This window comes from Sus scrofa, chromosome 7, assembly GCF_000003025.6.
Source record: "Sus scrofa isolate TJ Tabasco breed Duroc chromosome 7, Sscrofa11.1, whole genome shotgun sequence".
Taxonomy (NCBI): Eukaryota; Metazoa; Chordata; class Mammalia; order Artiodactyla; family Suidae; genus Sus; species Sus scrofa.
The window spans coordinates 117,914,579-118,058,757 of NC_010449.5; the positions used below are offsets into that span (position 1 = coordinate 117,914,579).

At 43.7% G+C, this 144,179-nt stretch overlaps 1 protein-coding gene and 1 long non-coding RNA gene across 8 annotated transcripts in view; one reads left to right on the forward strand and one right to left on the reverse strand.

Annotated features, from left to right (window-relative positions):
• VRK1 (vaccinia related kinase 1) lies at window positions 28,351-111,413 on the forward strand. Of its 7 annotated transcripts, none has more exons than XR_002345577.1 (15): window positions 28,386-28,471; window positions 34,841-34,946; window positions 63,121-63,285; window positions 68,193-68,248; window positions 76,413-76,482; window positions 77,401-77,488; window positions 81,592-81,700; window positions 81,817-81,909; window positions 83,979-84,111; window positions 84,909-85,029; window positions 85,471-85,529; window positions 86,830-86,938; window positions 89,613-89,791; window positions 106,060-106,150; window positions 110,987-111,413. XR_002345577.1 is itself a non-coding variant. In XM_021098130.1 (15 exons), the coding sequence occupies exons 5-15, from the start codon at window positions 68,198-68,200 to the stop codon at window positions 111,016-111,018; spliced, it is 1,026 nt and encodes a 341-aa protein (XP_020953789.1). In that variant the 5' UTR covers window positions 28,386-28,471; window positions 34,841-34,946; window positions 63,121-63,285; window positions 64,133-64,280; window positions 68,193-68,197; the 3' UTR covers window positions 111,019-111,413.
• LOC106504551 overlaps window positions 138,752-144,179 on the reverse strand; it is a 6,484-nt gene continuing 1,056 nt past the window's right edge. The window contains exons 2-3 of the long non-coding RNA XR_001298113.2: window positions 140,632-140,818; window positions 138,752-138,992 (exon numbers count right to left, since the gene is read on the reverse strand). This is a non-coding gene — a long non-coding RNA (uncharacterized LOC106504551). The remainder of the gene's footprint in view (window positions 138,993-140,631; window positions 140,819-144,179) is intronic.

Below are 144,179 nucleotides of genomic sequence, written 5' to 3' on the forward strand. Positions count from 1 at the left end.
ACCCACTTTTCTGACGCTCTCCTCCTGCTCCACTGTTCTCCCTCCCGTGCACCCCCACACCACCCTCCTAGGTGCAATTATCTGAGCATATCGTGGGTGTACCTTTCCGTATTCATTTTCCTGTTCCCTCTGTCTGGAATGTTCTTCCTTGCTTCTTTGCTTGGGGAATATCCCTTAGACATTGTTTAGCGCCTGGCTAAAATGCCCTTCCTGCTGGGAACTTTCTCTGACACCCCCAGAAGTTATTATTTCTGTTCTCCCCCCACAGTGATTTATTTTTTGCCTTTTTTTTTTTTTTTTTTTTTTTTTTTTGCCTTTTAGGGCCACATCTGCAGCATATTCCCAGGCTAGGGGTCGAATTGGAGTTACAGCTGCTGGCCTACACCACAGCCTCAGCAATGCAGGATCTGAGCCACATCTGTGACCTAAACCATAGCTCATGGCAATGCTGGATCCTTAACCCACTGAGTGAGGGTGGGGATTGAACCTGCAACTTCATGGTTACTAGTTGGATTCGTTTCTACTGAGCCACTGTGGGAAGTCCACTCACAGTAATTTAAAGAAGACTCTATTATAGTTCTTGTCACAGTGTGTTATTATTATTTGTTTTCACACACCAGACCCTTGAGTTCCTTGAAAGCCCAACCATGATATGCTCAGTTAAAACCCCTTGTGTCTACCACCATGCCTGGTCCATAATACGTGCTTAGTAAATATTTGCGGAATGGTGCTGTGGATGGATGGATGGTTGGAAGAGGTGGGTGGATGGATGGATGAGGAGGGCGGTGGATGGATGGATGGATGGATGGATGAGGAGGGCAGTGGTTGGATGGGTGGATGGATGGTTGGAAGAGGTGGGTGGATGGATGGACGGATGGATGAGGAGGGCTGTGGATGGATGGATGGATGGATGAGGAGGGCGGTGGATGGATGGATGGTTGGAAGAGGTGGGTGGATGGATGGATGGATGGATGAGGAGGGCGGTGGATGGATGGATGGATGGATGAGGAGGGTGGTGGATGGATGGTTGGAAGAGGTGGGTGGATGGATGGCTGAGGAGGGTGGTGGATGGATGGATGGATGGATGGATGGGTTTGTGGAGGGACTGAAGGAGCAGACCTTCCTAGAGGATAATGCTCTCTCTGGCATTGGAAACATTCAAACACAGGTTATAGAGAATCTTCTGGACCTAGATAGATGGTTGGACGAACTAATCTGCTGGGTTTCTTCCAATCAGAGAGCCTCTAATCCCAGAAAGCTTGTGAGGCTTTACCTCAGCACAGAAATGCAAAGACGCTTATTTTGCTTTTAGTGCCTTGGACAAGAAATCTTTCTTTCTCTTGTAATAGGTGGATGTGTGAGGCTTTCAGTTATAGCAGAATGAGACAGACAAGGAAAACTCCCTGGATGAAGAATCCAGGAACCTGAATTTTTTTCCCAGGTCCCACAGGCTTAGCTGTGTAACCAAGTGAAGTATTTGCCTAGAGCCACTGAACTGGTAAGTACATGTTCTAAGTCTCCATCCATGCCTCCCAGGGCCACTGCCCTCCCCAGAGAACCATCCGTTCCCTTTTTCTCTTGTTTATAAACATATACTATGCACATGGAAATATTTAAAATTTCTGAAAACATAAATAGGATCATATTTGTGTATGATTCTGTGACCCCCGTTTTGCCTCTTTCTTGAAAATCTGATCTGTTAGCAGGTCCAGCTTATCTCACTCTTTTCAGCGTCTACATGCTATTCCCATAGTACAAAGCTATGATAACTTACCCTCCTGGGTTGATGGACAGGCAGGCTGTTTCCAGTGCTACTGTGGACACATTTATGATGCATGCTTCTGTGCACATGTATGCATAGTTCTCCAGGATGAGTCCTAGAAGTGCAGCTGCTGAGCTAAAGGCTGTGTATACAAGAGTTTTTGTAGATATGTCCACAGGGGCCCTTTATCAGCCACAGGAACACTGGATCTGAGCCGCACCTGTGACCTGTGCAGCCAGATCCTTAACCCACTGAGCGAAGTCAAGGATGGAACCTCACAGAAACAATGTCAGGTCCTTAACCCAATGAGCCACAATGGGAACTCCAAAGAACATTTAAACGGAGACCTAGAGGAAGAACATTCCAGACAGAAGGAACAGCAAGTGCTAAGCACTTGAGGTGAAGGCACACTAGGAATGTTTAGAAGCAGCGAGGAGACTGGGGTGGCTGGAGCCAGGGAGAAAAGCGAGTGTCACATGGCATAAGACATTGTACTGGTTTCCTAGGACTCCTGTATAAGACAGCATCACAGGAGCAGAGACCCCAAACAGCAGAAATGCATTCTTCCATGGTTCTAGAGGCTGCAGTCCGAAACCCAGGCATTGGCAGTGCCCTGCTCTCTCCAAAGTCCATCAGGGAGAATCTGTTCCAAGCCTGTATCTTCGTTTCCAGTGGTGCCATGGTCCTGGGCATCTCTTGGTATCCAGGGTCATCACTCCAGCTGATGCTTCTGTCCTTTCGTGATCTGCTCCCTGTGTGTCTCTCTGCCTTTTTTCCTCTTCTAATAAGGATGTCAGTCATGCTGGGTGCAGGTCCATCCTAAGGATCTCATCTTATGGTCAGGTTTTGAGGTACTGGAGAGTTAGAACCGAAATCTATTTTTTTCCTTTTATGGCCACACTTGCAGTATATGGACATTCCCAGGCTACAGTTCGAATCAGAGCTGCACCTGCCAGCCTATGCTGCAGCCCACGGCAACACCGGATTCTTAACCCACTGAGCAAGGCCAGGGATCGAACCTGCATCCTCATGGACACTATGTCAGATTCTTAACCTGCTGAGCCACAAGGGGAACTCCAAAAACCACAGTTTTAATAGCTTCTATTTTAAAAAAACTCTTCTTTCCATAGTTACGCTTCTTTCTCATTTCCATTATATATTTATTCCCTCTCTCTCTCTTCCTCCCTCCCTCTCTCTCTGTATCTTTCTGGCCTCTTCTGTAAACACAGCAGGCATGGTGCTCCTCAGAGTATTTGTACTTGCTGGTCCCTCTGCCTGAAATGCTCTTTTTCCAGCTGTCTATCTGCTTCCTTCCTTCTTTCCTTCCTCCCTCCATCCCTTTCTTTTCTCCAGGTCCTACTTTATGTAACACTGTATAGTATGACCCCAGGTGGCTGTTCAAATGGTCACAGCTGGGGGAGGGAGGCCCTAGAAGGCACACTCAGGGGTCGACATTCAGTGATACCAGACAACATCCTCCAGCCCCAAGGCAGGTCAGTCTTGGCGAACCAGGAATGGAGGGATGACGGCAAATGCATGTTCTGGTTAATTCGACCATCTGCCTTGCTGGGTGTGGGGCTTCCATACCAAATTCCCAACGTGCTGGGCAGCTTAAACCGCAGATCTGCATTGCCTCCCAGGTGTGGAGGCCAGAAGTCAGAGCCAGCATGTGGGCCCAGGGGAGGTTTGCAGGTGCCCTGGCCTTGCTGAGACGGGTTCGAGTGGCAAGGCGGGCAGTCAGTGCTGTGTCAGGATATCGGAGGTCTGGTCGCTTCAAACCCACACAGCTGACCCCCTGAGCCTCTGCCCTAGACCCCCAGGGATTTGCTTTTTATCTCCTCCATGTCACCTTTGGTTGGTCAAACATGCTCTACGTACGTCCTTAAGGGAGAGATGCTTCTAGAAAAAAGGTCTGAGTGAAAACACGCTCTCCTAAGGCCTGAGCATTTTTGCTCCCAACGTCAGGACTTCAGCCAAGTGGATCAAGTTCTTTCTCCTGAACCAACAGAACTCCGAATGCAAAAAAAAAAAAAAATCCTTTGAACAATGTGAGTGTAGATTTGCCCCGGGGCTCCTGACACTCATGCGAGGGAGGCGGTGGTCAGGGCTGAAGGGCTGGAAGAGTCGCAGGTCCAAAGTTCACAGTTTCAGGAGTTCCTGTTGTGGCTCAGAGGGTTAAGAATCCGAATAGGGAGTTCCCGTCGTGGTGCAGTGGAAACAATCCTACTAGGAGCCATGAGGTTGTGGGTTCGATCCTTGGCCTCACTTAGTGGGTTAAGGATCCGGTGTTGCCATGAGCTCTGGTGTTGGTGGCAGATGTGCCTCAGATCCTATGCAGCTGTAGCTCTGATTTGACCCCTAGTCTGGGAACCTCCATAGGCCATGGGAACAGCCCTAAAAAGCAAAAAAAAAAAAAAAACAAACAAAGAATCCAATTAGTAGATGCTTAGATCCGGTCTTGCCATGAGCTATGGTGTAGGTCACAGACTCGGCTTAGATCTGACATTGTGGCGTAGACTGGCAACCTCAGCTCCGATTCGATCCCTAGACTGTGAGGTATGACCCCAAAAAGCAGAAATAAATAAATAATCACAGTTTCTCGTGCATGTGTTTTGTTTGGAGAGTGGTAGACTCGCGCAAGCCCATATACAGCAAGGAACTAATGAGTAAAATGAAGCACATTAACCTAAAACAGCGTCTCACAGTAGGCCTTGCTCCACACTGCCATCGACACACAAAGGCCCCTGGTTAGGGCCCTCGTTTGGAATTGGTTTCTCAGGGAGGATCCCGCGTGCGAGGCGTGCGGGATTGAAAATTCCCCATGACGGTTCCAGCGAGCGTGGTTTTCCAGCCTCTTGGGAGTGACAAGCCAGACAGCCTCGTGCAGCCCAGTCCTAACGGGAGTGGGAGAGAGGCCGGCCAGCCTACCTTTCTTCCACCAAACAAAAGCAGTGATGGCTTTGTCAGGTCCCATTCGGAAACACAGTATCAGTCTTGCCTTATCCATATTATTGACGGGTTGTGGGTATTCTACTGTAATTACGTCAAAAATGAAATTTTTCAAAATGTGATTGACAGGTTGATTACAATACTGCGACAGGTTGATTACAATAATGCGTGTGACCACACCCAGGGCCCGCTTGTGTTAACGAAAGAGACGATGTCAGGGGCAATTAGCTGGCTTTTCTCTAGAGTTTGCCAAGATTTCTCCTGTTTTTCATGGCGTTGCTGTGGAATAACCCAGGTGGGCCCCTGGTGGCGGGCGCCCTTGGTAGCCTTCCTTAGAGAAGCCAGTGGGATCGGAGGCAGGGATAAAAGGAACCCTCAGCTCCCGTCTCTCACAGGACAGGAGCTTTGCCAGCCTCGGGTAGAGCCAAGAACAGAGACGGTTCAAATTCTCCCTCCATCTCTCTCCCTCTTTGTCTCACTCTGTCTCTCTTGCTGCCCTCTGGTCTCTTCCATCCTCTCTTTTCCCTGTTTTTCAATTCCAAGGCCTTGGAGGAAGAGATTTAGTAGCTCAGCTTGGGTCGGATGCCCAATCAGATGTCCACCTGGCTGCCCTGTTGTGTGATGCGCCCTCTCCCTCCCCCAGGGAATTCTGGGCCGCATCTTAACAATTACATCTACAGTGAGTCTATTTCCAAATAAGGCCATCTTTCTGGGTCCTGGGAGTTAGGACTTAGGAATCTTGGGGAGACCAAATTCAACCCATAACAACTGTTTTGAAAGCTGAAGCTGCTTCTCCCAGACCTAACAGACAGCTTGCAGGTTTTTCTATTTCCCTGTGCACCCCCCCACCCCCCGCCGCCAGTAATTAGCTATCATGTTGCAGAGACTCTCAGGTTCAGAACAAGGATCTGAGTGTAGGTCTTCCAACCCTGATCAGGGCCTGGGTCTTTCCAGGAGTGGCCTGGAGAGGAGACTCCCTCCCTCCAGGACCCTCTTTCTCCTTCTGGGGAACAGCCTCCCCTCCCCCAGGCCTCTCAGCCCCGTCACCTCTGGTCAGAAGGCCAAGGGGAGACGGAGCTTCACCTGTGGCTGTTCCAGGCAGACTCTGAGCCAGGCGGGGAGATGAGTGGCTTGAAATTCGCCCAGATGCCTTCCTCAAAGGGAGGTCTTGGCTGGCTTTGCAGGGAGGTCTTGCATTTGACCCAGGAGAGCGCTGCAGAGCTGATCTTGCCGAGGGAATGAAACCAACAGACATGGTGTTATTGCTCGGCCCCTGAAATTTCAGGACACTCTCACTGATTACTGAAACCCACCTACTCATGATGTTCATATCTATGCTGTGTTCTTTCTCAAACAGGCCACTGTCCCTGTGACTTTAGAATTGTGGCTAAATGAAGTGACATTTGCTAGGGTAGGAGACAGAGTGAGAATGAACCATGACATAGGAGATGTGCCTGAGAAGCATGTGTGTGTGTGTGTGTGTGTGTGTGTGTGTACACGAGTGTACGCACTACCTCTTATCTTTTCACAAGGTACTTTTTTTTTTTTTTTTTTTTTACTGGATTTGATGGTCTGAGCTTGTTCAGCGTTCTGTGTGTCTCTTCTATACACTACATCCCAAAACTTAGTGGCATAAGACAACAGCCCTTTCACTGTATGCACAAATGTGTGGGTTAGGGAGGGGGGCAGGGACGTGATTCAGCAGGTCTCTGCTCCACAACGGCTTGGCCTCAGCTCAGATGACTTGAAACAATTGGAGAGGACTGAACAGCTCAACCAAGCTGCATTGCTGGAGCCTTGGTCCTGGCTGCTGGCTGTGTTCCTTGATCTTTCTCCACTTTACTGGAATTGGATACCCAAGACGGCATTGCACTCACGTCTGATGACTGGGCTGGGATGACTGGAACAGCTGGGCTGGCCGGGCCACTTACTTCCAGTTCATACTTCCAAGTGGCTCACTTGGGCTTCCTTACAGCATGGTGGTCCTAGGGGAAGAGGACAGCTGACCCATTTCCAGGGTGAGTATTCCAGGACATGGTGGCGACTCCAAGGGTTCTTACTACCTAGACTTAGAATTCTCGGTGTCCCTTCTCCCACATTCTCTTGACCAAACAAGTCACTAAGGCCAGTCCTGACTTAAGAGGAAAGGAAATGAACGCCCCTCCCCATCAGAAGACGGACTGAATTTGCAACCATCTCTAAGCTTTACTTTTAGTTTTTATTTTTATTTTTTGGTCAAATCCACGGCACATGGAAATTCCCAGGCCAGGGAGGAATCCACTCCACAGCAGTGACCCACACCACAGCAGTGACAACACCAGATCCTTAACCCACTGAGCCACCAGGGAACTCCCATCTTTAAGCTTTAAAGCTCATCCTGCTTATCAGCCATTAGCCAGTGTTCCAGGGGGTCTCTCCAAGCCCTTCTCTACTGGGTTTCAGAACAACTGTTCTTTACCACATCTAACTGTGTCATCCTTCTGCCCCTTGCACACCCACTTGTGTGCATGTGAGTGTGTATGCACACACACACACACACACACAATATAGAGAGCTCTTCAATTGCCTTGAAGGATATCTAAGCACCTTGGCAGTCATGGCTCAGTAAGTTCTTTATGGCCTAGCCCTGCTTACCTTCTTTAAAAAAACTTATTTTATTGAAGTATAGTTGCTTTACAATGTTATGTTACTTTCTGGTGTACTGCAAAGTGGTTCATCTATCTATCTATCTATCCATCTATCTATCTATCTATCTATCATCTATCTATCATCTATGCTCTTTTTTATATTCTTTTCCATGATGGTTTATCATGGAATATTGCACACCGTTCCCTGTGCTGCACAGTAGAGCCTTGTTGTTTGTCCATCCTGTATATATTAGTTTGCATCTGCTAATCTCAAATTCCAGTCCTTCCCTCTCCCACCCACCTACACACCTTCCTGCTCCTCTCCCCTCACCCCCTACTCTCCACCCTAATTTAATTACACCAGTCCCTCCCTATCCATGGGGGAATTGGCTCCAGGATCCCCCACCCACCGTGGATACCAACCCTTTGCAGCTCAGGCCTCTTTTATATAATGACCCAGTACAGGCAGCCTCTGTAACCACTGCTTCTAGGTCCAAGAATGCAATCCTTTTGGTCAGACCCGCAACCCGCAGATGCAAAAGGCCGCCTGTACTTGAAATTCCAGAAACGCCCACGTCTTCCTTCAGGGCCTTTGCACTTGCGCCTCCTTGGCTTTCCTGCCTCCTCGAGTATCTCCTTATGCAGCGACTCATCTTCCAGACTGAGCTGCTCTGACATGCGCCCCACCCAGCACCCTCTGCCAGGCGCGCCTTGATCTCACACACCTTGTCCCTCTGCGTGGTAATTACCTGATCACGCGTCTGCCTTCCCTTTGAGACAATGAGCTCTTGGCAGCCAGGAGCTGTATTTTTGAGGGGGTCGTCTTTGGTCTTTGCCTGGGAGGGGATGTGGAAGCAGCACGCACCTTGTGAGGGTGGGGCGAGGTGGGAATTAATGCTTTGAGAACAGGCGGATGCTCGAGGAGGCTCGAGGAACACTTCCGGTTAGAATTCCCTCACGGGGGCAGGTGAAGCATCAGCAGGAGTAGGAGCTAAGAAAGAACGGAAAATTCTGTTTCAGCACCTGAAATCTTGGAGCCCTGCTCCCCACGTGTGTTCTGCCTTCCGTCATTGCCATGGAAGAGACAGAGGCTTGCGGGAAAGATGCCCTGTGGTGGAATGAGTTTGGGAAGCCCAAGAACAAACGAGAATAAAAATTTCCCCTTTGGCTGTAGGAGTTAAATACTCTGATGGGCACGCAAACCTCCTTGTGGAAAGCCCAGGATGCCAGGCTTCCCACTGTGGCTCAGTGGGTAAGAATCTGACTGCTTTTCATGAGGATGTGGGTTCGATCCCTGGCCTCGCTCAATCCAGCATTGCTGAGAGCTTCAGTGTTGGTCGCAGACATGGCTCGGACCCTGTGTTGCTGTGGCTGTTGGTGTAGGTCAGCAACCACAGCTCTGATTCAACCCCTAGCCTGGGAACCTCCATATGCTGTGGGTGTGGCCCTACAAAAAAAAAAAAAAAAAAAAAAAAAAAGCAAGTACAGGATGCCATATTTCCCAAACTTGCTTCACTCTGGAACCCTACTCCATGGTACGTGCCCTGGGAAATGAACTTGGTTCTGACTTCCCGCTGGTGCTCTGGCCCCAGCCCTTTCAGAGGCTATTGCTGCCCTTGGCTCATGACCACCTAGCAGCCGACCTTTTGTCCCAGGACCCTGGCTGTTGGCAACTGTCAGTTACCAAGAGGTGCCAATCATATGATCTTTTCCATGGGACTGAGCTGAAAGGTCCCAAGGACTGGGGATGTAGGCAGCCTTATGGGTTCAGATACAACATAAGTGACCATGACCGGAGTTTTCCCCCTGTTTTAAAAATTGAAGTATAGTAGATACACAGTATTATATAAATTACAGGTGTGTGGTAGAGTAGCGCACAATTTTAAAGGTTATGCTTCATTTGTAGTTATTATAAAATTGGCCATATTCCCCCTGTTGTATGATACATCCTATTTTATACACAATAGTTTGTATGTCTTAGTCACCTCCTATATCACCCCTACCTCCTTCTGATTGGTAACCACTGGTTTGTTTTCTATATCTGTGTCTGCTGCTTCTTCTTTTTTTTTAAAGACGCAGCACAAATAGCTTATTTATTTATTTTTGCTTTTTAGGGCTGCACCCATGACTTATGGATGTTCCCAGGCTAGGGCGTCAACTCAGAGCTACAGATGCTGGCTTACACCACAGGCACAACACCACCAGATCTGAGCCATGTCTACAACCTACAGCACAGCTCACAGCGACACGGAATCCCCAACCCACTGAGTGAGGCTAGGGATGGAACTCACATCCTCATGGATCCTAGTCAGATTCGTTTCCACTGAGCCACAACCAGAACTCCTATGAGTCTGCTTCTTTTTTGTTATATTATTCACTGGTCTGTTGTGTTTTCTGGATTCTACCTCTAAGTTTTGTCATACAGTATTTGTCCTTTTCTGTCTGACTTATTTCACTTAGCATAAGACCCTCCAAGTCCATCCATGTTTCTGCAACATTGTCTTCGCTTTATGGCTAAGATTCCATTGTAATATATGAACCACATCTTCTTTATCCATTCATCTCTTGGTGGACCCTTAGGTTGCTTCCCTATCTTGGCAATTGCAAATAATGCTACTATGAACTTCGGGGTGCATGTATCTTTTCAAATTATTATGATTATTTTTTTGGATATATACCCAGGAGTGGAATTGCTGTGTTATATAGTGGTTCTTGTTTTAGTTTTCTGAGCAACTTCCATAGTGCTTTCCACAGTGGCTGCACCCATGTGCATTCCCACCAACAGTGAAGGAGGAGGGTCCCCTTTCCCCCACGCCTTTGCCAAACCTTTTTGATGATTGCCATTCCGACAAGTGGGAGGTGATAACTCACAGTGGTTTTGACGGGCGTCTCCCTGATACCTAACAATGGTGAACATTTCACAATGACAGTTCTGTGACTTATTCAAATGCCCCTTTACAATGAAGAAGTGAAGGCTTCGAGAAGTGACTGCGCTGCCCAGGGTAAAGCTGAGAGACCAGTGATCTCCCCACTCTAACTGGGGGCTTCTTTCCATTGCACCACTGTTCTCAGTGTGGCCAGAATCCCTTAGTTATTGAAGAATGAGGTCAGCTGGGGACCAGGAACCTACCTTCACCGAGTACCTCTATGTATCTGGCTTCTTAGCAATGGTAATAAATCAGCCCCTCCTCCCAAGAACCCTGGGAGTTGATACCACAGAACTGATGTTCTAGGGGAGGTGACCCCACCAAGGACACACATTGGAGGAGAGTGGAATTAAGTTCCCTGGGCTTACTTCTCAATTCTGGGGGTATAGGATGTCTTTGCTTGGGTCATGTGCCTGAAGAGGCTTGTTGCAGTTCAACCAGAACGGTTTGGATGGCTGCACATGGGCGTATGGAAAGTGCAGTCCTCTGAAACATGCCTTGCTCACCAGCTGGAGGTCTGAGCCCGCCAAGGGATCAGCTGCTGCATGGGCCGCTTCCAGAGAAGGCGTCTGGGGAAAAGGATCAATGGCAAAATTGGTAGATCCAGCAAGGCTCTTGCAATAAAAGCTTTTTATGCCTCTTGTTCCAAGCATTTAAGTGCCTTTTAGATCACAGATTGAACCATCGACATTATAAAGTGGAACCTTTTAATACCAAAATACACTTCCAGAGTAAAATTCCATTATGGGAAAAAGCATTTCACGGCACCAGGCTAGATAATAATTCTCTCACGTGTAATAGGGTATATGAAATGTTTGATGATAAACAGAGTTTCTCAGCATTGTAATAAGACTCACACTGCTCTGTGTGTGTGTGTGTGTGTGTGTGTGTACACATAGGAAGTTCCACCTCATTTTGGACCCTAATTTCTTTATCGGTAAATAGTAGAAATTGGACTTGATGGGCCCAGAGGTGCTTCCTGCTGTCAGGTTATATGGAAAAGCCATTTTCCCACTTTTGGTTTCCATTTCCTCATCCTTAAAATGAGGGCTTTTGAATCAATCAGGAAACTTAGTTGCAAGTGATAACTCAAAGTGGCTTAAGCAAAAAAAAATAATAATAATAATAATAATTAATTAAAATTTTTAAAAAAGGTAAGTATAACAGCTCACAAACCTCAGGAGGGTTCTGGGTTCAGCAAAGTTGCATCCAGAAGCTCCAGCAGTGTTACCAGGACTTGGTTCCCCTCTGCCTCTTGATATTGGTGATCAGCCAGGCTCCCCCTTTATGCAGCTGTCCCTTTGCCCCACCTTCATGGCTTGACCACATCAGCAGAAGGAGAACCTCTCTGGAGTTCCCCTGTGGCTCAGTGGGTTAAGGATCCAGCATTATCACTGCTGTGGCTTGGGTTGCTGATGTGGCATGATTCTACCCCTGGCTGCAGGGAATTTCTTTCTCCCAATATTTCCAACCAAAGCCCCTGGATCGACTCTCATTGGCTCATATTGGATCACGTGTCTATCCCTCAGCCAATCACCATTTTCAGGTACAGACTTCTCTCATTGGACACGCCTGGGTCACATGCCCACCCAGAACCATTGTGGGGAATGGGGTCAGCCTTCTACTGTGAAGATAAAGTTATAGAGGACGGTTCCCCTTTGGAATCATGGGGAGCAGCTGATAGAGGAAGGGAGAGAGGAAACAGCAGAAATCCGTGGGGTCTGAGCTAGCTCTGGCCTCGATGCTTGCTCAAGCTGTAGAAGCTTATGAATAATAAATGGTTGGTACCAGAGGCACTTTGGAGATGATTAAATTCACTGTTTTTGCTTCAAGTTAAAGACACAGAGGCTCAGAGGGGACAAGTGACTTACCCAAGGTCACTTGAGTCTTCGGTAGCAGGCCTACCGGAAAATTCAGGTCTCTTACCCTCAGCTCCACGGTCTGGGACTCTCCTCTTTAAATCATGCAGCTAGGGAGGCATCCTCAGAAGGGTTGACCCAAAGGAGCTTCTTCTTAGTCTCTGGCTAGGGCCTTGCTGTTTATACTTGCTTCTGGTGACAGCAAACCTTTGGCACAGCCAATTTAGGCTATTTCAGGTTGGCCAATGCCGTCCAAGTTTCCTTAGGCAGAGTCAGGAATCTCAGGTGTGATTTTTTTTTTTCTTTTTTCTTTTTTTGTCTTTCTGTCTTTTTAGGGCCGCACCTGCGGCATATGGAGGTTCCCAGGCTAGGAGTTGCAGCCACCTGGCCTATGCCAGAGCCACGGCGACGCAGGATCCGAGCTGTGTCTGCGACCTACACCGCAGGTCATGGCAACGCCGTATCCTTAACACACTGAGCAAGGGCAGGGACCGAACCCGCAGCCTCATGGTTCCTAGTCGGATTCATTTTCACGGCGCCACAACAGGAACTCCCTCAGGTGTGATTTTTGACTACACCACTGATTTGCTCTGTGCTCTTGGTCAATTCACTTAACCTCTCTAGGCATCAGTTTCTCAATTTGTAAATTTACCCTTTTATCAGAGTCCTCTCCTTATTGCTTCTCTCCCCACAGATACCCCTGGAGCTCTTGTGTTCTAGAAGGGGATCGAAGACACTCCTCCACAATTGTGGTTTTCATGAAGGCTCGGACCCCCTCTCTCAGGAAGAGTGTGTATTTTAACAACAGAGTTTAGAGAGTACAGTGGGTCTCTGATAATGGGAGTGTTTCAGGCAGTGTGGGATGGCTGTAGCCCTGGCTTTGGAGAAGACGCACCTGGGTTCAAACCTTGACTCCTCCAGGTATTTGACCTTGAGTAACCTTTTCAGTCTTTGTTACCATCTCATGGGAGTGGGGATCTTTCAGAGTGGTTGTGCTTGGGCCAGAACAGGTTCCAATTTGGGGAGCACATATGGCAGCAGGGGACGTGCTCAGCAACACGTGGGGTCAATGGGAAATGGTGAGCACAGCCTCCTCTCTGTCTTCCATTAAAGGGAATTAAGGCAGTGACACCATCATGGATGGTGTACTGGATTGAATCCTGTCCCCAACCAGATATGTCCCAGTCCTATCCCCTGGACCTGTGAGTGTGACCTTATTTGCAAATAAGGTCTTTGCAGCAGTAATCAAGTTAAAGATTTTGAGATGAAATCATCCTGGGTTTATAGGATGGGCTCTAAATCCAACAAATACTGTCCTTAAAAGAGAAAACAGAGGGAGGTTTGATGCACACAGAGCAGAAGGCCATGTGAAGATGGAGGCAGAGATTTGGAGTGGTGCTGCCACAAGCTAAGGAGGCCAGGAGCCTCCAGAGGCTGGAAGAGTCAAGGAACTCTCCCCTAGAGTTTTTGAGGGAGTGTGACCCTGCTGATACTTTGCTTTTGGACTTCTGGCTTTCAAACCTGCAAGGCAACACATTTCTGCTCTTTTAACATTTTTTTTTTAATTTCTTTTAGGGCCACACCTGCCACATATGGAGGTTCCCAGGCTAGGGGTCAAATTGGAGCTGCAGCTACGGGTCTACACCACAGCCATTGCAACACTAGATCTGAGCCTGTATCTATGACCTATGCCACAGCTTGTAGCAATGCTGGATCCTTAACCCACGGAGCGAGTCCAGGGATCAAACCCACATCCTCATGGATACTGGTTGGGTTCGTTACCCCTAAAGCACAACAGGAACACCCCTTTTAACCATTTTTAAACTCTTTTTTGGCATGTTTTTGGGGGAGGGGTTGTTTGTTTTTGCCATTTGTGGCAATTTGTCGTGGCTGGGGCAAGAAACTAATACAGCTGCTTACCTAAGTTTATGATAAAACAGAAACTTTCGAAGTTCTGTAGTGTTGACTCAAGCCTCCTTTCTGGCTACCAAGAATTCCCATCTCTGTCTTTCTCTCTCCCTTTTCCCCTCCACTCCATTCATTCTCGGCATGGGCCCTGTCTTTATGCTCAGTTTGACGACCCATGGAAATTTCCCCTACTGAGCTGATTAATCAAAATACTGCATCATTCGTAGTATACTTAGACATTTCTGATCGTCCTTAAAAATAGGAACAGATATGTACAAATAAACCCAGCTACAAGCCAGAGTGATTATTGGTAATTTAATTCCCTCAAGGGTCATAAGAGGGGGTGAAATTATAGGGCAGGAATGCATTTTTAATGATACGTGTTTACCAATAGAAAACATATTAGTCCATTATACACGCTTAGGCTTTGGTGAGTCACCCATCACAAACTACTCATGCATTCATTCCACAGATTTTTACTGGGCTGTGTACCAGGCACTGCGTACACTCTCTGCTCTTTCTAGGTCTAGTTTCAGGAGACAAATAGCTGAATGGGCAATGCCATTGGGTTGTTGACTTTGGTGATGAGTGCTTTAAAGGAAGGATGCAGGGTGCCGAGAGAGAGAGACAGAGAGAGAGAAAGAGAGAGAGAGAGAGATCGTTGAATACAGTGGTTGAGGCCATGGGCTCTGGAGGCAGAGCCCTTGAATTGAAATCCCAGCCCTGCCACTCATTAGCTGTCTGCCTAAAACAAGCTACGGACATTGCTTAGTTGCCCACTCCTTGGACAAAACCTTTCCTCTTCAGGCCTGGTGCTTTTAGGGTTTCAATGGACAGTCTGAAATGAACCAGAAATGAACCTGAAATGAACGAAGCTCTTCTGACTTGGCAGGGCTCAGACTCCAGACTCAGTCTCCCTTGCTCGGAGAGCAAGTGAATGCTCTGCCTGCTCTTTCAATCTTCCAATTGTAGTTTCCTTTTGGGCACCTTGGGATTTTTTTCTCGTGCTGGTGCAAATTCATTAATCAGCCAGAGATTTTTATATGGAGGTTTTAGGGCTGCCCTTGTGTCTCCCTCCAGCCTTCGATCCCCTGTCCCTCTCCAGTTTCCAATTGCTCCAACAGTTCAGGCTCTACCCTCTGACTCCTCAAGCTAAAAAGACTGTGTCTTTCTTCTTGAGTTCCAGCCATCCTGTGGCTGGTAGACTGGGGAGCGCCGTCAGTGGAAAAGTCAGAGAGCATGGATCGCCTGCAATGTGGCTCCTTTCTTTCTTTTTTCTTTTTTTCTTTTTCTGTCTTTTCAGGGCCACACCGCGGTATATGGAGGTTCCCAGGCTAGGAGTCTAATCGGAGCTGTAGCTGCAGGCCTACACCACAGACACAGCAACGCCAGACCCGAGCCACGTCTGCAACCTACACCACAGCTCATGGCAACGGCGGATCCTTAACCCACTGAGCAAGGCCAGGGATCGAACCTGCAACCTCGCAGTTCCTAGTCAGATTCGTTTCTGCTGCGCCACGATGGGAACTCCTGATTTCTTTTTTCAATCCACACTCACTGCTTTTTTTTTTTTTTTTTTTTTGGCCACACCCACAGCATATGGAAATTCCTGGGCCAGGGATGGAGTCTGAGCCAAGCTGTGACCTATGCCACAGCAGCAGCAACACCAGATCTTTAACCCACTGCACTGGGCCAGGACTCAAACCAGCACCTCCACAGAGACAAACTGGGTCATTAACCCACTATGCCACAGCGGGAATTTCTCACACTCGCTCCTTGGGTTAGTTCATCCATTCTCATGGGTAATTCATTGTCATTTCTAACAAGCCGGCTATATGCTGATAATTCCCAAGTTTTTTATCTCCATGCTCTGAAATCTATGTAGATATGAACACAAAGATGGAGGAAAGGGGGAGTTTCCACTGTAGCTCAGCAGAAACCAATCTGACTAGCATCCATGAGGACGCGGGTTCGATCCCTGGCCTCGCTCTGTGGGCTAAGCATTGACGTGAGCTGTGGTGTACGTCGTGGATATGGCCCAAAAAAGACAACAACAAAAAAGGCTCAAAGACACAGACACGGACATAGATGGAGTGAGGGGGGCTGCAGATAAGGAAGGTGAGGTCCCTGGGGGTCATGAGACAAGGATAGCTTTTTACAGTTTCTTTCTATTTTTTTTTTTTTTTGCCTTTTCTAGGGCCGCTCCCATGGCATATGGAGGTTCCCAGGCTAGGGGTCTAATCGGAGCTGTAGCCACCAGCCTATGCCAGAGCCACAGCAACATGGGATATGAACCGAGTCTGCGATCTACACCACAGCTCACGACAATGCCGGATCCTTAACCCACTGAGCCAGGCCAGGGATCGAACCTGCAACCTCATGGTTCCTAGTCAGATTCGTTAACCACTGAGCAACGACAGGAACTCCCCGACTTTTTACAGTTTCTTAAGCACCAAGCCTCTTTCATACCCCCATGTCTTTGCATGCCTTTCCCCATGCCAGGAATGCCTTTCCCATCTCCGTCTGCTTCATTCATTCCCACTCATCCTTCAGAGCTCACTTGAGGGTCCATGCTTACCCTCCAGCCACCCCCCCTGCTATGTCAGGCATCTCTTCTCTGCTTTATGCGTGTGTGTTTGTATACGTGCATGTATGCATGTGTGTATGCACATGTGTATGTCTCTGTGTGTGTGTCTTCCTGAATCTCTTCCCATTTCCCTCTGTCACAGCTTCTGGGGTTTCAGAATCCAAATAATTAACACTCCATTTCCTTTTCTCTGAGTTTTGGAATAAACTGAAACATAGACATAGAATTAAATAGATGAAGAGCAGAATGTCAGCTTTCTAATTGCTGATGCTGGATTGGAGAGCAGGGCTGACCTGTGGACCAATGGGCTTCCTCAGGCTTTGGCCCCAGATCAAAACCTTGGGGCACCCCCCCTCGGCCAGGCCGGACACAGCCAGAGGCAATGGGAATCCCTGCCCCCCAACCCCGGTGAGCTTCAGCTGAGTGGCTTGTGCTTCTAGAGCTGAGTCGGGCAGGTGGGCTGGTCCTGAGCTGAGCTTTCTTATCCCACGGAGGCAGGCACAGGCGGACAGATCAGACAGAGAGGGGAAGGCACACAGCTCCATGCTCAGTGCTCAGTGCCTCCTCCCCGTGCCGTCCCACCACAAGTCACGTCTTTTTTTTTTTTGTCTTTTCAGGGCCGCACCTGCAGCACATGGAGGCTCCTAGGCTAGGGGTTGAATTGGAGCTGCACCTGCAGGCCTACAGCACAGCTCACAGCCACGCCAGATCCTTAACCCACTGAGCAAGGCCAGGGCTCGAACCTGTGTCCTCATGGATGCCGACAGGTCACTTCTTATTGGCGAGGAGTGAGCAGGAGAAAGGCTGTCATTCCATTCTAATACTGCTTCTGCTGGGGTGTGGAGTGGAATTGTCCTTAACAGGAACTTGAGGATAAGAACAGCAATTCCCTGCATAAGCAACCCTCCCTGTCCTGTAACTGTCATTCTGTGTCCATCTGCCCTTACAGAGTGTGTGGCCTCTTAGGGACAGCAATCTCGTCCTGTTTACCCCTAACCCAAGAACCTAGCACAACACCCAGGGCATAGTAGGTGCTCAGTAAACTTTTGTTAAACAGGAAATGAATGCACTTCAGTTTAATATAGTGGATGCATCCGAGTGCTTGCACTATGTCCTGAATCCTCTTAAGCCTGCTTACCAGATTTTTGAAACACCCGAGGCCTTATCGCTATGCTGAGACCACTGACAGAAGAAAGAATGATCCAGTTCACAAATTATCCCATGGATTATATTTTAATTCCCAAAGATAGATGTTACCTCGGTTAGGTCATGCTTTCTGCCTCTGTTGCAGGTGTTAGCTTATGAAAAATATTGGCTGAGCTCAGCTCCCTGGTGTGAAATGCAAATCCTGGGAAATTGCAATCTGGGTTTCTTTTATTAATGGTCACTAATGGTCTGCAATCAAGCCACACCTGTTAGAGGCAAAACAACAATTGACTTGTTTGCTAGACGCGAGTATAATTTATCAACAGCTTGATTATTCATTCTGTCTCAAGGTATTAGCCAGAGACATATATGCAGAAAAAGAGAGGGGGAAAGTCCACCGATCTAGTTTTAGTAGACAGTATGGAGTTATCATGGCTTTGAAATCAGGCAATCCTGGGTATAAAGCCCTATTCTGGGGAGTTCCCATGTGGCTCAGTGGGTTAAGGACCCAACCTTGACTCTGTGAGGAGGCACGTTCAATCCCTGGCCTCGCTCACTGGGTTAAGGATCTGCAGTTGCTGCAGGCTGCAGCATAGGTCCAAGATGAGGTTGGATCCGGTGTTGCCGTGGCTGTGGTGTAGGCCAGCAGCTGCAGCTCTGATTCAATCCCTAGCCTGGGAACTTCCATATGCCGCCAGTGTGTGACCCTAAAAAGAAAAGAAAAAAAAATTCTGTCACTCAAAAGCTACAGCCACAGTTAAAGATCCTCTTCTCACCTGAGCGATAATGATAATTAGACCTGCCTTTCAGTGTTCACAATAAGGATTAAATAAGTCAGCATCCATCAGGGCCTCCCATAATAAACATGCAATGCTTTTCTCAGTCCTGTCCCCTTTTGCTATTTGCTAGGAATTCTGTTAATCCACACCTGAGCGTGGCACGTATCTCAATGATCAGCTTGCAGATTTTCGAAGCGCTTCGGCCCTGTGTGTTCTTCATTGCGGCTCCCGCATCCCCTTGCCATTGAGGAGAAGCATCCTCATTGCCAGTGTACAGCTGAGTCCAAATCCTGCCTCCACCACTTATTGGCTGTATGATTTTGGGCAAATTGCCTAAGTTCTCCAAGACTTAATTTCCTCGCCTGTAGAATGGGCTGATAGTGGTACCTACCTCATAGAGCTGCCAGGCAAACCAAAGGAGATACTAGAGACAAAGGACTTGGGACCATATCTGGCCTGTGGTAATTACCAAAGTATGTTGGTTTTTATTACTTTAAAATGTTTGCCTATAGACTCCTGGCTAGGCTATGGGTTTGGTTAAAGCAAGGAGGTGGTGATGGGGATGATGAGCGGAAAAGAGGAAAAAACACATCTTCCTCCCAGGGACTATATTTGGCAACAAGTCTCTCCAATTCTCTTGTGCTAAAAGGATTTTGTTTTGTTCAGGGCCCCTTTGAGTCTCATAATAATACTTATATATAGTGCCTTTTGTCCCAGAATCTTGGAGCATCCCTGAAATCAAAACATAACAAGTGTTGGATGGTTGCAAAGATAAAAGCAACAATTTGCTTTTGTTTTTGGAAAAACTCTCCTTCCTTTCCTCGTTTGCAACTTGGCAGCTGCATGTGAACATGTCTGTGTATTTGCCCTGGGTCTGTGGCAAACCATTGACAGCAAGCGATGACAGCTGCTTGGAGCCTGAGTCCTGGAGATGGAGCGACAGGAGAGGTGGACCTCGTGATGTTTAGGCGGAGAGAAATAAGAGAGGGATGAACAGAAGGAGGAGGAAAAACCTTTACTGAGTGCCTACCAGGGACCAGGAAGTTTACACATGCGATCGCATTTAATCCTGACCCCTGCTAGCATTTACAGATGAGGGAGGGAGCTCAGCGAGGTTAATAATTTATTCGGGGTCACACAGCAATTAAATGTCAGAGGGAGGTTCCAGACTTGGGTTTGTCTCCTGCAGAAAACACACACACGAGCACACTGCTTCCCTCTTTCTCTAAGTATGGTTGTCTTCACTTTCAGAAAGTGTGGAGCAGGAGAAAGGAGGAAAGCTCCATTCCTTGGGAGTTTGGGGGGGTCAGTTCAGGTGTGCAACATGGGGAGTGGAATGAAGAGGAGAGATGGGAGTTCCCATTGTGGCTCAGCGGGTTAAGAACCTGACTAGTATTCATGAGGATTCAGGTTTGACCCCCGACCTCGCCCAGTGGGTTAAGGACCTGGAGTTGCTGCCGAAAGCTGCAGTGTAGGTTGCACAGGTGGCTGGGATCCCACATTGCTGTGGCTGTGGTGTAGGCCCACAGCTGCAGCTCTGATTTGACCCCTGGCTTGGGAACTTCCATATGCAGCAGCTGCAGTTATGAAAAGAAAAAGAGGAGAGATGATCTGGAGAGAAGTTCTGGGGAAGCGAGAACCAGGTATCCTAGAATTTAATCAAATCTAAGACTTCATCAGTGCTAGGATGCATCCTTAGTTTATGTGCTACTAATAAAGAAAAAAGAAAATAACTGCCAACTACAACTGGCATTGACTGTAAGATAGGCTCTGGTTTCAGAGACAATAAAATGCGAGAAGCTTGCATGTTAGAATCATATGAGGTGTCATTTACTGGGACAAGCTCCTCTCCTGTATTAGCTGGAGTTTAATGCAGGACCTGATGACCATTCTAGGTAATTTAAACATGAAGGGATTTAACATAGGGAGTCAAGTCCTTGTAAAATCACCGAAAGGCTGGACTAGAGCACTGCAAAACTGCCTGACCTGGGAAGCCACTAGCTCTGCCACAATCAGAAAGGGGAAAGCTGTCACTAGGCCTGGAGAGTTTAGGAAATCTGCACGAGTGCTAGCCACTCGCATAGTTAGAGGGAACACAGCCCACCACTCCCACTGCTCACACCAGTTGCAAGTTTGGTGGAGGGTCCTCTAAACACCTTCAGGTTCTTCTGTTTGTTTCTGCTTTTTTTTTTTTTTTTTTTTTGGCCGTATCCATGACATGTGGAAATTCTTGGGCCAGGGATTGAACCTGAGCCACAGTAGTGACCAAATCCACCGCAGTGACAAAACTGGATCTTTTTTTTTTTTTTTTTTTGTCTTTTTTTTGCTATTTCTTTGGGTTGCTCCCGCGGCATATGGAGGTTCCCAGGCTAGGGGTCCAATCGGAGCTGTAGCTGCCAGCCTATGCCAGAGCCACAGCAACGTGGGATCCGAGCCACGTCTGCAACCTACACCACAGCTCACGGCAACGCCGGATGGTTAACCCACTGAGCAAGGGCAGGGACTGAACCCGAAACCTCATGGTTCCTAGTTATATTCGTTAACCACTGCGCCACGACGGGAACTCCCAAAACTGGATCTTTAACCTGCTGGGCCACAAGAGAACTGCTTACCCTCAGTTTTAATAATTTGCTAGAAGAACTCACAGAACTCACTGGAAGCTGTTATACTCAGAGATTTGTTTTGTTGTGGGAAAAGGATGTAGATCAAAATTGCGAGGGCAGAAGCAGAAGCCAGGAGGTTCCCAGTCTGGAGCTCTTCTCCGCATGGCATCAAGACAGTGCTACTTTCCCAGCATCAGTGTGTGACAGTACATGTGGAAGACTGCCAACCGGCCACCTAAGCCTCAGTGTCCCAGGTTATCCCTGGGGCTCCATCACAAAGGTATGATTCATGGCCCACCTACCCATTTCAGTCTCCTGTCCTTCTGAAGGTTGACCAATACTGTGTGACCCAAAGCACCCACCATAAATTGCACTGTTGGTCCTTGCAGCATGGCTAACTACCACCCTCGGTCAGATTGTTGGACAATCTGGGGACCCAAGGCTCTCAGGCAAACAAAGAGGACACTCCTATCTGACATTCCAAGGTCTTGGCGATCACCTTGCTGTGGACAGAGGCCAGCGCTCTTTTTGGCCAAGGTTAAATTCTTTTTTTTTTTCTCTTTCTCTTTATGGATGCACCTGCAGCCCATAGAAGTTCCCAGGCTAGGGGTCGAATGGGAGCCACAGCTGTGACCTATGCCACAGCCACAGCAATGCCAGATCCAAAGTACATTTGTGACCTATGCTGTAGCTTGCAGCAATGCTGGGTCCTTAACCCACTGTTCGAGGCCAGAGATTGAACCCACATCCTCACAGACACTGTCAGGTTCTTAACCTGCCAAGCCACAATGGGAACTCTGCCAATGTTAAATTCTTTCCCTTGCAAACTCACAACGGTTCCTGCCACCCAAGGATCAGGAACTCCTACAGCCACCAACTCTACTGCCTTCTGATACTCATGGCATTAGACACATGGCGCAGGAACATGGCTGCAGAAAAAGCTCAAGACTGCACAACTGTGTCGAAAACTCACCTTGCCTCCAAATCTTCCTTGAGGAATCCCACTGGTGAAACCTAACTTGCATCCAGAGCCTTAAGCACCAGGATGCCTGGGAAACACAGGTTTTAGCTTTGCAGGCTCTGCCATAGGAAATGCCAGTAGAAGGTAGTAGAAATGTGTGTATGCCAGTCGATCGTATCTGGAACTCCTCCCGACACGTGGGCAGCAAGCAACCCACCCACAGGCAGCTCGCATGGTCCTCAGCTCAGGGGGTTTCACCAGCACACCGTGAAACATTTCAGTCTTTCTTGGAGGCTCACATATTACGTTTTTTCTGTACCATAAATCTCTCAAAGCTTGGGGAAGACAAGTGACTATGGCATCTTGAAAATCTGCTTAGGAGATATAAACACATGAGATGATGAATGGTCCGTGGACTGCAGAGAGAGCGGTTAACTATCTGGTCTTCTGAACCAGTCCGAACTTTGACTTAAGGCCTCGACTGCATCACTTACTAGCTGTGTGACCTTGCATCTGTTACCTACCTTCTCTGAGCCTCAATTTCCTTATCCCTGTAGTGGAGGGAGGGATAATACCCAACTCCAAGGGTTATTGTGAAGATTTCTTGAAATGTTGTTGGTAAATTATCAGCACAATTCCTGGAAATTGCGCACAACATAATAAATGGAAGCTGCTGTCATCTTCAACTTCATCTTTATCGTCATCATCCCTGATGTCATCATTGTCGGGACGAAGGAAGGGAGAAGAAGGAAATATTTTCCTAGGCTTAAAACCCTCATGCATCCACTTCTGACCTCAGAATAATCTACAATCATCAATTATTGTGTCATTAAATTTCCAAGAATCTATCTCTTTCACTGTGGGAGTCACTAGATTAGTTCAGCAGCGTAACGAGGTCGGTGTTACCTTGTCTGTGAGGCCTGGCAGAACAATTTGCTCTCCTTCCTGCATTCTCACTGCACGGGTTTTAATGGCCATCATAATATCTCACTACATTTTCCAGCAGTCAGCAGCTCTGGTTGATACCAGGGTGGATTTGGAGTCAGCCAGCTCTACCAACCATGAGCCGTACGACCTTGAGCAAATCATTTCATTTCTCCGGAATTTTGTAATCCTCACTGTACATGGGGGATTATTTCACCCACCTCTCAGGGCCTCAGGGGATAATTTTCCCAGCACATAATAATGCTTATAAAAATCATAGGTACTGGGATTTGTGGACCTGACTGGCTCTCCCACGGGATTGTAAATCTGTTAGGATGCGGTGATGGGCACATGGTAAATGCTGAAAATTCCTTGTTAAAATGGAAATAAGGGCTCTGGGTCAAGATGAGACGTGGAAGGGGATGGAGGAGTAGGGACCAGGGGTGGGGTACTCAGAAGATTTCTGAAAATGCCCTGCTCCTCATCCCTCTCTGTTTCCCCTTCTCCCGGGAGGTAATAATTCCTTGGGTTGTTGTTAGGTCGCCTGCCTAACAATGACACCCTAGCAGCTTTGTTCTTGAAGATCAAAGCCCTTCTCAGACTTGACCTCACCTACCTCCCATCAGCCTGGAGAGGCGGAGAACTGGTTGGCCCAGGATGATTGTTCCCATTCTGCAGATGAAAACAACAAGGACAGGGACCGGTGAACAGATTCATTGGTACATCCAGCATCTGCTGAAGGCTGCCGGGGCAGTGACTATCAGGCCTGTGTGAACGTCATAGACTGAGTTTCTGCCGTGATCTCGCTACTGCCATCCTCCTCTCCCTTTCCCAAAGTGCCCTGTCCTGTTCCCTTTCTGTGTCGAGGTCAGAGGGTTCCTGGGAATAAAAGAGGGCACTCCAGAGCCTGACCATGTGTCAAATCAATACGGATCCCATGCATAGATTTTTCAGCTATCTGCACTAGCTAGGCATCAGGGAATTCTTTTTCTTTTTACAGCCACATCTGAGGCATATGGAAGTTCCCAGACTAGGGGTTGAATCATCAAACCAGAGCTGCAGCTGCTGGCCTACACCACAACCACAGCACATGGGATCAAAGCTGCATCTGTGACCTACTTGGCACCTTGAGGCAACATCAGATCCTTAACCCACTGAGCAACGCCAGGGATGGAACCTGAATCCTCACAGACACTATGTCAGGTCCTTAACCTACTGAGCCACAATGGGAACTCCAGAAAAAAATGGGCTGAACCCACTCCTGGGTCACCCTGCTTAATCCATGGGGATCCTTTAGCCAGGAATCCCTTTACTTTAGACCTAGGGCAGCATCTTGTACAAAACTCTATCACAGCATTGAAAGTATCTCCCTGTAACAAGTACCCCATGTATTGAAGCTGTGCATAAAGGGGCAGGAAAATCAACATTTGGAAGTAGATTCAGGGGGCCTAGAATCATTTATATATTTCCCTTTTTTTCTTTTTTAAATTGAAGTATAGTTGACTTACAATGTTGTGTTAGTTTCAGGTGTATAGCAAAGTGATTCAATTTAATTTAATACATTAAATGTATTAAATACTTAATATATATATACACTTTATATTACATATATAATATATATTATACATTGTATATATGATCTATATTGATTCTTTTCCCTTATAGATTGTTACAAAATATTGAGTACATTTCCCTGTGATATACAGTAGGCTCTTATTGGTTATCTACTTTATATAAAGTAGTTTTGTTTTTTTTTTGTTGTTTTTTTTTTTGTCTTTTTAGGGCCACACCAGCAGCACATGGAAGTTTCCAGGCTATGGGTTGAATCAGAGGTGTAGCCATTGGCCTATTCCACAGCCACAGCAACACTAGATCTGAGCCATGTCTGCTACCTATACCACAGCTCACAGCAACGCTGGATCCTTAACCCACTGAGTGAGACCAGGGATCAAACCTACGTCCTCATGGTAACTAGTCAGATTTGTTTCCACTGAGCCACAATGGGGACTCCTATAGTAGTGTGTTTTTGTTAGTACTAAACTCCTTGGAATCACTTGAACTTAAAAATTTGTTTTCCTTTTTAAGAACTGAGATAGGGAGCTCCCGTCATGGCTCAGTGATGAAAGAATCCGACTTGGAACCATGAGGTTGTGGGTTCAATTCCTGGCCTCCCTCAGTGGGTTAAGGATCTGTTGTTGCTGTGAGCTGTGGTGTAGGTTGCAGATGCCAGTTTCATCTGGCACTGCTGTGGCTGTGGTGCAGGTTGGCAGCTACAGCTCCAATACGACCCTTAGCCTGGGAACCTCCATATGTTGCAGGTGCGGCCCTGGAAAAGACCAAAAAAAAAAAGAGCTGAGATAGTGTATGTGAAAAAGCACAATGCCCAATACACAGCAAGGCCTCCTTAAACATTAGTTAAACCAGAACCTTCAGAGTTCCCAGAGTTTAACCCAATTTCCTGCTCACAGTAGGTGCTCAGTAAACATTTGTTCGGACTGTTGGATATTTTGAATATATGGCAGGACTGTACTCACCGACCTTTCCTCTTAAGTTCAATTCTCGTTCTAAAGCCCAGCCCCAGCCAGTCCTCATGGGTCCATTTTCCGTATAACCGTGATCTTGATACCAAGCTGCCAACTCATAAAAATCCATGGAGGGCCTCCAGTGTCCCAGAGTTGTATCCCCACCTACAGCACCTCAGAATGGCAGTCTCTGTGCCAGCAGCTTGGACTGATGTCCTGCCAGGCTCTGTACTGGGAGGACATCTTAGCACATGTGCGAGGTGTTGGAGACGGTGGCAGTTGCCTGGGGACAGAGTGCACTGAAGTAGCAGTTGAAGAGTAAGCTATCCCACCAGGCTGAGGCAGCCACGACCTCCAGAATAAGTACATTCCATTCCCACCCTGGGACACTCCAGGCCCTGTTGCTGATTTCAGTGCGATTCAAGGCCAGCTGGTGCCAACCCAGCATGGAAGCGGGGACATTTCTTCTGCACACGTTTGGTGAGGTTAGGGGAACCCGGTCATGAGGTGAAAGATGAGTTCTGTTCCAAGTCTTCTCAGCGTGTGTGGGTGTTTCTCTGTCTCTTTCTCTTTGTGTGTGCGTGTGTGTGTGTCTGTGTGTGTGTGTGTGTGTGTGTGTGTGTGTGAGGGAGAGATTCTCTCAGTGGATTCTGGCCACAGATTCTTGCCTGGGAATTCCACACCCATGAGATGTATGAATCTTGAGACCTCTTTTATTTTCTATTTTTTAGGGCCGCACCTGCAGCGTGTGGAAGTTCCCAGGCTAGGGGTCAAACCAGAGCTGTAGCTGCCAGCCTACATCACAGCCACAGGAATGCAGGAATCGAGCTGCGTCTGTGGCCTACACCACAGCTCATGGCAACACCAGATCCTTAATCCACCGAGTGAGGCCAGGGATCAAACAAACCCACATCCTCATGGATATTAACTGGGTTCGTTACCACTGAGCCACAATGGGAATTCCATCTTGAGACCTCTTTGCTGATAAATACTCATCGAGTGCTCCCTTTGTGCAAATGTTTCTGTTAAGGTCTCAGCAAGAAGCAGATAACACATTTGAAACAGGCTAATTTGAGGAGGGTTTATTTGCAATGAGACTTTGGCCAAGATGTGGGCGTGGGAACCACGGGGATGGAGCAGTAATCTTGGCTCAGCAGCAGTCGTGGTGTTATCAGCTGCATGTCCCGGGCACCATGGGAAGAAGCTGTCACTGTAAGCTGGAAGGGAGAGCAGGGAGCAGTGGCCTTCAGCTGAGGGCACTAGCCGACTGGAGGTGACCTTGCCGACAAGGATCCAGGGGAATACTTGCCTTCAGTGACATTTCTCTTTCCCTCCAGTTCTCTGTGGGGTTCCCTGCTGGCCAAATACACCAGAAGCCAGAGGCACAGGAACCAGCTCAGCTTCCTGGGGCCGCCGGCAGGCTGGAGGACCATCTGGAGCCAGTGAGAGTCCCTGGAGGGGCAAATGTGAGTCACCAGGCACATCGCCGCACTGTCCAAGGGGAAGTGTGATTCCAGGTTTTGTGAGGACTGAAGTCATGCAATTTGGGGGGGGGTCCACTTTAAGAAAATCGTACAAAAGTACCTTACCTTGGCAAACAACACCCCCCTCCCTCTAAAACTCCCTCTAACAGAAGGCTTTGGAAGAGACCTTGCTTAAGCTTCTCTAGTTTCTCTGTAAAGCTCCCTCTGCCTATGGCTTTGGTGATTTTGACCTAGAACAGTATCCTGGTCCAAGATAAGCTCACAGTCTCATGGGTGATGGAGGCTGAGACAATTGATTATAAAGCAAACTGTGGCATAAGGGAATTACAGATGGAATACTACAGAAGGTTAGGTAGGCACTGAAATAGGTTCGACAGACAGGTGGAATTTAGAGTCATGGCTAGGAGCGGACAGAATTATATTTATACTGTCTACTCTTTATTGAGCATCTACTACATAAAAAGGACTGTCTCGAGACTATCTCCTTTAGTCCTGACAGAAACAGGAAACTGAGACTCATAGAGGTTAAGTAATCTAGGTTATAAAGATACAGAGTGGAAGAGCAAGGATTTGATCTGCAAGCTGTTTGCTTCCAGAGCCAGAACATGGTATACAGAGCCAGGCTGCTGTGGGAGGAGCCTGCAGTGTGTGGATCCTCAGGTGGAAAAACGCAAACGCCAGTAGGCAGAGGAGGAACTGGGCCAAACCGGAACATAGGGCTGCTTTTACGTCCAACTCTTTGTCAACACATTTATTTATTTGCTTCTCTGTGACATTTATTTTTAAAAATATTTTATTAGAGTATAGTTGCCTTACAATGTTGTGTTAGGTGTATAGCAAAGTGAATCAGTCATACATGTAAATATACCTTTTCTTTTTTCCCCATATAGGTGATTCCTGCGGTATACAATAAACTGTCAGAATGTGTGTGATACTTACACTCCCAATTCTTCCCTCTGCCCAACCGTACACCTACGGTAACCTTAAGGTTGAATTTTTTTTTTTTTTTAACCAACATATTGGTTAAAAAAGCTACTGAGAATACTGGCAATATTTATTTCAGTTCTTAAGGCATTGCCAGGTACAGCATTCAACCAGAAAGATGGACTTAGAGGCGCTATACCACATTTCCCAGGTGCCCACGGGGCAAGAGGGACCGAGATCTTGCTTTGCCCGTAAAACACTACACTTCCCAGCATGCACTGGGTGCGCCGGTCCGCGGCTCCCGCCATGCCCGCGGAGGCGGAGAAGGCCGGCATAGGCTCCGCCCCGCTCGCGCGTTCCCACTCGCCCCGCCTCTCCCGCTCACCCGAGCCAATGAGAAGGCTCCATACTGCGGAGTGTGACGGGGCCGGCGCCTCAACTGAGTTGCAAGTCGGCGAAAGCGGCGGGAAGTTCGTACTGGGCAGAAGGCGACCGGTCTGCGGTTCCGGGTAGGGTAGCCGCGCGCGGAGCTGAGCAAGAGTGCCGGCGCCGAGCGGGGGCCGCGGAGAGGCTGTCGGCGGCCGGGCCGGCGCGGGGCGGCAGGGCAGCCGGGACCTCGGGAGGCGCCGGCGTCCTCTCTCGCCGGGTTTCCCTCAGGCCCCGCTGCGGCCCCGGGCTCCCTGCACCGGCCGGGCGGGTCCCCAAGGCTCCGTTGCCGGTTCTGAACGGCGTGTAGGCGGGTCAGACTTGCACGGCATCCTGGGCGCTCAGGCCGGGTCTGGGAGATGGCTTCTGTAGGCCAGATTGGATCAGCGGCGTCCCTCCGCGGTCTTGGAACTCACGTTCTGCAGGGGAAGCAGAATAGAAGCCAAACTGACCATTTGCAGAAGCGAGAGCTCTCTGAAAACGGGGACAGGCGTCTGTGGGCGGGAGTGATGGGCGGGGGTGGGGTGAGGAGGGCATCTCGGGAGGCGACGTTGGCCTGGAGACCTGAGATAGGGGCAGGAGCCTGCTCGCCCGGGGCTGGCGTTCCAGGCCTGGGCGCCTTTCTTAGCTGTCAAGGTCCGGCTGAGGCCCGGTGAGAGCGGCCCTTGCGGCAGGTTCAAGGCGTTCGAGCTCCGGTGGCGGAATTTTACAAGGGATTTTCGCGTGCCCCTGACAGCTGTTTTTTGTCCCGTCTTCGTAGCTGCAGGGTGGCACCTTTTGCTGATGCTGCTGTATTCGCGGGCGACAGATAGTTTTTCCTACCGTCGGAATAATTTTTGGCTCTGGTCTCAAAACTCTTAGGTGCTTTATTTAAATTCGACAAACGCACCAGGGTTTCCGGGTTGAGAGGGAAATGTGGTAGACCCTAGGTTTCAGTTAAGTCCACTCATTTTTTAACTTTTCTGTCAAGTCACCCCTCCCCCCGTTTTTTTTTTTTTCTTCTCTTCTTGCTATGTATTGACTCGTCCTTTCCCTCCCCCATCTCTCCTTGAAACAGTTTGGAGATACCAGTTTTGCTCTTGGGAAGGTGGTGGTTTTAAGAAACTGTTGAAGGGCCTCATTCATTATTATTTTTTTCTTTTCTTTTTTTTTTTCAACTAGAATTGCCCATCCGTTAAGCTGTAATTTACAAGATTAAAAGAAAATGTATGGCAGCATTATTTTTAAGCGTTCAGAATAAAGGCATCTTGCTTTTCATGACTTTGGAAGTGTGATGCTTTTGGGGAGGATTTAATGTACAATTTTAAAGTAGTTTCAGAGGGAGGCAAGGGTTTTTTGTATAATCATCTTATTCAGGTTATGTCTGTGCTGTCCAAAATGGCATATAGTAATTGGAATTACATTTACAGGTAGTTAAGGTCAGGTCATCCTCTGATATAGCAAGTTGTCACTTAACACTGGCTTTCTCTGCCGAAGCCGCCGTGGGTGCTGTTCTCTGTGCATCTCAGCGTTGCTGATCAGATTCTGGGTTAATGCAGTAACAACTTGAATTTGATGGCAGTAACTTGTGTTCAGCATTACTGTCCATTTAGTGCTGCTATCTACAACAGATGAGATTTAGAGTGTAAGGGCTTCTTAATGTTCAGTGTTGCAGAAATTGTGAGAGGATATTTGGTCAACAAATGAGAAAGCGGAGAAATGTGTCAAGCACAGAACCTGACATACAGTAAGTTCGTAAGTGCCCAGGAAATGGTTATATGGAAAGCTTATGCCGAGTCTTATTCCAGGATGCAAATGTATATTTTACAAATAACAGTCATGCATTCAAAATGTTGACAGACCCTAAAATTAACTTTCTTAAATAGGCCAGCTTTTTTTTTTAAATTGAGAACTAATGTGAAATAATAGTAAATAGGTAAGTGAAAGTCCCAGATGTCTAGGAAAGAAAAAAGATTTTTCTTGGACAGCTGTATGTATGTTTTTCCTTAAAGCCTTCCCTAGTAAGTTATGATGTGCTATAAGAAGAATTTTGATTTAAAAAGTAGAACTTTGAAAGTATTTTTGATTTGATAAATAGAACTTACTGGAAATGGGGCAGAGCTTAAACATTTACCTTATATATAACAAGTGAGGAAGGATGGTTCCTAGATTTACGCGAACAGTGCACATGCCGATATCTCCATGTAGCGGACAGGAACCCAAGGGAAGTTGAGTGCTGCCTCTTTGTGTGCGGTGCTGAGGCTTTCGTGGAAATTGGTCTTGATGGGTTGTGAGAATGGAAGGGTAACTGGATAGGACTGGAGAATATATTTCAGACTGGTAGGATATTTTGCAAGCTTGTCTGGGTTATTTTTCAGAGGGAGCAGCAGTGGACTCACATAATCACCAGATGTCTATGTCGGGAACCGTGCTGGGTGCAGAGTCTGTTCTTGCCATTGTAGTGTTTTGTTGAAGCAAGATTTCTTTTACACTGATAGAGGTCATTTCTTGTCGGCTTTGGCTACTTAGCACCCAGCACACAAGTAGTCAACTGTGTCTGGCACATTTGAAAAACTACACTCTTAGTGATAACATGGAATTTTTAGTAAGGGTGTACGATTAATTTAGAAAGGTGATAGCATCCTGACAAAGCATTTAGCTAGGTGGTGGAACCAAGATGTTTTTACTCGGGGATAGGTTTGGCCCTTTCGACCAATATTCCTGTGAGTATTTCTTACTTGCCGTTATAACGATGTAAGGAGGATCTTGCCCTTTAACATCTTCCGCCCTCACCTTCTGAAGGACACTTAAGTACTTCTCGTTCTGCGATCGATCGTTCTGCGATCGATCGATCATTGCTTTGAAGTAATTTCATTCACTCGCCCAGTTATTCCTGCTCCGTCTCTCCCAGTGTCGTCTTAAATCTTTACATTCAAACTCAAGCACATTCTACTCTTCTTTTCTGGATGGCGTATGGGCAACACTTGAAGAAAAACTCTAGAGAGCCTGGGGAGGTGTGAAGTCTGCCCTTCTCCCCATAATCAGAGTTTGGTTTTTAACATTCACCAATAAATGCTGATGACAAGAAACTGCTTTTAGTAACATTAGTCAGTAAATTTATTAAGAATTTCATTAAGATTTCCCCTTGTGGCTCAGTGATTAACAAACCTGACTAGCATCCATGAGTATGTGGGTTTGATCCCTGGCCTTGCTCAGTGGGTTAAGAATCTGGCGTTGCCGTGAGCTGTGGTGTAGATCACAGATGTGGCTTGGATCCCGCATTGCTGTGGCTGTGGTGTAGGCCAGCAGCTACAGCTCTGATTCTACCACTAGCCTGGGAACCTCCACATGTCGTGGGTGTGTGTGGCCCTAAAAAAACAAAGACGACAACAACAAAAAAACATTTTTAGCTGCAGCATTTTTGTCAACTTGGTTTGAATTGTATAATGTATTTAGTCTTTGTGTAGGTATGTGGATTTTGATGATTCTTGGCAGCAACTCCTATCTCTCTGTAGGTCTCTGGCCCATAGGATAGGAACTGGTACTTTCAGATTTGAAAATTAGGTAGATGCCATTCACACTGGCAGATACTTAGGGTGAATGTTAAACCTATACTCACACTAAAATGTTTATCAAGAAACCACATATATTAAGCGGGAGGATACACTAGATAGAAGTTGCAAGGTTATTAATTTGAGATTTGGGAATGTTCTGTCATATACTTTTTAAGCAAATTTGTATACTTTATTGGAAGGACTCAGTTGTCTTACAGAGCTCAATGTCCAGAACATCCGGAGTGATATAGTTGGTCCTGCAAGTGACTGAATGAGAACAGGAAAGCCACTGGGAACAGGGCAGTACCATCCCACTCTTTTTACAGCCCTATAGCTTCTTTCTATGTGTTTATGTCACTTTCTCTCTGCAGGTAGGCCGTCTTGCTGCTGTTTACATTTGGGGCAGATATGTCTGTTCCAAGATCCCCAAGGAGACTCCATTATCTAATTGTCATTTCTATTTGAAATTTTAAAAAAGTCACGAAGTTGGACATTTTATAGCTAACTACAGCGTTATTTCAGATAATTGCCTTTTTCAAAATTTTTTTGTAACCAAGTAGCAGCTGAACAAATGCCATTATTTGATGATATGTACAAATGTTTTGGGATCACACTGTGAGTTAAGAAGTGCTGTTAAGGAGTTCCTTTGCAGCTTAGCGGATTAAGAACCTGACTGGTATCCTTGAGGATGCGGGTTTGATTCTTCAGCCTTGCTCAGTGCGTCAAGGATCTGGCAGTTGCAGCTCCAGTTCAACCCCTTTCCATATGCTGCAGGTCGGGGGGGGGGGGGGGGGGGAGAAGTGCTGTTAAACCTTTAGTCTTCAGAGACTGTCTGGAACAGAAAAACAAACTTGCTGTTTCTGTTGGCTGTGTTGTTTTTGTTCCACTTCTAATTGCAGCTTATTGTAATACAGCAATATACATATTAATCAGCATATTATAATCATTAAGATACGTATTAATGATAAATTCTGTTTGATGTGTTAAGAAAAAAATCTATTATTTGGGAATCAGGAAGAAAATTTTAAAAGTTAATTTTTTGATAAAATTGAGGTCAGGTTACAGCATTTAAGAGGCTTACTCTTCCTGGCATTACAGACTTTTAGAAACTATTGTAGAAATTGTGACTTTCAAATTTCTATTACCTCACGTGTTGCTGGTAGGAATGTAAACTGGCACAGCCACTCTGGGAATTAGTTTGGCAGATTCTTAAAAAGTTAAACATACACTGAACATATGACCCAGCAGCTGCACTCCTGGGCATTTATCCTTGAAAAATTAAAACTTATGTTCAAAGACCCGTATGTGAATGTTCCTGGTGGCTTTGTTTGTAACAGCCAAAACCTAGAGACAGCTCTGCATCCTCCAGTGGGTAAATGGTCAAATAAAATGTGGTATAGCTGTGTGACGGAACACCATTCAGAGCGAAAAGGCACAAACTGGAGACCCAAGCAGCAGTTTGGATGGAGCTGAAGGGCACAGTACTGAGTGAAAAAAGCCAATCTCAAAAAGTCATGTGATGAGGATTGAGGAATGAGGATTCCATCATGTAGCATTCCCAAAATGATCATGGAAATGGAGAAGGGACCAGTTTTGCCGGGGTGACGGCTGGGGCTGTGGTGTGGCTTTAGAGGAGTAGCAAGAGGGAGTTTCTTTGGATTGAACAGTCTATATCCTAATTATTGTGGTGGTTGTAAGATACCCATGATGAAATGTCTCACAACCATACATGCACACACACACACACACACACATACAGAATGTAAAAACTGAAATTTGGGTAAGTACATTAATTATAATGCTGTATGAATGTCAATTCCCTAGTTTTCTTTTTTTGCTTTTTTTTGGCCTTGCCTGTGGCGTGCAGAAGTTCCCAGATAAGGGATCAAACTCGTGCTACAGCAGTGACAGCATTGGATCCTTAATCCTCTGAGCCACCAGGGAACTACCTTCAGTTTCCTAGTTTTGATCATTGTATTATGCTCATCCATTGTATGTTTCTACCACATTTATTCACCCCCTGAGGGACATGTGAGTTACATAGTTTTTGGCTGCTACAAAAAAGCTTTCATGAACACTCATGTACAGGTTTTAGCGAGAATATAAATTTTCATTTTTCTAGGATAAATACTCAAGTGCACCTGTTGGGTTGTAGAGTTAAGTGTGTATTTAACCTGTGAAGAAATTGCAAACCTTCCCAGAGCTGTACCATTTTACACTCCTACCATCACCCCATGAGATGGATTTCTCCACACCTTTATCAGAATTTGGTGTTAGCAGTATTTTTTTGTTAGCCGTTTTAATAGGTGTGTATGGGTATTTCCTAATGGCTTTCATGGGCATTTCCCTGATAGCTAATGATGTTGACCATCTTTACACAGGCTTATTTGCCATTCGAAGGCAGACGGAGCTTACCCAAAATGTGCCACTAAGGCATGCTCACAACAGTGAAGATGTAAAAGACTCGAGCTTTTTATCTCCCCCTCAATTGCGTTCTTGTCTTATCTGTTTTAGTTCATCTTATGTCCTATGAGTTACCCTTGTCCCCCTTGAAGTCCCAGGCCCCTGTCCCATTCCTTTGCTCAGGGTGGCATATAAGCCTCAACTGCCCGCCTTGCCCTTGGGTCCTGTATTTTTATGGAGGTGTAATTAAAATTGTTTTTCTCCTGTTAATCTGTCATGTCAATTAATACACCAGCCAAAAGAATCTGCAGGATAGAAGAAATTTTTTTTCTCTCCTACACATGCATATTTTATATGGTGATTTGTCTGTTCAAATCTTTTGCCCATTTTCTAAGTTGTTTGTTTTCTTACTGTTGAATTTAGAGTGTGCTTATATTCTGCATATAAGTCCTTTGCCAGATATGTGATTTGTAAATATACTCTCTGTCTGTGGCTTGTCTTTTCATTCTCTTACAGTGTCTTCTGCCGCACAAAAGGTTTTAATTTTGATGAAGTCCAACTTGTCAATGTATGGATCGTTTTTGGTGTCGGGCACGTCTCAGACTTCTTTGCCAAACTCTAGGTCAGGTAGATGTTCCAAGTTTTCTTTTATAACTGTTTTATGATTTTATGCCTTACATTTAGGTCTATTTTGGGTTGATTTTTGCAGAGGGTGTGATGTTTAGGTCTTAGGTTTTAGTTCTTTCTCCCCCCCCCCCCTTTTCGTTTGTTTATGGATGTTCTGCTGTTCTAAGACCATTTATTGAACTGCATACAAAATGAAGATAGGAGGAAATGAGTAAGCAATTAAGTGTTGTTGTGGTCCATTCACATGAGTTGGAAAAAGAATTTTCCAGCATAGCAAGGTGAAAGGATACAAGAGTTTAATGAGATAAGAAATGCTGCTAGCGCAGTGGGACAACTGATAATCAGGGGGAGCCGAAAATTAATACAGATTTATGACGATACGGCATGGCTTGAGTCTTGAAAAAAGTGTGTATAGATTTGAGAGGAAGGGGAAACATTTTAGAGAATAGTGTGAACAGAGTTAGGTCTTAGAGAAAGTAATGAGAACTGGCTTTTTGGGGGAGTCATGGAATGAAGGTGAGGAGGGAAGTCAAGGGAGGATAGTTGAGTATAGAAAACTCCAGGCTCGTTGATGATCAGTGTCATTGGCTACTAGAAGGTACTGTAGTTTTTGAGCAGGAGAATGATACGGTAGAAATGGTGTTCAAGGGAAGTTTTACGGCCACGCGTGGCAACGAGAGGTTGGTGGGAAGCACAGGTTGTAGCCATGACCCGTCATTTGACTTCGCTTGTTTGTCTTTACACATGTCTACCGGAAAGCCATAACAGCGACGTCCCTTTATGGCAATAAGTTCTTTGTATTTCCTAGAAGAATAGTAGATTTCAGGCTTTTGTCGCTGCCGTCAGGGGTGAATATGGAGAACTCACCTGGACTTTCGTAGCCCTTCAGATCAATGCTGCTTTTAGTAAGTGGTACCTGTGGGAAGAAGAGTAGTTTCTGTTGGCTCATGTTGACGTGGATGACATTTCTGATCAGGCCTAAGAAGGGTTCAAGGAGTGAGCAGTTGAAATGATAAAAACATAAAGGGTTGATAAATTAGTCCAATGAGGAGAAGTTAATGGAATCACTTTTATTTATCATGGCTAAGAGGAGGCTCAGGGGTTGTTTAATCAGTATGTCCTGGTACTTGTGTATGAAGAACTACACGGAGAATGATGACGACCAGCTGTTCTTCACAGTCACCGAGGACCGAACAAGGACACACGGCTCGAATTGCAGCTCTCGGGTTGTAGTCCGAGGGAAGAATTTCCAGGCAGTAAGAACAGCAGATACCTCATGCCGGGGATGCAGAGGGTCTTCAAGGTAGACTAGGAACCTAAACGTAGTTTGGGGACATTGTGCTTATGTAGTCAGAGGATGTGACCGGTGAGAGCCCCTGAGTCCTAATTAATCAATTCGTGACCCAAAATACTCAGTTTCTGTCTTCTTCACACCCACTTCCCTTCTTGGTTTCTTTCGCCAAGCAGATTATATTTTTCTGCTCACCTGTGTGTATCTCATTTGGCTTCTGCCTTCTTTTGTACATTTAAACGATTATCTTGGATATAGGGTAGACCCATTTAAAAAACAGCCACTCAACAAAAAGAACTTTTTTTAATGTCGAACTAGAAAATATCCATGCTTTTCAACTTTTTAATTTAGGACATGGAAAGGTCCTAAATTTTTTTTTTTATAAAACATTCGTGGTGACTTGTTGAGCAGAGGATTTTCCTGTATAAGAGATTACCGTGACATATATTAATGAAAGATTGGCAGCGTGAAAAGCTTTAGTGTAGTCACTTATTTGTCTTCAAAGTACCTTTTCTGTTTGATTTAATTTCTTTAGTCTGATTCTTTTCTACAAGTCTAGGTCTTTTTTCCACTGAAGTGTTGAGATTGACCAAGAATATTCCACTTGTGATTGCAACCCTTCAGTATTACCACGGAGAATTTTTCTTTTTCTGCAGAAGAGCAAGCTCTTCCAGTGCTATGCAAGCTGCCCATTTAAAACTATCATTGCTTGGCACCTATGCCCTAGTGACAGTTTGACCAACATGTGAGCAGGCACACTGCCATCCTGACAGATGGGCGTGCGCAGAGGCAGCCAAGAAACCATGTATCTGCATCTAGTGTGTTTGTTAAGGGCAGGATTCCCAGTCGGGGATGTTCAAACGTCTGTCCATCCCGAGCTCTCACGCCTGTGGATAAAGGGATGTCATCATTAATCTCAGCTTCTGACCAAGATTCCACGGGTATGTAGAGCTTCTTGGCTCTTACGGAAGTGGGCAACTGGGGACAATCAGGATAATTGTTCGCTCCTTCATCACAGGACTACTTCAGATAATCCCGTCCTCTTTCTCCCAGCCAGCTAGGTTTGCAGTGACTACAGACCTGTTCAGACGTTGTCCCGATACTTCTAGAGAATGTGCTGTTTCATTTGTTTTCTGGAGTACAGAAGCTTTGAAGTCATTAGTCTTTTTGGTTTGGACAGTGATATGCATTACTGGAGTTAGATAGATCTGAGCTCAAAGATGGACTGCTGTGTGACATTAGGGCAACCTAGTTTTACCATCAAATTCAGGTAAAATAATAGCTATTTTTTAGGGTCATTGTGAGAATTACCTGTGAAACATGAGCAGTGACTCCCCTGGTATACTTACTCTCTGGCCCAGTGTAAGTGTTCAGTGAGTGTTTATCATCATCACTGTAATGTACCCCAGGGTATTTCTCTCTGGAGAGTTATCTGAAATGGATAATCCTGTTCCCACGCATTCTTTAAAGTCCGCATTGGATAGATGTTATCACATTATGTGGTTTATAATTAAATGCCTCCAGTGATGGGGAGCTCACTGCCTCTAGAACAGGGTTTTTCTTTTCTGTTTTAATGATTTTTATTTTTTCTGTTATAGTTGGTTTACAGTGTTCTGTCAATTTCTGCTGTATATATGTATGACTCAGTCATGTGTGTATATATATATATATATATATATATTATTTTTCTCTCATTATCCTCCATCATGTTTATCGCAAGTGACTAGATAGTTCCCAGTGCTATACAGCAGGATCTCATTGCTTATCCACTCCAAATGCAATAGTTTACATCTATTAACCCCAGACTCCCAGTCCATCCCACTCCTTCCACGTCCCCCTCGGCAACCACAAGTCTGTTCTCCATGTGCGTGAGTTTCTTTTCTGTGGAAAGGTTCGTTTGTGCCGTATATTAGATGTCGTATGATATCACAGAAGATATCATAACATGGTATTTGGCTTTCTCTTTCTGACTTACTTCACTTAGTATGAGAGTCTCTGTTTCCATCCATGTTGCTGCAGATGGCATCATTTTGTTCTTTTTTACGGTGGAGTAGCATTCCATTGTGTGTGTGCGTGTGTGTATGTGTGTGTGTGTATCACATCTTCTTAATCCATGCATCTGTTAATGGACATTAAGGTTGTTTCCATGTCTTGGCTGTTGTGAATAGTGCTGCAGTGGACATATAGGTGCATGCATCTTTTTCAAGGAAAGCTTTGTCTGGATATATGCCCAAGAGTGGGATTGCTGGGTCATATGGTAGTTCTATGTATAGTTTTCTGAGGTACCTCCATACTGTTTTCCATAGTGGTTGTACCAGTTTGCATTCCCACTAACAGTGTAGGAGGGTACCCTTTTCTCCACACCCTCTCCAGCACTTGTTATTTGTTGACTTGTTAATGATGGCCATTCTGACAGGTGTGAGGTAGTACCTCACAGTAGTTTTGATTTGCATTTCTCTAATAATTAGTGATGTTGAGCATTTTTTCATGTACCTGTTGGCCATCTGTATATCTTCTTTGGAGATGTCTATTCAGGTCTTTTGCCCATTTTTCAATTGGGTTGATTCTTTTGCTGTCGAGTTGTATAAGTTGTTTGTATATTTGAGAGGTTAAGCCCTTTAGAATAGGGTTTTTCAACCATAGGACTGGTGACCTTTATTTTATTTTATTTTTATTTTTTAAATGATTTTTATTTTTTCCGTTATAGTTGGTTTACAGTGTTCTGTCAATTTCTACTTTCAGCAAAGTGACCCAGTCATATATATATATATATTTTTTTTCTTTTTCTCACATTATTCTCCATCATGTTCCATCGCAAGTGACTAGATATATTTCCTTGTGCTATCCAGCAGGATCTCTTTCTTATCTACTCTGGTGACGTTTTAGATGAGTTGTTCTTTGTTGTAGGGGGTTGTTCTCTGAATTGTTGGGTGTTCAGCATTTCTGACCAGGGGGGCAAAATTGTCCCAACTTAAGAATCACTACTCTATCCTGTTTTTAATCAAGCCTTGCCTTTTAGAACGTTCTTTCATGTCTTGAGTGGAAGTCTGCTTTCTTATTTCTCCCACCCAATCCTGTCTTTTAGAGATATGTGGAAAAACTTAAAAATCCTGTTCTGCATAACCTTCTTTCAAACACTCAAAGTTGGTCATCAGTTCTTCTCAGTCTTTTTTTTTTTTTTTTTTTTGGGCTTTTAGGGCTGCACCTGAGGCATATGGAAGTTCCCAGGCTAGGGGTCCAATTGGAGCTACAGCTGCTGGCCTGCATCACAGGCACACCAACGCAGGATCCAAGTTGCGTCTTCGACCTACACCACAGCTCACCAATGCAATGCCAAATCCTTAACCCACTAAGCAAGGCCAGGGATCAAACGTGCAACCTCATGATCGAACGTGTAAGCCTAGTCGGATTCGTTTCCACTGCGCCACGATGGGGACGCCTCTCTCAGTCTTTATGAGGTGAAATATCTCCATCTAGTTCATTAGCTGTTCCTTACAAGACATGATTTCATGTCCCTTCACCATAGTGGTGACTTTCCTTTGACCTAATTCCATTTTTAAATTATAGTGCTTAAAATTGAATGCAGTATTCCAGGCAGGGCTTGATAAGTAAAAAACAGAGTTGCATCTCTTGTTTTGGATACAAATCACTTTTCTTCCATTAGGGTAGGAAAGAACATTACCCTTTTTCTTCTACATACTAAATTTTCATTATCAGCTATATCCTTTTGATGACCAACGTTATACTTTGAACCTCAAGTTGAATAAAAACCCCTAGATTTGGTTAAGCCATATGTTCTTCATCTTGTTTTTATGCATTAGTTTTGGGGTCCAAGCATGGAACTTAACATTTATCCTGTTAAATGGTCAGCTCTAAAGTTTCTAGGTTAAAAGAACAAGTAGGTGATGATGATGCTGTCAACTGAGCTTGAAAATCCTGGAGGAAGGAGCGGGGAGTGTGGGCCCATGAGCACGAGTGTGAGAAGGGAATTGGGGATGGAAGCCTGGGAAATCCCAGTGGTCAGAGGCTGCTGGGCGCAAAGGAGACCACGAAGGCGTGGGTAGAAAGGTGGCATGGGAGGAGTGTCTCAGAAGCTGGGGTGACTGTGCGTTAAGTACCGGGGTAGATACTTGTATACAAAAAGAATAGGACGTGATCTCTGCTTTCTGCTCTTGTTTTTATTTGTCCCATGGTTTAACTGTTGAGTTAATGGCATTACTTCGTCAGTTATGCCCAAAAACCTAGAGGCATTCTTTATTTTGCCTTCATACCCTTACATGTGTCAGGTTACCAAGTTCTCCTGGTAAAATACATACTGGAAAGAGTGTGTAAGTCTTAAGCAGCTGGCTCAATGATTTTCTTTCTTCTTTTTTAACGTGGTGAGCACACTATGATCACCACCGCCAGGATCAAGACATTTGCTATTCTGGCACTTGAGAAACCTCTGTTGGGCCCCTTTCTAGTAATTGTTCCCACCTCAGGTAACCGCTATTCTGCCGTCTGTAACAACAGCCAAGTTTTTCCTGGTTTTGAATTCCTGCGCAGATGGATTATACCCTGGGTACTCCTTTTAACTTGGCTTCTTTTATTCAGCATTGTATTTTGAGATTCTTCTGTGTTGTTGCATATAGTATGTTGTGTTTTTTGTAGTTTGGGTTATCTCTTACTGCGTAACGTACTAGTTTTGGTTATTGATTACCACATAGCACACCACTCCAAACTTAGTGGGGTAAAACACCGCCATATTATTATGCTTGTAGATTCTCTGGGTGGGACTTTGGTGAGGAGAGTGTGCCCTCTTCTGCGGTGACTGGGGTCTAGAGTCATTTAGGCATTCCCTTCCTCCCATGGATGGCACCTGGGCCAGCATGTCTTGAAGACCAGGATCATCTGGGGTTACTGAACAGAGCACCTTCCTTTTTTATCTTCCCAGTGGTATGTCTAGAACAGTTTCAGTGGAGGCAGAAACTTTGACTTGAAACTTGCTTTGCCTCTTTGCAACTTTTGATTCGCTGGTGGGCTGTTAAGATGGTGTTCAGACACTGCTGCTGAAAAAGGCTGAATGGGGTTGACGATCACATGTGGCCAGAGGAAGGTTAGTGTCAGTCTCTGGAAGCAGAGACTCCTTCGAGGAGGAGAGGAGGTTTAGGAAATGTCTGGGGAGCATGGTCTCTCTGGTATTTCCTAACATCTCAATTTAGAGATGAGCTCCTGCCTCCTCATCCAGGCCCTTGTAACAGGGTTCCAAGCTTAAATTGGACATTGCCTGTGCAGGGGCTTAGGTTGGTATTTTCTTCAGTGTATGTGCATCCTCTTCTGTTTTGGGGCTAATTTTTATCACCTTATTGCGAGCGTAGTGGTTGCTATAAGGGTGACTATGTCCTGGTTGCAGATTCTCCACGAGGCCTTGACTCTTCACAGCAGGTTGGCTGGTCCCAGTGGGTTTCCTGAGAGTGACTTGTCCTTAGAAGTCAGAGAGCAGCACTTCCACTGAACTCTGGGGGTTGAAATAGACACAGACTTGCCTAGATTCAAGGGGAGGGAACTTAGACCCCGTATCTTCATGGAACGTACGTCAAGAAGTTTGTGACCATTTTAAAAAACCACCACAAATTGTATACCACAATTTATCCATTCTCCTGTAGGTGGGTATTTGAGTAGTTTCTCCTTAGGAGCAGTTATGAGTAGTGCTGCTGTAATCATTCTTGTTCGTGTCTCTTGGTGTACACACACACACACACACACACACACACACACATTCATTTTAGGGGAGTAGAGCTCTAAGAGTAAAGTTGCTGCTCATAGATCATATGTATCTTTAGCTTTAATAGGTAAATACAAACAGTTTTCCAAAGTGGTTGTATCAGTTCGTATTCCTACCGGCAAAGTATGAGAATTCCTGTTACTCTGCAGCCTCACCTCCACTTAGAACTGTCATTTGAACATTAAACATTTCTTTTTCATCCATTCTGTGGTTGTGTTGACAATCTCAGTGTGGTGTAATTGGCATTTCCCTGATAACTAGTGATTTGAACATCTTTTCATATGCTATTAGCCTTTTAGTTAGCCTGTGTTGTGAAGTGCTTAGGCACCTCTTTGCCCATTTTTGACAAATTGGTTGGTTTGTCTTTTTCTTATTGAAATGTTGGAGTTTTTATATGTTCTGGATATGAATCTTCTGTTGAGTATATGAATTGTGAAAATCTCTTCCCACCCTGTGGTTTGCCATTTCACTCTTCTAATGTGGTCTTTTGTTGAACTGAAATTCTAAATTTTAGTCAGTTCCACTTCACCAAGCTTTTCCTTCATGGCTAGTGTTTTTTGTGTCTTGTTTAAGAAGTTTTTGCTACCCTGTGGTCACGAAGATGTTTCCTTATGGTATCTGCAAGAAGTTTTATTCTCTAGCCCCTCGCATTTACGTCGCAGTCTCCAGGAGTTGGGTTTTGTGTGTTGTGAGGTAAGGGTAAAGGTTCCTTTTTTCCCCTCTGTGCTCTTCTGTGCAAGCAATAGCAGGTTGTGTTGGGTCAGGTCAACACAAGCCTGGGAGTTAGGGTTCTCAGCCCTCATCTACCTCTAATGTACCCTCTGAACGTGAGCATGTTATTAAACACTCTGGCCTCAGCTTCACCTGTAAAACGAAGGATTTGAATGAAATGTTTTCTGATTTTCTTTTTAAAATTTGTATGTATGTATGTATTTTTATAGCCGCACCTAACTCCAATACAGCGATTATTCCTTCCTTTGTCATTTCTTGAGATCACATTTCCCCTCTCATTAACCTTTGTAAAAAAAAAAAAAAGCTTTATTGAGATATAGTTCATTTATCATACAGTTCGCTCATTTAAAGGGAATTGTTCAGTGGTTTTTAGAATATTCACAGGATGGCAACCATCACCATAACCTAATTTTAGAATATTTTTATCAATCCTAAGAGAAACCCCCTACCCGTTAGCAGTCACTCTTCGTTTCCTCCCCTACCTCCTGTGGCCCTGAGAAATTTCTAATCTGTTTTAGTCTCTATAAATTTCAAACTACTAATCTGCTTTTGTCTCTGTAAAATTCTTATTCTAGAAATTTTGCATATTTGGAATCATACAATACGTGGTCTTTTGTAGCTGGCTCCTCTTACTTAGCATGTTTTTAAGGTGCATCTATGTTGTAGCCTGAATCAGTGCTTCATGAATTAGTTTCTTTTTATTCCTGAATAAAATCCTAATGTTTGGGTATGTCACATTTTATTTATCCATCAGTTGAAGGACATTTGAGTTGTTGCCACTTTGGGACAGTTACGGGAAATGCTGTTATGCACAAGGTTTTATGTAGACGTATGTTTTCACCTCTCTTGAGTGTATACATGCCACTAGAGTTGCTGGGTCATATGGTAATTCTGTGTTTAACCTTTGTTAGGAATTGCCAAACCGTTTTCCAAAGTGACCGCATCATTTTCCATTGTCACTCGTGGTGTATGAGGGTTCAGGTCGCTCCAAATCCTCATTAGTCCTTGTTATTTTCAGCCTTTTTGTTTCTACCCATGGTAGCGTGTGTGAAGTGGTATCTCATTGTGGTTTTGATGTTCATTTCTCTTAATGACTAATGAGGTTGAACATCTTTTTGTGTCCTTATTGGCCAGTTGTTTGTTTTAGAGAAATGTCTATTCAAATCCTTTGACTGCCTTTAAATTGGGTTGTCTTTTTATTATTGAGTTTATTAACCTTATAATGTTCACTTTGATTTATTTTTGGCCAGAAACACTTTTTTCCTTGGTCTTTTTCCTTCCTTTTTCTTCTGTTTTGTTCACAGACGATTCTTTTTCTCTAGTGAGCAGGCGGGTTGAGAGGAGGGCTCTCAAGCCCTTTTGCATTCTCTTGGCAACAACTTCCACTGGCAAAATACAGAATTGTGGAATACCTTAGGCTGGAAAATGTACATCTGCTGGTTATTGGAATCGATCCTTTCGTAGCTCATGTTGGTTCTGAAATGAACCATGCTTCTTCCTTTACAAACCAGTAGGTAATCCGCGTCAGTTTAGAGGTGAGGCAGAGAGACCTAGAGATGTTGAGCCTTGTCTGCATTCACAGCAGGTAGACCTGGACTCTGACCTAATTCAGGCCAGTCTTTGGAAAGATCCGTTGGTTTCTCATCAAGTTGTATGTTAGACTCAAGGGATACTAGGGTGAGTAAGACAGGGTCCCTGATTTCAGGTTGTCATAAAATATAGGAAATGAGACAAACATGTACAACTGTGATAACACCGTGTCACAGTTGCTGTGCGAGGTGTGCAAGGAGGTTTAGTCTGGTGCACTTAATATTCCTCGGTGCTCACTTTTCTTCCTTTTGCATGTAGGGAGAATTAGATTTTTGAGTAGTGATTTTTATCTGGACCACCTAGTAAGGAATCATCCAGATGCTGAGGGTGCAGAAGAAATTGACTCCAGAACCTTCAGGGTTTTGCGCTGGAATCTAGAAGATAATCTTAACATGGTACTATTTTTATGTGTTACTTTCTTAACTGCTTTTTCATCTGTTCTGCAGTGGTTTATCACATTGTTTTTTTCAACTGAAAATATCTGTATCAATATTTTATGTTAATGAAACAACAACTAAAACCTTTCTTCGAAAGAGCTTTCCATCAGTTATTTATTTTGTTATTTGTGTTCTCTTGATCTTTGGAAGTCATCCTTCTTTTTATTTAACACAGTTAGGCTGTGTATTTATAGTACCAAGTGAATGTGTTTCTGGTTTGTCTTTTATACTGTTTTTTATGGCATTTGTATTATTAGTCATTAAAGCAAATATTTTACCATTTTAAGACTTGTTTTGCAAATACTTCTGCAGTATGCAGTCTCTTTCAATGTTTCTGTTAATTAGCAAAAAAAGCATTTTTACAGAAACTACACTTGCTAGACTTATTTTTTGAGTCTTGGACCTGTTAACTTACCTGTCCCTCGTTGTGAGGCCATGGACAAATTATTTGACTTCTCTTATCCTCAGTTTCCTCATATGTGTAGTCAATACAATAATACTTGTGTACTTTTTATTGTGGTAAGAATTAGAGATAATGTATATAAATCACCCAACATAGAGCCTGCCACATGGGTGCTGCATAGCAATGGTAGTAGTTACTGTTACATGTCAGTTTATTCATCTGTAATAGCTGTACGTTATAATTAGTAGTTAATTGATTTGGGGGTGTATATTTATTCATATTTATCATTTATTAATATTTTTACTCATTTAGGATTGATTAGGCAAAAATAAATGATCATTAGTAAGAACTTCATGTCTGTGTTTGCTTTCAGTTAATAGTCTTTCAGAGACAATATTGCCCTTTAAAGCGCAGTTAAGCCTCTAGTCTTTAAAGACGGACCTAGTATTTTCATCAGAACCTGAAGGTGTGATCTTGTCTGCAGATGAAAGTATTGAGAGTTGTTCTTCTACATAGTTGATTGCACCTTTTTTTTTTTTTTTTTTTTTTTTTTTGCTTTTTAGGGCTGCACCTTCAGCATAACGGAAATTCCCAGGCTGGGGGTTGAATCAGAGCTGCAGCTGCTGGCCCACACCACTGTCTGGGGTCTGAGTAGCATCTGCAACCAACACCACAGCTCACGGTCAAATATTTAGGTTAATGTTGTTAGCAACCAAGATTTTTTAACAAATAGAAACATATAAAGTCAAAGAAGTTGAGCAAAAACTCTTATCCTAAATTTGAAGAGGAACTATCAGTAGAAACTCATGATATGTTTTTTCTTTAAAAAGAATTCCAGTTCTGTCTGCTCAAAGACCTAGAAATTATGACAGCTTGGGAGCAACGAATATCTGAGGGCCCAGTTTTTGATCTGGGTCCATGTTCCACTGCAAGGACATAAGCCCTTTGGAGAAATGACTGGCTTTAGATTTAGGACAGGAAAATGTACATGAGGACATGTGGAAAAATCCTCTTGTACTAGAAAGCAAGGAAAATACCTGTGGGGTCACGTCAGAGGCTCACGGTGGCCAACTTGAAGGGCTTCATTGTCCAGCGCAAAAGGACGGAGCAACAAGTGGCCCCGGCGCCCCGAAGTGGCCCGTGCTGGTCTGCAGTTACCCAGGAACGGGCTGGCAGAGCAGCTCAGAGTTCACCCGGAGCCTGGTCAGACACGGCCCGGAGCACACCGGGCTTGCTGCCCCCCACGGAGCTGCTGGCCAGAGGGAGTGACGGCACTGAGCGGCCCTTCTTTCCCAGTTACCGCTCGGTCTTCGTCCTCGTGTCTCCTCCCTGAGGCGGAATCTACTGAGATACCCAGCAGGGAGTTATCCACTTTGTAGCCATAGCCAGTTTAGAGAAAGTCCTGCTTCCTTAGACCCCCCCCCCCGGTCCCCCCCCCCGCCCCGGCCAGGGGCTCTGAGGAGAGACGGTCGGAGGCCGTGCGGGTTAGTGGTGAGCACCCAGAGAGCACCCAGACTCAGTGTGTGGTAGTTACTTTCGCCCCAAATAGGAGAACTAATGGGCGATCTGTTGTTGACAAGATGGGCAAAATGTGCTAAACGTCATAGAAAGCATTAGCAGTATAGTGGGAATTGTCTCATTTTAGGGACGTTTTAGTGTTTGCTTTGCGTAAAGCAGCGCCCCGCTTAGCTGTTTGCTACCAGGCCAGGGAGCCGGGCGTCCGCTCCCTTGAAGTTGGCATCTTCACGCAGGGGCCTCTTATTTAGAGTCACTGGATGCCTTTGCCCGGGCAGAGCGGGGAGTTTGCTAGTCTCGCCTCTGTAGAAAGAGATGGCCGAATCCTTCATCGTTGGTTCGTGGCGATTTGTTAGGACTCCACGGATGGATCTCTGCCCACTACGTCAAAAGGAAGTGGGTTAAGGATCCGGCGTCACAAGGAGCTGTGGTGTCGGTCGCAGACGGGGTTCAAATCCCGCTTTGCCATGGCTGTGGTGTAGGCCGACAACTGCAGCTCTGATTCAGCCCCTTGCCTGGGAACCTCCATATGCCAAGGGTGCGGCCCTAATAAAAAAAAAAAAAAGACAAAAAACTGAGGAAGAGAGGTGCTCGGGAAGACTTTAGGAAACCATTCCTTTTGCGGGGCCGGTGGAGGCAGGGAGGTATCTTGGGCCTGTGTTTGAAATTGCACCATACTTGTGTTCTCAGTGAAAAAATTAATTCTGCGGTTAGTGTTCCTCTTTTAGAACTTCTGGAAATCATTTAAAGGAAATAAAAGTTGAGGAACTGCATTTGATACTGTATTTTAAACATTTTATTCACTGTACCCAAACCTTTTTAAATCTAATGTTAATCACTTTTCTAATACAAGTTAAAAATATCTCGCTAGGAAGAAAATGTTCTCCCGTGAAGAAATCTACTTTATTTTTCAAAGTTAGAAGCTCCAGTCTTCACCTAGTTTTTTCCAGCTTAGGTGTGAAAGCGTGACTAGTCTGACAATTGCTTTAAAGATTGTATCACAGTTTGAGTTTAGCTTAATGTTTTTCAGGAATAAACCTATGAATTTGTGGGATCGTTATCTCTGGAGGTTCACTTCTAAATTCACATGTTTTGTGTGTTATACTTGACTCTTATTTTGTCAGTGTTACTAAAGGCATCAAAAAGCCGTGAATGCTGTTGTTGGTATTTGTGCTTCTCTGAGTGGAGCCGGGGAACGGACTGGATTCCCTGACAGCAACTCAGAGTTAACTCTCCTGGGTCTTAGTTGTTTGGGTTAAATGTATAGGCAGTATCTCTAGTTTGATTCCTGTGGTCATCCTTACAGTTTTGTCTCAATTTGTAGGATTTGTGGGGACAAAATGAAGTAAATATATGAAGAAGACTCTGTGTATTGTTGGGAAGTGGCTATATAAACTCAAGATTGTGCATTTTATTTTTCACATGATTTCTTAGCACTAATCAAATGCATTAATCAACTTCTGATTAGCTGGCTCATTTGTAAGAGAACTGTCTTTAGATGTATTGCTTTCAAATTGTTCTTGATGTAATTTAGCAAAAGAGGTGATGAAGTTCTTTGTTGACCGATTATCTCCTGTTTGATTTTGTTCTTTGACTCACTGTAGATTGGCAGGAAGCCATTTACACCAAAATATGTAATTAGTTCTTAATTTCAAATATGTTTGAAATAAGAATGAATGATTTGGGGCTGGGATGTGATGGGATAGGAAAGGGAGATGCTTTTTGGAGGCTCCTTCTGAATCGTTCATTCACTAATTTGTATTTTTTACCCAACTTTGATAATGAACTGGAGGGAGCTTTTATTAAAAAACCTCTAATACAGTGGAGCTGTGTGTATTGGAGCCCTTACGTTGAAAATGAATGACTTAATGAAGAAAGGAAGATGTACCAGAATACAGCTGGCCTCTACATCCGTGGGTTCTGCATCCACGCATTGAATCAACTATGAATTCAACCAACTGCAGATCAAAAATATTTGAAAAAAATTTTCTAAGAGGCTCCAAAAAGCAAAACTTGTATTTGCCACGTGGACAGCTATTTATGTAGCATTTACATTGTGTTAGGTGTTATAGGTAGTCTGGCTGTGAATTAAAGTGTGTCGGAGGATGTGCGTAGAATATATGGAAATGCTCTGCCATTTTATATAATGCACTTGAGCATCTCTGGATTTTGGTATCCAAGCAGGTCTAGGAACTGATGCCCTGAGGATACTGAGGAATGACTGTGTCTAGACCAGTGGTCCAGTCTGTGTACCACAACCCCCTGTGCAGCATTAAAATGCAGACACTGGGTCTCTTGTTGGAGCAGAACCTTTATTGTTTCAAAGTTCCACTAGTCATCATGATGTACAGCCACGATTGAGAGTCACTGCCTCAGACAGTGGGCTGTTATGTATGTAACTGAGTTTATCCTTTTGCTCTGAACTTCCTGGCACTCACTGAAAAAGGGGCAACAGCAGTTTCATAGCTTTTAGTAGCTTAAAAACCTGCATCACTGGAAGAGGCTTCTTTTCCCACCATGAAACTAATAGAGTTTGACTTTGGAGATGTCTGCAATAGCTCACTGTCTTTAATAAATAGTTTTATCAAAGGATTCAGAAACATTCTTTACCTGGAGGGCTTTTTATTGATCCTTGTTTGAGGCTGATGGTGTATTATTAAATCATAACTGTGTGATGGTGTTTCTGCATGAAGCTAAGTGCAGCTTCTTGAAGCCAGAGGTTGCATTTTATTTGTGTTTATATTTCCAGCCCCTAGCACATTTTCCAGCACATATTCTGAGGGTGTTTTATAAATGCCTTTGGAATAAATGAGTTCAAATGTTTAATTTCCTGGGAACTAAATTGCCATAAAGATGGAGCTTAGAAAATCTAGAGTAAGAGATGATTAGCATGTTTCCGAGACCATCTGTCACTAATATTGATTGTTTCTATTTGGCAGTGGAGGTTTATTTTTGGGAGGTGGGTAGCTTATATAAAGTTAAAAACCCATTTTTAAAAAAAGCTTAAGTTATTCTGCACCCCTTTCTTTAGCGGCGTAAAATCAGTTTAGTGTTTTGAAAAATGACGTTCTGACTGTTCCGTAAGGGTGACTGCAGCGCCGCTGCTTCTGCCTTGCCCCCTCCGGTCTACTTGACGCGCGGACCAGAGTGAAAACCTCAGTCCGAGCGTGCCACCTCTCTGCCCCAGACCTTCCCAAGATTCCCCATCTCACCGAGATTCGAAGCCAGGGGCCTCACAGTGGCCCGCATACTGGACGCAGCGCACCCCTTGCCCTTTGGCCGCTTAGGACATGGGGCACCGCTCACCCGGCCCATTCTCTGCCCGCCGCGCCCGCCTCTCGCGGATGCTGCAGCAGGCCGGCCGTGCTCTGCCTCCAGCCTGTACGCTTGCTGCTCCCTCGCGTGGAAGGCTCTTCCTCTGGAAAACTGCCGGGCTGGCTTCCCTCACTTCATTTTCAGGTTTTGCTGAAATGTCACTTTGCTGTGAAGCTTTACCAGATCATCTTTTCAGTTTCATCACCAGCATCCTCACGCCCCCCCCAGACACACACCTTGTCTCGGCTTTATTCTTTTTATTATTGTTAACAGTTGTTACCATTGGACATAGAGCATGTTTTAATTTAGAAAAAAATCATCTTTCTCTGCTGAACAAAAGCTTAACGAGGGCAGGGATTTTTGTCGGATTTGTTCACGGCCTTATTCCCATCTGCTAGAGCAGTTCCTGGCACAGTCTGTGCTCAATAAATAGTTGTTGAGCAAATGAATTAATGACGGAGGCACCATTCTTCGTAATAGTATAGAATTCCATGGGATCAGTATTTTTTTTTTTCATGCGGTTACCCAAGTTTTAATGCTAGGCCTAACTGTGTGCTTTTATAATTTTATTTTTTGACTTTTTTCATTTTTTAAAGTTTTATTGAAATAAGTTGATTTATAATATTGTGGTAATTTAGTATTATTTTTATTTTAAATTTAAAAGGAAGTGGAGCATGGTAAAAGTTTTTATATTTCCTGTCAAAAAGTTGCAAACCATTTACTCTAGGAGCACTACCAAATAACTGACGTTTAAGTTTAAGGGAGAATAGAGCCGAACTTTTCAAAATGGAGCTTGATTCAATATGAAACCATTCCTACCTTGAGGTGGCTTTAGTGACAAAGGCACTTAAAATTTTGGATTTGTATCAAGTGTAGCCTATTCCTGAAGTGAATTTTGAGGATAGGATCCTACCTTTTAGCCAGAAATATGAAAAATGTGAGGCCTCTGGTGAGAAATTGGTCACTGGGAGAATTCTGGTCTCGAGTGTTCAGGGTGTGGTTTCCATTTTGATTCAGGGGATCGTGAACTAAAATGCAAGTATAATACATGTTCCAAGTGTTAGGCTTACCCTTTTGCTCAAGTCAGAGAACTCACTGTGGCCTACAGGGTGGACTCCCCTTGGCCTGGGCCCCTCGGGTGCCTCTCTGCCTTCCCCTTGCTCACTCCACACCAGCCGCACCGGCATCCTTAATCTTCTTTGGTTGCCTGGCATGGCCCTAACTTAGGATCTGTGCACCACTTATCCCTCTGCCCGGGCTGTCTGCCCAGATGCTCACGCAGCCAACTTCCTCACCCGCTTCCTACCTTCGCTCAGATCTGGCCTTCTCAGTGGGGCTGACCTGTCCTCTTTGTTAATACTGCACGCTGCCCCCAGCCTCTGTGCCCTCCCTGTCCCCCACCCCGTCTGTTCGACTTCGTTATCTTTTAAAAACGTAACATCTCCCTTCTCTGAAATATTAGGTAATTCACCCATCATGTTTGCTTTTATTATCTGTCTCTTTCTGCTAGAATGTAAATGTCTAAAGATAGGGCCTTTGCTTTGTCCCTTGAAGAATACAGCAAGTGCCTAGAACAGTGCTTGGCGCATGACAGATTATCAATAAATGTTTGTTGAGTGGATGAATGAACAAGCCATTACCTTTCTTCGCAAGGTCACATACTTCACAGTGAACCTTCATTACTGCTCTGGTACAGAGACTTCTGTGATTAGCAGCTGTAAAAACAACCTTTGAAATAATACCGCTTGTATTTGTACACCCAAGCTGTAACATGTGACCGTTTCCTTCCTGCTGAAAGCTGCATACTCTGCGTTTGTGTGTATACATTGCGTTTTACTTATCCACTCATCTGCGGAAGCATCTAGGGTGCTTCCATCTTCTGGTTATTGTGAATAGTGCTGCTGTGAACATGGGTGTGCAGATAATGTGTCAAGACTAAACTGTTTTGAGATCTGTTAGCTTAGAGGAATAGTCCCATCAGCCAGTTATATTTTCTGTATATGCCTCTATCTTAATTTTAGAGCTCTTAATTTTATTTAACATCATGTTTTTCTTTTATATCATTTATTCTATAAATTTGTCTTTTGGTGTAAGCTACAGACATGTAGATGGTCTGCATTTTTAGAATGATGCAGTCCTGGAAAACGGTACCAAAAAGGGAAACAAACTCTTTGAAAGAACGAGCTGTTACTCACTGTTGTAGCTCTCAAATGCTCTAGGCTCCGAGTGGCGCAAAACAGTAGAGTGAAAACCAGTGTTGCACTGGGAAAGCAAAAGGCAGAGAATGCTGGAGGAAAGAAAGAAAAGCAGTGTCGTGCTGCTGCACAGGGAGCGGAGCAAGTGAGACGATTTGCAGTGTCGTTGGGTTTAGTGCCCTGAGCAGGAGTAGCTCAGGTGGGCTCTGGAAGGTTGTGGGGAGAGTGAGGAGTGAGGAGGAAGGAGATGTTAGTACAGACAGCTTTAAGATACTTGGTACTGAAAGGTGCAGCACCGTATGCAACAGCCAAGACATGGAAGCAACCTAAATGTCCATCAGTGGAGGCATGGATACAGAAGATGTGGTACATATAGACAATGGAATATTACTCAGCCACAAAAAAGAATGAAATGATGCCATTTGCAGCAACATGGATGCACTTAGAAATTATCATACTAAGTGAAGTTAGGCAGTGAGAGACAAACATCATATGGTATCACTTATATGTAGAATCTTAAAAAAGGATACAAATGAACGTATTTGCAGAACAGAAACAGCCTGGAAATTGGGTTGCGATGATGGTTATATGGCTATAAATATAATAAAACGTACTGAATTAAAAAAAGACATTCGGTACTGAAAGGGAGAAGAGTGATAGTGGAGGGAGATTAAGAAACATTTTGTTTTTTTAATGGGTGAGCCATGAGCATATTTAAAAGCTGGTGGGAAGGATCGAGTTGAGGGAGATGTTGAAAGTCTGAGGGATGGGTTAATCAGTCACTAGGTTAAGTCCTGAGGACGCTGGCGGGGCTGGGATACAGGTAAAGGACCTGATGTTTGATGGAGGAGGAGAGCTTCCCTAGGTCATGGTAAGACAAGGAAGTTTGGATGGATGCACAGCTGGGCCCCAAGTGGGGGAAAGTGGTTTGTAGGTTGGCGTCTTGGGAAGATCTAGGAATTCCCCCCATCTGAAGTGGTGACTTTTTTCTCTAAACCTGGAGATGAGGTTATCCATTGAGAATTAGAGGTCAGGAGGGGAATTCCAGTTTGGGGGTGAATAACGAGGGTTCGACATGGATTTGCTTTTAAAAGGAGTGGCGATATCCACTGCATCTGGATGTGTGTTTAGTGTAAAGTTAGATACGTGAGGAAAAAAACCTTGCCCTTTTGCTGTATAATTTTACACATTTCCTGCATCCTGCCAAGCGCAGAGTATTGTGAGATGGCTCTCTTACCCGGGGAGCTTGTGGACTTGCAGGGAGCATCTGTCACATGCAATGAGGGGTAGGAACAGTGCTGAAACTTCAGAGGTCACGCTGACTGGGGAAGAGCTAGACCTCTGGGTATGGAAAAGATTTCAGCAAATGTCTATGGGGAGGGTGAGAAATTGCTTTCCACTGCACAGTGGAGCTAAGAATGTATTGGTGCCATGTCAACTGGCATGGTGGGTAGTCTGGCTTATTCAGAATTATCCTCGAATCAGTGTGTCTCTGAACAGTTTAAAAACATCAGAGGAGCTCGTAACTTTAAGGAAAACTTCATAAAAATATATGACCCCCTCCAAGAAACTTACGTGCGTACCTATTTCAGGGAAAATTTATGACATGTCATCCAGTATTTGACAAGCTTTATACGGCATTGTAATTTCCCAGTTTGGGTATGATGAATTTATAGAACCCATTGAGTGTAAGTGGCATTGTTTGATTCATTCAAGCTTTTTTCTCTCTTCAGTAGAAGATTAAAAAAAATATTCCAAATTTGAATCCAGAACTTGGAAAATGCCGGTTGTCTAAATACAGTACCATATTGTGATAAATATAGCTATTGAAATTTTAAGAATCTCTTCACAAAACTTTGTTTTAATATTCAAGGCAGAACTTTTTTTGGAATGTTATCTGAAAAACAGGACCATTTTATTGTCAGAGCTGACTATTAATTAGGGTATTGTTTCAGATATAAAAGTTGATCTGCCACTGAAATTCTATTTGAATATGTATAGTTCCAAGCTTGCTTTGTGTATTTAATAACTTTAGTACCATAATTACTCTGTTTACAATTAAATTTTGGTGAATATGCTAATATGGAGTATACCAGTGAGTGATTTCAGAGAGGGCAGGGTTGATTTGCATTTTGATGTGCTTTGCACTTGCATCTGAATTTCATTTAATATCAGTGAGGGAAGCAGTGGTCAGATTATGTAATGGTTAGTGACAGCAAACTTTTTTTTCCTTTGAAATCTCTCTGTTGGATTGGCCACCGTAACAGTGGATTTGCTTTGCTCCAAGTGGGCAGATGCAGAAAGATTGAATTTGGTCGAGCTTTGTGCCTTCCAGTCTATTCTTTAATAGAAACCTTAGTGTAAGTATTGGTTTCATTATTAGAAGAAACCTATAATGTACTAAAGCAATTGTTTAGTTCAAGTGAGTATTTTGCGTTCTTTAGAAAATTCGCTAACTCACTGAGGCAAATGCTCATGGTCATGTTTTTTATTACAGTTTTTGAGCAAGGACTTCTGGTTTTAAATAATTCTCCATTCTTCTTTTCAGAAATCCCCTGAAAAGGAACCCGGAGATTGAGACCCACAGATTTCACATTCTCTGAAAGTGGGAGGCTTCTTTCACTCGGAAGTGGAGAAGAAGAGGGCTGAAAGCGTAGGGAAGGTCACACAGCGGTGTGGGAGGATGCCGAGAGGCGACCCAGACAGAGCCGGCAGAGTCGCCTTCTCCCCAGGGAGTGGCCCAGCCGAGGGCCACGACCCGGGGCCTTTGTTGGGAAGAACAGGAATGGGCGTCGGCAGAGAAGGGTCTTGGGAGACTTGGCGGCCACGTGCCGAAACGCTCTGGTTCTTAATCGGGGTGGCGGTCGCTCCAGTGTATGTGCTCGCGCAGGCCTTTGTCAGTCTGCGTAGACACTTGTGCATCTTGTGCATCTCGGCTCCAAATCCGCCTTTCTTTGCTCTGTCTGAGCTAGACCCTTTCCAGCACGTCTTGTCCTTTCCAGCGCAGTGGTAGAGTTTTTTCAGGAAAAGGGTGAGGGAGGGACACTGCCAGGCTTAGTGGGGAAGTGCCACTTGCTGTTGCAGTGTGGTCGGGTCGTTGTTGCCGTTTTTTAAATGTTAGGGTGTGGATGCCAGCGTGCTCGCTTTGGCTTTCTTTAGCTCCCTAGTGTCCAGCAGTATCTTGTTTCTATTGGTACCCCAACGGGTGGATTCCTGTGGACCAGCTCCAGCCCGCTGGCACCCCAGGGAGCTCTGCCGCCCAGTGGCTGCAGCCACAGCCTGTCCAGTGAAGGGTCCCTCTGTGCCTACTCTCCTTAACCTTGTAGCTGGTCCCTGCTCCCACCTTTGCATTGTGCATTCCTTAGAGTTCTCTTTTACCCCTTTTTGTGGTCAGCCACCTTGTGCAAATGAATAATTTTTATATTAAATTTTCTTGCCTTCAGTTGTGTTTTTTTAGTCTCCTGATTGGATCCTCTTATGGCTTTTTATAATTTGTTAATTTTACATAAATAAAAAACCAGATGAAGTAAAGTCATCAGTGTATGACTTGATTAACTTTCACGAAGTGAGCATGCAGCTTAGAAATCTCCGGGCCGAGGGTGTGGAACACTGCCCGATCCCCAGAAACCTTCCTCCCCCAGTGGCACCCGCTCTTTGACTGGCGTCGTCACGGATTAGGAAAGAGAATCATAGTGTATGTCGTCTCGTGTCTGGCTTCTTTTTTTATTTTTTAATTTTTTTGTCTTTTTGCCATTTCTTGGGCCGCTCCCGTGGCATATGGAGGTTCCCAGCCTAGGGGTCGAGTCGGAGCTGTAGCCACCAGCCTGCACTGGAGCCACAGCAATGCGGGATCCGAGCCGCGTCTGCAACCTACACCACAGCTCACGGCAACGCCGGATCCTTAACCCACTAAACAAGGCCAGGGATCCAACCTGCAACCTCATGGTTCCTAGTTGGATTCGTTAACCACTGCACCATGACGGGAACTCCCTGGCTTCTTTTTTCAACGTGGCGTTTGGGAGGTTTATCTAGTTTGTTATATCCATTTTCCAGTCAATGACATGTGGGTTTCCAGTGTTTGGCTGTTTTGATAAGGCTGCTCTTTCCTCTCTACCATGCCTTTTGGTAGATGCATTTTCATTTCTCTTAGTCTGTACATAGAACAGGAACTGTTGGGTCCCTTAGCAGCTACTGCCAAACAGATTTTCAAAATGGTTGCGGCACTGGCATGTGTGGGAGGGCTCCACTTCCCCCCCATCCTTACCAACACTTGGTGTTGTCAAGCTTTCACAGTTGAGGTCCCCAAGACTTAAGGACTAGGTAATTCAAAGGCTGTTTAAGCTCTTTATGTTGTGGTAAGTGAAGAAAAGTTTTTAAAGTCTTTTTATGAAGTGAGCCTCATAATTGATATCAAAAAAGATAAATATGGTAGAAAAAAAACTGCAGACCAGTCTTACTTGTAAAAACCAATTTTATTCCTAAGTAAAATATTAGCAAATAGAATCCAACAGCACAGTCTAAGAGTCTAAGAATGATTCCCCCCCCCCTTTTTTTTTTGCCATTTTCTTGGGCCGCTCCCGCGGCACATGGAGGTTCCCAGGCTAGGGGTCGAATCGGAGCTGTCGCCACCAGCCTATGCCAGAGCCACAGCAACTCGGGATCTGAGCCTTGTCTGTGACCTACACCACAGCTCACGGCAACGCCGGATCCTTAACCCACTGAGGAAGGCCAGGGCTTGAACCCACAACCTCATGGTTCCTAGTTGGATTTGTTAACCACTGAGCCACGACAGGAACTCCTAAGAATGATTTTTTTAAAGGGATGGTTTTCCTGTTAAATTGTCCTATACAGGTGTGCGCTACATTTGTTTAAGTCTTGTGTCTTCCAGCATTTAAAAAAGTGGATTATTGACCATGCTCATCCACTGCCATCACCACGCGCGGGCATCTAGCAGAGGCCAGTCTCTGAGCACTGACATGGCTGCAGTTGCCGGTGGCCGGTCTGAGATTGTAGGGTCGGAAGAAGGGAGACCTCCACATCTTTTTTTTTTTATCAGAGGCACCAGAGGAAGGGAATTTCATTTAGGGGCATTTTAAAGAAAATTTCGTCTTGTAGTGGCCTCTTTCTGTCAGAGCAGCAGAGTGTATTTCAGTGACTTCTTCACGTCATGTGGAGTAGGTCTAAGTGTGATGGAGGTTTTAAACCAAGCACAAAGGCAGGTGCAAATACTAATTAGTAAACCAACCTCCCTCCCTACTTCCTTCCTTCCTGCCATCCATCCGCCCATCCATCCATCCCAAAGGAACTGGTAATATAGGACCTACATTGCACAAGTTTATAGAAACTACTTGGTTGGTTTGATATATTTAAGTTCCTCAAACACTGTGGCTCTCCCTAATGTGTATGAATGATTGACTAAAAGAAAAAAAAAAAAAAAGCTGGAAAACTATTGGGAAAAAGCTGGATTCCAAGCTCATATCATACCCAGTATAAGTGTAGACAGATAAAAAAAATTTACCAGGAAATTTTATGAAACCATAAAATAAAGGAAAATACAGGAGGTATTTGAGAAGAGTAATTTGAATGAATGAAAGACCTCTCCCAAAAGCTAAAAATAAACTATCAAAAGACGAATAAATTAGGTAGACTATTTGCAACACAAAGAGCTAATTTCTTTAGTACATATAGATTATGTAAGAAATACCTGCAGATGAAACAGCAAAAGGTCACCAGTACTTCACAGGAAATGAAGTGCAGGCTTTACTTAGGAGTCTTCTTTTCCCTTCTTTTTCTTTTTTTTGTGTGTGTGACTGGATAAGCTCATGGGGTACAAAAAGATTTCCAATTTTGATCCCTCGGTGATTGTTAATTATAGAAACAGTAATTTTTAAACATTAAAAAATGTTTTACAAAATATTTTACAAAACAGAAAACCTTATTCAGCAAATGCATACTTATTATAAGGTACTATTGTAACTACCACCTATGTCAAGAAATATTACTGTACTTCCCTGGGCCTCATTCTCATCACAACTTTCTTATGCTTCCCCAAAGTAGTTGCTAGCTTTTACAGTAGTCGTTTTCTTTCTTTATAGTTTTTTCACTCAAATGTGCATCCTTCGACACTGGTTTAGATTTGCCGGATTTTGTTACACATACTGTGTTCAGTCTTTTTAAATCTAGTTTTCCTATTCCCATCTCTACTCCCCCCCTCCTTTATTTCTTGAAGAAATGGAATTATACACACTGTAGGGTTTCCACAGTTGGGATTTTGCTGATTGCATTCCTGTGTATGGTTTAGCATGTTCTTCTGTTCCCTTCATACCCTGTGAATTGGTAGGCTTGATCAGATTCAGGGACTGCTTATTTTTTCAGTCTTTCTTTTTTGGTACGATTACTTTATGGGTAGGTATGTTCTTTTATCAGGAGGCATATAATATCTGGGTATCTCTCATGTTTCGATGTTTGTAGCCATCTATACTCAGTGTCTAGATCCATTAATTCATTAGGTAGAAATGGTATTAAGCTAAAACCATTCATACTCATATATTAGCTGAAATTTTTCTGTAAGGAGAAATTCATCTTCTATTTGGTTACTCAGGGGTGCAATTCATATGAGAAAGAAAAGATGCTTGCTTGATTCTTTTCCCTTTATTCATCATTTTTCAAAATTGAGTGGTTTCCTTATCCTCTAGAGCTGACCACTTAGGTTTTCTTACTGTACAAACTCTTGGATTTATCCATTTTGTGTATTTTAATCCATTATGGTTATTATCTTTATTGACTCAAATTGGCTCCTCTTTGGTCAGCAGGAATATCTTGCAAGTTGAGTCCTTAGACAGATTTGACAGAACTCTAGTTGTTTTTGATAGCTTTCTTGACATCTAAAAATGGCAAGATGTTCCAGGTTTATCTTGAGCATTTCCAGCTCCTGACCTGGAGTCAGTCATTTCTTCAAGGGACTTGGTTTCTTTGAGTAGGAAATTGTACTTTAGGTCTACAGTTTGCATACTGAGGATGCATATGGCTGCTGGGTTGTTTATTGTTTCTAAGCTTTTATTGTGAATGGGGTTAGGAAATGTAAAGTGAGCCTGTGTGTGTGTGTGTGTGTGTGTGTGTGTGCGCGCGCGCGCGCGCTTTGTATTGTTAAAGATACAATACCTTCTAAAAAAAGCCCCAAAACAAAAAACTTCCAAATGGAATCCTACCTCTTCTTTCATCTGCATCCCTTTCTATATTTGAATCCTGATTTTTAAGGACACGGCAGTGATAGAATTAAAACATCACATAATTATTCATTTGCATTATTATTCCACATCTGTGCTTATAATAGCCTTACTTAACAAAACCAAGTAGCACCACAATATGATTACTGGAAAATTGCCTTTTTTTTTTTTTTTGCATATTTTCCCATTTTTTACAGTTGTACTACGTCTACATTGTCAGAACATACACCCATTATATATTCTGTGTTCTCCTTTAGAGCCTTTGCCGAGACTCAGTTCTACAGAGAAGTATCTATTTACTGCTCGCTGTCAGTTCTTAAGAGTGATGTTTCTTTAAGTCATGTTGGATATCTGAGGCTTGTTTTCTAGTAGATTCTTATTCTCTTTTTCCATTTCATGTTGATGACACTTTGGAGTCTTTAGACTTGAAAGTTAGCTGAGTATAGAATCTTTGGTTCATGTCTTTTTTCCCTTGAGCCTTAAATATGTTGCTTGTATTTTTTTTTTTTTCTTTTTCTGGCATAAAGTGTTGCTGTCAAAGTGATAACAATATGATTTTACTTTCCTTACAAAATATCCCTTTTTGGCCTGCATGTGCAAAGAATATTTTCTTTCTCCTATTAAGTTCGATGATTATACTAGACTAGGCTATGTCTTAATGATGGTCATCCTGGGTTGATTAGTATTTGGTGTGTGATTTTTCATTTTGCAGTTTCACATTTTTCTTTAAGTTCAGGAAGGGCTTCTTGAATTAAAGCATTTTCAGTGTTCTCTTCCCTTGCCTTTATTTCCTTTGTTACATGTTTACTGTTTTTTTTTCCTGTGTTTTAAAGTTATGATTTTCTCTTGAAACTTTTAAAATCTTTTTCACCTTTTTTAATTTTAATTTTAATTTAATTTTATTTTATTTTTTTGTCTTTTTGCCTTTTCTAGGGCCGCTTCCTGCGGCACATGGAGGTTCCCAGGCTAGGGGTCTAATCGGAGCTGTCGCCACCGGCCTACACCAGAGCCACAGCAACGCAGGATCCGAGCCGTGTCTGCAACCTACACCATAGCTCACGGCAACGCCGGATCCCTAACCCACTGAGCAAGGCCAGGGCTCGAACCCACAACCTCATGGTTCCTAGTCGGATTTGTTAACCACTGAGCCATGACGGGAACTCCTAAACTTTTATTTTTAATTATTTCCTTCCATCACTTGGTGTCTGAGTTTTTCTAGTTCTTATTTATGTTAGTCTTTATATATAAAATTTGGGTTGTTTTAAAATATTGGTTTATAGCTCTCAACTTTTGGGGAGGTATGTTTTTCGTATGTGTTTTTCTAAAGGGATGTTTTCTTTTTTCTTTTTTTAATATCAACTGGCATGGCACTAGGCCTGGATTCTTTTCTGTTGCTGTGTTTTGTAAGCATTTTGTTTTCCTATGTGCATTTAGTTCTAGATGGTATGGTTCAGGTTAACTTTATGTCGTTCTCTGGAAGCTCTTTTTTTATTTTATTTTTTTTAAGATAATATTGTTCCAAAATATGGATGCTAACTCCTAAACCCACTTTTATTTGAAACTAGTTTTTCCTTTCCTTGTGTTACCCTTGTCATGTTGAATTGGGATTCTGTTCCAGCAGCTCCTCCTCTGCACGAGGTTTGGACCGGGGAGAGAGCCTTGGCTGATTAGTCTGGAGAGCCATCTAGCCCACTCCAGCCCCTCCAGACCTTAGCACAGACCTTGCACTCACTCACCTGCTCTTGGAGAGTGCACGCCTGCCTGGTTTTAGCTGCTGTTCCCAGGTCGTCTCTGTGCTCCTCTGAAGTACCTGTGGGTGATGTGGGATTCTCAGCATCTTCAGAGGCATGGCCTTTCCTTCTGCTTCTTGCTTCACAGTTGCTGGTCACGTAGATCTTCTCCCTGCCGGAGGTGTCCTCACCCACTTAAATTTTGGGGTTTGCAGAGAGGGAGGAAGCTGTCACCCAGTTTTGTTATAGATGTTATTCAGGGGCTTTGAGCTTTGCTCTCCAATTGTCCTGTCTGGTTTTATGGGGAAATTTGGGGAGATTGAACTCTGCTGCTGCTCCCACCATCTTCAGCAGCAGAGATCCTTTAGAGGCAGTGGTCTGTATGGAATGTAGGCGCCTGCCCTGATGACTGCCCTGCCAGGGGCGTTTGTAGGAGTTTCATTAATTATTACATTAAGCTAAAGGAATAGAACTAAAAATAGAAAGTAACAGCTTAGTTTGGAGGAAAAACACTTTTCTTGACCACAGTTTATTTATTTTTTGTCTTTTTAGGGCCACATGCAGCATATGGAAGTTCCCAGGTTAGGGGTTAAATCAGTACTGCAGCTGCTGGCCTACACCACAGCCACGCCAGATCTAAGTCACATCTATGGCCTACACAGCAGCTTGCAGCAAGGCCGGATCCTTAATTCACTGAGCAAGCCCAGGGATTGAACCTACATCCTCATGGATACTAGTTAGCTTCTTAACCTGCTGAACCACAATGGGAGTTCCAGCCAAAGTTTATACTGAATAAAAGCTGAGCAAGAATACGTCATTTAAAAAATGGTATTTTTTGGAGTTCTTATTGTGGCTCAGCAGAAACAAACCCGACTAGTATCCGTGAGGATGCAGGTTTGATCCCTGGTCCTACTCAGTGTGTAAGGATGCGTTCCTGTGACCTATGGCATAGGTTGCAAATGTGGCTCAGATTTGGTATTGCTGTGGCTGGCAGCTGTAGCTCCAATTCGACCCCTAGCCTGGGAACTTCCATATGCCGCACCTGCAGCCCTAAAAAGCAAAAAAAAAACCAAAAAAACAAAACAAAACAAAAAAAGAGGTATTTTGTGGAATTCCTGCTGTGGTTTTAAGAATCCGACTCCAGCCGTTTGAGTGGCTGCAGAGGCGCAGGTTCAGTCCCTGGCCTGGCGCAGTGGGTTAAAGGCTCCTGTGTTGCCACAGCTGTTGGGTAAATTACAGCTCAGCTCACATTCAGTCCTCGGCCTGGGAACTTGCATATGCTACATGTGCAGCCATGAAATATATATAGTATTCTTGTCACTTCTGGAATGTAATTCCAGAAATACACAAAAGATGATCTAGTTACTATTTTGTGTTACATAAAGATAAAAGTTTTTAAGAGTCATTTTAAACTGTTTTGACTACTCTAAGGAAATTATCAAATAAGAGATTGTCCTGGTGATTTGATAAAGTTGGATAAAATTTCAAAGGTATTCTTTTAGTATTTGTGTGTCTTAGTTATTTCTTTAACTCAGTCTACTACCGCAGCATAAAAAGTCACCCCTTTTTTGGTGTTTTGAGTCTGGGCTTATGACCCCAGTGTGGACTTCTGTAAAGTCCTCATTGTATCAGTGTTAAGTGTGCATTTTAATTGGGTGCACATTCCCCCCCAACTTCACAGCGCAATTCTTTTGTTGTTGTTAAATAGCATTTTTAGTCATAGATGATTTTATACCATTGGAACCTCAACTATTTTCTTAGAAGTAATTTCACGAGTCATTTTATTTGTTGTTTTCTAAGGTAAGAGATAGTCAGACAGGATTGAGCACCTATAAATCAGAATGAACAGATAGTCTTTATTTAAGTTTTGGAGTAAGTAGGAATTTTGTCACACAGAAGCTTTCCTTAGTGAAAATGTTTTCAGCACTTCTAGGATTATAATACTGAGTGTTGCTTTGTTTTATATTATAGGGAGAATGCCTCGTGTAAAAGCAGCTCAAGCTGGAAGACAGGGCCCTGCGAAGAGACGTCTTGCAGAACATTTTGCAGCTGGGGAGATAATCACTGACATGACAAAAAAGGAATGGAAACTAGGATCGCCCATTGGCCAAGGTGGCTTTGGTTGTATATATCTCGGTAAGTGTACGACTGCTTCTTATTGTCAGTCCAAAGATTTATATGCTTTGTTCTCAAAATAGTTACTTAATTGTGAACTTCTACTGGATGCTCCTAATAACTTACACACACCCGACATACTATTGTGTGATGAGGCAAAAGTGTATCTGACAGAGGAGTGGAGACGATGGTTGATTTAATCATGATGGAAACAGAGGGTAAAACACCTATAATATTATCACTAGCGAACATGTGGCTTTAGGTTTTTAAGACATTCTATTTAGTCCTAATCTCCTTTGAGACCCAAAGAGAGCTATTCCTTTCTCTTCCCACCCCTGCCCATTTAGGATCTGTTCCCTTTGTTTTGGTTTAATTTGGAGATTTTTAGATCTTTGCATGTGGATTTTTTTTTTCTTTCTTTCTTTCTATACAGCCCTAGAGAATGGCCTAGAAATTGCATGTTAGGCCTGCAATGTGCTGTTTAAATAGCATGCTTACTTGGAAATTTTGGGGGACCCACTGTGGAACCCTGTGATTCTGTCAGTTAGCTAATCTATGGGTTTTTCAAAATAGTTTACCTGATTGCTTCTAAGGCTCTATGCTTCGCTAGGAGTATTAATACCGATTCGGTGCATTTCACGATTGCTTTTGGTATTTCTAACTTTTCTGTTATGTATTCTTATTCTGCCTCTCATCTTGATTTATTTAATATCTGCCATGAGGTTGATAAAATTTTATTTTTAGCCGTGACCCCCCCCTTTTACTTTCAAACAACATCTTACTCAGAATACTAATATTAATATTAGATTAGCATCATATGAAAACTTGTTAGAACTGTCTATTCTCGGGTCCTGCCCCTACAAATCAGCAGCTGCAGGGAGAAGGCCCAGCAGTGTGACTGAACAAGTCTCCAGGGGATTTGGGTGCATGTGAAAGTTTGAGGATCACTGATATAGATGGAAGAGCAGCTGGTCTTCAGGAGGGGTTGACTCAACTTCCAGGCCCGGGCTCTAGAGGTATGTTCATGAAATGTAGTTTAAAAACCAGTGCATTACTGTATTTTATAAATATAGTCTCTCTAGGTCAGTGGCACCTGTCTTTAGGGAAGTAGGAGTTCTTTAAGTTTGTTCAGAACCAGACCCATTCCAGTGAGCTAGACTATGTCCGACTGGTGTTAAAAACCCTCACGAATCATGAAGGATTAGTGGCTGTATTAGCCAGCTATATATTTGACCTGGTGATCGAGAGAGAGGTGATTATGTGAGCTGTCTCTGCTACAGAATGTGTGCACTTGAGACATCCCCTATGAGGAATGGGAGCTTGCCTCAAAACAAGTAAATTGTTCATTTTGTATTGGTTAATTTGCTTTTATAACCTTTGGCAAGTTGACAGGTTCTTTAATAGGACTTGGCTTTTTAAAAACTGGACTGGTCAACCTGGAGGAGAGGTTTGCTCTAGTGTTGCTTCCTCCACGTTCTCTCTGTGCCCACTGATACCAAAACAGCTGTACTCAAGATCATCACCAATTTCTGCTAATGACGGTTTTCTGCTAAAAAGGTTGCTTTTGAATTCTGTTGACATTTTGAATCTTTTGAGATATTATCTGTGGCATTCGATACTGTTCATCTTTCCTCCTCATAAAAATTACTTTCATTTTCTTTCATGATGACATACCCTCAGCTCTAGTTTTCCTCCTTCCTCTCTGGCTATGCGAAGCCATGTCTGTAGGTACTTCTTGTTCCCTGCTTGGCTCACTTTTCCTTCCGTGTAGGCTCTCTGAGAGACTTCATCAAGTCTCTTGGCTTCTGTTGGTTTCTCTGTCTTTTATCTGATGCCTAGGACATGATCCCCAAAGTCCAGGCCCATAGCTGGTGGCCTGCAAGGGATCTCCATCTGGATGACCCACAGGCACGTCTACAATTCCTGTCATCCTCTTTCATCTCCTGATTCTGACATGTGCGGGAGAGGAAACTGAAAGACGGACACCCCTCGAGCCAGACGCTGGGAAGGCATTCTCAAGCCTTGTTTCACTGACATTGGTCCTGTTGCTTTAACTATGTGACTTCTCAGACCCACTCATTTCTTTGTCTTTGTTGATACGACCTTAGCACAGGTCATTTTCCTGTCTTGTCTGGGTTCTCACTGTAGCAGTGAGGTTTCTCAGCTCGTTCTTGCCCCCTTGCATCTTGTTACACACTGGCGGCTTGAATGAGCTAGGCTATTTGAACTTCTTTAATAGCTCCCCAGTCCCCTGAGGATCAAGTGCGAACTTTTTTTTTTTTTTTTTTTTTTTTTTTTTTTTTTTTTTTTTTTTTTTTTTTTTTGTCTTTTGTCTTTTTGTTGTTGTTGTTGTTGCTATTTCTTGGCCGCTCCCGCGGCATATGGAGGTTCCAGGCTAGGGTTGAATCGGAGCTGTAGCCACCGGCCTACGCCAGAGCCACAGCAACGCGGGATCCGAGCCGCGTCTGCGACCTACACCACAGCTCACGGCAACGCCGGATCGTTAACCCACTGAGCAAGGGCAGGGACCGAACCCGCAACCTCATGGTTCCTAGTCGGATTCGTTAACCACTGCGCCACGACGGGAACTCCCAAGTGCCGAACTTTTGCGAATAGCATGCCAGACCCTTCACATAGTCTGGTCCCTGTGTAACTTTTATCTCATCCCTTTTACTTCCTCAAAATCTATTCTTCGACCATCATGCTTCCCTTTACCTCTTGATCTTTATATACGATGCTTCTTTGGCTTCATTTTCCCAAAGCTGAGCCTAGGGCAGCTACTATCTGTTTAGAATGCCCCCTTGTTAACCCTTTCTTAGTGCTTTCCACACTCTACTGAAATTGCTTTTCTTTCTTCCAAAATAAGCTTGTGCTTCTTGGCAGTGAGACAGCTCTTCTTCTCATTGCTTTCCTAGTGTATGTTGGATTCTTTGTGGTGTATGTTGTGTGGATGAATTATTGAAGTTCCCTTTTCCCTCCGTCCTCATTTGAATTGTGCAGTATTTTGGGGATACTATCCTGATTTTAATATTTTGTGCACCTAACGCTTATTTAAAAAATTCAACTTTGCTTTATTATTAATTTAGTGTCTGAGTGACGTGTTCCTCAAGGCTGTTCCCCAAGGAGCTCAGACTTACTCATTTGCCCATTGAGCCATTTTTATGACTTGGCGTTCCTTCTATAGTCCGAAGTGTTTTAGCTGCAGCCTTTCCGAAATACTGCTGCTTCCCGGCTGACTGGTGGTTTCCGGGTTTCTGTTGCCTGTCCCTCTTCGTCTCTTCACTTCTGATGTGAGAATGCCTTAGGGCGCCATCCTAGGATTTCTTCTTTCCTCTGGCTGCACTCACTCCCTAGGGGCTCTTCCAGTTTCATGGCGTTAAATGAAGAGCATTTCTGTGTTGATGACTCTCAGATTTCTTTCTCCAACTTGAACCACCCTTCTGAACTCAAGACTGTATATCAGCGACCTATTTAACACCTGAGCTTGGATGTTTAATAAGCATCTCAAACTTAAGATGCCGCAAAGCACCAGCTCCTCCTGCAGTTTTCTCCCTCTAGTAAGTAGCAGCTTCCTCTTTCCAGCTGCTCAGGCCAAAAACCTGGAGTTATCTTTATCTCTCCCCCCCCCTTCCCTTCTATATCTAATTCATCAGCAAATCTTGACTCTTCTTTAAAAATATGTCCACCCACAATCTGACCACTTACCACTGCCTTGTGTGCTGCCCCTGGGTCGAGCCACCGGGAGTATGTGATAGCCTAGCTGCCCTCCCTGCCTCTGCCCGAGCTCTCCACCCTCCACAAAGCAGCCCGAAGCGTTCTTTAGAAAATCAGAGTCAGCGCTTACCATTCCTCTTCCCAGAACCGTCCACTGGCTCTCCACTGGGTCGCCATCTCATTTAGAGTGACGGCTTTATGTCGCCTGTCCAGCGCCTTGTGTTGGCTCCCTGCTGCTTTTCTGATCTGTCCCCTGTTCCTTTCCACCTCCCTCATTCTTCTCCAGCTGCTTGGGGGCCTCTGTGCTGGCCTGTCTGGAACGTTCTTGCCCCAGGTATTTACCTGGCTTACGCCCTCACGTCTTCAGACCACTGCATCCTGTCAGTGAGGTTTCTTTTACTCATTTGCAACCCTCTCTACCTTCCCTTCCTGCTTGCTTTTTCCTCTACAGCGCTTACCACCATCAGATGTACTTTATATTTTAATTGTTGCCTGTGTCCTCCTACTGAAATGTTAGCTTCATAAGATCGAATCCCCCGCCGAATCGATTTCCTAGAAACTGGCGTGTAGTAGCTACCTAGTAAAAGTATCTGTTTAATGAGTCCGGGCAGCCTTATAGCCCTAACTCAGCATTTCAGGGCGACTGTAATTCTTTATCTGCATGAAATAAAATGACAGCCACATGAAAATTATTCTGGGTGGCATTCACAGTTCTGGTGCCGATATCCTGAACTGCTGATCTAGATGAGGTTTTTTTTTTCCCCTAAATGAGTGTTTTTTAGAGCTTTAGCTCTCTCTTTTCTTACCTTCCTGATGATGCTCCTTAGAAAGGATTCCCTCATTTGTTAAATTTTAAGAAATTACATCAGTATCATCCTCTTGGGAATTCATAACATACATTAGCATGTCAGAGGCCACGCATACTTTTGAATTAAATCTTTTAACTAATTTTCCATACTTAATTGATGATCATATTGAAGATAGCTGCAATTGTAAGATGCATTCCTGTTTCAGACATGTTAAATTGTGAAAAAAAAAGTCTTAAAATTGGTGGTATATACGGTATTGATATCCTGAAACACATATTTGGGAACTGAAATTTATTCTATTAAAAGGTTATAGATACACAGATTTAAATATTAGTGAAAGGTTAGACACAAGCTATTTATAATAATGCCACTTCTTGTTCTGATACATGTCACTTTTTCAAACAGCTGATATGAATTCTTCAAAATCAGTGGGCAGCGATGCACCCTGTGTTGTGAAAGTGGTAAGAAAATATTTCATCTGATTTTTTCTTTTCGGTTTATTTACTATAGTGTTTATTTTGTAAAACATTCTTTTTGATAACTAGAATTAATTAAAACATAAGATACTACATTTTAATAATTACTTATAAATATTAAATGGGACACAGTAGTAGCTTTGTAGTTTTAAATAATTTGAGTTCAAAAATTCTCTTTCCTTTTGAGTTAGAGTGGCAGTTTTTGTGGGAAAAAAATGAATGAAAGCCTGGAGGTTTGCAGATGTGGAACACAAATATTCAGCTCATTCTTTTAATTTCAGCTCTATTTACAATAGAGGAGATGCTTTTTTAAAATTTATATCCTACAAGACTATACTACTTCACTGGAATTTTAATGTTAATTTAAAATTAATTTAAAATTTTAACTTTAATTGTACTTTATCTTGCATTTGCCTCTGAACTTAAACACTTGGTCAGTTTTTCCTTTTTGTTTATTTCCAGTTGTCTTTCCTTCTCCTTTCACTTTTAAATAAGTGAAATTATTTATTTGTGGTCACTTTGAAACTTCTTGTTGCTATTCTGACATTGAAATTAGTTTGTAATGAGTGAAGTGGACAACATCCTGTCAAACACAGGCATGCTTTGAGGAGCCAGGTCAGCTTACATATGGGTGCACTCAAAGGCATTTTAACCACTGCTTTTTGTGATCAAGGCAGAACGCATCTTTTTGCTTTCTAATTCTTGTAACTCCTCTCTCTCAAACTTCTTCAATACACATGAAGAACATGTTTTTGTTAATTAGAAGTGGATGCAGGATCTGTTATTTGGGCAAATTACCATAGAAGTCTCCTACCCTGCTTTTTTTTCCCAAAGGCTTCAGATTTGTGGAGTTAGAATTACCCCACGGTTTTTTGGTTTGACTGACTGACTTTAATCTCTTCCCAAAATGGAATATAGTTGATCTCTTAAGAGTTAATAACTCTTTTGAATCTGAATTTTTTTTCTTTCTTTTTCTTTTTTTTTTAAGGGCTGCACCTGTGGCATAATGAGGTTCCCAGGCTGGGGGTCTAATCGGAGCTACAGCTGCCAGCCTACACCACACCCACAGCAACCGCAGGATCTGAGCCTTGTCTGTGACCCACACCACAGCGCACGGCAACGCCGGATTCTTAACCCACTGAGTGGGGTCAGGGATCGAACCCGCAGCCTCGTGGTTCCTAGTCGGATTTGTTCATGACGGGAACTCCATGAATCTGAATTGTTTTCGTGACAGTTTTTACCATTTTTTAATTCAGGAATAGTTTTTACAAGGAAACAAATATTCAGTAAACAACCTGAAGACTTTGAACGAGTGCAGGTGCCTGTATAACCCTACCCCTGTGAAGGTACAGAGCACGTCCGTCGCTTCAGAAAGATCCTTGTGTCACTTTCCAGTCAAAGCCCTCGCTCCCACAGCCTTGGAGGAAACCACTTGTCTGAGGTGGTTTTGTTGTTGTTGTTTGGGGCTGTGGCTTGGTTACTCCTGTTCTAAGATGTCACATAAATGCTGTTGATGGAGTACGTACTGTTTTGTCGTGGACTTCCTATGACGCTCAGCATCATCTTTTACAGGCTCCTCCGGGCTGCTGGCCTCTCAGTTGTCTGGTCCGTCTTACTGCTCCGTAGCATTACGTCATCGCCGTGCTAGAGTTTGTTTTCCGTTTCCTGTTGGTAGGCTTTCGGCTTGTTTCCAGTTTTTGGCTATTATGAATAAAGCTTCCCATAAACATTCCTGTACATGGATTTTTATTTTCCTTGGATCAATAACTAGAAGTAGGCGTGCTGGTTTATAGGGAAGATGTGTGTTTAAATTTCTACGACAGCACCCGAGAGACTTCCAAAGTAGTTTTCCGTTTTGTGCACCCACCGGGAATATGTCAGAGTTCCGGTTGCTCCACATTCCCTTCGGCCCTTGGAGCTGTTGGGCTTGTGTGCGCGCGCGCGCGTGCATGTGTGTGTGTGTGGTGGGTGGGTGGGGTTGGCTGCGATATTAGGAGTATAGTAGTGGCTCATAGTTTGAGTGTATATTTACTTGATCATTGATTTTTGAGCCCTTTTTCACTGTGCTTATTGGCCATTCATATATTTTCCTTGTGGAGTGCTTCCTTAGTCTTTTGGGGTCTCTCCCCGCCTGTTTAATTAGGTGGTTTTGTTTTTTATGATTGAGTAGTAAGAGAGGTGTTCTGGACACAGATCCTTTCTTAGATATATGTGTTGTAAGTATGGTCTCCCAGGTTGTAGTTTGCTGTCAATTTTCTGAATACTTTTCCTGCATCCATTGACATCGTAGGTCATAAGACTTTCTTCCTTTTTTGTGTTGATGTGGCAGTTATATTGATTGATATTTGAGTGGTGAACTAATTTTGTATTCGTAGCATACACCCCACTTAGTGATGGTGTATTATGCTTTTACATAACAGGTAGATTGACTTGCTAATACTTTGTTAAGGATTTTTACATCTTTGTTCATGGGGGATGTTGGTCTTTAATTTTTATCCAGTATTCCTACAGCGAAAACATTTCTCTTCTCACTGGGTTTTGGTGTCAGGGTTGTTGGCGCATTTTGCTTCAGCTCCCCTTCTGGCCACACAGCGTCCTAAGTGTCCTTCCTTTTCCTCCTGGTGCCTCTGAAGAAAGCTGGGACTGTCCTGGGACTCACTTTGTTTCCTCTCTTTTAGAGGTCACAGTTTTGTACTGCTTATTTTGTCTCATGTCTGAGAATAGTAATTTCCTACATTCTGTCCGATTTTTATATTTGTTTACAGTGGGCAGGCTGCTTGGGCCCCCATATTCTCTGGTGCCCGGAAGTGGAAGTAACACCGATACGCTAAGGTGTGTGTCCTTGGTTTATTTCTCCTTCCATTTCCCTTTTCTTCATGCCTTTTCATTTTGGATGTTTCTTCTTTCTCATTTGTGGAATAACATTCCTTTTGAAATATTTAGTTTGCTGCTATATCAGAGGAACTATTAAATTGGGTCATTTGCATAGAATTTGCATGGAATATTATCTGCATTTGTCTTTGATAGGACAAATTAAAATATTAAAAATCTATGGGTGAGATTAGTTTCTTCTTAGGGTCTTTAAATAGTTCCATTGTGAGAGGAAGGCAAGTCCCCTCATGACTTCTCCTAATAGTGAGGCACAAAACAAAAACAAAAACGGCAACAAAGAAGTGTGAGTGCCTTTGACTGCCCTGCAGTTGGTTCACCTGCACGGTCCTTTCTGTGTCTTGGAAGGAAAGTGCACCAGAGCCCTGTCTTATGGGTGGGGCTGCTCTGTAACTGTGTCTTTTTTCTTCTATATAACCTGAGCTTCTTTGAATTGTTTTATTTTAGAACTGTGGCATTATTCTTCATTATGGGTAATTCTAAGTATTTTAGTTGTTCGGTGTAGCTTTATTTTTACTATCTTTTTTACCTACAGAGTTATTAAAAAAAAAAAAATTAGGTAGAAACAATATTTCCAAGCTGCTTAAGGTAGCAAATTACATTTCTAAGTTTAAGGCTGTTTGTTACCAACCCTAGTTTAGTGTCCTGTGTCTCCTGTCTCCTAATTTAGTTCTGTTTCCATTAGCCTGTATTACTCCTTCTCTTTGTAATTAGGACAGTGATAATTTTCAGTTGATTTTTCTTTTGTATTTAATATTTCAGTAACATTTTAAAAGTCATAGTTTGTCTGTGATCCTGGAAGAATGCCATAGACAAAACAATATTGACTTTTTCTTTCTTCTCTAAGGGACAGTTGAGTAACTGCTCATTGCTTGTTTCTTCCGTGATACCTGTGTTTTCTGAACTCCCCTAAACCTCGGTAGCACTCATTCTATATCCATTTATTTTACAATTTCACTTGCTAATATCCTTCTCACACCATCAGTTGTTTTAATTTTCTAAGTGCTTATCTCCCTAACTGCCCATAAATGCCTGTTTTATTTTTTGAAAACTTTTTAGCCCGAATTCCCTATCACCTTGTAACTTCCTAATGCCACCTACTTCCGTCTCTGGCCTTTTAGCATAAGCCAATTTGTGATTTGCCTTCACTTGTGATGCGCCGTGCGTGACTCTGTCCATTATTATTCTGCAGTTTTTTTATTCTCAGAGCTTGGTACTATTAAAGGTTGAAATGGTTCATCAAATACAGACATAGGAAATTATTATCACATCTTACCGGTATTGAAATCAGAACTGTTTATGAACATTTGCCATTTAATATCATGTTGAATATCGTGTTTTGATTCAAAATATCAAGTACTGAATATCACATTTTCAAAGAACAAGCACTACTCTTAAGGGAAATTTCATAATTAATTACCCCCCCCAAAAGCAAGATATGAAACTATAGCAAAAAGGTAACTTTATAAAGTAGCTATATATATGAAGAAAATCTATAGAAATATTTTCAGATTTTCCAAAGTGAGCATGTATTTTATCTTTAGAAAAAGAAAAACCTCAGCACATGTTATTTAAGAAATAATCAAAGGCAAATTGATTTTTAATGTGAAATTAGACTTCATAATGTATTAGCATAGCAGGTCAGAAGTCAGACAGTGGTTCTCAGCTCCGGGTATACAGGATAATTAGAATCTCTGGGTTCAGGGCCTGGTTATTGGGTATTTTTAGTAAAGTCTCCTCAAGGACCATAGCATGCAGAAGTTCCTGGGCCAAGGATTGAACCTGAGCCACGTCAGGTCCTTAACCCCCCAGGGAACTCCTTCACGGGATCCTTTTTGCTTCAAGGTTGAGATCGTTGGAAGAGTCTGGTGCACAGAGCACCTTAATTATTTCCAGAGAACTCCTGGGTGCGTGCTCATGCTTACCTGTGCCCGGGGATCCTTTTATTCAGGAGGGACTTGCGAGTACCCCATGTTTCCGACAGGGCTTCCGTCTTAGTGTGGAAGAGCTGTTAAAAGATTTGGATGAAGCTAATCTTGATACCTGTTCTATGAAAGAGCACCAAAGCGTTAACCCACAGGCTCCTTTTATTTGGTCTTAATATGATATTTAAGGTAGATGTGTAGGTACACACTAAACATATTCTCTGTCCTACCGAATGGCTGTGCTGGTTTGGTTAGGGCCTTATGGACTTGTGGGAGCACCTTGGAGATGTGGTCCTGGGTCACCAGAGATGGTGAGCTTGTATTCTTTGCCTCTGGATAACTGAGAGACTATCTGTATTTTATTTCAGGAAAGTAAATGTGCGGAGGGAAATGGTACATTGATAATGAAAAAGTTGGATAATGCAAAGAGGGAAATTTCCTGTTGTGTTTGATCGTTAACAGACTTTATAATGAATTAGTTCTTTTCAGTCACCCTTTGTAGTCGTGTCAGTGAGCTAACAGCAGAGCTGGAGGTGAAGGTCAGGCTTCTGGATCCTGGATCTTGACACGTCTTTATATCATAGTCATTTTCCAGCCCGAAATGATAGAAATCTATATTCCAAAGTTCTCTGGAGAGAAGTTTGCAGACTGCTGTTTAATTTCCCTCACTGATGTTATGAGAAGTGACCTGAATTTTCAATTCATATATCAAAAATTTTTGGTAGGAAGGAGAAACTTTATACAGCTTCATTTTTAAATGGCAGCCAGTTGCTTTTAGATGGTGCCATTGAAATATATCACATTTTAATTTTTTTTTCTGTTGTCATCTTCATTTTGACACTTAGAAGTCTTAAAGAAACGTTTAGTGATATTCTAGTTAAAATGTCAGTCCCAATTTCTTTTCTAAATCTTGGCTATTATAGAGTTGGCAAAGTATTTTAGATTTGAAATATGTTAATAAAATTTTAGTTATGAGTTAAGGTATTTTCTTCAACAGAAATAGCTAGCTCTGGCTAGAGTGCAGTGCCAAGGAAGTAGCTCCTTTATTTTGTTATAATGGAATCTTATTGGATTAGAAAAAGTATGAAATGAGCTCAAAGAGCCTTCATTGTAATGGGGCTTTCAATATAATAGCCTGATTTATATAGGTTGATTCTCATTATTATAAGTTTAATAAATTATTGCCTGAAGGAAAGCTTGAAAATTAAAGTTGATATGACATAGGTTGAAACTGAATAAATCAGAATTTTATACTGATGGTAATAAACCAGGATTTGTCTTAGGAAAACCTCTTTCAAACCTGAATCATATTAACGAGCTCTTCTAAAAGTTAGCCTTTGGAGAGTAACTTTATCAAAATTCCTCTCTTGAATTTCATTTCTTTCTTCACTTCTTCTTCTTTTTTTTTTTTTTTTTTTTTTTTTTTGTCTTTTTGTCTTTTTTGGGCAGCACCTGCGGCATATGGAGTTCCCAGGCTAGGGATCTAATTGGAGCTGTAGTCGCTGGCCTACGCCACAGCCACATGGGATCTGGGCGGTGTTTGCGACCTATACCACAGCTCACGGCAACCCCGGATCCTTAACCCACTGAGCAAGGCCAGGGATCGAACCTGTGTCCTCATGGATGCTAGTCGGGTTCGTTAACATCTGAGCCACGAAGGGCACTCCTCTTTGTTCACTTCTTACGCTAAGTCCGTTACTCCTGCTGAAGGCCTGGGGTCAGCTATGGGCTCTCAACATTCACAGCGTCTCTCTAGCTCCCACTGCGGTAGGAAAGGAAGCCCAGGTTACGGCAAAACTTGAGGTGACGCCTCCGCAAATAAGGGATTTGGCCACCTTCTTACATCGGTTAGTAGGTGCCAAACCCTTGCACGCCATTCTCTTCCGAGGCCAGGCCGAGGAGTACACTCACCTGTGGTGGGTAAGGCAGCTTCTTTCCTGGTTCCGATCCAGAGCTAAACACGTTCTCCGTTTGCTGCTGAACACCCATCCCGCCTGGCTCGTGCCTGACTGGGGCGCAGCGTGCGGATCCGTCTTCCGCTAAGTCCTTCGGGGATTCCTCTTTCTCTGAATTACAGGAAATCTGAGATACCGGAACTGTGTGCTTAGAGAGGCTTCGTTTAAACCTTGAGGAGCAAAATTAACCTCTGTGACAGGGAGGGTATCTTGAACGAAAAAAGGTGAACGTGTTTCAAGTATTTGCGAAAGGCATCTCCGACGTGTTTTCACAACCTTTTCTGTCCGGTGAGGGTGGTGGGCTTCACCTCTCACCTCTCCTAATGCTCCGCTGACCCTTGAACTCCAGTTACACAGATACTCTGTGCGAAGTAACTTTCTTTCCCGACTTCCTAAAAGGAAAGCAGCCCTAAAACTAGTTTAGAAATACTAGCTTCCTTATTTGAAGTTTTCTCTGTTGTTCAGAATTTTTCTCAGATTCTCAGTAAACACCATATCAATGCAGAGTACTAAATATTAAAGAAATGCTCATCAATTTTAGACAGAATATACTATTTAAAGACCTTTCTTACCCTTCCAGATTTAATTTACAAGGCAAAACTCCCAACAGGCTGATATTTTTTGTCATATGCCTTTTTGAGAATACAATTCTCTTTACAAATAATTTTAAGTGCTAATATTCCTTAAAATGAAATGAATGTAGTTCAGTTAAGTTGGTGAAAAATAATTCTTACTGAGCCTCATTTTCCTGTGGACTTTAAGTTATTATGTGGGAGGTAAATTGTAGGGCTCATTAATTTGAAAAACTGGGAATCAGTGTCAGAAAGGAATGGATGCATTACATGGACCTGCTCACTCGATCTGCAGTTGCAGAAACACTCTTCTTTGTGGTAAGGTTGGTTTTCTGCCAGCTTTGATAAACTAGATATAACAGTAATGAGAAACAGGAGAGGAGTGGGATTTTGCCACTAATTGGTTAAATCAGGTATTGAAATTTTATTAAATCTCAGAAATACTTGTAGCCCCTGGGTGAAACAGTTAACATGGTTGCTGATCTTTGCTTAAGAGAAAGCTTAATAACGATGAAAAGTTTAATGATTTTTCTTAAACTACAAAGACTGAGCTGTATTTCTGATTTTGTACAGTTTATTGCTTATATAAATGGAACTTGAGAAAAATATAAGACTCATGGACTCTTCTAGAGCATCTGAAACATTTCCGAAGAGTTTAACATAATCTTAAACCTGGTTTATGAAACAAGTATCAAAATCCTATTATTTGGGAAGAAGAATTGTTTTATTAGTCTTTTTTGAAGGTTCATTGAAAATCACTCACTAATTTTTAACTGTTGCTAGTACTAATTACCTCTTATGTTTTAAGGAACCCAGTGACAACGGACCTCTTTTTACTGAATTGAAGTTCTACCAGCGAGCTGCCAAACCAGAGCAAAGTAAGTAAGAAATATTTTACACGTATGTTTGTGCTTTTAAAATGACCACTTTTTTTGGTTTTGTTTAAGCCGAGACTTGCACCTTGGATCTTACATTATGATGTTTTGTTGTTTTTTACTTTATAAATTCTCTTGAAATAAGATTTGCTTGAAAGAATTTTGATCACTTAAGGATTTCTTTATGATAAGATTTCACTTATATTGACCTGTAGAGTAAAGTTAATAAGGAATATATGATTTAGGAAATATTGCTAAAAACTGAGATTGCACTCCAATCCGTGAGTTTGGCTCAGGGAAACCCGGATCTTTTTGAGTGTTCTTCTAAATGCTGGAGCGCTTAACTTGCAGGGTTGCTTAAGCGATGCACCGGCATGGACTGCTGAGGCGAGAGGGGCCTCCTCTAGCTCCCCTTCCTCCAGCCCCTCCCAGCTCTCCCGCCCCATCTGAAGGTGGGGAGTCTCCTGGGGGGCCGGTGTCAGGCTTGGCAGCCTCTCCAGAGAGGCTTCTGTCACTCCCAGAGCTTGATTTCTTGGTTGCGGACCTAATGAGGTAAAAAACTTTCAGATTGGGGTAAAAAATAAGTCTTTCTATGGAAACAAGTAAACATTTATCCATACTTGGAGACTCTATTTGTAATTGCAGTACTGAGGTCTGACTTCTTTAAAAAATGTTTTTTGCAATTTTTTGTTTTAAAGACAATGTTTAGGGCAGGATAACAACATTTTGTGGGTTAATAAAAATGTTTTGAATGTAAAATACTTTTCATTTATTGGTTATAATGTACTGCTCACTTTCTGTTTTATGAATGAAGGTGAAATGTATTGCATGTATAAAAGTACATTCTGTTATGAATAATTTTTTTGTAAATTTCTTCTGTCTAACAAGATTGAAATCACACGCCTGTGTTTTAACTTGCAGTTCAGAAATGGATTCGTGCCCATAAACTGAAGTACCTGGGTGTTCCTAAGTACTGGGGGTCTGGTCTACATGATAAAAATGGGAAAAGGTAAACCCGCGCATGTTCCGTTTCTCGTCTCCCTTTCGGGGCCTTCACTGTTCCGTTTGTTTGGTCAGCCTTGTGTGCCGAGCACCTGCCTGCAGCCTTGCTTGGCCTTCGCCTGGCTGTGTGCAGTGTCGTCAGCAGCGATGATCAAGTGCTCCCTCTCGTCCGAGGAGGGACTTGTACCAAGTGGTGGCAGCTGCCTGGAACCCCGCTGACAAGGAGGAACAATGCCAAACGTGCCTGCATTTTCCCCCTTAGAAATGAGTCGGCAGGGAGTTCCCGTTGTGGCATAGCGGAAACAATCCGACTAGGAACCACAAGGTTGTGGGTTCGATCCCTGGCCTTGCTCAGTGGGTTAAGGATCTGGCATTGCCGTGAGCTGTGGTGTAGGCTGCAGACGGGCCTCAGATCCTGTGTTGCTGTGGCTGTGGTGTAGGCCGGCAGCTGTAGCTCCGATAAGACCCCTATCCTGGGAACCTCCATAGTCCATGGGTGCGGCCCCAAAAGTCAAAAAAAAAAAAAAAAAAAAAAAGAAAAAAAAGAGTAAGGAAGCAAACCCAAACCTCCATTCGTTTATGTAAAAGGGAGCCCTCAGGCTGCAGTTGGCATTTCATGTTAGGTGTGTCATCTGCCCACCTCTGTGAGGTTTCAGTCTAGCTGATGAGGAAAAACAAACCTGTAGGAAACAGTGACATGCTGAATTGTGTGGGTCTGACTCTTACATGTCTTAGTTCAGAGCGGAGAGAACATTGTTGGCATAGTTGAGTTGCAGCAAACCTCCAGTGCTTTTGATGCATGATGGACACTTTAAAAACAGTGGAATGAATGCGTGGAGCGCCATGCAGCAGTGCTGGTAGCTGCGATTTGAAGAGCAGGGTTGGTTGGAACTGGGGTACGTTGGTCAGGATGCTCTCAGCTGCCGTAAGGGTAGAGCGGCTCTGCTGTCCTGAGCCGTCCTCAGGAGCCCAGGCTCCTTCTCTTGCCCTTTTGCCCCTTCGTCTTGGCTTCGCTGCCTGTTCATTCGCCGTTGTGTGGTCTCAAGGTGGCTGCCCATTTCTCGGTCGCAGGCAGATGCGGTACCCAGCAGTGGAAGCTGGAATTGCTTCTAGAGTGTTTCACTGTCCTGGCAGGGAGACCCTTCCCAGGGGTCTCTGGCGACCGCCCCCCATGTTTTCATGGTCAGGTGTTATCACTGCTCATTCTTAACCAGCCGCTGCAAGGCCGAGCTGGTCGCGGTGCTGAGGGTGGTGAAGCGCTCGGCCACGGGGAGGAGGATGGCACACCGGCCCGGAGTGGTGCCACAGGCAGCTCGGGGGCAGAGGGCGCGGGTGGGCCCCGAGCCGGGAGCGCTCAGGGAACGTGGGCACGCCCGTTGCACGTTGTTCCTTGTGGCCTTGCTGGACGAGTTGCTGTGGTTTTACGAGTTTTCTGAAGAAACGGTAGCACAAGGATGGATTAAGTTAGGAACAAGGATTCTGGAGCCAAATGCTTGTTTCATATCTGTGTCTTGCCCCTGGAAATGTGCGTGCCTAAATGGCTCCTTTTGCCTCAGTTTCCTCATCTGTGGAATAGAGTAACACCCACCCACATAATGAGGGCGGTAAATGTAAAGCCGTTAGAACACGTGTGCGTGTTAGCTTTACTCTCAGGGAGGTCTTTCTCCCTCAAAGGTGAAAACTGCTGGTGCAGAAAGTCCCTGGAAGGAAGGAATGGCATTCCCAGCGGGAGTGGCCCATGAAGACCGGCCGGGTGGCCTCGGCCGGCTGACTTGACCAGAGGAAGGGGGCACGCAGGGGCCTGAGGAGAAGGCAGTAACTTCTGAGGAGAGGAGAACGAGGCGAGGCAGGTCACTGGGGGGGGGCTGCTGGGAGCCTGGGTGTCGCAGGGGACCTGGGCAGGGGCCGCCGCCTGCCTTCCCACTCAGCTCGCTTCTTCAGAAACACTTGCTACACCGTCTCCTCAAAAGGGAAGGCTCATCACTTGTAACGTGTAGACTTCCTGTTTAGACTGAAGCTTTTACAAAGAGTCATGCTAGTTCTTAGAAAAGCAAAAAAAAAAATAGGAAGTGAGGTTGTCTTTCCAGCTCTCCCCTCCCTGCCAGAAATCCTTCCTTTCCCCCGTCACGCATTTGAAGTCATAGGAATATGGTGCTTAGAGCAGTGTCAGGCCTGTCAAAATTTTAGCTGCTGTCGTTATTAAATCATTTATACTGGTGTATATATTCCCATTATTTGCATTGTTTTATTCAAGTCCCCAGGAGAGTAAACATGGATGGTTTTACTTTAGAGGAGTTATTTAGAAGTAGCTTTCCTTAATTTAGTTCTCAGTGGTAGAAATATCCTCGCGAAAGAATGTGGTAAAAATTTCTAGGCAGTGTACAGAATCATGCTTAAGCAGATGTGTGTACCTTAGGAATGGGGAGGCGGTTAAGGGCTTATTCAGAGTCGTGGTGCCGTGATCTATAAATTAAAAACCAAGGTCTACTTCAGGTGAAGTATAATGAGTCTCAGGTTGAATTAAGCAATTAGGGTTTAGCTCCCTCTCAGAGCGTCAGCAGAGATTGTGTTTTTGTTGCCTGTGTATTATTTTATAATAATTATACAGTCACATCACTTATTTCTAAAAGCAAACATGTGCATGTGTCCTGGGTCTCATCCCTCAACCTTTTAAAACTTGTTAGACAGAGGAAATCAGGAAGTCAAAATTACTGTTTCCTCTTATTACCTTAGAGGTCAGCGTGCTGAAAATCTTACGTGAGTTAACACATGTTGCCACTAATTATATGACTCTGGACAAATCACTTGACCTCTGTAGGCATTAATTTTATCAAAAGATGTTTAGAAAGATGATCTCTAATTCTCTTCCAGTTCAAGAATAAGTAAAATCTTGAACTTTTTATTTGGCATGTTGTCTTTTAATGTTCACTCTTCCTTCTCTATCAAACTTGTCATATTGTGTTTTTTATCTTAGCCTAAAACACATAAATGGGGTTTCTGCATCGTACTTGTGTTTATTGATCATTTATATTTAATGTGGTGGTCAAAAGCATGGTTCCACTTCCTAGAGGACCAATTCCTAATGATCAGTTGCTTCTGCTGTGAACTGGGGTTCATAGGATCACTGCCCTCCCAAGGGTGATGTGAGGTTTAGATGCACAAATCCATCTGAGGTGCTTAGACTGGTGCTGTGATCACACCAAGCTGTGCTGTTATGATGATGTCTGGATACATTTTGAGTGTGGTCTTGGTTTTCATTGATTGATAGAATGCTGGAACCAGACAGCTAAGAATCTGGAAAACTATAGAGATAAAAGTGGTCCTCAGAGCAAAAGACGAACCCTGTTACGGCAACTTGGTGATGCTTTTCGGTACACACTGGAATATAACGTGTGGATGTTGACTCTTAGAATGTGGGTGCTGGAAAAGGCCTTGGAAGGCATGAGGCCTGCTCCCTCGTTTGGTGCCTGGGAACATTGGAGCCCAAAGAGATGTGACTTGGCCAAAGTGGCAGAGTTGGTTTGCGGCAAAACCAGCAATCTTCCCTTTCTTCCAGGACATTTATTGTTCCCGAAATCTTGTCTGTTGAGTACTTAATATACAGTTCTTTCACACCATTTAAGCAGTTTTATTGCATTTAGCTCTCGTTACAGAATCTCTTGACAGTCTTGATTTTAGCAGAATGTTAATACTGCGAAAATGTACCTTAAAAATAGAGAAGAACCGTCAAAGGCAGGAAGCTAATATTCTGAAACATAAATTAACTTGCACTCTGACAAAAATCAGGGATATCGGTCTTACTCAGACTATTTCATCGTTACCGTGAACTGATCTGATGTGTTCGCTCAGTGGGTGTTTTCTTACATTGAGTGTAGTCTCGTGTAACTTGCTGAAACCCTGGGGTCCCTAACGTCAGAGTCAGGGCAGGAAAGCTCTCTGAGATTTCCAGTTGGGAAAACCTGTTTCAAGTGTTGTCTTTCCTGATCTTTTCTTTCTTTCTAACTTTCTTACTGAACGGTTCTTTTAAAACATTATTTTGAAAGGAGAGTACTCATTGCAAAGTGTGTTTTCCTGAGTTACATTTTGTTCATTGACTTTGTTTGTCTTTAGTTACAGATTTATGATAATGGATCGCTTTGGGAGTGACCTTCAGAAAATATATGAAGCAAATGCCAAAAGGTTTTCCCGGAAAACGGTCTTGCAGCTAAGCTTAAGAATTGTATGTGAGCTGCATTCTTCTGTTTAATCCAGTAAAAGTTGGTTGTGTTGAAGCTCGGTCCTCTGCTGGTTGGTGTCAGGTACTGCATTAATTTATTCTATATGATGCTTTCGCAGCTGGATATCCTGGAATATATTCACGAGCACGAGTATGTACACGGCGATATCAAGGCCTCAAATCTTCTGCTCAGCTATAAGAATCCTGACCAGGTAACTCTGCAACTTTAATTTCTGCTATTTAAAACCTGTTGTTTGAAAACAAATAGGGTGGCTGTGAACTTTTGAACCCAGGCAGAAGTTTTTACTTTTTGAAGTAGATATGGTAATAATAATATTTCTTCTTGACACTTTTATCTAGTTAACATTCTACATTTTTGATGCAGTTTGTTGGCACTTTATCAAGTTGGCTATTTTGCCCTAAATAATATTCAGAAGAAGTACTTGTGATACAAAATGAATTTCAAATAGCTATTTGGGGGTGGAAGCTTAAAATTATATAGTGCACCAATGAATTATGTTTGCCTGTCTGCTTTGTCATTTTTAAAATTTCCTTTGTTCAAGAAATCCATCAAATGTAAGTGTTCTGTTACTTGGAAAATTTGGTCTTTAGCATGTTGATTATTCAAATCATTTGGTTTACAGAAATATCTTAGCTTTCTAAATTTGTATACCCATAGGGTTTGGAATTCAGATGTGCATTTTTAAAGTTTATTACATTCACTTTGTAATTTTCTCTTTTTTTATTTAAAAATTTTTTTTATTAAAGTATAGTTGATTTATACTATTGTGAATGTGACTTTCTCTTTTTCAGGAAAGGAGAAAAGCGAATGTTGTTATGCCTTTATTCGGATCAATTTAGTTGGAATAGAGGGATTTATAATTTTCTTGAAGTTGATTCTGTGATGTTGATAAAAGTAAGGTTTAGTTGGCACTCCTCGTTGGGCCTCTGTACTTAGTCCAATTCATGTGTATTTTCACGTCTTACTTGACCTTGTATGAGAAAGGCATTTTTAAGCATTTTAAGTGTGCTTGTGTCAATACGCTGTACTTTCTTCTTCTTTTTTCTCAAGCCTGTCTTTTTTGGACTTCCTCTTGCTTCCTTTTACCTTTTTCCTTTGGCTCCCCTTTCTTTTCCTGTCATCTCACAAGTTAGCCTCCCCTCCGCGTCTCTGTTACAGCGGCTGTAAGGGGTCTGTATTCGTACAACTGAAGAAAGTTGCCGTACTCGAGCAGACTAATGGAGAAATCCTAATGGCAGTCACAGAATTTCCAGACAATTTTTAGACGCGTTTAGGTTAAAAATAAGCGAGCAAACAAAGCAAAGCTAAGAACCTAAACAATAAGGATTCCATTAATTGAAGTAGACTGGATGTGTGTAATAAATAAAAATACGATTTATTTCCATTTGCACTTGACTAAAACACACGGCCTTTGTTTAGATGGAAATATTTTTGCAGCTCTGTTACCCTTTGGGCATATGTTTTGGATGGGCTTATTTTTCTAGTGTTAGATGAATGTGCCAGATCCATCCCCATATTTTTACTTCAGTTCCCTCCTGTGACCAGATGCATACATCTGTGAGACAGTTACCGGAATTGGAGACAGAGTGTGTAGCTCTGGAATAGAGGAGAGCCAAGTTTATTAGCTTTGTATGCTAATCAGACGCACACGTACGTGCCCGTAGATACATGTATAGGTAATATTAAAATTCAGTTTTAATTATGAAGACTTGACTTTAATATATAATATTTAAGTGTAGCTAAGAGCCTCATTTAAAACTTCTTCAGGTCATTATTATAATCTATGAAATATTTTTATGGAGTGAATTGATTATTGTGTAAGTGAAGAAGGAGAGGGGTAACTCATAGACCACAGGTTACCTGAGTTAGCAGCCTTGCTCTCGGTATGTGGCACTTGGGTGGCAGCAAGTGTTGATGGTTTACGCTGTGCTCGGTTTTGTTTTCGATGCTGTAAGAAAAAATGTAGGATTTCTGATCCTTGCTCAAATTGAGGAGGCAGGATTACTTAACAAGGAAAACACATTCTTGTCTAACAAAGGCAGGTGATATTACCTGCACTATAGCTACATGGTCATTTAACGTTTTTCTTTCAGTAAAAAGTCTTTTTCAGAATAAGCATTCGCCGTGGCTGTTTGGGTGCTGCGGTACGGCCTCGGGGATGCGTCGACCCTCAAGGACAGCGTTTTGTCTCTGGGCTTTAAAGGAGGCCATGTGCTGTCAGTCTGGCCCTAATTTGTCTCGGTGCTTGGCCATTTATAGGTGTACTTGGTAGACTATGGCCTTGCTTATCGCTACTGCCCAGAAGGAATTCATAAAGAATACAAAGAAGACCCCAAAAGATGTCACGATGGCACCATTGAGTTCACCAGCATCGACGCGCACAACGGTGTGGGTACGTCAACTGCCCCTGAACGGGGGACACGCGCTGACGTTTCCAGCTGAGTTCCTGCCAGGGGTCTTCCTTCTGCACCCGTAAATAAGGAGGGAACTAAATCAGAGCTGAGGAGGCAGGGTAGGGGAGAAGGGAGAGCCTGGGCCCCTGTGGGGTGTGGCCGGGCCACGTGTGTTCTCTCCCCGCCTTCCTGCCCCCATGAAGATCGCCAAGGCTTCGGGAGTGAAGGTGGTTCCATCAGCCGCAGGAGGACTTCTTTTGCTTTTTTTTTAAGCTCAAGTGGATCGTCGGGTTTTTTCCCCTAAAGTCTCTAAGTTGCTTATGGAGTTACAACTTTGTGGCAGGTGGACTTTTATTTCGTCACCTATTAAGTTAGCCTGTTTTCTCAGCAGTCTTTTTTGTTTTTGTTTTTTCCCTATGCCCAACACCGTGGAGGAGCTGAAACCTCCGGTTCTCTGGTCCTCTATAACAGCTTATAGCATTTTTAATATCTTCGCATTTTCTAAGGGCAGGATTAAATGTGTCATCATTTTATAATTTATTTCCTAGACTAACAGTATCAGTTTGAAACTGTAGGGCTTGCCAATTTGGGTTTTAAAAGCAGCTTATTAGATGGAGGTAAATTATTTCTTTTATACTGCCCAATACGCAGTGTTTTTTTCAAAATAGAGTCAAGATTTTATGATGAAAAACAAGACTGTGGAGTTGGCTGTTTTATCTTAGAGCTTTAGATACACCTGAAATTCCACCTGAAATGTTGTTTCAGTGTGCTTAATCTGCTTCTTTTGTGTTTGTAGCCCCATCACGACGCGGTGATTTGGAAATCCTTGGTTATTGCATGGTCCAGTGGCTTAGTGGCCATCTTCCTTGGGAGGATAATTTGAAAGATCCTAACTATGTTAGAGATTCCAAAATTAGGTAAAGGAAAACTTAAATTATTTTGGGCAAAACCATGGTAAAGCAGATGTTTGGTTGGAACTTCTTTGTTTTTATTTCTGTAATTTTTTGACCGTGGCATGCAGCAGCTTGATGTGGGATCTCGGTTCCCAGACCGGGGATTGAACCCAGGCTGCAGCAGTGAAAGTGCCGAATCCTAACCACGAGACCACCAGGGAACTCCCTAGTAGAACTTCTTGACAAGGACTGTAGTTTCCTCTGATACTAGCGTAGAAATAAGAAAGTACTTGTTAAACAACAGGATTCCTTGGCTTTTTGTTCAGTTTACTTTCGCAGAATCTCTGTAAGCATATTGAGGATGTAGCACACTGCTGCCTAATGTGCTGTTTACCGTAATTAAGTATTGATGACAGTCCATGGCAGCGAGCTTCAGACAATGACTCATTCTTTAATTTTTAACAGATACAGAGAAAATATTGCAGGTTTGATGGACAAATGTTTTCCTGAGAAAAACAAGCCAGGTAAGAAAAGCCTTCTTAAATGTTTATAAAGATTTTGTTTTCTGGGAGGAAAAAAAAAGTCACGAGGTCCATGGACGCTCCGTAACGTCGGAGCTCAGGAACTGTTGAGTGTAGGCATTGCTCTGGGGCCTGCGCTCCTGAACAGGCACGTCCCTTGCACAGGTGGATTCAGGGCTTTCGGTAAAGGAAGCACACTGCAGTCATTGATTCAACTGTTTTTTAACTTGAGGCTTTATTGGGTGCCAAGGAGCGTTACAGGCACTGGGGGGTACACCAGTTAAAATAAATAAAAATTCCTGTCCTCATGATGCGAAATGCTCCAGCTGAGAAAGGTGGAGAGCAAACAGATGAGTACCGCACACAGCGCGTTGCATGGTTAGTATGGTGGGGAAAAGAGGAAAGCAGGGAGTTGGGGGGTGTGGGGAAGGGGCGAGGAGTGAAGCGGGGAGACAGGTTGGAAGTGTAAGTAGGGCGGCCGGGGCGGCCTTACAGAGGAGGCGCCCTTCGAGTGGTTGTAGGAAGCGGGTAGGGAGCGAGCTCTGGGAGGTTTGGGAAGAGTGTTTCCAGGCAACCAGGGTAAGAGCCTGATGTCTGAGAAATGCCTGCTTTTAAGCGTCATGGGGCTTTGGCTTTTACTTTGAGCAAGAGTGTGTAAGGTCTGGAGAAGAGGGACAAGGAGTGTTTGTCTTTAAGGGAACTCTCTCCAGTTTTGCAGATTGACTGCTAAGGAGGCAAGGCTGGGTGTGAGCAGAAGCTGGTTAGGAGGCCACTGCAATAATCCAAGCAAGGGACGTAGCAGTGCAGGTGTGAGTGTGGGCAGCTTGGATGAACTTAGAGTCTGCTCAAGCCTTTGCTCAAGGGTCTCCTTTTCAGGGAGGTCTGCCCAGACCTTGTGCCATTTAAAACTGCAGCTACCAACGACATCAAGAAAGGGGATGTCACGGGCTTTTCAAAATCACCCCTGAGTCCCCGCTGCCAGGCACAAGCCCCTCCTTCTGGCCCAGTGAATCGCTAACCTAACCAGGGATTTGTTTTTGAACTTTGTAGAAATGGAATCACAGAGTGAACAAAAAGGTCATCTCCTGAGGGCAGGGATTTAAACGTTCTACTTCTGCTGAAGTCCTTTCTCTTTTACTAGTATTGCATTTGTGAAGTTCATTCTCATTGGTACATTTTTTGGATGTTTTTATTTATTTTTTATGTTAATTGAGGAATAATTGACAAATGTAATTGTGTAATGTGATGCTTTGATCTTAGGCGTATCTCACTTTATTGCGATTCGCTTTATTGCACTTTGCAGATATCGCATTTTTTACAAATTGAAGGTCTGTGGCAACCATGCTTCGAGCAAGTCTTTTGGTGCCGTTTTTCCAACAGCATTGCTCACTCCATGTCTCTGTCACATTTTGGTAATGCAGACTTTTTCCTTAATATAATATTTGTCATGGTGATCTGTTGTCGGTGACCTCTGATGTCATACTGTTACGAAAAGATGATGGCTCCTGAAGTCTCAGATGATTGTGGGCATTTTTTAGCAATAAAGTATTTTTTAATTAGGGCACATATGTTTTTTAGATATCATGCTATTACACATTTAATAGACTAGAATGTAGGGTAAACGTAACTTTTATATGCACTGGGGAGCCAAAAAATTAACGTGACTTGATTTATTGTGGTACTCGCTGTTTTTGTGGTGGCCTAGAACTAAACCTGTGGTATCTCCAGGTCTGCCTCTACATATACGTTGTAGAATGATTACCAAGGTCAACATAATTAACACATCTACCCGCTTCATAGTTAACAGAGTTAACAGCAGCCTTTCTTGAAGACTAGCCTTTCCTGTGATGCCACCTTTGGGATAAGTGAGACATGGGTCTGTTTCTGGGCTCTTCTCTTTCACTGATTTTTTTGTCTCTTCTTGGGCCGCAGTCTTAATTACTATAGGTTTATCTTCAGTCTTGATACCTGGCAGTTTAAGTCCTCTAGCGTTGTTTCTTCTTTAAACTTGACATTGCTGTCCTGCTTGATCCTTTTATATCTGTATGTTTTAAAATCACCCTGTCCGTTCCACACACATGCCTCCTCCAGTCTGCTGGAATTTCGGGTGGGATGGCCTTGACCGTGGACCGACTGGGGAGCATTGGCATCTTTGTACTATCAGTGCTTTATATCCTCCTTTCATTAGGTCTCAGTTTCTCTCACTTGCGTTTTATAGTTTAATCTTGCCCGTCTCTCATTATTATTTGTCACCAGGTATTTGATGTTTTTGGTGCTATTGTTAGTGATATATTTTATTAAAATTTATTTTTCCAATTGCTTGTTACTAGTACACAGGAGTAGATTTTAAAATATTTATCTTACGTCCTGTGACCTTATTAAATTTACATGCTGGTTCCAGAAATTTTTTGTGAATTCCTGAGGATGTTTTATGGACACTGTCATGTTAGTGCATAAACTGTCTCACGGCTTCCCTTCCACTCTCGATGCTGCTGTTTCTTTCCTGCCTCACTGTACTGGCTATAAGCATCTGGGACATTCGTGTGGAACAGAAGTGGTGCAAGTGGACTTCCTTGCCATTTTCTTCTCTCAGAAGGAAAGTTTTCAGTACTTTATGAGACTTGGTGATGTTTACTTTAGGTTTCCTGTAGATCCTCTTCATCAGATTAAGAAAACTGAAGGGAGGATTCTTATTTCTTTTTCTTATTTAGAATCCTGGCTGGCATGTGCCTAATGAATTTCTGAATGGATGAGTGCAGGTACATATGAAGCATTGGGAAGACCTCTTGACTTACTGGATGTGGGGCATCGGAAGAGGACTCTTGGCTTGAGGAAATAGAAGGATGGACTTTTTAGTAACCAAGAGAGGGAAACCCGCAAGGGGAATAGGTTTAGGGCTTGGTCAAGAATTTGGATTTGCAGTTGTTGGGATTTGAGATGTCAGTCATGGAGCCAGCATATGAGTCTGTGGAAATCAGTGGATATAAAAGTCTAGAGGTCAGTATGGGGCGTTCTGTTGTGGCTCAGTGGTTAATGAATCCTACTAGGAACCATGAGGTTGCGGGTTCGATCCCTGGCCTCGCTCAGTGGGTTAAGGATCCAGCATTGCCGTGAGCTGTGGTGTAGGTCGCAGACGTGGCTTGGATCCCGTGTTGCTATGGCTCTGGCGTCGGCCAGCATCTACAGCTCTGATTAGAGCCCTAGCCTGGGAAGCTCCATATGCTGTGGCTGAGGCCCTAAAAAGACAAAAAGACAAAAAAAAAAGTCTGGAGGTCAGTAGAATGGCCAGGCCAGGGGTAAGGTCTGAGTCATTAGCCTAAAGGTGAATTTTTAGGTGGATGTTGAAGTGTTGATCTTGACCAGTAAGGTTTCTTTTTATGGGTTTGGTTCTACCTCAGTGTGCAGGAAACCTTTTATCATTTAGAAGTCGGTTTTTCTCTTTCATGGGAAAACCAAACCTTACCTCTTTTTCTTTTTTTCAAATGGTTTTTCATGTTTTCTTTCTCGTTTGCACAAAGAATACACCTACTTCTTTAGAAAGAACTAATGGCTTCTGTGGCAGAAAAATGCTGGCTGTGCTATTTATTGTACTGAAGCACATTTTACTTCATAATCTTCATTCTAGGCCTTTTTTTAAAAAAGAGCTTTAAAACTATAGCAACTATTTTTATATCTATTTAAATTTTAAGCACGTCTTCTATCTTACTGTCTCTCACAATTAAAAAAATGCTTTTTAATCTTATCTCAAAATAGTTTTTAATTTGACTTATCTGACGATTCCTAAATTCAAAAGCATACTTTCCATTGGAAAAAATGAAAAAAAGGTATTTAACAAGATACACAGGAGTTAGTTCCCTGTGTAGCATGTTAAGGATCAGGCATTGCCGCAGCTGTGGCATAGATCTAGTGGTGGCTGGGATTCGGTTCCTGGCCTGGGAACTTCCATATGCCGCAGGTGCAGCCAGAAGAAAACAAATAAGATGTACATTTCATTCTAATTTTATAATAACCATGTGTCATTTTCTTAGAAGAAATAGGTATGTTGTGTTTATGATAAATTATAAGGTAATTGTGTTATACTTTTAGATGAAATTGCTAAGTACATGGAAACAGTGAAATTACTGGATTATGCTGAGAAACCTCTTTATCAAAAGTTACGAGAGATTCTTTTGCAAGGACTGAAAGCCATAGGAAGTAAGGATGATGGCAAGCTGGACCTGGGCGCTGTGGAGAATGGAGATGTGAAAGGAAAAACAGTAGCAAAGGTGAGTTTTGTTTATTGAATTTTCCTTTGGGCTTCCTTGGATGATAACTGCAACAAATGCTAATTTCAGGCCAGTAAACCAGTGTTGCGATAAAGAAAAGAATAACAGATTGCTTTGCAATTAAATATTTATCATCATTGTGTAAAGGCAAACTCTTTATGATACAGAAACATATGTAGAGGGCTGTAGAAAAATGATTATTTGTATATTTCTTATGTCCGGTAGCAAGTTAGGAAATTCCTAAAAAGATTCTAACTTGGAATGCTAGTGTGCGGCAGAGGGATTTGAATGGGGCACTGATTTATAGCCTGTGTGTTCTTTCCTCCCAAGTCAGCTCTCAGGGTCTGATCTTGTCTTTCACTCTTGCCTCATTCGTTGGTGTCCTCCGAGTATTTACCATGTGAAAACTGGTATTTGCAAAATTACCATTTGAAAATTACATTTGCAAGTTTCCTTGTTTGTTGATGTGGTATGTTTTCCTTCTGAACACGGTTTTGCTCTTTACGCAGATGTCCTTATGTAAAGCTCTGTATCTGCGTATAAGGGAATTAATTTTTTGGAAAGAAATGTTACTACATTTTAGGGTAGAAGTATTGTGCACACATGCAAATAATTCCTGATATCATTTGGAAATTTAGATTTTACAGGTATACATTAACTTACTGGTTATTTTTGATAACTGTTGATCAACTTACTGATTACCTTTATCATCTGAAAGTATTTAGTAAAATGTGTTAGCTGCTTTTAGATGGAAAAGGAAAGCTACTGGTAGAAGAAATTTTTTTTTGTATTATTGACTGTCATAATTGTTATTAACTCTGTAAATTCTGGTAGATTCCTTTGGAAATCTCATATTCCAAACTATGAGAAAAAAGTGTTAAAAGCAAATTTTCTCTTTTTAAAATAAGCAGCATATTAAAAGATTTTCTTTTTTCTTTCTTTCTTTTTTTTTTTTGGAAGTTCCCAGGCTAGGGCTCAAATCAGAGCTATCAGAGGTACAGCTGCCAGCCTACGCCACAGCCACACCAGTGCGGGATCCGAGCTGCATCTGTAGCCTACACCACAGCTCATGGCAATGCCGGATCCTTAAGCCACTGAGCGAGACCAGGGATCGAACCCATGTCCTCATGGATACTAGTTGGGTTTGTTAACTACTGAGCCACGACGGGAACTCCAAAAGATTTTCTTAATTATTTTTAACTTATAAAGGAGATAGGAATTTTGAAATTGGATCATGAATTTGACTCTTTTGGCTAATAGTAGGTCTTTTGGTGATTTCATCACAGAACCTGAAATTATACATACGCATCTGCATATACATCTTTTTGCTTTCTTAAGTTTTGTCTTTATTGTATCTGTTCCATCTTTGTGGTCAACAGCTAGGCCCAAGGCCACATCCGGTTTTAAGTGGAGAGGATACATGGAAGGCTGAGTGCAGTTTTTCAGTAAGGTGGTAAACTTAGAGTTTGCATACGTGTATAAACATACAGCTTGCATCTTCTCGCTCAGGACAGATTTCTGTACATTAATATTTATAGCTGGCTTCTGTAGTGTTTTTCTCTACAGTTTTGTTGATTGAAAAGTAGAGATCCCTGTTGCAGGAAGAGCTTGTCCTGTGCCATTCCCCTTTCCTTTGCAAATCACTGTTGTTTGGATGTACAAGCTAGAGAAAATTTGGTTTCTGCAGGTTGGCTGACTTTACAGCTGAATAGGTCAATCTGCTGCAGAGCTAACATCTGTGACCTTATAATTCTCTTGTGTCCTTGGGTAGCTCAGAAAGCTGGAAATTTCTTGTTGGATCATCCCCTACATGTATAAAGCTTCATTGGGGGTTGGGGGTGGATAAAAAGTTAAACTATTAGATTTCCTTCATTCCTTTACTGCTTTATTTCCCCTCAGAGCTGACACAGGACTGTTTTTATATTAAAAAGAAATTAATAAAGGTTACAATTAGATGAGATGAAGTGGCTTGCTAGCCATATAACTGTAGGTGACGTGTTAATCTCATTGGCCTTTGTCTTCTTGTTTGTAAAGTGAAAGAGAGTTGGCCCAGAGCAGGTTTTGCTTTTTGGGTGTTTCTTTCTTTCTTTTTTTTTTTTTTTTTTTAAGCCTCAGAACATTTTCTTCAAATTAATTGTAAATACCCCATGTCTGAAACAGGTAAAAGTAGAACTGCACTGACTGAAAAGCTCCCAACAGGGAAAAGCTTTTGTCTTTGGAAAATTAGTGTTCTATCTCTTTTTTAGGAAGGGGTGTACGATCAAGATGTCTTTTTTTGCTCTGGTTACAAGGAAGTTCAGAGCTGAATAAAATGCTTCATTGTAGAAAAACTGTATTCATCCTTAAAATTGCATATTTGCTCCTCCTTTTCCTTTGCCATAATTTTTTAAAACTTTTAATTTTTTTTTTTTTTTTTTGGCTTTTTAGGGCTACACCGGCAGCATATGGAGGTTCCCAGGCTAGGGGTCTAATTGGAGCTACAGCTGCCAGCCTATACCACAGCTCACGGTAATGCTGGATCCTTAACCCACTGAGTGGGGCCAGAGATGGAACCCACAGCCTCCTGACGCCTAGTCAGATTCGTTTCTGCTGTGCCACAACAGGAACTCCAATTTTTTTTAAACTTTAAAAAACAAGTGTATGTTCTTTGTATTTGGGAGACTCAAATCTCTGAAGGGGTAAGTTTAATCAGTTCAGTATATATTCTCCTTTAATTCCTGAGCGATACCCATTATGGTAAAAAAAAACAAACCTGTGAGAATTGATCAACAGTGGAACAAAGCAAGGTTTCTATCCTCTTTTTTTTTTTTTTTTTTTTTTAATAGCTGTGCTTGACTATGGTACAGTAAATTTGGAAACAACAGTGAAATATAAATTTATTCACTTGGAAATGTTTTTAGTCTCAGTAACCTAAGAGCATTATTGAAAGCATAGAATTTGGGGATGACACAATGCTGAAGTAGAAAGATACTCAATATCAATCTTAAAAAGCATGGCAGCCAAAGATTTTCATTGCTGATTAGAACTAGACACTTAGAGTCTGGTGGTATAGTTCCGACAGTTATTGGACCCAGTGTGTACCCTTAAATCAACACTTGACAATTACGTATAAAGTGTAATTTATGAACCTGGTCTGGGCGAGGTCCCTCGGGTGGCTACAGAGATCAATAATGTGTAGTTCCATCCTTAAAGAATTTCTCCCTATCCCATCTGGGTTAAGAACAGCTTAATTTACTAGAAAGAACTGAGCAAGTTGAAAGGACATTAGTACCTCCATTAGCTATTTCCTTATAAGGTTTTGATTAAGCCGCTTACCCAAGCCAACAGAAGGGCTGTTGGTTAGACTCTCTTGGTCCTCACCCCTGGAGGCTCACTGAGTAAGTCTAGAGCATGGCCCTGCCATTTGCACTTTATTTTTCTATTTTCAGACCCCCTATGAATGATGTACACATACCCTTCTTTCCATCTTCTACCTTTTGTTTTATTAAGTTGCATTATGCTAGTTGGCCTGCCAGAGTTTCTCTGAAAAAAATCCTTAACCGCTGTTAAATAAATAATAAATAAGTCCTGCTGGCCTTCAGCCTAGAACGTGGTACAAAGTGTTGAGCCTGAGCAAAGAAAGCCCTTCCGGCGCAAATCAGTGGCCTGCATCTGCTCTGCTGGACAACTTCTGTCTCTTTGAGGTGATCACTCCTCATGCAGTATTAAATTTACATTAACGTTTCGTAATGTTTAAGTCAGATCGCCCCAAATATACCATCTAAATTTGGGGAAGATCTGTCTGACGCTTTTTGTGTAATAGAATAATCGAGAGAAACTTTTAATTTCGCAAATTTAGATTGTTGCAACTGATACATTTCTTTGTGTTTTCTAGTGATGGTTTAGCCATAGTTCTGTGTTTAAGTGAATTCAGTGTTTACTAACCGTTCCTTTTCCTAGGTACCCCATTATTGAGTTCTTTATTTGGAGTCTTGTCTTAATTGGTTGGACTTTGTCAGGTATCTTTTTAAAGTGAGATAATAACGTGTACAGAAAAGTGCACAAGTGTGGGATTTGAACTTTACAAAGTGAACATACGCGTTTAAACATCACTCAAATCAAGATATGGATCACTGCAAGAACCCCAGAAGCCTCTCTCATGCCCCCCTCATTAAGAATGACTAATGAGGAGTACCCGTCGTGGTGCAGTGGTTAACGAATCTGACTAGGAACCATGAGGTTGCGGGTTCGTTCCCTGCCCTTGCTCAGTGGGTTAAGGATCCAGCATTGCTGTGAGCTGTGGTGTAGGTTGCAGATGCAGCTCGGATCCCGAGTTGCTGTGGCTCTGGGGTAGGCTGGTGGCTATAGCTCCAATTAGAGCCCTAGCCTGGGAACCTCCATATGCCGTGGGAGCGGCTCAAGAAATAGCAAAAAAAGACAGGAAAAAAAAAAAAAAAAAGAACGACTAATGAGGGGGGCATGAGACTTCTTTTTTTGGTCTTTTTAGGGCCACACCCACGGCATACGGAAGTTGCCAGGCTAGGGGTTAAAGCAGAGCTGCAGCTGCCGGCCTACACCAGTCACGGCAACACTGGATCCTTAACCTACTGAGCGAGGCCAGGGATCAAACCCACTTCCTCATAATACTAGTCGGGTTCATTGCTACTGAGCCACAGTAGGAACTCCAATACTTTGACTTCTAATACCATAAATTAGTTTTGCTGTTTAAAAAATGCGTAATAGCGCCATACGTTTTGTACACATTTGGGTCTTCCATTCGTTTGTGTATTTGAATTTCCATTCTGCTGCATGTAACAGAAGTTTTTTGTTTTTTGTCTTTGTTCCTGTATGGTACTCCATTATATGACTGTGTCATAATTCATTGATCCCTTCTGCTTTTGATGGATGTTTACCTTGTTTCCAGTTTTTGGTGATTGCAATAATGCTGTTAAGAACACTTACCATTTCTTTTGGGGAAGGCGTGTAATTATTTCAAGTTGAGTATATACGTGGAGAATGACTGGTGTGTAAGGTTTACATATGCTTAGCTTTATTAAATACTGCCACCTGCATTTCCCATTCTGCTCTCCCACCAGCAGCCTTCTAGGAGAGTTCCAGTTGCTCACTGGCACTCGCTGTTGCATTCTGTTTAATTTTGTCTGTTTTGGTAATGTTTGCTAGTATTTCTTTGTAGTTTAAATGGAATCTCCTTGGGAATGTTGGTTTTGAATACCTTTTCATGCGACCATCAGACTTGACTGTCCTCTTTTGGTAAGGTGTATTTCAAGTCGTGTCCATTAAAAACTTGAGGTCTCTGCTTTCCTTTGATTTGCAGAGTTAAGTACTTTGTATTTATGCAGTGTATGTATTACACAGTTTTTACAGTCTGCAGTTTATCTTTTCCTTTATCATCTTCACAGTGAAGCCTAAGTTATCAGTTTTTTTGCTTATGGCTAGTGCTGTGTGTGTGCTCTTTCAGGGGAATTTCGTCTCCCTCAAGATCCTGAAGACAAACTTCTGTCAAGAAGTTTTGTCTTTTTCATTTGGGTCTATGACTTAACAGAATTTAATTGCATGCATGGTGTGAGTCAGTGTTTACTCACCCCCAGTGGCTGTCTCATTGATCTGAACCATTTGTTGAAAAGACTTTAATATCCCCAGAGCATATAGCTGGTTTTCAGGTAGGTATGCGTTTGGGTCTGTTTCTGGATGCTGTGTTCTGTGCCAGTAGCCTGCACATCTATATTTGTGGCAGGGCCACACTGTTTGAATAGCTAGCTTCATAATGGTATTTGCTGGTATAACTCCTCCAATTTTGTTCTCCAGTTGAGATTGTCTTTGCTATTTTGGGCCCTTTGACTTTACATGTAAATTTTAGAATCAGCTTACTCATTTCCACAAGAATACTTCTGGGATTTTGATTGAGATTGCGTCGGTCATCATTTTGGGAAAAACTGCATCTTCACAATATTCTTTGCTGTTTTATGAGTATGGTATACCCGTGTATTTATTTGGATGTTCTTTCATTTATATCAGTGATGTTTGTAGTTGTCTCTATGTAGAGATTAGACACGTCTTCCATGTCTAAGTGTTTGATTCCTAGTTTATTTCTTCTCTATCCTCTGTGAGTATCCCACAGCTTTCCTTCATGTCATTTAGTTGTCAGCTCTCTCTGCTGTTTTTTGATGTTTCTTGTATACGTATACGTTCTATAATGATTATCGTTCTGTTAGCTATGAAGTTTCCTTATTATCTCTTGTTTTTTAAACAATTGCCATTTCTCCTTTCCTCAGTTTTTAAATCATTTTTTAAGCCTCCCATGCTTTTTACACGGTTTTCTTTTTTAGAGGAGGACTATGTTTTCTTCCGGAATAGAGTCTCCAGCTATTTTTGCCTGCAGTGATTATTTCATTTTCTTTTTTTGCCCCTGAGTGTTCTTTCTTGGCATGCTTTTTCTCTTGATCTTATTAATATGGAATGGGGATGGCTTTATCTGGACTTACCAGGTTATTGTATTTGTGAATCCTTGGCTTTCCTATCTTATGGTATGATTTTCCACATAGTTTGGGTTTGAGGGTGTGGTATTGCTGATTTATTTTCTTTGCTCTACAGGTGCACACTGGAGGAGCTGGAGAGCCACAGCTCAGCTGGTCCTATAGGCCAGATTATCTGTCTTTCCCCGGTAGTTGACTCCCTTCTCTTCCTAGCCAGAAAAGATAAAAATTTGGTGAAATCCATTGATCTGTTAATGCATTTTTAGTTAATCCACAGTGAAAGAGAGACTTCATTGGGGATCTCTTCTCTCTGGCTTTACTCTGTATTTTACTTCTTTTTTGTTGTCATCTATTTTGGTAAATCCTTGTTTAGTGTTGAAGATAATTCGTCCTGAATAATTTTGATGACTTTGCCCTCTTTCTTCAGGCTTCTTGCTAGCCAGCCAGGGAAGAAACAGAAGGGCAGGTCCTGCTTTTGATGGATTACTGTGGAGCAGGGAAGGGCTCCTCTTTTCAAGGGGCTTTTGGTTCTTCTCTTCGATTTTCCTACTTATAATTTAGAAATTGGAAGTTACTGGTGAAAATTTCAGGTTGAGGTTCACTCGCAGTCTTTTCCCAGTGCAGTTCCGGGGTGCCCAGACCACGTGCTGCCCCTGCAAGCATCTGACTCCCTGCAAAGGTTAGGCTGTGATGCTCTGCCACTGTGTGCTGCTGAAATCTTCTCAATTGTTATTTGGGTTCATTTCTTCAGATTTTGGGTGGAGGGAAGTTGCAAAATATTACCCCTCAAATGTCCCACCCTTATTTTTTATTTAAACACATTTTAACTTGTTTGTGTGTGTGAACATTTAGGGTTGACTCGAGTTTACATCCTTCCCTCCAAGAATAAACCAAGTGTGCCTTACTTTTATCCTCTCAGCTCCTCACGAACCATCTCTCCTGTTACAGTCACCTGGGAGTTTAGTTCCCTTTGTGTTTTGTGTTTTGTAGACTGTGTATCATTAGTTCTTTAGAGTTAAAATGAGTCTGATTTTGTTGTTGTTGTTGTTACCACTTTTGTCTTGTGTCCGTATCTTCTTCTGAGGTTCACTTTTCAAAGTATGCCCAAGTCATCGTCTTACGAGAGGGTTATGAATGGTAAACTTTTTGAATCCTGGGAAGCCCAAAGCTTCTGTGTTTTGCTCTAGTTAAAGAGTAATTTAGCCATCTGGAGAGTTTTTCATTTGAAGACATGGCTCTGTTGCTTTCTAGCATCCAGTTTTGTTGGTTTTTATTTCTTGTCAGGTTTACATACTTTTCACTCCTGAAACTTCCTGCTTTTTTCTTTATGCTTGGAATTCTGTACTTTCCCCACAATAAGAATAGATGCGTATGGAGGTTTTGTTTTTTGTTTGGCAAACCTCATTCACCCTTCTCAGTAGTTGGTGGGCCCTTTTTGCCATAAGATTTAATGCCCATCTTTTAAGTCTTGAAAAATTTATCCTTTATGTCTTTCATTTCCGTCTGTCACTGTTCTTTCTCTTGGGAACTCCTACTCTGCGAATCTGGGAATATAACAATCTAGTATCTCTTAGCTCTTCTACCAGATTTTCTTTCTCTGTCCTTGACTCCGTTCTGGGCAGATTTGTGGGCTGTTTTCTAGCTCACTAGTTTCATCTATTCTATTTTTCAGTCACATTTTAAAGGAGATGTTATTTTATTTCTATATCAGCTTATTTGATTGATGTGATAGCCTCTTAAATTTTTTAGGGGATGGTAATTATAATATTTTTCCCTGTTAACTGCTTTGGGAAAGAGATTACTTCTTCTGTTTGAGTTTAGAACCTTTCTTTTTTGGTTCTTTGATTTTGCTTACATTTTGGCAATCTTTGCTATACATTTTTTTTTTCCTTCCTTTTTCAGCTGTGTCCACAGCATATGGAAGTTCCTGGGCCAGAGATCGAATCTAAGCAGCAGCTGGGATTTACACCACAGCTACGGCAATGCCAGATCCTTAACCTGCTACACCACAGCAGGAAATCCAATCTATCCATATTTTTTGTTGATTGATGAATTTTAATAGTACATTTCCTCCACCGAAGTTGGAATGCCTATTAATGTGCTAGTTTAATATAGTTTTCATTACAGATGTTTGCTTTCTGTAATTTCAGAGGATGGGCCAGATGGCTTGGGCCAGACAGCTTGCTTTTTGGGTGTCAGGAATCTGTGCTTCCCCACTGTGGTCTGGGAGGGAGGGTACTGTACCCATAGCGCCTCAAGTGCTTCTAATGCGGGTGAAAGGTAGGGTGGGGAGCATCCCTGGCTACATTCTAAAATCACCTGGGAGCTTTTAAAAGCCCACTGTTTGGGTTGCAACCTAGGCCAATTAAATCGAAAACTATAGGAGTGGGCCTGGGCCTCAGGATTTTTAAAGGGCTTCCTGGGTGATTGTGTTGTGCAGACATAGTTGAGACGCATGGCAAACCAAAATTTGTGTATCGTGGAATTCTGGCTTCTGTGTGAGAAACAGCCCTTTTGCAAATAGACAAAGCAGGTCTTGGGCATTTAAGTCTAAAAGACTTTCGGTAATAGCACTTATCAGCCACATGACCAGTTCGTATATGTAGGCAATTATTTGCACGTACCATGTTCTGATCTTTATTAAGGGAATTTGGCATCATATAAATGTCTTGAATGGTACCCAGGGGAATTTACTTTTTGGCATAACAAAAAGATGTGCTTATAACATGCGTTCAAAACTTAGATCTCAAAGGACACAGTATTAGTCCAAGATTCCATTTTTCTTTGATGTCATGACTAGTTTTTAGGAAATATATTAAACATTTGTATGAATTTCTTTTTAATTAGGGATGAATTTTTAAGCTGTCTTTCTGTGGAAATAATCATGTTATCTATCTAAGTCATGTCTTGTGTGGATTAAATGAGATTTATAAAGTGCTTAGAACAGTGCTAAACATGTAACAATAAATGCTAACTACAATATTATTATTAATTCACTGATTATTTAAATTTTCTCAAGTCTTTCTGGTCTCTTGATGTCAAGTAAATAACAGTGCTTTCATTTGAATCTTTTAACCCCTTTTGAACTAATCATAAACCCTTAAAAGTTCAGTTGCTGTATTGGCCAATGTGAATGAAGACCGCCTTAGATTCTCTGGATGACTCTGTGTATTTAAATAGATTATTTTGACTAGTAAATGATGGAGAATTGGTGATAGTTGATTTTGCAACAAATACAGAATGGTAATTACTTTGAAATAAAGGTTCCAAATGCAGCACCATAACTTATATTAAAAATAGATAAATCAGGAGTTCCGGTCATGGCTCAGTGGTTAACCAATCCGACTGGGAACCGTGAGGTTTCGGGTTCAATCCCTGGCCTCGCTCAGTGGGTTAAGGATCCAGCGTTGCTGTGAGCTGTGGTGTAGGTCACAGACGTGGCTTGGATCTGGCGTTGCTGTGGCTCTGGCATAGCCTGGCGGCTACAGCTCCGATTCGACCCCTAGCCTGGGAACCTCCATATGCCGCAGGTGTGGCCCTTGGAAAGACAGAAAGACCAAAAAATAAATAAATAAATAAAATGAGTTTGAAGTTAACTTTTTCCCTTGCAGCTGTTGATTGATGCTGAAGGGCCGTAGGTAGTTGACGCAGCAGAGGACTCTGAGTGCAGAATACTTTGTTCCCCGTTTTCTACTTGCATATTTAGGAATTAAGTATTTTGTGGACATAGTCTTTACCGAGGGGAGGTCAGGCATCTGCTGTTGAAAAGGAACTCTGATGTAGCCTGGTTTATTTTGTAAGGAACGTGTTCATGTGTGGCTTGAGATCATTTAATTCCCCACCAGTACATACAAAGGGTTTGGTTTTCATTGAGATATACATCTTTATAAATACTGACCTCTTTAATTTGCAGTTAACTCTTATAGCTTCAGAGTCTTATGCTTTAATTCTTAGTTTGAAAATAACCTTGGGGGTTTGATGGTGCTTGGTATTGGTAATAGGATATCAACCTTTTAAACTTGAGGTTATCATTGAACATTTATGCAGTACTCTGTGGTTTGTCAGTGCTTTCACATTATTTTATGTACACTTTATAGCACCGATACGACATACATCTGCTTACCAGTGATGAACATGGAATTTAGAAGAGGTTCGATGACCTGTCCAGGGCCATGCAACTGTTAATGGTTATTAGGCATTTATATAGCTTTTTTCCTTAGAGAAGCTCAAGGCACTTAAAAATCTAGCGAGTTTAGGTGTAAAATATTAAAGACAAAGAAAATGGAAGCATTTACCTAGCTGCCCATTTGCCTCTTCTCATAAGTTGCCCTTGAAATACCGTAACTTTGTTAAAGATTTTGACATCATTGGCACAGGAAGCCTCAGAGGAAGACATGAATGAAGAGGTGTCATGCTAATTCCAACGCAGAAGACGGTACACCGACATGTTAGTCTTTAGACTTTCGTTTATGGAATCTCTGAAAGTGTTTCTCAGTTGTTAAGTGACTACAAGTTTGATCAGGTTGGAGTTCCGTGGTCCTTGTGAGATGAATGATAGGAGAGTCATGAAAGGCCGTTGTTGCCAGCCTTTGGAAGATGGATTTATTGTTTTCAACAGAAGCACTATTGAGAGACCTTTCCAGGCTCTCCTTGCCATGATTACACGAAAATTCAGTGAGAACAAGTTCTCAGGCGTGTAGTACTCCTGAAGACCACGTGATCACGGTTCAGCTTGTTTTGGTGCTCGGTAGCTGAGTGACTTTTCTAGGAGGATGGGTGACGATAAGGCTCTAAAGCAGCTCGTTCTAGTTCCTCAGCAGACCCCACTTCAGAAGGGGCACACGTGTGCTGCAAATAAGCCAGTAGACAAATGACCTTCTTTGTGAAAGCAGTGCTTTTGCTAAAACATGTATTACCCATGGGGCAAGCAATCAATTCTGGTTGCTACCTTGATACAGGTTTTTTCATTTACTTATTCTGACAGAGTCTACAACGCACTGGTATTTTTTTGGCACATATGAGTCAGTCGTATCCTTGGTGCACCATTTTCCAATAATTGCAGCAAATGCTTCATTTTTCATGGCATAAGAGTGGGATAGCCTGAGCTAGTGAAGGACGTAGATATTCCAGATTTTGTTAGTCATGTATTTCACCATGCTTTTTTGGCTAAACCCCCAGAGCTGTTAATAATTAACAGAACACTTGCGTTGTATGTTCTCTTCCTACCTCCAGAATAGGTAACTAAAAGTGTGGACAGGAGAGATATCTCAATTTAAACAAAAAGCAAAATTAAGATTTAGTCATGCACTCATGCATGTGTTGTATTTACAGATGGTTTGATACTTCATAGAGTGAAATTCCATGAATGTGGGAGTACATGGGACACTTCCTCAAGAAGACTCATTTACAGAACTCTAAAATGATTTCCTATAAAGCTTACATAAATACAAACAGTGTTAGAAATTTAACTCGTGTGGGATTTTTCTTTTCTTTTTTTTTTTGGCTTTTTATGGCCGTGCCCATGGCATATGGAGGTTCCCAGGCTAGGGGTCGAATCAGAGCTGTAGCCACCGACCTGCACCACAGCCACAGCAATGCCAGATCTGATTGCATCTGTGACCTACACCACAGCTCACGGCAATGCCAGATCCTTAACCCATTGAGTGGGGCCAGGGATCCACCTGTGTCCTCATGGATGCTAGTCAGATTCGTTTACACCGAGCCACGATGGGAATTCCAACTTGTGTGTCTTTATAAAAGCTAGAATTAGCGCTTTTGCTTTAATGATTTGTGTTGGTCTTTCACCTGAGAATGAAGCCCGTAACAGTGTCAGGCACACAGCAGGTGCTTAGAAGATACACGATGGGATTCCTACTCCTGTTTAGGTAGAATCAGGGTTACCCTGGAAGGGAATTGTAGTGTGTGTTATTTTTATCATAGCCTTTACCATGGAAACTTGTTTAAAATAATGAATCACTTTCACATGTTCTAACAGAATTTTTTTGACTATTCTTCAAATTCATCTGTCTCTTATTTAAGTCACTCATTTCCTAACCCACTTCCAATCTTTTCATCTCTTCTCTTTCCAATTATGTCTGACCTTTTCCTGCTTTTCCTCCAAACATTTCTGTAAGTCCTTAATATCCATGGAAACATTACAGTTTTTTCAGGGGCTTGAGGTGACGTTGCCGAGTTGCTAAACAGGTGCAGACCCCTGGGTGTTTACGTGTATATGAAATTCGCAGTAGCAGAGAGGACGACCCCGTCCTCGCCCTGCGTGCGTGTCCAGAGTGGGGGGGGGGAATGCGGGCTTGGCCGAGGCGCGTGGCCGGACGTGTGCGCTCCTTACGAAGGATGTGGTAAAGTGAAAGACACCCGGAAACTCACGCTGGCAAGGCACGTGTGAGCAGCGTGGCCCTGTGGCCCAGGAGCTCTGAGTCCTCATCTGTGTGCCACCACCAGCTGAGAAACACCAGACAGACCCCAGCTGCCTTCTGCCCCCAGCCTCAGTTTTTTTCTGTTGAGTCAGTGAATTTGAACTAAAATCCACTGGTTTTGTAAATACTGTATTTGCTTTACCATCATAGAAGATATGTCCTGTCTTTTTAGTTAGAACTGAATAACACGTATTCTATTTTTGGTTATTATTAAGGAATGTAATAGTAATTTGTAAAGTGTATACATTTGCATGATGATTTCAAGTAGCCTTAAATAACTAAAATAAGATTAACTGCCTGTCGCAGTCTCACGTTTGTGTTTAGAGTTCTTTGTCTTTGATACACATGCAATACCATTTAAAGACCTCAGGCCGTAATTAAACATTGGTAACTTGTGGGAAGGGGGAAAACACCCAGCAACGGCCCCGAGTCCTCATCTTCTTTGCCGTCACCGTAAGTCTCATTCATTGGCTTCCCTCAGATGGACGATTTAGAGGTGATCTTTTCCCACTTGTGTCGGGATGCAAAGAACTGGTCTTTGGTTTTGTCTCTGAAGACTTTTATTCTCTTTTCCATTAAAACAGCTTTACGTCTCTAACTGGTTTCCAATCAGGGTTTAGATTGTTAGTAAATTATTGGTCCAGATGCATCTAGCTGATCTGTATTTCTGTTCCTAAATTGGAATTGAGAGCTTCTAATTAAGTTTTAGCCTAGCATATCTGAGTGCTTCAAAAATACAAGTGTGGAAAACACACGCTAATGGCCTTTGAAATAAACCTAATTTTAAAAGATACTTTAGCCATGCTGAATTAGAAGAAAACTCTATCTAAGTTTATGAGTTATTCTTACGTGTTGTGCAATATTTTGATTTCATTTATAAATAAAGGCACCTGCGAAACCTGGTATGGAAGGTGACAAAGTCAGAGATTGGCACATTTCGTGAAGCCGTTTTCTGTTTAAAGAGAACTAAAGTATGCAGTGTCTAAAGCCTAAGATGTTGTCAAGTGACAAAATGAAGCGTTTGGAGATTTCAGGAGAAAGATGTTGGCAGCAGATTGTTTGGAGTTTTACTTACTGCCTTACAAAATGACCAACCATCTTGGATACTCTTCACTTGGAGGTGTTGTTGCTGTTGCTGTTAATTGGTCTTAGTTTGTAGACCATTGGCCCTTTTATCCAAACAATATGCATTGTCAGAAAAGTTGGGCAAGAGATGCCCAGCTGAAGTGTGCAGTACTGAAATTCAGTGATTTATCCAATGCATCCTGCTGAAAACACAGGTGTTTCTTTTGTTGGTTGAATACTGTCTGATTTTCATTCCTATGTAATTTACCTGCACGGAGATTAAGAAAGCTCCTTTTTATTAAATAAGCTTGAAAACAAGATGAATGCACTAGGTTCTTGGGTAGAATGTATTGGCTAGCTCCCTTTATAATGAGCATTTAAAAGTCTGCCCTCCTGAAACTGGAAAATGCATTCTCTCCTGTACGGAAAGCAATATAGCACTGAGATATTCCTCCTTAATTTTGGTCCGAAGGAACAAAAGTGTCTGTGTTTATTCCTGCCTAATGCATCACAAATCTGCTGACATGCTAACCTTGGAGTCTTGGCTGGCGTTAATCAGGCCTGTGCACCGGCAGGAAGGATGTACCTAATGCACTCCATCAGTGCAGTTTGCATATGGAAGTTCTCACAGGGGAGCTGCCCTGTGCCAGCTGAGGGTTACCTGCCCACTGCAGTTATTGTATGTAATTATCGAACCAATCTGTTCAGCCCAGCAGGGTTGAGATGGTAATCACGAAGCAACCCTTTGGAAAAGAAAGATGTAAGGCACTCTCCCCTTCTCTCCTCAGTTATGTGAAGTTACAGCCACTCTTACAGCTCTTTTTGAGAAGCACGACCTCCATATACGGATCTGCTAAATGAATGCCTTTTCAAGCTTCCTAAAGCTCAGTCAAGATGTTATTTTTGTATATGTGAAGCATTTCCTTTAGGAACGTGGTGGGTATCTCTGAGTTTTCATCTTTCTGCAGCCACCTTGAGAATATTTTGCAACAGTGGGATTCACTGTCATACATAGCTCAAAACAGCTCTGACCATATTTGGAGGTTTTAAGATAATGTGGTTTGAATAGAGTTGAGCTTTCCTAGGTAGTTCTCTTTGGCACAGAACCCATGGTTGCCATTAGGAGAAAGAACGTGTGCTGTCAGCAGGTCTTGTGCTCTTTTACAGCTATACACAAAATGGCCCGAGGTGAGGAAAGTTCTTGGAGGAGGTTTAACTTAATGTTAATTGTTAGGAAAGTATAAACGAGGACATTCGGTGCATTGTGAATCTGTGAAATTCGAGCGCGTCCCATGATTTCCTAAATGCTACGAACTTATTCTAGGCACAGCTAGAGGTTCTAATGTGGATTTTAACACATTTAAATTTGAGACTACATGGGATAAAGTTATATGAAAAACATAAGCTTTTAACTTATTACTAATGTCCTTCTTCTAGCTATACCTACATGTAGAGATGTTACGTATTTTAAAACTTCACACAGGACTGAGCTAGTTAGAAAATGTTGAGGGATGGAAAGTAATGAACAGAAATTGAGCATTTGGGAGGAGTGGATGGGGACAGAGCATAGGCATTAACCCCTAAGGAACGCTCATCTAGGAGACAAGCAGAAGATCGCAGAGACCTGCGAGAGTGGTGGGTAGTCCAGCCTGACTTGAGATGTTGGAAGAGCTTGGCACTTTGGAGAGTCTTCCTTTACAGTAAGGTTTATGGCCTTCTTAACCTTTAAACTTAAAAAAAAATTATTGGAAGTTTGTCGTGATTGATTCATGAGCATAGAATTTTCCCACCAGTTTATAGGGTATAACCACTGATACATTATATAGGCCAGGCGTGCATATTTTCCTAGGTATCGAGTAGATTTTAACACCCCCCTGCCCCCCCACACACCCATAGTGTAAAATGGGGAAGTAAGTATTACTGGCCTGAGCAAGTCATGATGTCACATTTGTAGAACACTTTGCTTTCAGAGAGAGTTTCCGTATAATCAGTCCTGACGGTTAAACATGGCTTTCCATGATAAATTGCAGGAAGCATAAAAAGAGGTGTGTGACACATACGCTTACTTCCAGACTAACCGTGTGGTTGAAGTTTCCCTCAGTCCCATTTTCTTTCATCCTCCCCCCCTTTCCTCAGATGACCCCCACCAGGAAGGTGTGTGTATTCTTCCAGTGTGGTTTGACACACCCACGCAGACTCATCTATATACTAGTATCTGAGAAGTTTGTATATTTAATTATTTGACCTTCATACCACATCTCTCGCTCTCTCTTTTTTAATTTTTATGTATAAGAAGAGAAAGAAAGAAATTGAGGAAAGCGCAGGATCTAGCGTTGAAGACATGGACTGCTCAGAAACCCAGGCAGAAGAGGCCCCACAAACCCGTAAGTTGAGTAGTCTTGCCTATAAGCTTTTTTCTTATATAAACACAAATTTCATTTCCTCCCACTAAGTAAGGGGTTAACTATTTGGATTATAACAGTCAGATTTTATAATTAAAACATGTAGGAGAAGATCTTATCTGTGTGCATCACGATGTCTGTCTGTGTACACTGTGATTTCCTGTGACCATGTTTACAGTAACCATGAAGCCGGGAGCAGGAGTTACTCTCATTTTGCAGGCATGGAGCCCAAGACACAGACCATTTGCGTGACAGAGCTGTTGTGAAAGGGTCAGACGTAGAGATCAGACCCTTCCCTCCCAGCCTCTCTCGGTCCGTCTCCCCGCACTTGGCCACAGAGCTCTGGGCCCGCGCAGGCCAGAGGTCAGGGGTTAGTGCGCAGCTTCCCGCAGCAGCCGGAGTCCACTCAGCCGAGCCTCCTGGTTGTTCCCACGGAGCCGCCAGCTCTTCTTTTCTCTCAACAAGTTGGGATGCAAGGGATTAAAAGCCTCAAATCATCACTTTTCAAAGCTCTTGAAGCAAAAAAGCAAGGCAGAACGCTGTTTCTTCAGTGGCTCCTAGACTGGAGCTGAAGGCACTTCAGAGTGGAGTAGTTCCAGAAGTGACACGAGCAGAGACCACGTCTGCAGAGGGCGCGGCCGTGTGGACTGTGGTCTGACTAATGAACGGCCTTTCCGCGGTGTGCGGCCGCACCTGTGGGGCACAGAAGGGAAAAGAAAGGAAAGAAAGGTGTGTTCCTGGTCTCCTGAAAGGAGGTTCGCTTGCTCAGTGAAGAGAGGTTCAGTGCTGGCTGCAGTGCCACTCCGCCCCCAGACTTCACTCCTGCCTGTCTGCCTTTTGTTGACTTACTAGTTGTTGGTCCTGATCTGATTTCTGGTAGAAAAGGCTTGTTTTTGGTAAAAATGTCCTTGCAGTGTGCGTGCTCTGTAGAACCAGGCCAGTGATGTGCCTTCCCTTTGATAGCGGCCCCGTGCGTGTTTGTGGAAGGTAGAGACTGCCTTTCACGGGGAGTCTTCTTGGCCCTGATTTTATGAACATTTTCTCCGATGTGCCCTGTAGACGGCACATCTTTCGCTCTCTCTGAATTTACTCGAGAGGATACTCGAGGGCGTGTGTGACTTCACTCTGAAGCCGAAGGTGCTGGAATCCCCTCTCACTTTTCTGCTGCCGTCTTCCATCCCCTCCTGTTTTTGTCCCCCCACCCCTCCTTCCCTGTCTTGTTCATTTTGTTATTAGGAAGTGAGGAGTCCCGAGGAGCAGGACACCGAAGCAGGTCTCAGCCAGATGCTGGCAGCAGCAGCTGACAGTGAGTGGGAGCAAAATGAAGGAGCCTTTATAAAGATAGAGTGATGCTCTTACCTAAAAAAATCCCTTGGAGTTCCCGCTGTGGCTCAGTGGGTTAAGGATCCGGCATTGCTGTGAGCTGTGGCATAGGTCGCAGACGCGGCTTGGATCTGGCGTGGCTGTGGCTGTGGTGTATGTAGGCCGGTGGCTGCACCTCGAATTTGACCCCTAACCTGGGAACTTCCATATGCCATGGGTGTGGCCCTAAAAAGCAAAAAAAAAAAAAATCCCTTAAATTTGAAAACAGGCAATTGTAGTTTAGCAAAGGGCCTCCTCCATTGTTGTAGTAAGAGCGATACCGTGTAGATCAGAGTGAACGCACCTCTTGCACGGGGAAGGCTCATGCCTCTTCCTGCCCGGAGGTCATCTGTTGCCTGAACTTTGCTTAATGAGCATCAGAGGTGTTCACTGTGATACATCAATGATTTTACATTTGATTGTAATTATGAAAAAAAATTGTATACCTCAAGTTTTAATTTAAGGTCCTATCCTGACAGTCTTTCCTGTGAGAAAATATATTTGTATTTTTGTTTTATTTATTAATGACAAAAGAAAAGAGTAGACCCCATCACTGATTTAAGGAGAACAATCCAGATTTTTTTTTAATATTAAAGAAGATAAAGAATGATCATAGTCTCTTTATTCATAAAACCACATTGTTTTAATTAAATGATTTTATTTTCCCATTTTAATTCTCCACCGGCCCAAAGTATAAGGCTAGTTAAGGTATTTTACTATCGAAGTATTCATAAATGAGAGAAGTATTACCTGGGATGATAAAATATTATTGCTTCTAGCAAAGAAAAAAAAAGCAATCCAAGGGTTCATGAAAATGTATGTATTTGTATTCATCAATTTAAAGAACTTAAAGGAGAAGGCACATGATTATGTTTAATTTTTTTTAAGAGATATATAATACAGTTCAGTGAATTCTGTGTTTTGGAGCTTTAAGATTTTGTGTCAGAAACGTGTTTCAAGAATGGTTACCTCTAACAGCTGCTTTAGAAATGTCAGTTTCTTCATTAACAATTTTATTTTCAAACACAATTTATGGTTTACAATATGGTAAGAGATTTTTCTCACTGTGTGATCTTTCAGAATGCTGTGCCTAGCAAAATGGGAGCAACTTTCCTTTAATATCTATTTAGACCATTTTAAAAACGTGTATAATTTTCTTGATACACCTAAACTCATTTGGACTAGCTGGGGGTCTATTGTGTAAGAACACATTCTGAAAGCTTTCAAAATGTGTATTGTGTGGGTTTCCTCAAAGAAAGAGAGGGGGTGACGGGCTAGTTTTCAAGAAGAACAGAGGCCTCTTAATCCTTTTATTTTTATGCAAGGCATAATTTTTACCAATTGAGAAAATTTGGTAATTTGCTGCAAGTAATTTTTTCCCCACAAAATGATAAACCTTTAAAAACCACACATATTCTGGCATTTCAAAACCATGCCCATATTTCAGAATTGTACTGAAAATTAGTTAATACAGCCGTGGTATTTATGGCCAGTTTACTTTGTCCCTACTATTCATGCAATGGACAGCTCTCAGCGGCCTACTCTCGTTGGTGTGGTTTCGAAGTGCCTGGGCTTTTGGGCCGTTCTTGAGGATTCTTTGAGGAAAACATGGTGTCCGTTGACCCCGAGCGTCTATGGTCTGGTCAAGAAAGAGATATTTTTAAGGCACCCTGCAAAGAAATTTCCCACTTTTTTTTTTTTTTCTTCTGCATTATAAAATCACAGACGAGTATCCCAACTTTGTATGTTTTGCTTTTCAAATATTAAATCTTACACATTAGTCTTATGATTGGGCCTTTTACCAGTAGTCAAGTGTTAGGAAAACAGGTATATATTTTAAAGAGACGAGAAGATTATTTTCCGCACCAGTCAGAATCGATTATTAAGAAAAATACTGAATTGGTGCCTGCAGGAAAGTCTCTGAGTTGCATAATACTGATTATATAATAAATTCCAGGTGGTGATGGCACTTTTAGTGGCAGTGAAAAACTTCAAATCTCGATGAATGAGGATAAGTAGCAATGGTGGTTCCTCTCAGGGTAAAACATCAAATTAGAACATTAAGAAGAATAACACTACTTGAATATAGCGATAATCATTAACTTTAGTGTCCTTTGTAATATGACCATAGATTCAAAATGTGTTGAAAGGGAGATGTAGTATAGTAGTGATTTTTCACCTTGATTTTGTGATTTCATGTTATGCCAATCTCAGAAAATCACAGCATCCTCCATTTTCTATGCAAAATTCATTTCAAAATTGTTGAAATAAAAACCTAAAAATCTATCATGGGCTGTTTTTAAAAGAAGGCTCTATCCCAAAAAATTGAAGAAAAAACCCCCAAAGTTTTAAACGACCAGTAGTATAGGCTACGCACTGTGAGCAGGAGAGAAAAAGGATGTTCATTTAAGTTCGAAGTTTGCATGAGTTGAGACGTATGGCAGTTGAATGCAAACTAGGACTTAGAAAAAAAAAACCTAACAAACTGATCTTCCAATTAAGTAGCTAAACAACCCTATGATCAGAAAGCCTTTAGGAATTGTTTATGATTAGATGTGTGGTAGATGTTTTGTCCTAGATTCAGAGAGTGTTTTGTATGTTTCAGAAAAGGAGTAGTGACGTCTCTTGTTTAGCGATTAATGGGGGCTCCACGCTGCCCTCACGCTGGAGCCGCTGCTCTTTCTTGGCAGAGGGAGCCCGAGGCAGCAGGGGCGACACCTCATTTGCCAGCACAGGCAGCCGGATCGCGCTTAAGCTTGTCCTTCTGACTCTGCTGTGCTAGAGGAAGTGGACTGGGGGGGTAGTCGGGGACCGAGTCTCCCCAGCCGCCGGTGAAGAGGGATTGGTCTCTTCCAGCCCAGGAATAGTTGGAGAGGAGCTGTCATGAGGCACTTAGGCCAGTATCAGATGTGATACTTTTCTAGAAGGCTGCTCAATTGGGATCTATTTAATTCCTAGTGGAAAAGACTTTGCCTTTTGAAATAGCCAGTGTTCTGCCTTAAGAGTAGAGGGAACAGGCTTTAAAAAGCAACACATTCAGAAGAAAATTCCTTGCTTTTCGTAATACGCATAACCAGTGCTTTCCCCAAAGAGCACCTAGCTTGTTGCTCTAGTTCACATTGAGAGTTACTGTTTTAAATTGTACAATGGAAATTTAAGGAAGAAATATTTGAGTCCCAGTGTCAATGGATGCGTTTTGCCAATGGAAGCGTTCCAGTACAACTTCAAACTAGAAGGGAGGCTGTGTTAGCAAATTTCCACATACTAAAAACTGACACAATTTCCTAAGATTTTCAGGGTATTAACACTTATAACTCTGTGTATGACTTTCATCTCCACAAATCATCACAGTCAATTAGATTTTAAAATATTAATACTATATTTGGAAATACTGTTATTTCTGTTTGTTTTGCTTTTATAAATTAATGATTTAAATCTCTTTGTTTTCTCTTCAAGGTTCAAAAACCAGAAAGAGAATCCAGAAGTAAATCAAATACTGTGAACCAGTTGTTCTTTTCTTTCTTTCATTTGACTTTTTCCTCTTTTTCTGTATTAAGTGTTTTATTTTCGTGTGAGTCTTGTTGGGGGGGTAACAATAAAGTACCTATGTCTTTGAAAAACAAATTTTTTATTAAAATAAAGACTTTATACAATTTATTAAAGCCTAATTTATAAAATTTCACCGTCTTAAGTTTATACCCTTTAAGCTATCCCATGCTGTGTGTGTTTGAGGTTCTGGAGGGCATGTAAGAAAACTTACTGTGGCATATGCACCTTCCTAATCATGTATGTTTCCCAGAGTATATAAAATGTTTGACAGAATCCTTACCTTTAAGGGCCTATGCAAAATAAAGGCTTCGTTGTGCTTGATACAAACACACAATTTGTTGTGGTCCCAAGATTTGGTTTGTGTTGATTTTGTTCAAGGCGCAAGCATTTATTAAGCACCTGCTGTATGAAGCAAACAGTACAAAAAAGGAAAAGGATTATGAAGGAAAAAAATGGAGTAGTAAGTATATTGTGAGAGATGAGGTATAGGTTTTTGAATGATTACGTGAGAATTTATGTAAATATGCAAGCTATGTCATAAGAAAACGAGCAGTTATCAAGTGGTGGCGTGATGAAAGATTTTATATACACTGGCTTCCTTTAAGGAAATCCTGTCAAATATATATGGCTTATTGTTTATTCACAGGAGATTTATTTCCCTTACGAGTTTCTCTCTCTTTAGGACTATATCACATCCTTACAATAAACCAAATACTTCAGAGTTTTGGAGATTAGAAATTTTAAGATGTGGACTTTTTATAGTTGCCTTGGGAACAAAAGCTTGGAATTTAAACAAGAATTTCCAGATTTACTTTGTTAGAGAAATTGTATTGTATCCTCTAACAGTAATGTACCTTACCACTTGTAGCCTCTACAGTGTTTTTAGATGGTGTCAAGATACACTTTTATGTAAATATTTAAGCATTTATTGGAGTTCCTGTCATGGCTCAGTGGTTAACGAATCCGACTAGGAACCATGAGGTTGTGGGTTCGATCCCTGGCCTTGCTCAGTGGGTTAAGGATCCAGAGTTGCCGTGAGCTGTGGTTAGGTTGCAGATGCGGCTCGTATCCCGTGTTGCTGTGGGCTGTGGTGTAGGCTGGTGGCTACAGCTCTGATTAGACCCCTAGCCTGGGAACCTCCATATGCCACAGGTACGGCTCTAGAAAAGGCAAAAAGACCAAAACAAAAAAAATTAAGCATTTATTCAGAGTACGTTCTAAATGTAAATAGCACATGAAACTGGAAATTTGTCTACTGCTTAGGACAAACCTAAAGTAGATATTTCCATTTTTGAAAAGCAAGTTGATTTTTCAGAAAATACTAAGTAGATACTAGTACAGGTGGATGTAGACAGATCAAAAACTGTCACGATTGTACCAAGTTTGAGCAACTCTGAACCGACACAAAGACTTGAACTCTAGGCTCTGAAGTGGGTGTTTAGTTACCACTGTGGTGGTCAGATGCTGAAACATGCAGAGCAGACCTGCCGACTTCCCAATGAAGGTTAATCTGTTGAAGCCTCCTAAAGTTCCAGCGCTCTGTGTCTCTACAGAATAGAAACCTAGATTTTGGGCAGAGCCGCCTCCTGTTTTCTGTAGAATGTTGGATTTCAGTACTCATCAGTGTTATGGTCCCAAGTTTATTTGTAACACCTAAATCAACTCCCAAGTTCTGTTTCAAACACATTGACGCTTAAAATAGGATAAAATGTGTGTGGTGTGTTTTTGTGTATATGCCTTAGCCTTTTTTATTTTTCAAAACACAAAAACATAGCAAAACCTGTTGGTTAAATATTAAGAAAACAAATATTTCCTCACATATTGTTTTTCACAAGTGCTGGCATTTTCTCGAATGTTACTCGATTGGCAGGGCTGCAGAAATGAAACACTAGTAGCCGCAGTAGCCAGTTTGATTCCTCAGCTGCATCCCCTTGTCCTGCTGGTCCTTCTGTTCCCTGCCTTGCTCTGTTTTTTCTTAATGCCCCCCCCCTTAAAAAGTGTTTAAATAACCCCCATGTTGTTCGGAGTTATGTTTTCTCTTGCTGTTTTCAGTTCTGTGTTTTCTGTCTTTATCTTGTATTGTCCTTGTCGTCATTCTGGTCCCTGCATCCAGCGCATTTCGCCCTTCTTTCCTCTCCCTTCACTGTGCAGCTTCTCTGCTGACCTGTGTTCCTAGCCCTGTGGTGTCCCGCCTTCTCTGCCGTTTTCTTAGGTCCTCAGTGGGCCACGCTTGGGCCAGGCTCTTGTCCTTCACCCAGAGAAGCACATGTCCTCTGTATTTTCTAGAAAGCAGCTGGTAGGTCTCTGGTAACCATCTAAGACCTGATGTAAAGTAGCTTCTAGGTGTTCTTCCACAATCTTTTGTTTTTTGTTTTTTGTCTTTTGTCCTTTGTCCTTTTTTAGGGCCGCACCTTCGGCATATGGAGGTTCCCAGACTAGGGGTCCAATTGGAGCTGTAGCCGCTGGCCTACACCACAGCTCACGGCAACGCCGGGTCCTTAACCCGCTGAGTGAGGCCAGGGATCCAACCCAAAACCTTGTGGATGCTAGTCAGGTTCATTAACCACTGAGCCGCGATGGGAACTCCATAGTGATCTTTTAAGAGAGATCAAACACTAATAGGCCAGAACAGCAAAACCTCAGTTATTTCTTTGAATTACTAAAATGTGCACATCACGACCTAAGTTCATAGCAATACATTAGTGGTGGAAATATAAATACATTAGACGTATTTATGTGCGTATGCTTGTTTACCCTTTGAAATTCTATTTTTAGTGCTCTGTATTCTGGTTATCAAAGTGTATTAATAAGACTTGATCACTGTAAAAATTTTTTTCACATTTTAAAGTTTTATTGAAGTACAGTTGATTTACAGTATTGTGTTAATTTCTGCCGTGCATGATTATTGTGGGAATTTAGAATATACAGAAAAGGGTCAAAAGACAAACTAGCCATATTAATACCACCCATGGGCAAGCACGTTTAATTTTGACACATTTTTTTCCAGCCTTCTCTATGCATTTTTATATTTAAATATCATACTTTATAGAAATCTCTATATTATGCCTTTTAAAGGTAATGTTAAATACATTCCATGTCGTTACAGATACTTTGTCAATAGAGTTTTTATGTTTCCATGATGTTTTTTCTTATGGATTTGTGATCCTTTGATGACTGTTTCCCTAATATTGGACGTTTGTTTTCAGTATTGGAATATTATAAACAACATTCTTGAATAAAATTGGGCAGAAGTCTTTGTCCACATGTACATATATTTCCTTAGATTTTCCAAAGGGAACCATTGGGTCAAAGACTATGAGAATGGATGGTTATTGATGCTTATTGTGAAATTTGCTTTGCAAAACTCCATCACTTAACTCTGCCCAGTGAGTCTGTGCTCAGCTTACATTTTGTCATCCTTGAGTACTTCTCATTTTTGTAATTTGATAAGGCAGGTTTTTTTACATTGCTAGGTGAACCTGAGCAGTTTTTTATTTGTAAACTAATCAGTCTGTTTTCTTTTTGATGTATGTGTGTGTGTGCTGTTAGTATAGTAATGATCTCAGCTTTAGTCATGTTGGTTCCCTGGCTTTTTCCAGTTTATTTTTTGTTGATTTAATTGTTAACAGCTTTAATCTCTTGATCGCTGTCATTGTAATTTCTGCCATTGTTTGAAAATATTTCCCATCCTGAAATCAGAAATACTTACCATGGCTTTTTCTAGGTTTTTTGTTTTCATGCTTCTGAATGTTTAATCCACATAAATTCGATGTGGTGTGTGTATGTCATGAGGTAACATTGCAATGGACTTTTACTCGAATAGCTAATCAGTAGCTCCAGTACCATTTGTTAATGAATTCTCTTCCCCATTGCCTTTCCACCCTGGTTTGCAGTGCCTGCTTTATCACATATTAAGCTCTTATACCAGGATCTGTTTCTGACTGTCGGTTCAGGTTCATTGATCTGTCTGTCTGTTCTTATGCCAGCACCACACTGATTTAATTAGTGCCATTTTACTTATTAATTCTTACTTACTGCCCAAACCACATTAACAGAAATCAAAATGAAAGAAAATACTCATTTACAATCTCACCATCCCCACAAAAATCAAACTGTTGTCCTTTGGCTGTTATTTTTTTTTTTTAATCCTGTTTCATGCTTATAGACTTTTTCCTAGTTGTAAGTTCCACAGGTTATTCTATATACCCCTCATTCAGTAGACTCTACTGATATAAGGTATGTAAGATGCTCTGAAGAATTATATTGGAAAAGGGTCTTTAGATAAATGCAGCCTCACAGGCAATATTAGTGATTCCGTACAGTATACTGCTGACCAGATGGTTTAGGCAACTCTATCAATTGGGTGTTGTTTTACAAATGAAATGCTTACTCTTTCCACTGTACTAAGGATGTGTCATTCATATGTTGGTGAGTTTTATTATAGCAGTAGCATCTTGCAACTTGCAAGAAGGGGTCTTGAATTTTTGTAGTTTTGGCTCGTCCTGAAGTTACCTGTAAAATTTCCCTATTGAGCACATTACAGTTTTAATCTATGAACCACTGCAAAGAATCTTAGAAAAACTTTCTTCTCTTTGACGTGGTCAAGTCCAGTATTTGTTGGGAGTCTGTGTTATCTGTGGAGATGGTCTTTGTGCCTGGAGGACAGAGGCAGGAAGGAGCCTTTGCACGGGGAGGAGCTGGCACAGTAGCCACAATGTCCCCATCTTTCTGTGGTGGTCTTTTTTGTTCCTGTATCTTTTAGAAGCAAGTGAGAAGTGGCCACAGTCATGTAAATGAACACCTTTTAGCACCTGGGGCTACAGTTTGCTTAATAACTAACAAATGACAAGTGTTTAAAATTTTTTCTGACCTTGACACAAAAGTCATAGTACAGAAGTTCGTGGTGTGCCTTCTTGGTATAATTCTCAGATGCGGGGAGATGGCTCAAAGCTTCCTCCCAGGGGCCAAATACGTACTTCACAGTCAGAGTAAAGCAGCTGAAGGGTCTGTGAACCCTGAACCCTGGGACGGGTTTGGGGGGCAAGTATCCCGGGAAAAGTTCCAGGTGGAAGTGCATGTCGATTCTATTCGATTGCCTGGCCAGGAGAGTATTAGTTTACTTCTTGAACTTTTCTGGGTAGAGAAATGTGCCAGTAAGATCCTTAAGATTTTTATGTTCTAGGCATTTTAATCCCCCCCACACCCCTGCAAAAAAGAGCTTTGTCCTTTTGTCTTCATTTATTTCATTAGCTCATTTGACAGTAACCCATGAGTCAGTCCAGCTGGAAATGTGTTGTGTGACCTAATCTGCTTAACGCTGGTTGCAGAGGTGGGTGATCTGGACCCCGTATAACAGCCCCTCCCCCCCCCCCCACCTGCAGCCAGCCCCCTGAAGTTCTTTCTTTTCCCAGTTTTATTGAGAAATGAATGACAGCTATCACTGTATACGTTTAATAAGGTATATAGCACCCTTTTGATTTCTGCTCTAAAAATCCTTGGCAGATATTTAAAAGCTTTTTACCCCAAAATTTGTAATTTAAAGAAGAATCATTTAGACCTTTCGTAGTGTATACATGTGGTCACTGTGGGTTCCCCCTGGCTTTTTTTTTTTTTTTTCTCCTCTTTTTTCTTTTTTTTTACGTTCCAAACTAGGCTTTCGGAAGAGAAGTGGTCTGTATTTCAGGTGCTTCTGGCCCTAGGTCTTTGATACGTCACGCGAAGAGTTCAGAAAGCAAAGGTGGCTGAAACGATATGAAAATGGTTTCCAAGGCCCTGTCTGTGCCTGTAGAGGTCAGAGAAACCACAGCTGGCAGAAACACAATCCGAGGTCAAGAATCCGGAACCCCTGCCGTTCCCAGTGAACCGAGGGATGCACAGAGAAGATGCTGGGAAAGGGAGGGGGCAGCTAAGTGAACAGTCCTGGTGTTACCTGGAAGGTTTTTAGCAGCAAAATTGGGAGGGGGGGAGTATGAAACTTTTTAAAACGGTGGGGTAGGGCTTTTTGGGGTTTTGGTTTTTTGGTGGTTTTTTTATTTTTTTATTTTTGGTGTTATTGTTGATATCCCTGTTTGAATGTAAAGTCCCTAACAAAAGAAGCAAGCTGCCTTTAGACTGCATTTACTGCTCTTGATGACTCCAGTTGTGTGTAAATATTAGAAAACAGCAGGGTCCTGCATTCCAGGAATCACTTGAGCAGTGCCACGAAGACAAGTGTCCTGACTGGTATTGTAGTCCTACGCCCAGGCTCTCCGCTGTTTCTAATCTGTGCGCACAGCCGTGAAAAAACTGGACTGACATTTACAGGCCCAGCAGGGAGACACTTGACGAGGGAATGTTAAAGACGGCGGCACCTCGGATTCAAAGTGGCCAGCACACATGATAAATCTTCACAGGAGAGCGGGTCGCACTTCAGCTGATGCCGTAATGAGGGTATATCTGTAATGAAGCAGAGAAGTAGAACATCCCCCACCCGCACCCCCAAGCTCAACATTTAGCAGTCAGGTATTTATTATTGTCTTTTTCAGACCAAAATATCCATTAGGAGGATCTCATTCGCTGTCGGTGAAGGATCTTTTTCCTTTTGAACTGCTTGTTGGAGCCGGTTTCCTTTCGTCCTTGCGCCTTGGTCCGTGCCAGGGTTTTACAGGAAGGTTCCTCTGGAAAGAACACTTAGCCATCAACTGTGAATAAAAATAAAATTTCCCAGAGCCTGCTAGAACAGGGATGGAAAAGCGGGTCAGTTGCCTTCTGCCTCGAGTTTGACAGACTTTCCTGCCTGTTTTGTCCCAGGGAGCTGCCAGATCTGTGTGCCATAACACCAGTAATGCAATTAGGTTTGCTGCACATTGTCTGGTTGACTTCTCAGTTAAGAGTTTCTTTCCCTATGGGAATAAGACTAGACAGACTGTCATTTGCTATTACTAATTCTGCTTAGCATTATCACTGGAGCTTTTTTTGTAATTAGCTATCTTAGTTGGCTCTTAAATTTTAATAGCCAATTGAAGCTACGTTTTAGCCAAGTTCCATATCTAAATTGCATTCAGTCCATTAACAAAGTTGGTTAAAAGGCTATTAAAACAAAAGCCAATATATGGTGGTTTGCACTTACATCTTTGCAGCAGGAGCCGTGCCAGCCTCCCCCGAGTTCTCAAAAGGAACTTGCTCCCCTCAAACAAAGTTACACGGAAGCTGGACTCAACTTCCCAGTGGCAAGAAATTAACATCGACCAGGATTTTTCAGTACATTAATAATATTGAAAATGTCACTACGCCCCATCCCCTTTCCCTTTTCCTGAGGGTTCTTTTGGGGTTTGGTTTTATTTGGTTGATGGTGATGGAAGGAGGAAGAAAGGGGCATTTAATATTCCAACTTAAAATTGACGGGTTTTGAAAAGTGAATAATTGAAACGATGTTTTTCTCCATTTCAGCTGATCAAAATTATTAGCAAAACCATCTGAGGCACCTTCTGGTAGAATTGTAGTCTTGCTGGGTTTAGTTTGTAAAACATTCTGCCAGACATTAAAAAAAAAAAAAAAAAAATTGTAGACGAGCCAGCACATAGGCTCAGAGCCTCGTGCCTAACTGATAGTCCCCATTGTTCGTGTCTTTTAAATTCAGACCATTTCTCATGCGGACCCCCGCCCCCCACCCTCTGCAGATTGATTTACCCACGATTCTATTTTCTACATCAGGGGCCCCTCCCTCCATATTGGGACCGTGAGTCTGTTTTCCATTTTCAAAGATCCTTAATATCAAAAATTTTGATAATTTGTGAAGCAGGCTGTCAAAAGAAATTAGACCAGTATAGGCACGTTCAGTTAACATTTCATCTCTGCATCCTCAAGACTCTGGGAATGAAGATGTGGAGAGAAACCAGTAAGCAAATAGGTCCTGTCACCCTGACTCCGCTGAGTGCATCCGAAGCCTGTCCTGCCTTTTTGCCCATGTCCTATTTTGACACAAATGGTTTATCAGCTTCAAAAATACACAGGTTTTTTTTAAGCACCAAATGGTGTCTTTCTCTTTCCCACTTCAGAAGATATTAGGAATTAGAGTTTAATGTTAATTTTTTTAAAAGTAAGCAGGTTTGAATACATTCCACTTGCCAGTGTCTGCCCATTCCCGGGGTGCTTTCTGTCGCACCCTCAGAATGCTGTCAAGCTTTAGCTTTGGCGGTGCTGTCCTTCCTACCGCAGGCCACCTGGCAGACAAATTCTAGTGAAACTCAAGCATTCCTTATAATTATATTTTTATTTTAAGTGTGTTTAGTAGCCTACGTTCACAGAAGATCTTTCATCAAGATTTGCTTCTCTAAGGAGTTTCCATTGTGACGTGGTGGAAACGAATCCCACTAGTAACCGTGAGGTTGCAGCTATGATCCCTGCCCTTGCTCCGTGGGTTAAGGACCTGGCATTGCTGTGTTGCTGTGGCTGTGGCGTGGGTCAGCGGCTACAGCTTCAATTCGACCCCTGGCCTGGGAACTTCCATATGCCGCAAAAAAAAAAAAAAAAAAAAAAAAAAAAAGATTAGATTAGATTTGCTTCCCTAGCCTTTGGCTAGACAGCTGAGGTGGCAGCAGCGAGAGTTTGGCATCCTTGACAAAGGTGAAGAGCTGCACCTGTCTTCGCAAATGACCAGGGATGCTGGAGGGCCTCTCTGACGGTTTTTGTCCTCTGCCAGGAGCTGATGGAAGAGAGCAACGAGGCCGTTTTATCCATTGTTAGATTATATGCAGTAAAATTAATATACTATTAAAAACGCATATGTAAGTAATTGGCCTTTGAAAATTGGGTCGCACACCCTCTAAGAGGTCAGGCTTTGGTGGTTTCTCCTTGAAGATTGATAGCAGGAAAAGCCCTGCTGTGGTTTGTCAGGGGAGCTGTTAGCTGCTGATGGCCTTTGTGGGCTTTCAGTGAGTGTCTGCAGTGTATGTGAGACCTCACCGACCCAAACTCATATAGGTAATATCTGTATGGTATGTGATATAAAATCAGTAGGAATAAAGGTAACGAGTTATTATACTGTATACCTGTTACTTACACAATATTGGATGTCGACTATACTCCCTCCAAAAAGCTATGCAGAGATCGTGATGGAAAAAGAAGAAAAATTCAAAAATAGCTTACCACATCATATCTGGGAACCCATTGTATGTAAAATATATATGCTAAAAATTGGAGTTCCCATTGTGGCTCAGTGGGTTAAGAACCCAACTCGTATCCAAGAGGATGCTGGTTCAATCCCTATCCCTCCTAGCTCAGTGGGTTAAGGATCCGGTGTTGCCCTGAAGGGTGGTATAAGCATAGACACAGCTCTGATTCAGCCTGTAGCCTGGGAACTTCCATATGCCTTGGACGCAGTCCCAAAAAGCAAAAATATATATATTTTAATAATTTTATATAATTTTTATGTTTATATATAACAAACAAATAATAATAATATAATACACATATATACTTTTGTATATAACATATAAATAGGCTGGCAGCTGCAGCTCCGATTTGACCCCAGCCCAGAACTTCTGTATGCCATAGGTGTAGGCCTAAAAAAGAAAAAAAGGTAAATTGTGAAAAAGTCTTAAGTTGACGATTATGGACTTCCAAGGAATCCGGATAGAGAATCTTGTTTTAGGGCCTTCCTGTTGTGGTGCAGTGGGTCAAGTTGCTGTGGAGATGCAGGCTGAGGTGGTAGCTGTGGCTCGGATTCAACCCCTGGTCCGAAACTCCATGTGCTGTGGGTACAACCATAAAAAAAAAAAAAAAAGAAAAAAAAATCCTGTTTTTGTTTCATTAAAAACTGAAAGAAGAATTCCTGTTGTGGCTCAGTGGAAACAATCCCGACTAGTATCCATGAGGATGTGGATTTGATTCCTGGCCTCACTTAGTGGGTTAAGGATCTGGTGTGGCCAAGAGCTGTGGTGTAGGTTGCAGACACAGCTGGGATCCCATGTGTCTGTGTCTGTGGTGTAGGTGGCAGCTGCACCTCGGATTCAACCCCTTGCCTGGGATCATCCATATGCTTCAGGTGTGGCCCTAAAAAGCAAAAAACAAAAACAAAAAATAAAATACCCTAAAAGAATCCATGACCAAAAAACTGCAGAGTGTTCAAGGAAAAGGGTACCCTCCTACACTGTTGGTGGGAATGTAAATTGGTGCAGCCACTGTGGAAAACAGCATGGATTTTCCTTTAAAAACTAAAAATAGAGAAAGACAAATATATGATATCATATATGTGGAATCTAAAAAGATTTTTTAAAAGGATATAAATGAACTTATTGCAGAGTAGAAACAGACTCAGACTTTGAAAACAAAATTTTGGTTACCAAAGGGGACAGGGGAGGGGGGAGGGGTGGGAGAGGGATGAACAGGGGTTTCGGATAGTCATGTGCACACTGGGGTGTATGGTATGATTGGCCAATGGGGACCTACTGTATAGCACAGAGAACTCTACCCAATATTCTGTTACAGTCTATGTGGAAAAGAATGTGAAAGAGAATGGATGTGTGTACCTGCATAACTGAATCAATTTGTTGTACAGCAGAAATTATCACAACATTGTAAATCAAAATACTTCAATAAAACTTTCAAAAATAAAAAAAAAAAAAACATTAAGAAACTTCCCTTTTTTCCTTTTTCATAGCCTTAGCTTCCCTCCCCAGAAATGACACCCAGTGTAGCATAGGTGTGGTTAGCCTTCCATAGCCACAATCTGCATATGTGCAGATTGTTTGCACTAGTACATCCTCCAGGAGCTTCTTTAAAAACATGCATGGGAGGTTATTATTAATTTTTAATCCTTATATATTTCTGAAAAATGTGTCTTTATTTTCACACTTGACTGATAGTCTGGCTAGGTATAGAAGCCTAGCTTGAAAATTCTTTTCCTTTAGATTTTTTTAAACGTTTTTTTAAAACGTTGCATTTAAAGTTGCTGAGGGAAAGTCCAGTGCATTCTGATTCCCTTTTCTCTTTGAATCTCTTAGGATCTCCTCTTTATCCTTGCTGTTATAAATAATATTTCATGCCTTGGCAAGGTTTCTTGTCATTTGCTGTATTGGGAACTCAGTTATTCATGAAATATCAAGTATTTACTTTGTCCCTGGAGATTCTGCCTGAATAAGACAGATATGGTTTTCACTTTTACAGAGCTTATACTCTGGTAGCGGAGGAAAGATGAGAAATACACAAATAACTACAGTGATTTCAGATAATGAAAATACAGTGAAGAATATAGAAGAGAAAAATGAATTTGAAGAACATCTGTTGGGCAGCAGGTACTATATTAGTCAGGATAGGGCAGTATTAGAGCTGAGGCTCGGAGGGCAAGAAGGGAAAAGGCAGTTCTAACAGAGGCAGAAGCAAGTGTCAAGGTTTTGAGCTCAGTGTGTGTGGGCAGAGTGGTGGACAAAAGGAGTAGTGGAAGGGAGTTCCCGTCATGGCACAGCGGAAACGAATCCGACTAGGAACCATGAGGTTGCATGTTTGATCCCTGGCCCTGCTCAGAGTGTTAAGGATCTGACATTGCCATGAGCTGTGGTGTAGGTTGCAGACGTGGCTCAGATCTGGTGTGGCTGTGGTGTAGGCAGGCAGGTGCAGCTCCAATTAGACTCCTAGCCTGGGACTAGGAGGTGCAGCCCTGCAGTGGAAAATGAAATGGGCTAGTTCAGAACAGGAAAGGGGTTTGGATTTTATTCTATTTAAAATGAAAAGCCTTTGGAAAGTTACGAACAGAGGCGTGATAGACTCCACTTTGCCCTTTTAAAAGACCGCCCAAGCTGCTCTGGAGAACAGATGGTAGGAAAACAAGAGTGAGAGCCAGTGGTGAGCACTCAGCAGGCTGGTTCGGACTTTCACGTGCTGTGGCTTGAACTCCACAGCCCCTCCCGACCAGAGGGCTTGGTTTCTCAGTTCCCAGAAACAATCCTTCTCCTTTGATGCTTTCCTTCCCTCTCGTTTCTTTGTTTCTGGTTTTGGACCTCTGAGCAGGTACTTGTTGAAACTCTTTCCTGTTCTCTGTTTTTTCATTCAAGTTTTTGAGAGATTTCCTTCATTTTACCCTTAAACATTTTTTTAGAGGTGACTTTATTTTTTAAATGATTTTTATTTTTTCCATTATAGCTGGTTTACAGTGTTCTGTCAATTTTCTACTATACAGTAAGATGACCCAGTCACACACACATATACATATATCATTCTTTTTCTCACATTATCGTGCTCTATCATAAGTGACTAAATATAGTTCCAGTGCTGTACAGCAGGAGCTCACTGCTTATAGAGATGATTTTAAAACGTTTAGAGTTTGAGTAGGGAAGGAAGGCTAGAGTTCACGTGAACTGCCTTGTTTGCAGGTCTGTGTCTCTGTCCCCAGCTCCCCAAGAAACCTGGGTTACTGTGATTTTCAGGGGAGCCCTCCAGGGGCTTCCTCTGCTCTGCTAGGTCATGGAGTACCTGCTGTCTGCCAGGCACTGTGCAAATGTTGTCAGATGAAGGGATAAGCAGAGCTATTAGAATACTTCTTAGAGTCCCCATTGTAGTTCAGCAGTAGTGAATCTGACTAGTATCCATGAGGTCAGGAGTTTGGTCCCTGGCTTTGCTCAGTGGGATAAGGATCCAGTGTTGCTGTGGGCTGGGGTGTAGGTCACAGACACTGCTCGGATCCCACGTTGCTGTGACTGTGGTGTAGGCCAGCAGCTGCAGCTCTGGTTTGACCCCTAACCTGGGAACTTCCATATGCTGCAGGTGTGGCCGCCCCCACCCCCACACGCCCCAAAAATAAAACCTTCTTTAAGGGATGCTGAAAGCTCAGGAAAAGTGTGGAGTCAGGAGGAACAGCCATACACAGCAGATGAATCCAGGAATCTAAGGGCAGACACCCTGCACCCTAGAGTGTGCAGATGTGTGGTAGTAGAAACACTGTGATTTTTTAGTAATCGTGGAAAAAGTAGAAAATGCCAGCCACCCAAAATGGGCGAATCTTCAAATGTCAATATGACGCCATGTTCTGGATTTGGATATTTAGGCAGACGATGCTAACCTAAATCTTTTTCTTGTCCCCATTTTTTAAAGTTTTCTGTCCCTTTTGTCCCTCTCTCCCACCTTCCTTCCTTGCTTTCTTCGTTGTATATATACTTTCCCAGCAGTGAAGAGGAAGAAAATTTTACTTAAAAATTTTTATTTTAGCAAGACGAAGGGTCCTGTCCGTCTCATCCCTTCCAGTGTTACCGTTTAGGTCATGATCTGACACCAAGAACTAATTGTTAGTTTTTACTTCCTCCTGCATAGCTGTGAAAGCCGTTCGCCGGGGTCAGGATCACCAAAGATTCTCAGGTCTCTTTCCCACAGCCTGGGTCATGGGACGTGGGAACTAATCGCTCTGATTTTCTCTTCTTCTTAAGGCTGCACCTGCCACGTATGGAAGCTCCCAGGCCAGGGGTCAAATCGGAGCTGCAGCTGCAACCTATGCGTATCTGCAACAGCACTAGATCCAAGCTGCATCTGTGACCTACTCCTCAGCTTGCAGCAACACCAGATCCTTAACCTACTGAGCGACGTTAGGGATCAAACCCACATCCTAGCAGAGACAATGTCAGGTCCTTAACCTCCTGAGCTACATCAGCAACTCCAAGCCCTGAGATTTTTTTTTTTAAGCTAGTGAGATTTTAGAAGTGTTTGTTACTGCAGTATGACCTGGCCCACACTAGCTGATACAGTCAGGGTTGAAGATATCTGGGGGGCTGCGAGAGCCAGGGGTGGCAGCAGAAAGGGTGGTTTGGGAGCCGGACGAGTGTGGGCTCATGTCCCATTGTCCACACTCATTAACTGTGTGACTCAGTTAAGGTCCTTTGACCTCTTCTAAGCATCAGATTCCTAGAAAATCATAGCAGCCTTGTTACAAGATTGCTCTGAAGATGGAATGGGAGAGTGCCTGGCACATAGTAAGCACTCAATAAATTAATATTAATAAAATACTGTTTTTATGATTATTACAAGGGGGGGCTCTAATATAAGAATACCACAACAATAATTTTGAACAATCTCTGAAGTTTCCAAAGGTCAGGCGTTGGCTGCCTCCTGAGGGCAGCTGGATCCCTCGGGGCCTAGAGAGCTGTCAGGCACTTCCCTGTACTGCGCCATCTCCCTTTAAGCTCCCTGCACCGCATCAGGCCTTGTTCTGCTTTCTCCCCACGACTCCAGCAAAGCCTCTGGCATTCAGGACGCTCCTAAGCCAGGAAACTCTGAGTTCATGTCATGAGAAAGCTCTCAGGGGTGGTCCCCCACCAGCCACCACGTACGAGGGACCCATCTTCCGTACTCAGAATGCAAAAACCACCTGCAGCTCCATCACGTTCAACCTCACCGACTCCTCTCTCTTTCATTTCTGAAAATAACCTTAGGGCTGCCAGATAAATTATAGGATGCCCAGTTACATTTGAATTTCAGATAACACATAGCTTCTTCGTATAAATACCGCCCCAGGAGTTCCCGTCATGACTCAGTGGTTAATGAACCCGACTCATATCCATGAGAATGCAGGTTCAATCCCTGGCCTTGCTCCATGGGTTAAGGATCCAGTGTTGCCATGAGCTGTGGTGTAGGTCGCAGATGTGGCTTGGATCTGGTGTTGTTGTGGCTGTGGTGTAGGCCGCCGGCTACAGATCCAATTAGACCCCTAGCCTGGGAACTTCCACATGCCACGCATGCGGCCCTAAATTGACAAAAAGACAAAAACAAAACAAAACACCCTCCCCATTATTGCCTGGGATATGCTTATCCCAAATCCATGATTCTGAAGTTCAAATGTCCTGTGTTTTATATGCTAAACTGTACTTGAAAAGGGACTGCTGCTAATTTTGAAGCAATGTGAGCCAGGGCTCAGGAAATTGCATTGCCAGAGAGCCACGTGGAAGCGCTGTCCCAGGCCATATTCCTGAGCACATCACTTGGGAATCAGCAGGTGCATGGAAGAATGAGAGGGGCAAACAGCCTTCATCTGCTTCCTAGAAAGGCATTGGGTTCCTAGCAATCCTCTCCATGCCCCGCCCCAAGGGGAGAACCACAGCAGCAAACATGCTCCAAGGTCACAATGAACTCTCAACTGGAGCTGGACGCAGGTAGATGGGGGCCAAACTCATCCTTTCTACGAAGCCAGTGTGGTGCCAAAATCCAAGGCGGAACTTACCAGGGCACTAGCCATGTGCCAGATGGTTACCAGGGCACTAGCCATGTGCCAGATGGTGGGAAGCAAAATGGAGTGGTTCTAAAGAGGTGGTTTAATTTAAATATTTGCCCACTAAAATCCTCTTCTAGAATTCTCTGTCTTGTTTACAGCAGCAACAGCGAAGAAAAACTGTGAGTCAAAAATCTTGCACTTGGGAATTCTTGTCGTGGCTCAGTGGGTGAAGGATCCAGTGTTGCTGCAAACTTCAGTGTAGGTTGCAGACGAGGCTACCAACAAGTATTCGTGAGGGTTCCAGTTTGATCCCTGGTCTCGCTCAGTGGGGTAGGGATCCGGTGTTGCCCCAAGCTGCAGTGTAGGTCCCAGACACAGCTCAAACCTGGTATTACGGTGGCTGTGGTGTAAGCCTGTAGCTGCAGCTCCAATTTGACCCCTAGCTGGGGAACTTCCATATGCCACAGGTGTGGCCCTAAAAGGGAAAAAAAAAATAATAAAATCTTGCATTTGAATTGGTTGGTTACCATTTCCATGCTGTGGGCTTGGCTTCTTTTTGGGCCACTAGGTTCTGGGAGAGTAGAGGATCCAGTGCTTGGAGGCTTTTTGTTCATGTGCAGAGAGATGGCCCACACTGGGCACCGGCTGCCTCTGTTCCTCGTAACAACTGGTGGGACTGGTCCCCATTTTACAGAAGGGACCCTGGGGCTTGGGGCCCAGGAGGCGCAGGGCTTCGCTGTCCTTTCCTCCCTCTTGCAGACACGTGGGCATCATGTGCTCCACGTAACAGCCCCAAACACACCCGTCCAGGCTGAGCCTCGCATTTGAGAAGTGGAAAGAAGACTCAGTGTGATCAGGGGACAGGCCTGGCATCCCAGGATCCAGACCGGATTGGTGTGCAGAGCTGCCCCACCTGAGGTCACCTGGCATCTCAAACCAGGTCTCTGGGAAGGGCACCCTGAGCTGAATGGGGTCTTGGTGCAGGCAGTTCGCTGAGTATCTGGGACCTGACGGTGCACCGCAGGGACAGCTTTAATGGCAGCTTCCAGTAGGGAGGAGTCCTGATCCGCAGTTTGCCAGTTTTCCTGGTGTAAATCTCCCCCCACACCCAGACACACACACAGGGGGCCGATTCCCAGCTGCTGCCCCGACAGGACTGGATGAGAGCTGGGAAGAGGAGCTCACGATGGGAAGTGAAGGAAACGGGGAGGCAGAGGGAGGAGGTTAAACAGCCCTCCCAAGCCCCGAGCTGAGGGTCTTCTCGGTGTAAGACCTTGCTCCTCATCGGCTAGAAGCCCTCTGCCTCTGCTTCTCCCTGGCATTCCCCACGGTTCATGGCACGTGGAAGGTGCTTGGCAGACACCGGATAATGGAGAGATGGATGAACCAGTGGTCCAATGAACAATCAGGAACGGTCTGGTGAACGCGGCTTCCGTTCAGCTCACATTCAGGCTCGTGGCTGCCCCCTACTGGGCTGCTATTTCCTGTGTGAAGTCTCTTCTCCCCACCAGGGATGGTGAGTTTCTTTGCACGGGACCCAGGCCCTCCCTCTGTCCCTGGATACGCACAGCAGCCAGCCTCACCTGCACTCACCAGCGACTGAGATGGGTTGAATGGGAGAACTGGTGTGTCAGCATGATGGATGCATTTGAAAGGAATTTCCCTTGGTTAGATCGACTTTTCAGAAGTGTTCTGGTTGGTATACTTCCCTTTTCTGGGGGGAAAATGGGAATGTTAGAAATTAGGAAAATAGTCCAAAGTTCTCTCAAGGTGCCAGTGAATGGAAAGCCAGTATTTGCATGGTGCCACCTGTGTTAGGGGGTGGGATGGGGGACCTCACAAAGGGTTAACACTTCCGGAAGTGCTCAGAGGGCAAGTGTTCTCCTCCCCCCCTCCACCAGCCACAGACATTTTTTTCAAATTTTTTTAAATTAAAGTATAGTTGATTTACATCGTTGCATCTAATTCCACTGCACAACTCAGGGACCCAGCCATACATGTACCTACATTCTTTTTCTCATATTATCTTCCATCGTGTTCTATCCCAAGAGACTGGATACAGTTCCCTGTGCTGTGCAGTAGGACCTCATTGCTGATCTGTTCTACGTGTAAGAGTTGGCATCTACTAACCTCAAACTCTCAGCCCATCCCACTCCCTACCCCCCCACCCCCACCTTGGCAGCCACAAGTCTGTTCTCCATGTCAGCTGCAGACACTTTTGCTCCTGAGGGGACAGGTGGGATCTGGGGGGATGCCCTTGATTCTGTGACTAGACGCTTGGTGATTCCTGGCACGTGTACAGCTCAGCCTCTGCTCTCCTCTCTGCAAGGGCTCCTTTCTGCCAGAGGAGCCCGCATGTCTGGGGTTTCTTCCCCTGGCACACAGTCACTGTTGCTGGTCTGATCAACCTTCCACCTGAAAAGTGACCCAAGAGCCATCCCAGATGACCCCTAGACGTGTGCGTGTGCGTGTGTGTGCATGCGCATGTGTGTATTCACAGATGCATACAGAGAGATGGGACTGCAGAACCCAGCCCCTTTTCATGGCTGATTTTGCACCTGCCATTTTTCCTGTGGCTCCTGGATCCCTGATCCACCAGACCATCTTCCAAGCGCCTCCTCCCTCCTTTCTCTAACTTCCGTCCATCTCCCTAGGAATCTCCGTCCATCTCCCTAGGAATCTCTGCCCCCCGGGCATGTGTATCCTCTCTAATGGTGGCTATTTCCTAAAAAATGGTGCAGACTTTTGACACTGATTCGCAATCATACCCTTAGGGGAAAAGGAAGGAAGACTCGAGGAGGAGTTCTATTTATTGCGCAGAAAAGCTAATTGGAAATAAAGGGCTTGCCACTCACAGTTCATGAGGATGTCACGCGTCTTAAAGGGCTGGCAGTTTCTTCAAACGAGCTGCTCCATCAGACCTCGGTGTCTTTGCATACGGGGCACTCCTGCTGCCCCCAAAGCCCTTTTGCAATCACCTAATTCCTCTTAATTCTTTCAGAGTCTGGCCTCTTTTCCTCCACGAAGCCATCCCTGAACCCATTATTATATTGTCTTTTTCCAAAAAAACCTCACCAAAATACTGCAGCAAGACGTATCTGAAGACTTAATCCTTGATGCCCAATGTCTAGAATACCAGAGACACTGAATAAATGACTTTTTGGTGGGATCAATGAATGATGAAGTCATTTTATGTATTTATATATTTATTTTTGCTTTTTTAGGGCCACACCCATGGCATTTGGAAGTTCCCAGGCTAGAGGTTGAATTGGAGCTGCAGCTGCCAGCCTATGCCATAGCCACAGTAATGCAGGGTCCAAGCCACGTCTGCATCCTACCCCACAGCTCATAGCAAGGCCAGATCCCCAACCCACCAAGCAAGGCCGCGATTGAACCTGCATCCTCATGGATACTAGTTGGCCTCGTTTCTGCTGTGCCACAGTGGGAACTCCCATGGAGTTATTTTTTTAAAAAAGAATTGTATTGCTTCAGCAGGTATTTATTTGACCATTGAATGATAAAGGGCCCCTATTTGCCGAGTTTAGGGTACAGGGAGCTTGGATCCCAGCAAAATAAAAAGGGATGGCAGACATCATGTTCACCCTTCTTAGTTCAAATCCGATTGAAATAGCCCGACGTCAACAAAATGTAATTCATTCAAATAACATGCTATGCATGCCTCCAAACCTAATGGATGAAATTTATACCTTTTGAATCTTCGTGATGAAAATCCAAGAGCAAAGAGTAAAGAGCAATGATTAGTCACATTATTTAAGTATGAAATGAATACAAAAGATTCATATGTATATGATGTTTTCATGCTACTTGTACAGAGATTGCTATGTAACAATGCGGCGGGGGTGGGGCATAAAGAATTTTGGTATTTTCTCTGCAGCCGGAGGGAGTCTGAAGTTCTAAGCATCCTGAGATGCACTCCCCTCCTGCACAGCCCTGAGGGTCAGCTGCTCAGAATAATATGTGTTCTTCCATATCTTCCCAGTAATTAGGCAATTTTTATGTACGAGATGGTTTATAACGCGGGCACACCAAAACCGTTCTGACCTTTCTTTCCTTTACCTGCAGCGTGTGGTATTTTGGGAAGTGAACTTTTCTTGGTGAGTGACGGTGTCACCCAGCTCGTCAGCATCCGTGGAAAGCAGGGCAGCCAGCTGCCCCCGTTGCCCTCAGGAGCGGGAACCTCAGACCCCACCCAGGCACCTCAATCTGGAATTCCCAGCCTGGAAATGCCAGTCCTTCTGTCAGATGCCCTCTGTGGTCCCGTGGTTTTATTTTCAATAGTTCACAGCATGTAATTCCAAGAGCCGAGGTGGGCGTCCTAGCACGGCAGTGTCCTCCTTGAGGTGATGGTTCTGGGCTGGGGGCTTGCACTGCAGCCTGGATGGGTGGAGGCGCCCCCATGCTTGATGACAGAGAGAGAGGAATCTTGTCACTGGCACGCTGGTCTAGAAACTGGCTGTGGGTTCATCTATCTGGATTCAGAATCGTGTACCCTTGAAAAAGATTTTGCCAACAGTTTTAGTGGAAAATGCCTTGCTACCCTCCCTGGCATGGTCCACATTCAAGGTGGGGCTTTCATTATACAGCACAACTCTGCAGACGTTTAGAAACAAACATTCCATATTGTTTGTGTCTTAGTAAGTATTTTGTCTTATCAAGATAAGCAGAGCCTGCTGTTAACCCCAATCCAAATCTTGGAGTCTTAGGCTCCACTGGCTGATCTTGAACTACAAGAATCAGAAGTGAAAGTGAGCTTGTTTCTCCAGCAATCCCACTCCTGGGCATCTATCCAGAGAAAACCACGACTCGCAAAGACACATGTACTCCGATGTTCATTGCAGCGCTATTTACAATAGCCAAGACATGTAAACAACCTAAATGCCCATCGACAGAGGAGTGGATCAAGAAGGTGTGGTACATATACACAATGGAATATTACGCAGCCATTAAAAAGAACGAAATACCAGCCTTTTTACAAACATGGATGGACCTAGAAATTATCATGCTAAGTGAAGTCAGCCATCCAATGAGACACCAACATCAAATGCTTTCACTGACATGTGGAATCTGAAAAAAGGACAGACTGAACTTCTTTGCAGAACAGATGCTGACTCACAGGCATTGAGAAACTTATGGTCTCTGGAGGAGACAGTTTGGGGGGTGGGAGGGAATGTGCTTGGGCTGTGGGATGGAAATCTTGTGAAATCAGATTGTTATGATCATTACACAACTACAGATGTGATAAATTCATTTGAGTAATAAAAAAAATAGACAAAAAAAGTTAAACTATAAAAAACCCCAATCTTCTTTAAAATAATAAATTTACTTTTTAATAAAAAAAAGAACTGCATATTGTAATTAAATTACTCATATGACTTAAAAAACAAAAGAAAGAAAGTGAGCTTCTTTAGATAAGCGTGACTAAGTGGCTGGTCTTCCAAGGTGAGGGGTGGAGACAGGGGGTGGGGCTGTAATAATCCCTCTAAATGAAGGACCAGTGCCATATGGACACTCAGGGTTCCCGAGCTGCAGGTGCCAGGCACCCCGGGCAGAGTAGCCTAATCAGTGTCCTGGCGGCTGGCTGGCTGATCAGATGGCAGGCCCTTTCCTCGGGCAGAGGTGATAAAGGCAGCAAACTGAGGTGCCTCTTTCTACAAGAGCATGTTTCTTTGAGCATGCCCAGAGCAGAGGCCATCCTCAACTTTCAAGGCTAGAGTTAATGCCTGGAGACAGTTCCAAATTCTTTGGAGCCAAATCTCGCACCACAATGGATAGTTGCGCTGAGGAATGTAGCACTTGCGATCAAAAACATAGTATTGCTAGAAAAGCAAACCCGACATGTGGCTGACAAATGGACTCCAGTGGCAATTCTAAAATAAGAATCTAAACAAGACTGGGGTGATGACAGCCCCAGTGAGTGAGCATGCGCCTTCCCATGGGGGCATCATGGGGGCAAGCTCGGAAGTATATATTTGCAAAACAGTCAGGTGCCTACGCCCACCAAAACGAGAAAGTCATCCAGGGACCTGAGGTCAGTCCACCTTGGCATGTCCTTGGCATGCGGGTCTTGGAATTTCCTCCTTCCCTGCAATAGGCAGCACATTTGTTTGCTGCTCCAGCTGGGGTACTTTAACCCCCTCTCCACCAGGCTCAGTCCGAGACATCCTTCAATATTCAATTTGACTTTTATCTCTTCCACCAGTTACTTCCCTCTCTGCCCACTTTGCATCTGTACAAATATCTGTCATGCAGACTTTTCCACTGCATCACTATGATTTGATTTCTGGGTCTCTCCTCACCCTGCCTCCAGGCTGTGAAACTTGTACCTTATCCATGTCTGTATTTCCAGTGCTTGGCATACAGTAGATGTGCAATAAAATGCACGGGGAAGGGCTAGTCCCACTTCAATGAGCCTCCGTTTCCTCCATTTATCATTTGTCCTAAACTCACTGGATCTTGTAAAGTGAGAGAAAAGATGTGGGGATTCTGTGATCAGGTGCGTGGCTGCAATCCACCCCAGCAGATTATGCCATGACTTCTTTTTTTTTTTTTCTTTTTAGGACCGTACCTGTGGCATATGAAAGTTCCTGGACTAGGGGTTGAATCCGAGCTCCAGCTGCCAGCCTATACCACAGCCACAGCAGCACTGCATCCAAGCTGCCCCTATGTCTCAGCTTGGGGCAACGCCAGATCCTTAACCCACTGAGCGAGGCCAGGGATCTAATCCACATCCTCACAGACACTGTGTTGGGTTTTAACCCACTGAGCCACAGCAGGAACTCGATGCCATGACTTCTATACACAGACGGTTGTGTGACGGTATCTCTTGGGCTCATGTTTCTTGAGCACTGTTGGAGGGTGCCCCAGATATGCAGAGCTGGCTCCCCAAATGAAACCCACCTCTAGATCAGTTGTGCCTCTCAGCTCTGCCAGAAACACTCCCGTTTAAGTGCGGTGTGTAATGAGTAGTATTTGAAAGTCAATTACCAGAAGGACCCCACTGCAGAATGGAAAGGAACTAACTGCAGAAAATTAGAAAGCTCCGAAGAACAGTCTTTAGTCTCGATTACCCACATTTCCCGACACCCAGCCGCTGAACTCAGGGTGTTCTTTGAGCGGGAGCTTGGTCCTGGCAGCTCCAGGCCCTCTGTTGCTTTGGATATCCCCAATTATGCAATAATGGCAATCGCTGATGGAGGCGCAGCTGAGAAATGTCTGTTTCTCCATGTCTAGAGCTCAGTAATCATGGGGGAGGAGTATGTTAGCGCAGAATTCGTTGATTTCAAATTATTGTTTGAGAAGGCACTAAGTGAGAGGGGGCTTTGACAGCCCGGACTGTGCAGCGGCACCACCCCCTGAAAGAGGGTCTCTCTGAGCCCCAGCTCCACCCCTATTCCCCACCTCCATCCCCACCCCCACCCCACATCCCCATCCCGATCCCCCAAAGTTTAAGGACCATTTGAGACAGAGCAGAAATCAAGTTCTGGCATTAGCTCACTTGCCACTCAGAATAACTGCTTTTTCATGACGGAGGCTTGGGAAGTAGGATTAAGAGGTAGCGGAGGCTGCTTTCCCACTTCTCAAGCCCAGAAGGACTCCTGGGCTTCCATCAAATCTGGCCTTTGGTAAAGGCTTTCTGTGTTCTCTTTAGAGGACTTTGGCATTTCTGAAAAAAATAGGGGCAGTGGTCGATCGCAAAAACAGCCACAAATTCTTCCCTTTCCATCAAGAGGTGAAGTCTCTCTCTACTCCTTGAAGCTGGGGTGGCTATGGGACATGCTTTGGCCAGTAGGATATTAGCAAAATGATACAAACAGAGGCTTGGAAAGTGCTTTGCTTCGGGCTTGATTCTCTTGCTGCTTTGGGGAACCTCATGGCTGCAATTATGTGAAAAAGCCTGAGACAGCCTGTGGGAAGATGAGAGAGACACACGCCCAGGGCCCCTTGTGAAAGACATGGGAGTGAGGTCACGGATCACCAGCACACACACCAGTGAGCCCAGCCAGGTCAGCAGAAGAACCTTGTAGTTGAGGTCCATCCAAATTGCCAAAGGACAGAATCATGCATTAAATAAATGATTTTGCCATTTGAAGTCACTAATCTTTTTGGATTTGTTACACAGCAAACACTGACTGATACATGGCCAACACTTCTATAGCATTTACTAAGTGCTGGGCAGTGCTTTGATCCTCACGTGTATTAACTCATTCCTTGCTCACAAAACACTATGAAAGATGTATTGTTTTCATCCCAGTTTTGCACCTGAAGAAGCTAAGATTCAGTGACCTGTGCAAAATTACAGGGCTGGCTTATTGCAGATAGGAGTCACACCCTGGCAGCTTGGCTCCTAGCCATCACCCACTCCTGCAGATCTGAGCATGTCCCAGCCCTGCTCAGACCCTCTGGGGACCAGTCCAGTGCCTCAGGAAAGCAGCTACCACAAGCCGTGACATGAATATGAGATGTTCATGGTGTTGGATGGAGACAACGGCCAAAAGCAAAGTGAAGCTGCCTGACTGGTGAGCAATTGCAGGTGTGAGCTAGGATTTATCCTGAACCTTGGCTGGAAATGGAATGGCCTTGCCAGGATGGGGGTGTGGCTGCATTTTCTGTACAGGGGTCAGGATAGACTTGTCAGCACTTGAACAGGGCCCCTGCCCCCTACCTCCCTCTCTCCCCTCTGCCTTGAACTCCAGTTACAGGGAGATGTTTGAGGTCCATCTCCCCCCACTCAGCCTGCTTCCCTTTTGATGGTATCTGTGCCACAGTGGTGATTTTACCTCGAATATCTGCAGGGTATTGGGATATAGCAGGAAGGACCAGGGTTTAAAGGGAGACAGACCTAGAGTTCCCTCTGTGGCTCGGTAGGTTAAGACTCTAACATAGTGTCGTGAGGATGTGGGTTCAATCCCTGGCCTTGCTCAGTGGGTTAAGGATCTGGTGTTGCCGTGAGCTGCAGTGTAGGTCACAGCTGCAGCTGGGATCCAGTGTGGCTGTGGCTGTGTTGTAGGTTGGCATCTGCAGCTCCTATTCGACCCCTAGCCCAGGAACTGCCATGTGCTGCGGGTGCGGCCCTAAAGAGAAAATTAAAGGTAGACAGACCCAAGCGAGTCCTTGTGTATCTCTCCTCAGGGCCGTGGTACAAGGGCAACCCTGGCCCAGTCCTCTGAGTTTGGTGTTCATGCTCCATCAATGTCCCTTGGTGAGCAAGCTGCCGTCGCTCTTCTTTCCAATCAGCTCAAAGATCACTTCTTCCAAGAAGCCTCCCTGGCTTTGAACTTGCACATAATTTAATACTCACCCCCCTGTATCAGAACCATCTCTTGGGCATCAGTCCCCCTCGCCCCCTGCTTACGCTTGTCAAGGCTTGTAACTGCTCCCTTGATCAGAGCAAGCCGGTCCTCCGATGGGGGTGTGTGTCCAGAGCCAGCAAATTCCTCTCAGACTCGTGCTTGCGTGGCCCAAAGCGTGGGACAACCAGGAAGATGCGCCCTGCCCTGTGGCCCCAGAGCATCTGTTTTTGTTAGGCAGGTGGAGGAAGCGGGGGGGGGGGGGTCTGGGTAAATCCTGAGGACGGGCCCAGGAAAAAGAGCCTTGATTCAATTCCATTTTGCTTTTTTTCCCCAAGAAGTCAAAGACATGCATGTTCTCCAGCAATACGGCAGGAGAGAAGAATTCAATCGTGTTTTTAAAAAAGTTACAAAAGATGCGCATTGATAGAAAACATATTGCTGGAAATAATAAAAAGTAATGAATAACACTCTACATAATACTGACTCGAAGTGAAATAGTCCTTGCCTGTGGTTAAGGGTGAGTTTAAGTGGAAGGTGCTTTGTCAGACTGAGAAAAAAGCTGTTCTTCCCAGAAAAAAATACATTGTACTGCATATTACAGTGGCCCAAAGCAGGGGGGGGGTTAAATAGGAGGAAAACAGCTTCAGGGGGATGAAGGGATATTGTGGGGCAGGTGGACGTGACGTCTGGCCTTTTGGCCTGGGTCGGGGCGCTGCTGAGCTTGGAGAGGAGCCGTTACAGAAACGTGGGGTGTGAGCAGACTGACTTCCTCCATCCTTGTGCTGCTTCTTACGGGAGGGGGCACTTGAGTCTACTTTGCTTCCTGCTGGTCCAGAGGCCATCCCCCCGCCCCCCACCCAGCTTCTCCACGCACCCCCGCCAGCCTCCCCTCCTGCCCCAGGTCAGGTATCGTCGGGAGCTCCCCAGGATGGAGGTGGTCCGTCCACACCAGAGAGCTTGGCTGGGCTCGGGAGGTTTCTGGAGGCCTGGGACTTAAGGCCCCCTTGCAATTGGCGCAGAGTTTATGGCAGAAGGTAGTGCTCCCAGGTGGTCCCCACGAGATCTCCTGTGCTCTTCTAGAACTTTGCCACTTTCCCTGCAGACTGGAATCTTCCCTTTGAAACGGAGTGGGCCTGTGCCTTCGTTTTCTGGGGCTGCCATGACAAGTCCCCAAACTGGGTGACTTAAAACCATGGGAATTTAAGAGTTCCCGTCGTGGTGCTGTGGTTAACGAATCTGACTAGGAACCATGAGGTTGAGGGTTCAGTCCCTGCCCTTGCTCAGTGGGTTAAGGATCCGGCATTGCCCTGAGCTGTGGTGTAGGTTGCAGACGCGGCTCGGATCCTTCGTTGCTGTGGCTGTGGCATAGGCCGGTTGCTACAGCTCTGATTCACCCCCTAGCCTGGGAACCTCCATATGCTGCGGGAGCCGCCCAAGAAACAGCAAAAAGACAAAAACAAAAAACAAAAAACCATGGGAATCTATGCTCCTGTGTTTATCCACGAAGCCCGCAGTTCACAGGGGTCGGCAGGGCTGTGCTCCCTCCAAAGGCCCTAGGGGGACTCCTCCTGCCTCTCCGTAGTTTTGGGCGGTGGCCGCTGGTCCTCGGCATTCCTTGCGGCTGCACCTGCTGTGGTCTCTGCGTCTGTCTTCCCAGCCGTAGGTGGGGAATGGGACGTGACTCTGATGAGACCTGGAGTCTAGAAGGCTGATCCCACCCTCAACAATGAGCTGCTTTGGAGACCAGTTCAACAGTCATTTATCCTGGGATGTGTCTTTACAACTTCCCCCACCCCCTACCCCAAACCCTTACCCAGCCTCCCAAGGAGACGGCTCCCCCTAACCCTTGAACGCCGACTTAGCCCAAGAACAAACCTGTGCTAACATAGGAACTACCCCGTTTCCTACCTGACTAACTGCTCCTCAGCAGTGGGGAGCCTGAGTTCCCTCTCAGAGCTCCTGGCCGGTCTGTTGGTCAATAAAACTGGCTTGAGTCTCAGCTCCTGCCTCTTCTTGGATTTTCCGCTTTAAACCCGGGGGGCCTCCTCCTTTGGATCTGCTCTGGGTCTGGGCCTGACATCTTCTCCTTGTAGGGACACCGTCGTATGGGACCGAGGGCCCGCCCTCCTCCGCAGGACCTCATTTTAACTGATTGCCTCTGCAGAGACCCTACGTCCAAAGAGAGGGAATGCGGAGGTTCTGGGTGTACAGGCATTTGGGGGACACTCTCCAATCCGGGACAGCGTGTGCCTTGAGACCAGCGTAAGAAGGCAGGGGTGATGCCCGCCTGATGGTCCCTCTGCCCACTTGTCGGCAGATGACTTGGGTTGGATTCTTGCGCTGCTGGGGAAGCAGCCCCACTGCCTGGGGAAGCCGAACGAGTCCTCATGGAAAGACCATCCAGGAAAGTCCCGGGCCTATAAGAGAAAGAAATGCCTGCCCGTCCCCAGAGGCTCCGTCCGCCCCCCTCCGGCTGCTGTTCCATCCCAGCCACCCTCTGACTGCAACCCTTAGCAGACCGCTGAGCCCCTCAAACTGACCTGCAGAAGCAGCGAGAGATCCTGCCGCGGGCTCAATCATGCCCCCCTCCTGCAAACTCAGGTGCTGCAGCTCTAACCCCTAATCTTCCGTATTTGGAGATGAGAACTTTTTTTTTTTTTTTTTTTTTTATTTCCTATGTACAGCAAGTCAGGTTATCCTAGTATACATTGCATTACAGTTTTTACCTTTTTTTGCGACATGAGTATTAACATAGTTCTCATTATCAGCATTCCTTGTATCTATTCTAGGTTTGATAAGCCAAGCCCGATCCCCCCCCCTCCCCCCCACCCACAAGTCTGAGATGAAACTTAAGAAGCGAGCAGGGTTAAATGAAGTCATAAGGTGGGGCCCTCGTTCCAGCCAGACAGGTGCCCTAAAAAGAAGAGGAAGAGACACCAGGGATGTAGGTGCACAGGGGGAAGGCCATCGGGGGACACAGTGAGGGGGTGGCTGTCTGCAAGTCCAGCAGAGAGGCCCCAGGACAAACCAAACCTTCTGACACCTTGAGCTTGGACTTCCAGCCTCCAGAACTATGGGAAAATAAATTGCTGTTGTCTAAGGTCCCCAGTCTGTGGTATTTGGTTCTGGCTGCCAGCAAATGAATACAGGTAAGAACATGATGGTGGTGGTGTTGTTTTATTTCATTTTAAAAAATTTTTGTATTAAAGTGTAGTTGGTTTACAGTGCTGTGTCAGTTTCAATGCTGGTGGTTGTTTTAAGTCACTGCCTTTGGAGGAATATTTGTTATGCAGCAGCAGTGACTGATACACAATGTATAGAGCTGGGGAAGCAAAGAGGGAGACCTCAGGGATTGGGGTTCCATTCTTGGCTCTGCCATTGTCCCACTGGGTGGCCTTGGTCTGCCCTTTTTTCTGGTCCCTGGTTTCTCCATCTGTAAAGTGAACAGATCAAATGACTTCGAAGTTTTCCTATAACCGTATGATGAACTGACTTTCTGTATGAGTTCTGCAAAGAGCTTATTTCAACAAAGATTTGCTGCGTGTTCCTGAGACTTCTTTGGCTTAAGACACATTTGCTAAGAGCTTAAGTCATCTGCTAACAATAATACCTACTGTGTAAGAAGCTCATTCTGTGTCAGATCCGAGGTGATTTACATACATTATCCCATTAAATTAAATCTTCTGTAACTCCATGGGGAAGGGGCTATTTTTATAGCTAAGGCTGCTGAACAGAGAAGTAAGGTATCTTGTCCAAGATCACACAGCCGGGACAGAGAGAGCTGGGGTCCATCACAGCCTTGACTCCCAAGTCTATGTTCTGTCCATGGGGCTTCTCCAGTTGACACTTAGGGCGAAGGTGCATGGGTTTCCTCTGTCGCATCCTAATTAAAATGTTCTCTGTCTATGAGGGCTTTTATTGGCTTCACTCACTTTAAAGTGACCGTCCTTACCCGACTCTCAGATGGAGGGCAGGCGACTGTCCAGCCAGCCGTGAGGGCTGGGGCATGAATGGTGTTATTGTTTCTTAAGTGAGAACAGACAGGGTTTGAATGTCAAGGCCAAGCGAGGGGAGATGAGATCTGCCCCTGGAGGTCCTCCGAGGACCAGACCCAGGACAGATGGCAAACTATGGTCGCTCACATAGAATTAGGCCAAGTCAAAGTTCAGGCTCAATTAGGTCAATTAGTTCACGTTCCCACTCAGCTGTCGGAAAAATGAGCTCCCCGGATGAATGGCCTCCCTGGCTACTCGGATCCCCTTTCCTTTTATGAAAAGAGCTTTGTGTCTGCCGGCCCCTTTGATCAGGGCGCTGCTGTACAGGTGTGGGATTTCTGATGCTCTGGGTACCCACACAGCGTGCCCCCTTTATCAAGGTGTCGATGTAGGAGACAGGTGGGGGGCAGCGGACAGAACCCAGGCCTGTGCGAGACTCTCATCTCCACAGCTTTGTACCTGTGTGATCTTAGTGTTCTGAGCCCCATGTGCCTCACCTGGGCACTGGGAGTCAACCCCCACACCCCCAAGAGGGGTCATGAGAGTGGACACGACGGTGTGACTGTGCCACATAGTAAGTGCACGTTTAATGTGGATTCCTTGCCCCTGTTCCTTCCCTTCAGGGAGTGATGTATTCCTTGATTCACTCGATTTTTTTTTTTTTTCCAGCTACACCCGTGGCATATGGAAGTTCCCAGGCTAGGGGTCAAATCGGACCTGCAGCTGAGGCCTTATGCCACAGCCACAGCCACAGCAACATGGGATCTGAGCTGCATCTGCAGTGTAGCAGCTCACAGCATCTCGAGATCCTTAACCCACCGAGTGAGGCCAGAGATCAAACCTGTATCCTCATGGAATTATGTTGGGTTCTTAACCTGCTGAGCCACAGTGGGAACTTCTCGCTTGCTTATTTAACAGGCATTTATTGACTGCCTACTGTGTGCCTTGCCCTCCTGGGGGTACTGTGACTACAAGGACCCACTGGTGAGCAAGACCCCAGATTCTCCCTTCTAGTCGGGAAGGCAGGCCAGGGAGCAGGGAGCGAATGGAGATACTTTAGGAGTGGCGGTGCTGTACCTGGGGGCGTGGGGACCTCTTCACTGGAGGGCTCCATTTCTCCGCCCATCGTGTTTGATCCTCTGCTGGTTTCTTCCACGGCAGAGTCCTTCCCCCGTCCTTCCTAGGACTGCTTTCCAATTTTAACAAAAGACCTTACTGCAGCTTCCTTCAGCTCCATCCGGACGGTGCTTTCTCCTTCCTACACCTGTTCCAAATTTCAATTACACAAAATCTCTTCCACACACAGTTCAGCCAGATTCCTTAGGAGGAGGGGGGGAAGGGGTGCTGTAAGTATTCATAATGTGTTTGCATTATGGAATAATTATACATAATTGCTCTGCCTTGTAAATAAGTGTAAAACATTTACCAGTCTCCACGGTGGGAGAAATCTGGAGCCGCCTTCTCCTACGGAAGACGTCCCTGGTGAAAACCCACACCAGCGCTGGCGATCTTTGCAATTCACCAGCCACGTTGGTTAATTCCATCTGCAAGGAAGCTGATCGGTCGTCTCTAAGCTTATAAAAATCATGCCAATGTGTCGGTTTACATTTCTATATTCTGACACTTGCACTTATTCCCTACACACGAATGGAACACCTAGCATGTGCCAGAAACTGGGGACACAGACAGTAATAACAGCTCCAGGTCATCCAGGGTGCCCCACTGCAATGGGCGTTTAGACGCATCTTCTTGGTTTTCACAGCCTCCCTTAGGATGGGGACCACAACTTTAGTTCTTTCATGGCAGAAAAAGGAACTGGGGCTCCTAGGGTTTAGGAAAATTGCCTGGGTTCGTGGGTAAAGGATGAAGCCAGGCAGTGCAGCTGTGCACTTGACCTCTCATCAGGACAATGTGACAAATGCCACCCTTGAGTCTTCTTTACCCTGGCCCCCACCTCCCCCGTGATAATGTTGGCTGTTCCCTGGAAGGATCCATGCCCTCTAGCTTGTTGCTGTTGCTGTTCCAGTGTCACGGGTTGAACTGTGTGCCCCCAGAAGAGATACTGATGTCCTGACCCACCCCCTCCCCCAGGTCTCAGAGTGCAAACCTTTTGGAGAAACTCATTATAGAGGTAATTGACTTAAATGATGTCATGGGGCGGTCCCCTAATCCTAATATAAAGGGGAAATTTGGACGCAGAGACACCCACAGAAGGAAAACGGCATGGAGACATAGAAAACCATTTGTGAACCAGACCTGAGGCTTCCAGAAGCTGGGAGAAAAGCAGGACAGATTTTTCCCTCACATCCTCGGACAGAACCAATGCTGCTGACTCCTTGGTCTCTCACATCTGATCTCCAGAGCTGTGAGATGATGTGTTTTGGCTGTTTAAGCTCTTCAGTGAGTGGTACTTTGTTACAGCAGCCCTAGCTGACTGATACATCCAGGAACCACGTCCACCTCCCCCAGGATGAGATGCCGTCACCATGGTGATGTGACTCAGAGTGGTCTGTGGCTTACAAACATATACTAGGGTCTTGTGCAGATGGATTTTAAGGGTTTAATTGCTAAATTATTTCTCTGCAAAGCCATCAATACATGGGCCAATGGGCAGCCAGCGGGGGAAATGACAGATCCATGACCACACTGCACAGAACAGTGGAGGTGGAATGGGAACCAGCACAGGGCTCCTCCCTGCTGCTCTTTGTCTCTTTATATGCCTAGGAAGGCTGTGCAATAGTAGTAGTAATAGTAATAATAATAATAATGTGAGCTCACATCAGGAGGCCACTAATGCCAAGGTCACTATGCCAAGGTCAGAATTGTTAATGGTACATGACACAGTTGGTTGGTTTGCTGGTAGTTACTATGCGATGGCCTCATCCTGAATTCTGAACAAAGCCCTGTCTCCCGCTTCTGGATGGCGGGTAGGTCCACTGTTGGCAGACCCCCTGCACTGGCCAAGGTTAATTTCCTGGGGCTGCCACACAGGTTACCAACAATGGGGTGGCTTAAAACAATGGGAATTTGTTTTCTCCCAGGTCTGGGGCCAGAAGTGGCATCCATCAGGGCTGTGCTGCCTCAGAGGGCCCTTGGGGAGTGGAGGCGCCCAGCATGACTTGGCTTGTGGCGGCATCGCTCCAATCTCTGTCCTCCAATTGTCTCCCCTGGGCCTCTCTGGGCCTCCAGTCTCCCTCTGTCTTTCTCAAATACGGACACCAGTGATGGATTTAGGGTCCACACTAAACCCAGGATGAGCTCACATTGAGAGTCTCAACACAATTCCAGCTGTGAAGACCCCTACTTCTAAGTAAGGGCCTGTTCACAGATTCTGGGCATCAGGACTTGGCTTGGCGGGGGGGTTAAAATTCAGTCTGCTATGTAGGGCCTGGGCCATTACCTCTGAGCCCGTCAGACCTTGTCGCACTGTGTCTGCACCCTCCTGAAGAGGGGGGAAGGAGCTTGCAGGGATCTTCGAGGGTCTATAATGGCCCCCAGGAATACACCTGTGGGGTGTCCCATCATGCCCCCAGCAGAACCTTCTCCTTGACTCACGGAATCCTGCCTTCTACGAACCTGGGGGAAAAAACTCACAGCCTTTTTCCTAAAAGCCCATCTTCTCTGACCCAGAGCTCCCCACACTTTCTCAGTTCAAGGCAAGCTTAGTGTCTCAGAATTTCTCACACGCCCCTCAAGCAAGAGAAATACCTCCCAGTTCTGTTTATTAAGTATTAGAACCAAATTACCTGATACACATATATGTTCTGAGGTCTTAGTAGCCATCCGAAAGAAATAATACATATAAGTTGAAAAACACATTCTGATTATATTCTTTTCTACGTGTAGAAGTTTCTTTTTAGGGCCACACCCACAGCATATGGAGGTTCCCAGGCTAGGAGTCGAATTGGAGCTATAGCTGCCAGTCTACACCACGGCCACAGAAATGCCAGATCCGAGCCGCATCTTCGACCTACACCACAGCTCACAGCAATGCAGGATCCTTAACGCACTGAGCAAGGCCAGGGATCGAACCCGCAACTTTATGGTTCCTGGTCGGATTAGTTTCTGCTGTGCCACAATGGGAACTCCAGAAGTTTCTTTAAAAAATTTTTTCATTATGATTGATTTACAGTGTTCTGTCAATTTCTGCCATACAAAACGTGACCCAGTCGTACATATACACACATCCTTTTTCTCACATTATCCTCCATCATTCTTAAATAACCACAACTGCTTCCTGATGGGATGTGTGCCCCCTTTGGGCCCTGCGAAACTTCTGGAACCCATGGACATCAAATTGCATCTCTCAGTTATTTGCAAGGCAGAACATCTTTTTATATGTTTGGGGATGGTCAGTATTTCTTCCTCTGTGAAAAGCCCGTTCACAGTCTTTCCTTTGTACTGTTTCCAACTTTTTTTTTGGCTATACCTTCGGGATGTGGAAGTTCCCAGGCCAGGGATCGAACCCTCACCACAGCAGTGACCCGGGCTGCTGCAGGGAACTTGCTGGGCCACTAGGGAACTCCCCAACTTTAAAAATTTTTTTTTGAAACTGATTTGTAGACCTTCTTTGTATACGTAATTCTTCGCCTTGGTTGGCCATGCGAATGGCTGACATCCTCCCC

Excerpts from the sequence above, each read along its gene's own strand:
- VRK1 (XM_021098128.1), top strand. The coding sequence starts at position 34,895 with ATGGATCGTTTTTGGTGTCGGGCACGTCTCAGACTTCTTTGCCAAACT. Across the intron at positions 81,701-81,816 it reads TGCAGCTAAGCTTAAGAATT|CTGGATATCCTGGAATATAT; the intron begins GTATGTGAGCTG and ends ATGCTTTCGCAG. Across the intron at positions 85,530-89,612 it reads TCCTGAGAAAAACAAGCCAG|ATGAAATTGCTAAGTACATG; the intron begins GTAAGAAAAGCC and ends TTATACTTTTAG.